The sequence below is a fragment of the Budorcas taxicolor genome, chromosome 6 (assembly GCF_023091745.1).
Source record: "Budorcas taxicolor isolate Tak-1 chromosome 6, Takin1.1, whole genome shotgun sequence".
Lineage (NCBI taxonomy): Eukaryota > Metazoa > Chordata > Mammalia > Artiodactyla > Bovidae > Budorcas > Budorcas taxicolor.
The window spans coordinates 83,748,245-83,853,260 of NC_068915.1; the positions used below are offsets into that span (position 1 = coordinate 83,748,245).

The window sequence follows — 105,016 nt, forward strand, 5'->3', positions numbered from 1 at the left end:
GCAACCGCATGGACTGCAGGCCACCAGGCTCCTTTGTCCATGGGATTCTCCAGACAAGAGTACTGGAGTGGGGTGCCATTGCCTTCTCCAATCATGTTCCTTTACCAGCTTAATATTTCTCTGCCTTTTAATCTTATTTAGATTACTGTGTTTGGGGTGGCCTTCTGTATGCTGGAAGTTTGTGGTTCCTCTTTATTGTGGAGCCTGCTCTCTGTGGGTGGGGTTGGATGAGTGGCTTGTCATGGTTTCCTGGTTAGGGAAGCTTGTGTCGGTGTTCTGGTGGGTGATGCTGGAATTCCTCTCTCTGGACTGCAATAAAGTATTCAGTAGTGAGTTTTGAGGTGTCTATGGGTTTGGGTGCCCAGTGCACCCAAAAAGATTCACAGAGTTGGGCAGAGAAGAAAAGAGGGACAGAGGAGATAGAGTTGACACGAGGGAGAAAAAGAAAGATCAAAAAGGAGACAGAGCAATCAAGCCAGTAATCACACTCCTAGGTGAAAATGGGTACTGAAGATTGGATTCTTAAAGATACAAAACTGATAACAAAAAACAAAAAGCAAAGATTAAAAATCTAGAATAGAGGTTAAAATCTTGGAAATACAATATTAAAAAAACTAAACAAAATCACAAAATATATATATATATATATGAAATTTGCTTTTAAAAAGGGGTCTTTTTTTGGCAAGGTATTAGGTTATAAAAATGAAAATTAAAGGAGTAATAACTTAAAAATTAAAAAATGATAATAGTAAAATATATCTAGGAATTTCTCTGGAGCTGTTGAGGGCAGTGTGGGGTCAGTTCAGTTCAGTTCAGTTCAGTCGCTCAGTCGTGCCCGAGTGCATGAACCGCAGCATGCCAGGTTTCCCTGTCCATCACCAACTCCCGGAATCCACCCAAACCCATGTCCATCGAGTCGGTGATGCCATCCAACCATCTCATCCTCTGTCATTCCCTTCTCCTCCTGCCCTCAATCTTTCCCAGCATCAGGGTCTTTTCAAATAGGTCAGTTCAGTTTCAAATAATTCCTTCTTCCAGCTTATACTTCTTCTCAAGGTTTATAGGCCCCTTCCAATGTAGTCAATGCTAACTACAGGGTTTTTTCTGTTGCACCTGTCACCTCCAGAGCAGTCCCCGCTTGTTTGTTTATTTTGGCTTCCTCTCTTTGCAAGTCTCTTCAGCGTCTAATTTCTGCCCTGACACAAGGGGGCGAAGTTATTTAGGTTATTTAGGCTAACTTGTTCAGTTGTGCTGTGGAGAGGGAGGAACACTGCAAACAAATATCACTGGTGTGTGTGGGGAGTGCTCACAGTGTCTGGGCCACACTAGGTTTGCCCCTGCTCATGGAGTATATGCTTTCCTGGTCTACAATGCTCAGGCTCCAGGTTGCTCTGCAGGGGAACTGTCTAAAGTGAGCCTTGGGTTGCATGCACTTCCCAGGTCTAAGCCTCTCAGGTTCAGGTTCTCGGGTACTCCACAAAGGGACAGACTCAGTTGGGCCTGCGTTTTGTGCCCTTCTCAGGTCTGAACAGCTCAGGCAACCAGGTGCTCGGTGAGTGGACTCTCCAGCTGGGCAGTGCATCTTATCAACTCCCCGGTCCCAGTCTCTCGGTTTCCTGGGTGCGCCACGAGAGCGCAGTCTCAAATGTGCCATGTGGCTCCTCTGGGGAGCTGATCTCTGACTGCAACCCTCATGGCGGATGTCAGCCATCCAGGATCCCAGCAAGACTTTGTTAGTAACTGGGGACTTGCTCACAGTTTGGTAGAGGATGCTGTCTCTGGGGCCATGATTGCCCCTTGCCTTCTGGCTCTGGCTGTCGCCTGCCTGTGTCTCTGCCTCCAGTGGGGGGAGGGGCTGGTCCGCAGCCGGCTAGCTCTCCTCTAGTATTCGCTCAATCCTTTGTTTTGTGAGCAGGCCAGGCTGTGCCTCAGAGCTTTTCATGGGAAAGTTCTCTCTCTCTTTTTCTTTGGGTATCCTGCAGTTTGGATTGCTATCTCATGTTAGCTCCCTCAGATTGTCTTCAGGGCATTCAGGCCGGGTCCCTACCCTATGTATGCAGCCGGCACCTCCCTGTTCAGCCCCCGCTAGCTGCTGGCAGATGCAAGCCTCTGGGCTACCTCTCTGCTGGGAGTTGCAGCTAGGCATGTAATCTGTGGGTTCTCTCTCTTTTTTTTCCCCTCCCAGTTATATTGCCCTCCAAGATTCCAAACCTTTCCACAGACCCACTGGTAAGAGGGTTTCCTGGTATTTGGAAACTTCTCCTTCATGACTCCCTCCCCAGGACAGGTCTCTGTCCCTAACTCTTTTGTCTCTCTTTTTATCTTTTATATTTTGCCCTACCTCCTTTTGAAGAGAATAGGCTGGCTTTCTGGGTGCCTGGTGTCCTTCCCCAGCATTCAGAAGTTGTTTTGTGGAATTTGCTCAGCGTTCAAATGATCGTTTGGTGAATTTATGGGGGAGAAAGTGGTCTCCCTGTCCTATTCCTCCACAATCTTAGGACCACGCTTGGATTTTGATTTTGAAAAATAATGAAATCTGTCCCTTAAGGCTACATTTATTGTTTAATTGCTTTCGTGTAATTACTGTATTTAGCCTTTATTCTTTGTGTTTAAATTTTGTGCTATTTAAACTTTGTGGTATACCTAGTTATGATTTTGAGAAGGTAATTGGTGATTATAGCTGGCACTTCTGACTTCTCATCCCCAGAACATTCCCCTCTTGTTCTCACAAAACAAGATAAAAGAAAAAGAGAGAGAGACGGGGCCGGGGGTGGGGGGCGGGAAGAGAACTGATTTTAAAAAAATTATCAGGTGACTAAATGTTCAAGGAAACCGAGTGCTGCTCTCTGTAAGATAAAACATATCCTTAAAGTGTTTAGGGTAATCCTTTTCTCCTTTGGTAGTGATTAGTTTAGGGGTGGTCATGTGCTCCAATTCTAGCCAGTTTAAGAGGAAGTGCTGAGGGTTCTGGCAAGGAGAGAAGCACAGTGAGAAGCCACCCTTTCTTTATGCCTTTAAGACTCCTAGTCAGTGACAACTAACTTCTAATCAATAAAGCAAAACCTAGAGGAAGTAGGGAAAATGACTCAAAGCTCTGAGCTAACCAACTCTGCATGCTTTCTTCTGGACTTCCTGTAACATGAAGTGAAAACACACCATTTCTAGTCTGACATTTCTATTACAACAGAGAACACTCCAACAGAAACAGCATAAAACAAAAGTCATACAAACACACACATATAGTATTTATTTTACCCTTTTCTCATTACAAAAGCAATATATGTCTATTTTGGAAATTTGGGATATAGGTATTCACAAGAAAGAAATTTTTTTTAATGAAAGATAACTATGTCAACACTTTTTGCATATATTCTGTTGTTCCTATGCATGCACTTTGTATATTGTATAATTTAAAAATTAAACTAATTGTTTTATACCTAATTTTTAAACTTAATAACCAAGAGAACTAAAGATTTAAATCAGTTAATCCTAATTAGAGATTAAATTGAATCTTAACTTTATTTGGTTTCCTATGAACACAAATTATAGCAGTCAGACAAGCTTTAGGAATTGGTTTGACATTGAAACTAGGCCAAAGATAAAACATGAAATTCAGATGTATTTTAACAGATGAAATTTAAATGTATTTTAACACAAATACTATCTCTTTGAGACTACCAAGTAAGTTCTGAGACCAGAGCACTTAAAATTTTTTTCTAGTTCATTTACACTGATTTATTCTCCTGGGAAGATAATGTTTGTGGTACCTCAACACTTTTTGGTTTGCTTATTTTTAGCTATGATACCTGTTTTTCAAACTGAATTTGAATTTGTGCAATCTTTGTTTAATTCATTGTTGTTTGTTCATGTTATGTATAACTAAATTGAATTGCAAGCAGAAATCCATTTTTTAAACCTGTTTTATGAGCGACTTCACTTTCACTTTTCACTTTCATGCATTGGAGAAGGAACTGGCAACCCACTCCAGTGTTCTTGCCTGGAGAATCCCAGGGACGGGGGGGCCTGGTGGGCTGCCATCTGTGGGGTCGCACAGAGTCGGACACGACTGAAGCGACTTAGCAGCAGCAGCAGCAGCAGCATATGCTAAATAGAAAAAAGACAGCCAAGATAGACTCTTAATTATCTGATAGATTTGATTACAGAAGATACAAGGAATCCTCATCTTTTATTATGCCTGAAAATAGAGTAAATGACTATAATATCAAATATTAAATGCTCTGTTGAGTGATGTACTTTTAAAAGTTACATTTACCTTTTGCACTATTAATTTTGGTTTGCATCTGTATTCATAATTTACATACCACAATATTTTATATAATATAGTTACTTCTGCAAAGTTTTTCATACATTTGGAGCCTTAAGAGAGTTTCCAAGGTTAAAATGGTGAGTGATCAAATTGAAATCCAGTTTCAATATTATTATGTATATATAAACACAGTCCATGGGGTCGCAACTATGCACAAACAGATGAATATATTCTGATACATTTTTATTATAATAAACTTCTTTATAAATATACAAGATCAGTTGGCAATTCTTAGTTTTTTTTGTGACATTGCTCCTTTGGCAGCCTGATTTGGCCTATAAACTCCTCTCAGGATAATGTTTTTAAGTACATAAAATAATAGAAATAGGAATCAAAGAAAAGTTGTTCCATTGAAACAGTTTTGTGCATAGAGCACAGGTTAAAAACACCTGCATAAAGATTTTGAATAGTCCTTTAGTTAATATATTTACAAAAATGCCCAAGAACATATCTAAATAAAACAGTTCCATGAACAAAGCCAAACTGACATATGTTTTATAAACACATATCTACTAAAGCCCTTAGATTGTATCTCATATATTTTTGCTTTTAAATCCACACATCAGAATTGTTATAAGTTTAGGAGAAGAATATGCATGATAAAGAGACAAGGGAGAAGTATGGTTTTGTTGTGACTTATCTTTATATCCCTGTGTCATCTAGCAGAACTATACATTCTTGGTATCAATATACACACCTTTAAAGTTAACTTTGAGTATTTTAGCACTTGACAAATTTTGAGTCCAGCCCAATTCAGTTGTGGAGTTGGGTCATTGATTGGCTAATTAAAGGTATGAGTTTAGTAAAAAGGAGATGTGAATGAAAAAAAAGTAGAAAGAAGGAATTCAATTAATAAAGACAGAATTGGAAAATAATATAGAATGTGGAAAAAAACCCACCACACCCTACAAAACTAAAAGACAAAGTATGAGGAGAGAAAAATAAGGAAAACAAAGACCTGCCATTAGTTTAATTAGCAATTTACTTTTCACAGTTCCACAAGGCCTGGAATATGTGGAAATTACATTTCATCTTCAATGTGGCACTGCATATCACATATGAATATAGTAATATTTTACCTATTTAAAAAAATAAATAGTGGTTGAGTTTAAGTTCTTATATAGTTTTCTTATTTAGTGGATACTAAAGAACCCTTTCATCCTATTCCCCTTTTCATGGAATGTATGGAAACAGGCCTGAATTAAAAGAGGTGTTGTGCCAACATATTTTGGAAACCACAGCATTTAATGCAAATATCAGTGGATGTTAGTTTCACATTTACAGAGAGTTTTTCTTTTCCTTTTTCTAATACTCTTCTGTCTCTTTTGACTTGTAATAGTGAGACTGAGGTTTTCAGAGTTCATTTTACATATCAAATAATATTTTGCTTATGCATTTGCTTGATCTTTTTTTTTTTTTTTTTTAGTGATTTGTGGATTATGGATTTAGAAAGATCAGAAGACAGAAAAAATCCATCATCTTAAAAGAGAGGGTATATTTTTTATAAAACATAATCACTATAGATCTTTTCTTGATTGTATATTAAAACAATGTTGTTATTACTGCACTTAATTACCACAAACTCCATAGACCACATAGCTGACAGGAATGTTCTATCCCCCAGTCCAAATCTGAACCCCTCTGAAACTCTCTTTTATATGGAGGTACTTCACAACCTGTACCAGGTGAAGAATGGGATGAAGGAGAACTATAAGTCATGTCAAATTGAAGGAGTGGATAGTGGGTTGGTTGCTGAATACTCCAAACATCAGAATGCTTTTGAAGCCAAGGGAAAAATTAGATTCATTGCATTTTTTCTTAACCCACAGGAGGAAAAACTGATCATATGGGCAGGGGAAATACTATCTGTGCTTTATGTATTTATTATCTTAGCATAAGATTGTAATTGTTGCTAAGCCCCTTTGCAGAAAAAGGTCTGTGTTTCTCAGTGTTAATTTTTGGCATTTGTTTTCCTTAGGCCATGGCTATTTTAAATATTTATATATTATTATACAAGAATAAAGTGACTAAAAAACCCATATAATGTGTTATAGGAATTTAGAAAGCAAAGAGATTAATTCAGAAACGTGATTAAGTGAAAATATTTCATTATTTTTCCTGAAAAAAATCTTTTCCTTGTAATTGAGTTTCTGTGATTTCTAAAGGAAGAAGCGTAATGTTACCTTAAACTCTGCTTTATTTATATGTAAATACGTCACAATATGCTTTGCGTTTCTCATTCCCAAAAGGGGAAATTCATTACTTTGCCTTTCTTTGACTTTCTATGCAATCTAACAATTATAGAGAGAAATATCCATATATAAGTGGATCAAAGCATGGATTTAAAAAAGCAAAGAGAAAGAAGAAGTGATTTACTGGATCTGACACCCTGTTTACCATGTCAGGATCAAACCAATACCAAATTCCAAGGACATAGTAGGGCGTCCAGCAGACAGTAAATGAAGTGGCAAATGCAACCGTCATCTTTAGGGTCCTCAGCCGAGCTCGTGGTATATTGTTCTTGGACTGATTCAGTTGTAGTTCTTTTAAACAGAGAAAATAGAAGGTGTTTTTAATGACCAGTGTTATTACAAAGCCAAAATAGAAAAAAAGAAACAGAATCGTAATTCAACCTGGTGAATATAATAGAGGCAAATTGCTAATATTTTTAATAATGACAATATGCTTGCAAAGCACGTTTATATCTCAAATTTTCCACTCTGCTACATAATAAATAGAAATATTAAAGATAGTAATGCTCTTAAAATTAATTTTCCATCAAACTAATAAGGATTTGAAATACGAGGTTACTCAAATTCTTCAAATAAAATTTTAAGAGACTGGACTGAGGTTGAACTGAATTTAATTCACTGCCTTTTGGTTGTCATGCCAACATTGCCACATTTATTTTATAAATTTATAACTTTTCACCTTTCCTGACTAACCAAGCAGGAAGCCCTGTTGCCATCATAGGAGGTGATGCAAGCTTGGTGCAGGCAAAAAAACACATGCACTGGATTGGTGTCAGAATCCTAGTTGGCACTAAGGAGATTTAAGGAATAATACATGATGGATGAGTTGAAGGACATTAGCTCACCTCTTCTTATAGAAACACCAAAATCAGAACTAACTGCTGAACAACTGTCAACAACAACAACAAAAAACCCCACTATAACCTAACAAAAAAGGTACTCTACATCTTGTATGGATGTGAGAGTTGGACTGTGAGGAAGGCTGAGTGCTGAAGAATTGATGCTTTTGAACTGGATATTGGAGAAGACTCTTGAAAGTCCCTTGGACTGCAAGGAGATCCAACCAGTCCATTCTAAAGGAAATCAGTCCTGGGTGTTCATTGGAAGGACTGATGCTGAAACTCCAATACTTTGGCCACCTCATGCGAAGAGTTGACTCATTGGAAAAGACTCTGATGCTGGGAGGGATTGGGGGCAGGAGGAGAAGGGGACAACAGAGGATGAGAGGGCTGGATGGTATCACCGATTTGATGGACATGAGTTTGAGTGAACTCTGGGAGTTGGTGATGGACAGGGAGGCCTGGCGTGCTGCGATTCATGGGGTTGCAAAGAGTTGGGCACGACTGAGCGACTGAACTGAACTGAATTGAACATCCAAAGATAAAGAAGGAGACACAATGAGATGGTAGGAAGGGTGCGATAGTGATAAAATCGAATTCCATACACACCAGGTGGGTAACCCACAAACTGTAAAATAATTAGACCACAGAAATTCTCCCACAGGAGTGAAAGTTCTGAGTCCTACATCAAGCTCCCCAGCCTGGGGATCTGGCAATAGGAGGAGCCCCAAGAGAATCTGTCCTTGAAGACCATCAGGGTTTGATCTTAGGAGTTAAACAAGACTGGAGGAAACAGAAACTCCATTATTAGAGGGCACACAGAAGGTCTTGTGAATACTAGGACCCAAGTTAAAACTAGGGACCTCATAAGAGACTGAGTTAGATTTACCTGCTAGTATTGGAGGGTCTCCTATGGAGGCAGGGGGTGGTTGTGGCTCACTGTGAGGACAGGGACACTGACAGTGGTAGTTCTGGGGAGTACTCATTGGTGTAGCTCTCTTGAAGGTTGCCATTTTCACACACTAGACACATGAACTAACATGTGATTGGACATGTGAAGGCACATTTATATCTTTGAAAGTTCACAACTTGAAGGTTTGTATATAGAGGATTTACTGTATTTAAAGTGATGAAAGAACCCATAACCAAAAATGCTCTGCTCAGCAAGGCTCTCATTCAGATTTGATGGAAAAATCAAAAGCTTCACAGACAAGCAAAGCTAGGAGAATTTAGCACGACAAGACCAGCTTTGAAGCAAATGCTAAAAGAAGTTCTCCAGGGGGAGAAGAAAAGGTCACAACTAGAAACAAGAAAATTATGAATGGAAATGCTTACTGGTGAAGGCAAACATACAATAAAAGTAGGAAATCCTCTGTAGACAAATACGAAATCAAAACCATTAACTGTGAGGAGAGCATAAATGCAAGATATTGGAAAGGCATTTGAAATTAAAAGACCTGCAACTTAAAACAGTCTTGTTTATATGTAGGCTGCTATATCAAAACCTCATGGTAACCACAAACCAAAAGTATACAATAGATACACACACACACGAAAAAGGAATCCAAACACAATACCAAAGTGAGTCTTAAAGGAAATCAGTCCTAAATATTCATTGGAAGGACTGATGGTGAAACTGAAGCTCCAATATTTTGGCCACCTGATGTGAAGAACTGACTCATTGGAAAAAACCCCAATGCTAGGAAAGATTGAAGGCAGGAGGAGAAGGGTTGGATGAGATGGGATGAAGATGAGATAAGATTGTTGGATGGCATCACCAACACGATGGACATGAATTTGAGCAAGCTCCAGGAGTTGGTGATGAACAGGGAAGCCTGGTGTGCTGCAGTCCATGGGGTCCCAAAGAGCCAGACATGACTGAGTGACTGAAATGAACTGAACTGAAAGTGAGTCATCAATCACAAGAGAAGAGAACAAAATAGGAAGGGAAGGAAGAAACTTACAAAAACAAATCCAAAAAAATGAACAAAATGGCAATAACATTCATGTCTATAATTATCTTAAGTGTAAACAGATTAAACAGTCCAACCAAAAGACGGAGACTGGCTGAGTGGATACCAAAACAAGACCTATATATACGCTGTCTACAAGAGACACACTTCAAATCTAGGGATACATACAGACCACAAAAGAGTCAGATAAGACTTAGCAATCACCACCACAGACTGAACGTGAGGGGATAGAAAAAGGTATTCATTCAAAAAGTAGATAACCAACAAGGGACTATTATATAGCACAGGGAACACTATTCTGTTATTAGGCTATTCTAAAATAACCTAAATGGGAAAATAATTTAAAAATAAATACATGTATATGTATGACTGAATCATTTTGCTGTACATCAGGACTTAATACCATATTGCTAATCAACTATACTACAATATAAAATTTTAAAAATTCATACATTTGTTTTTGAGAATGCAACAGATTCTTGAAGCAAAAAAGGTACAACCATGTGCGTGAAGTGAAAGATCCAATAGTCAGTTGCATGTTCCATAATATTTAGCACACAACACACACACCGAAATGTGCGTAGTGTGTGGATACAGGAGATTTGAATGTGATACAGAACAGCGTAACTTTAACAAGTCTATTGGCAACTATATTATGAGTTGTACTTTGCTATATTCTAGGCATCAGGTGTTTGATAAAGTGTTATGATGAACCAGCAGGAACAATTTGCCCATGCTTCTACTGGGTAAATGAAGTTATTGTCCTTTTAGCTTTAATTCCATGCTGTAAATGTATAATATGGGGAGATATTAAATTACCTCATCTCTAAATTGGGGATAATAAAAGTATTTCCTCATGGAGTGATTTTGAATATTGAAAGAGTTAATTTATGTTAGTTGCTCATAATAATATTGCAATACTGTTATAATACAATCCTATTATACATAAAATAGTATATGGCACAGCAAGTGCCATTCTAATTCTCTGGTAGGAGTATTGCCATTAACAACTGTCCATCCACAATTAATCTAAGGAATACATACTGTGGGGATCCTGATGAAGGACCCTTGTTAGGGTGAAGATGATTTTTGCATTGCAGATCACCATGATGAGAAGAGGGATGATGAAGAGGCAGCTGAAGGTGAAGAAGTTATAAAAGGCTTGATGCCACCACTGTGGAAAACTGCAGTGTGTTACACATTGAGAGAAACCTTCAGTCTGTCCAGAGTCATCTGCTAAATGGATCATCCCAAAGATGTATAACTGTAGGAGAAAATTTAAACAATTAAAAAGGGATATTGCTTATTTTCAAACAATATTTGCAAGTTTTCTTGAATGTTTTCTCTTCTGTCTTGTACTAATCTTCTAACATGTTGTTGCCCAAAGCAACTGCTAAGCTTCTTGACATTTGGCTTTTGGCTTTTCTACAAAAAGTTGTAAGTGGATCTTTACTTAAAATATGTTTGGGTAATGTGAATGGATCTGTAGGATTCTGAATTTCTTCCAAAATTATTTCAGCCTTGCAGAACAATCACCAACCAAAGATTTAAACCTCCTCTGTATTTCAATTTCAGATGCTATTATGATGAGTAAATTTTTGCAAGTGATTTTATTGTTAAATCTGCAGCACACACACAAAAAAACTGTCTGGCATTTAGAATATGCCCTCAAAATAAGTATTTAAATTTTATTTTTGAGACATAAGATCTCATTAAAATGGCCAGAAACATGTACAGACAGTTCATTAAAAAAGGGTGTAACAGTGACCCTTAAGTATATAAAAACATAGTTTCAACCTCACTTATGATAAGAGCAGTGTCAATCAATTAAGGCTACACTGATAACGCCATTTCCCACTATCAAGTCTGGCAAAATTAAAAAAAAGAAAAAACAGTAATAAACTTTCATGGCAAGGCTATAGGGAAACAGAGACTCTCATATATTGCTAATGGGCACGCAAATTGATACAATCATTAAGGAGAGGAATTTGGCAATAATTAGTATATATTTGTACTCAACTTTGACTCAGGAACCTGACATTCAGGAGTTTTCCATGAAGATACACCCCTACTTCCATTATATGAAAATACATATGCACAAGATTATTCACTGATGCATTGTTTATAAGTGAAAAACATTGAAAATAATCTAAATACTAATTCATAGAACAGCAGCTGAATAAACTATGGTGGACCACACAATGGAGTCCTGTACAGTAGTAAATAAAAGAGGGAGGGAAATTTCTATCTGAAGGTCTGTGTGTGTGTGTACATGTACATACATTTATTCTAGCTCTGTGTGGAGAGAGGCTAAGAACAATGTCATCTAAGTAGCAGTGAGCATACCTCGCTCTCCAGTACCCAAATCTTATTTTTAGTATCATTCTCTAACAAAAGGAATCAGAGCTCGCTGGCGAAGTGCGTAGTCCCAAGGCTGGGGCAATCAAAGCACAATAAGTCATTGGAACACCTGCTGTGCCAAAAAGTCTGGAAATGCCCAGGGAATGATGGAGCATGTGAAAACATTTCAGGCACCAGCTTGAAAGAGGTCCCATTGGCCAAATCTGGGATAGTTTAAGCATGAAAACAAACCAACCCTGAAAGAAAAGACTGAGTTCAAATACAGAAAGAAACCATAACTCCATGCTGATGTAAATGACAAAACCAGAATAACAAATACATGGGAAAAGGAAAAAGCTCTTTACAGAAAGTCAGCTAGTAAATGTAAAAGATACAATGGAAGTAGTGATTACCATTTTGTAATTACTATAATAATAATTGATTCAGGCAAGAATCACCAATGAATGGTAAAAATATGGGTGTAGGCTTGAGGAGACTAGTTTATTTATGTCATCTCAAAGTATCTACCTGTAGGATACATTGCATTATAAACAGTAAAATAATAACTTTACAATAGAGAAATAACCAAATAATTAAGCTAACATTGCCAATAATGGGACAGATTGACAGCATCTGCTTCCTTCTAGAAAGCATGAGAAGAACTCAGAGTCACCTCTTTCATGTTTTTGTTAAAAATCAAATCAGTCAATCCTAAAGGATATCAATCCTGAGTATTCATTGGAAGGACTGATGCTGAAGCTGAAGCTCCAATACTTGGCCACCTGATGGGAAGAACTGACTCATTAGAAAAGACCCTGATGCTGGGAAAGATATAAGGTGGAAGGAGAAGGGGATGACAGAGGATGAGATGGTTGAATGGCATCACTGATTCAACGGACATGATTTTGAGCAAGCTCTGGGAGATAGTGAAGGACAGGGAAGCCTGGTGTGCTGCATTCCATGGGGTCACAAAGAGTCAGACACAACTGAGTGGAACAACAACAATGTAGACAAAGAATATTGCCTACAATATCAGTAAACAAAGGATGTTGTGGCCATCAAGTTATTAGCCACTGCACTTACCCTCAGGAGTGCTCCCTAAGGAGTGGATTCAGGATGGAGAAAAGTAGAAACATGGCCCTAGATCGTTAAGGTGATGTATCAAAGGAATGATCTCAATAAGCCCAAACTCTTGCATCTTTCTGTACTTAGAAAAGCGCTACATTCATTAACCTGAGATGTATGGTTTTTCTTTAATTAGCAATAATCTGATGTTCTGACTACCAGCTTTTTGTTGCAAAGAAGCCTCCTATTAAAAACTCCTGGCTCCTCCGTTGCCTCTTATGAATTGGGAGCAATCTGAGAGACTGTCTTCTAGGCTTAAGTTCTCAAAAGTCTACTGAATAAAACATATTTCTCAACTTTTAGGTCGTAGATTTTTTTTCAGTTGACAAGTGCACAACCTGAATCTACCCCCAAGAAAATATCAGACAAACTCAAATTGAGGGGCATTCTACAAAATAACTTGTCTGCACTCTTCAAAAATGTCAGTGTCATGAAATACAAAGAAAGACCAAGGAACTGTTCTAGTTTAAAGGAGACTAAAGAGACAACGGGGCTTCCCAGGTGGCTCAGTGGTAAAGGATCTGCCCATCAATACAGAAGACATAGGTTTGATCCCTGGGTTGGGAAGATCCCCTGGAGTAGGAAATGGCTACCCACTCCAGTATTCTTGCCTGGAAAAATCTGTGGATAAAAGAGCCTGACAGGCTACAGTCCATGGGGTCAGAAAGAGTTGGACACGACTGAACACGCAAGCAAAGAGACAAGGTGACAACCTCTCACATAATCTTGAATTTTCTTTCATTAAAGGGGTTATTATTGAGACAGCTGAGATATGAATAGGGCATATAGATTAAATGGTGGTACTGTTCAGTTCAGCCACTCAGTTGTGTCCAACTCTTTGCAACCCCATGGACTGCAGCACGCCAGGCTTCCCTGTCCATCACCAACTCCTGGAGCTTGATCAAATTCATGTCCATTGAGTTGGTAATGCCATCCAACCATCTCATCCTCTGTTGTCCCCTTCTCCTCCTGCCTTCAGTCTTTTGCAGCATCAGGGTCTTTTCCAAGGAATCAGTTCTTTGCATCAGGTGGCCAAAGTATTGGAGCTTCAGCTTCAGCTTCAGCATCATTCCTTCCAATGAATATTCAGGACTGATTTCCTTTAGGATTGACTGGTCTGATCTCCCTACAGTCCAAGGGACCCTCAAGAGTCTTCTCCAACACCACAATTCAAAAGCATCAATTCTTTGGCACTCAGTAGTACTGTATTAATGTTGATTTCCAGATTTTGATACTTTATACTGCACTTAATGTGCTAGAAAAAATACACACTGAGGTATTGAGAGAGACATCATATCTGAACTTTTAAACAATCCATAAAAACATACATACAAGAGAGAGAATAAACAAATAAGCAAATGTAGCAAAATGTTAATATTTGGGGAATCTGAGGGAAAAGTATCCTAGAAATCTTTGTATGATTCTTGCAACCTTCCCCTAAGTGTGAAATTATATTAAAAAAAGAACTGAGTCAACAATTAAGGAAACAATGCAAGTGATTTTCACAAACAAGTTCTAGTTGACATTTATTCTTTCCCAATTTGTCAAGCACATTTCTTACCTCATAATTTCCAAAATTTTCTACTGAAAAACTTCATTTTACCACAAAATATCATTAAAATGAAGAGTTAAGAGTGCCTAAGAGCTTTAAAACTGATAAGTTAATTCAAACAAAAATGTTGCAGGTTTTTTTTTTTTAAGTTTTAAGCAAGTGAGGGACAGTATTCATTTAGTTGTTCACTGAATTAGTAAACTTAAATTCCATTTAGTTAATTTAATAAGCTCAGAATTTCTTTCCTTTTGGGGGTGGCAGAGTGGAAATAGTATACCTTAAAAAATACTGTTTTTCCTCTTTGTTTGTAGAGTAGAAAAATTTTAATAAATGTATAATAAACAAAATAAATACAGATATAATAAGATCTAAGTACGTATAATATAAAATACAAGCCTATTTTATTTGTAATTAAAGTGCTGATTTTCAGTTTTTAATCTTTTCAGCTTCAAGGACAAACAATAATTTTTAAGTTAATCCACTAGAGGGCGCCCAATGATAATATTACCGATCTTAAAGTCAAGAAAAGCAAGTTCAGCTAATTGTTTTATGATCCAGATCAATTTTTTCCATGTTACAAAGTGACCCTTTCAGTTTTCCATACTTCTTTACAAACTGTCCTTATTTAAAGTTAAGTTTTAAATTTGACCCACCAGGTGTTGTGAATTGAAATCTTGGGAAGGTTTTTTCACATGACCCTGAGAGTCCTCTAATTCTTAAAAACCCTTTTTTCTTTCCATCTCCCTAGTCAGCCTTGGAACCAGATAATCTGAATTTGATTTTCTGCTCTGCATTGGGTCACATTTTCACTTTAATAGTTCATATTCTTAAGTTATAATGATGAATCTTTCAATGAAAAGGACTTTATAGTACTATGATTTGAATTTGGTTTTCATCTTTATGTAATGAATGCTTGTTTTTAAAGTAACTCCTTGGTCATAAAACTATACTAGGTACACTCTCATGAAAGATGAACTAAATATATCATACTATCAAGGAATTAAATATTTCTTAGGGGAGATACAGCATGTATGTGACAACTATAATACTCAATAGACTGTGACAAGTTCCAAAGGAGAGTTACAGTGTTATGAAAATTCAGAATTTCACTCATCCACAAACTAATCTGTTTTAGGCTTCATTCAGTTTATTTTCAACTCCAAGACCATGTTCATTTGAATGATTAATACAGGGATATACTTTACTTCCAGTGATTCTTTTATACTTGGATGATATTTTAAAAATTTCTTTGTTTCTCCTATCTCATGCCTGGCCCCAGTTCTCATCAGTGTTTACTTTATTTTGCCCTAAACAACAGCAGTTTGTTCTCCATCTTTACAGTCACTTGCAGATGCTATTCCTCTTAGCATATAATTTTTAACCCTCGCCTTACCCCATACTAGTGACACCATGACTTAATCTTTCCAAAGGTGATTATCTTTAAATGCTATGCTTTAGGTTCCTCTTGGGATTCCCTGGTGGCTAAGACAGTAAAGAATCTGTCTGCAAAGTAGGAAACCCGGGTTCGATCCCTGGGTTGGGAAGATGCCCTAGAGAAGAAAATGGCTTCCCACTCCAGCATTCTTGCCTGGAGAATTCCATGGACAGAAGAACCTGGTGGGCTAGGGAGATAAAAAGAACTCTAGAGACTGTCATGACAATTAACAAGCAAATACTTGCAAAGCACCTAGAGTAATGCCTGGCCCACAGTTAGCACTATATAAATCCTAGCCATTCTTAAAATTTTGTTTGAGGCACACAATTTATAAATACATATTGCATATGTTTACATATTTATAAATTTATACCATATTTTTCCTGATATCACTTAACTATTTATTCTCACCTTAAGATTTTCCTGCCTTTTCCTTCTCTAGCCTCTTACAGGAAAAAAGAGACAGTATTGCACACTGTGATATAATGATACTCATGCATGCTCAGTCGCTCAGTCGTGCCCAACTCTTTGTGACCACGTGGACTATAGCCCACCAGGCTCTTCTGTTCATGTAATTTTCCAAGTGGGTTGGAAATCCTGGTGGTTAGGATTCTGGGCTTTCACTGCTGAGGCCCGAGTTCAGTCCTGCTAGGGGAACTGAGATCCTGCTAGTTGGGCAGCATGACCAGAGACAAACAAAAAAAACCAAAAAGCAACATAGAAGCATTTAACACAATTCCTGGCACATATTTATGTACTGAATAACTATTATCTATCAAAATCATCATCACCATTATTGTTATTTCTGCTACTAGTATGCTATTACTATGCTTCAGCAACATTTTTGACATATTGTACACAGTAATGAGTATTTATTGAATTTAAGCTGCTTGTGGGGCTTCCCAGGTGATGCTAGTGGTAAAGAACCCTCCTGCCAATGCAGGAGACATAAGAGATGCCGCTTCGATCCCTGGATCGGGAAGATCCCCTGGAGGAGGGCATGGCAACCCAATCCAGTATTCTGGCCTGGGAATTCCATGGACAGAGGAGCCTGGCAGGCTACAGTCCATAGGATTGCAAAGAGTCAGACACGACTGAAGTGGCAGCATGGGCAGAGGATGCACAAGCTGCTTGTCAAGTTCAGAAGAGCCTGCTAGCATTGTAAATTTCTGTTTGTAACAGGCAAGCCTCGACATTTATTTAGACCACACATCTTCACACCAAAGAATAAAGGAATACTCATATACAACAGACCCTCCAAACTTTGGGTTCCACATCTGCAGATTCAACTGCAGATGGAAAAATATTCAGAAAAAATTTTTTTAGAAAGTTCCAAAGAGCAAGACTTGAACTTGGAAAGCTCCAGCAACTGTCTATATATTACATTGTATTTACAATTATTTACATAGCATTTACATTGTATTAGGTATTATAAGTAATCTATAGATGATTTAAACTATATAAGAGAGTGTACATAGGTTACAGGGAAATACTATACTGTATTTTATAGAAGAGACTTGAGCATCTGGGAAATTTCTTCTCTGAGGCCACCATGGTGGGGAAGGAGGATGTCTAGGAACCAATCCCCTGGGGATATCGAGGGTGACTGCATTTTCTCTACAGACCTGGGTTACCTACAGAATTAAAACGCTGTCAACATATAATTCTCCCTAGCAGCATAGAGAAACTAGTGATGTGAACTCTATCTGCAAATAATCTGCTGCTCTGGAATTCTTATGGTCTTAGATGACAGTCATCAGAAACCTTGCATTTTTTAATTGGATATGGACACACCAAATTCAGGAAATGTTTTCTCCTTAACATGCACCTGCTAGCCTAACCACAGTCAGTCTTAAGTCAGATATCCTTTCAAGTCCTGTTGGCTGTTTTGCCTTGCCTTCCTCTCCCTTCCTCTTTTTCTTCCTTTCTTATCCTACTTTTCGGAACAATACCTCCAAGACTTGAATCATTATGCTCTGGCATATAAAGCTTTTAGAGTGAATAAGACAGCTTAGTGACTAGGGAGGACATTGGCCCAATTTACTTATCAGTCAGAATAAATGTCATAATTTTTTGAAGCAATCGTTACATAAGCAATTTTGTTTGCTGTTTCTTAAATAATTAGTTTATTTTCATACTCATATTTCCCTAATACTTTTTTCTCCTGACTTCAAAAATCCTATTATGAAGGAAGTAATTAAGGTAGGAAAAGGGGAAGGAATGAATAGTAATGCATTTTTAAGACTTTATACTTAAAGTCTTATATATGATTGTGTATATCTTACTCTTTATAGCACTTTTTACAATGACCCTTTTAAACTTGGTTAAGTAATTTACTTAGATAGCTGGCAAAAGACAGCACTGAGATTTGAAACCAGCTTTGTTTAAATTCCACTGCCTTTCAGACTTGCAGGGATATCTGAGGTCTTCAGAGACTAGGACTGGAGCCAGTGAATGGTCAAACAGAGGACTGGGATTCCCTTATCCCTATTTGACCAGAGCAACTCCACTTATATCTGTTTCATTTATTGAAGCTCCACACAGAATTTCATTTTAAATAAAATTCAATTATAAGAAAAAGTATAAAATTTTGGTCACAGTACACTGAAAGTTCAGGAAATATATCCCCAAACCATGACAGAACTCTGAGGTGATCAGCAAGGTGGAAAAGCAAGGTGGTCAGTTTGAAAGTTGGTCATTCTGAACTCTAGCAAAATGTCATAAATTCTCAGGTTCCTGGGAACATGACAACTAGCTTGTTAGTTTTTTTTTTTTCTTTTTCCAACCTAGCATGAATTAATCAAGTGATAGAATATCCATATATATATACCAAAGGATAAATACAATCCTAAAGGAAATCAATCCTGAATATTCATTAGAAGGACTGATGCTGAAGCTGAAGCTCCAATACTTTGGCCACCTGATGTGAAGAGCTGACTCATTAGAAAAGACCTTGATGCTGGGAAAGATTGAGGGCAGGAGGAGAAGGGGACGGCAGAGGATGAGATGGTTGGATGGCATCACTCACTGACTCAATGGACATGAGTTTGAGCAAACTCTGGGAGATGGTGAAGGACAGGGAAGTCTGGTGTGCTGCAGTTCATTAGGTCACAAAGAGTGGAACATGACTGAGCAACTGAACAATAACAAACAAAGGATGAAAATTAAAAGTCATCCTTTCAAACTCCTTTTAAATTAGCCACAACAGGATGTGTTTTTGTCAATGGGCTTTGTGGAGCGTGGTGAAGCATGAGCTGTACTCACTGTCACACAGCCTGGAAATCAAAGGCCTTTCCTATCTCTTGTCTTCCCCATCACGCACGCATAACATTAGTCACAGGGTTGAAGCCTCTTTTATCCAGAGAGAAAGAGCAGAGAGCTATAATAAAAAGATAAACTAGACTTAACAAAAAGACAGGAGTTCAACAGGCACTGGGCAAACAATCCTTTTAAGTGAATACTTTTCAAACTGTGGGTTGTACCCATCAGTTGGTTGTAATCAGTAATAAAAAATGAAATGGAACAGAATAGAATATTTATTTTATGAAAACTATAGGTCTATGAGAGATAGATTAAGTCTTTATGTAGTATGTATTTCTTTCTTTCCATTACTGTCAAGAAGGTTTGAAGGACATTGATTTCAAAGGTTCTATTTGAATGGTCTTTTTTATGTGAAATGGGGATAATAGCATAGCTTTTACATACCTCACAGAGTCCGTATAAATACCACATAAGATTCTGAATGTGAGGTTTTTCAGGAAACATCAGCAAAGTGCTTTATCAATTTAAAGTGCTGCTGAAAGCAAGACTGAGTCATTTGTTTTACAGAATGAAATACCGTCAATACTACCATATTCTGTGACCCATATGTAAATTTTCTTATGTACATCATTTTAATAATGTACAACATGATGGCCACAGTTAACACTGATGTATGATGTTTAGAAAAGTTGTTAAGAGAGTAAATCCTAAGAGAGCTCATCACAAGGAAAGAAAACTTTTTTCTTTTCTTTTCATTGTGTCAATATGAGATGATGTAAGAAGTTAGCTGAAATTATTGTGTTAATCATTTCACATTATATGTAAATCAAGCTATCATGCTGTACACATTAAACCTACATGGTGATGTATACAGACTGTTTCTCAGAAAAATGAAAATGAAGAAAAACAAAAAAATCATTTAATCCTTGAGTAAGACTCATGAAAGTTATATGTCTTCCACACTGTTCTCAGAATTTCCCCCAGCTATCTTCTGTTATATACATCCATTCCACCTCCATTTATTGATTCATCTATCCAAACTTTGTTTTCATTTTAGTAAAAGGTGAAAGGTTTATTTGATCTGAAGAGGAACCAGGGTATCCAAACATTTAAAATTTATATTTTTGTTGGGTGTCTCATTAGGTATTGTGAATATGAATTAAGTTGAACACAACAGTTTTCACTGTTGTAGCAGCACATATCATAATGGCAAAGACAAACAAGTACACAATTACAATGTTTTCTGACAAACAGTGTGCATGAGGTCAAAGGAAAGGCAGCAACCATGAAATCTAATTTCCTGCTACTGGTCAATCTGTCCCTTCAGCCAAACAAATCTCCTTTGAAAATTAACCACTTTACAACTTTTGCTGAAAAATACATTTGATCCTTGGCTTATTTTTTCCATTCAAATACATTCATCTTTAAAAACTCACTTTAGGGCTTCCCTTGTGGTTCAGCTGGTGAAGAATCCGCCTACAGTGTGGGAGACCTGGGTTCGATCCCTGGGTTGGGAAGATCCCCTGGAGGAGGGCATGGCAACCCACTCCAGTATTCTTGCCTGGAGAATCCCCATGGACAGAGGAGCCTGGCAGGCTACAGTCCACGGGGTCACAATGAGTCAGACACGACTGAGCAACTAAGCACAAGACCTATTTTATAAGCATTAATAAAATTGTTAGAGACCTTTTTTAAAAAAAACTCAGTTTATCCTACTTTTACCCTTCCTTCACCATTTTAATAATTCGTCTCTCTCTCTCTTCTTACACTGGTAATAGGCTTGAAAACTTTTTTGTACATAGTTGTATTCATTTTGTATAAGTTTTATTTCTATAACTGAATGACATTTTTTTGTCTCTTTGTTTCATCAGTACCTGGTTCAGTGTTAGGAACCAAACTTGTGTTTATCTTCTCTAAGAAAATTGAACAATACACAAATACACCTCACTCATAGTTCAAAGAAATAAAATGAAAAATTTCAGAGCATAAACCTTTGCTAAGTAACCTCATTTAAGTGACATGTTTGCTAAATTAATTCTTATATATGCAGTCACTGTGAGAATAATTTTAATATACTTTTCTCCAGGGAAATCAAAGCATTTTGGTTTTTTTCTGCCATAAAACACACACTGATATACAAAAAATGTTAAGTGAGGAATTGGCGGGAGAATATAGTTATCTAACTTTCTAGTGTCCTGAACTATTTAGTGCATCCTGTGTGGCAGCTTTTGTTTGTTTGCTTGGTTTTTGTTTGTTTTTATGCCAGCTGGCTAGTTTAGAATCTCTAGATAAATGTCTATTTGTAGTGACAAGTTTTTGGAGGATCATGGTAAACTCCGGAGAAGGCAATGGCTCCCCACTCCAGTACTCTTGCCTGGAAAATCCTATGGACGGAGGAGCCTGACTTCCTGACACATCCCTGTACCCTGGATTTTTCACAGGGTACATTCACACACATAGAGACAATTTGGTCATCTTTTCCATTTTCAAGAATTCATTGTCTTCTTCAGAGATTTGACAGTTGAAGAGGCAGATTCTGAAGATCCATCAACCGGAGTGCCTTTGATAAAGTCTGGAGGGCTATCTGCTTTCTGAAGGAGAGGGCCTTGCCTGCACCAATAGTCACAGAGTTTTGCTAACAGTCTGTTACAGTCTCATCTAACTCCAGATAAAGCTCAAGTCAATCTCAGGGAAATGTTCAAATATCCAAATGTCTATGATGCCCCACATTTCCTTTTATTCAATCCCACCCAGCTGCAAACTGCAGAACATACTAATTAAGGATAGTTCTTTCTATGCTGCAATGACAGAAACTCATGAAGTTCCAAATAAAACAAGGTATGCATACTTTCTACCTATGCAAATTTTATTGTTCCTAAAGATTCTCCCAATTTACCATGTCAACCAGAGTAAAAGAAAATGTAGATGGAAGAATCAAATGAGTATGAGTTCAAATTTGAGAATAGCTTCATTTTGAGGGAGCATTTACTGTGTACCAGAGAGTATGATAGAAAACTTAACAAATTATTTGTTTAATCATTACAAAGGTGCATCAAGTAGACATTACCTCCATTTTATCAATGCAAGACCTGAAACCCAGAGCGGTTAAGGCATTTGCCAAAGGTAACAGCAGAGTCAGGATTAAATTCCACCCTCTGACTTCCAGAGCCCAAGCTCTCAGAGATAATACAATACTACCTTTGACAAGACCTTCATTCAGATTTAGATAGGAAATCTGTGATCTCCATAAAAAGTTTGCAATATTGGTTTACCTGTGGTCCAGCAAAGATGCTACTGAGGAGCCAGGCCAAGCCAATCATGAACTGTCCGAGCTTGCTGTTGCTTTTCACTGCTAGAGGCCTGGTGATGGCCAGGGAGCGGTCGAGGCTGATCACCACCATCATGAAGGCGGGGGCGTACATGGAGAAAAGCTTCAGATAGCTGAGGACTTTACAAAGGAGCTCTCCAGCATACCATTGAACAGTTATGTTCCACATTCCATCCAGTGGCATAACAATCAGAGTCTCCAGCAGGTTGGCTAAAGTCAAGTGTTTTAAAAGCACCTTCATTTTTGAGAGTTTTTTCCTCTTCTCTTTCCTTTGAGTCCAATTTTGAAGTTTCAACAAGAAAGAAGTGTTGAAAATTGTGGAGAGTAGAAAAAGGAAGAAAGTAACTGTCACTCGGATCTTTCCAGATAGGGTCAGGGTGGGGAGGCTGCCCGGTGTTAGTAGGATGCTGCTGTTGATTGCTGAACAGTGGTTTTCATTCTGTTCAGGAGAGTCACCGTTTGCCATCCTTTATGGCTGATACAGCTTCAAGACTCGTGTTTCTGGCACTTCTGATGTTTTATTGTAATTGCACTTGGAGTCCTGTTTTATTTCAGCCTTCTTTGGCTGGTAACGTCACAGGTTTATATTTATGTCAAATTTTGTCCCTGAGATACTTTGTATTTAAAGTGAAAGATCAAGGTGAACTTGTTTTGTGGGCTTGTAATCCAACAGGGTGCTAAAGCGAAGCAGACAAACACTTTCTGAGGGCCAAATGTAACTGTAGTATCTCAGCAGATGGCCTGGTTTTCACAACATTTTTCCTAAGTGAATAAGGACGTTTGAAACTTAATTTTGTATTTAAAATTCTCTTAGGATATTATTCAAGTAACTTTAGTGAAGACGTTTTCTAAAAAAAAGAAAAGTGTTCTGTTCAATACATGCAAAATGAAAAAGAAGAAAATACTAAAAAAGAACTTGATCCAGTTAAGATTTGTAATTTAAAGAATCACAAATTTGTAATTTCTCAAAAAATTTGTTTTCTTTTCAATCACACAATGCTGAGCATCCAAACACTAGATAAATATATTTATTCAGAACTGTTCTCTATGAAACATCAAACTAATACCTTAACAGTTAGAATTAATTTGATCTAATACTGAGATGCATTCAAATTTATGCAATCAGTCTTAATGTTTAGATAAAATCATTAACTTCATGAACAATTTTTCTGTTATTGCTTTGATTTTATAATTGTCTAATTATTGTACTTGCTGTTTTTGCACGTTATTTCATAGGGTAGCTTGGTATTAGAGAGAATACTGTATAAATGCTTTAACCACATCTATGCATGTTTATATATAATATACATCCATTTATATTGTAGTTGGATCATTTCACATTAGGGCCACTTAGAAACTTTCTCTGTGTTGTTGCTGTATCTTACATATTGAGTGTTTGATGATGTTTCCTACTACTGGTATGACTTAGATTGGAATTTATTAAATCACCAGATTGATTTGTCTTATCAGCTAGTTTGCTTCTGTAGCAGCCAAAGAAAGAATAATGTTAAAAGTAAGGGTGGTTATTTTAATTTAGATGGCCCATTCTTGTAGTTTCATTTATTTGTTTGTTGTCTTACATTCACTTATTAAAGAAATAATTACTAAGTACCTGCTATATATACTCTCTTGGCAGGTGAATGAAACACGAATATAGCATCATCTGGGGTTCCTTGGTGTCTTAGTGGTAAAGAATCCACCTGCCATTGCAGGAGACATTGGTTCCATCCCTGGATTGGGAAGATCCCCTGGAGAAGGAACTGGTAACCCACTCCAGTATTCTAGCCTGGGAAATCCTGTGGACAGAGGATCCTTGTGGGCTATAGTCCATGGGGTCACAAGACAGTCAGGCATGACTTGGAGACTAACCAACAACAACAACATAGCATCATCGAGGCCCTGAAGGAGTCTATTTGGTACTATATAAGGATAGATAAGAGTACTGGACTTACCTTACGTACCTCTTCAGTGTCTTCTGTGCTAGCTCCTGGGTTTTGAGCAGCTTAGACCAGTTGCTTACCTGGGTTCCCTTTTGGTTGTCACCACATGCTCAGAAATACTGGCTTCCTCCCTGCTTCTAGACCTAGATGAAATATTATACCATAGGACATGGAATATACTTCCTAAGTGCCTTTCTGAAGGGTCTGGAAATATTTTCTAATGGATTGTTTCGGTTCTGAAATAGACTGCTTTAGAAAAATTAGTGATGGAAATAGATGAGTTATAAATCAAGAGGAGTGTGTTTTTTTTAGAAAAAAGAAACATGCATTTTTAAACAAAAATATATCATAAATATACAGTTCACTTTACTTATTTGATCTAATAAGTCAATACAACAATAGTTTGTGGTAGTTATATTCTATAAAGTTGCCATGAACTCTGAATTAGTGAATACTGAACCATTGATTCCAGTGAAAACACACTGTTAGGTTTCTGCAAGCCAAAAATATCACTTGCATCACACAGGTTCATTTGTCAATATCCTTATAAAAACAAGCCAAAAGTCATCAGTGTTGAACACCTGCTCTTCACACAAGCCTTTTCCTGTATAATACATAGCAGATATTTAAAAAAATTATTTAACATAATATTATAAATCAACTGTACTTCTTTACAAATTCTTCCCCAAATTCCTGATATGTAGAAACTGCCTCACCTGCAAGTTCGACATTTTCCACACTATATCACTATATCACAATATCACATTATAACTAGTTTGAAACGTGCAAGCTAGTTACCATGAGTTCCTTTGACTTTCAGCCTCACAACAATGCTGTCCACTATACTTTAAAAAATCAGCCCTTACGATCGAACTACATCTCTAAAAATGACCCAATTTCATTCCTTTTAGGGTTGTCATACAGAGTGAAGTAAGTCAGAAAAAGAAAAACACATATTGTATATTAATACATGTACATATAATTTAGAAAAATGGTACAGATGAACCTAGTTCCAGGGCAGGAATAGAGACATAGATGTGGAGAGCAGACGTGTGGACACAGCGTGAGAAGGGGAGGGTGGGATGAATTGGGTGATTGCATTTGACGTAAATGCGTGTGTGAAATAGATAGCTAGTGAGACCTGGGACATAGCACAGGGAGATCAGCTTGGTGTCTGAAATGACCTAGTGGGTGGGATGGAGAGGGTGGGAGTGAAGCCCAAAAGGGATACACGTATATGTAAAGGTAATTTTGCTTTGTTGTACGGCAGAAGCTAGCACAATATTGTAAAGCAATTATACTCCAATGAAAACTACGAATAATTGACCCTTGGCCTAGAACTTCTGATATTTAGGATGCTAGTTAGAATGAAAGACTCAATCTATCATTTAGCTTCGACTTGAGTTGGTAAAATGGACGAGACATGGGTTTGTCCAGCACTATAGCCATTAACCCGGAGAAGGCAATGGCACCCCACTCCAGTACTTTTGCCATCAACCAGAGGTGGCAACTGACCATCTGAAGTTTGGCTTAGCTGAACTGAGATGTGCTTTGAGTGTAAAATGCACAATGGATTCAGAAGATGGAATAAGAAAAAGAGAATTTAAACCATTTTGTTAAGATCTTTTAGACAATGTTTGTGTTGTCAGTGTAAATACCTTTTGAAGTTATAACATTTTGCCGATTAAATTAATTTTGACTTGTTTAAGAAAAAAATCAGCCCTCATCTCATGAATCCACAACTTTCACCATCGTGCAGCTTTTCTATGGTTTCTATGGTTTCGTCATATACTATGGGTTTCAGCTTAGCACTCTCTGAAGCAGCCTCATGTACAGATCAGCAAATTTCCTCTTACCTTTTCTGGAGGTACAAGGTTTTTGATTCATTAACATTGAACTCATGGACACAGCATTATAGCTTATGCCTGACAAAGCCCATCTAACATGTACATTTTCTCCATAAGGCATGTTACAGCCTTCTTGTGCTCAGGAACACTGGACAGGACTTCAGCACTACTTTGGCAGGGCGTAGAAATGTTAATTTTTACACATTTATGTCTCAAGATACAACAGAATATTTTAAGACCAATCAAATAATAAACCTACTGTGTTAACTCATGCAAAAATTTTATGGCAAATATTTCATTTTAGAGTGCTATGCTAGGTAGATACTTAGTAACAACTATATCATATAACAGTATAGTAGGGACATCAGAATTTGTCAAGGGATCTATTGACTTGGGATAGTTTATGGGATTATCATGCTATTGTGTGTCACTCAAGGTAAGGAAGCTATCAATAGGGGATTAGCATTAGTACAAAAACTAGAAAGAAAACAAGTAGACAAATTTTACTGAAAAAATTTTTATAGGCAGCATTATTGCAGCTCAGTAGCTTACAACCTACCGATATCTGGATCTGGAGAAGTCCATGTGATTCAGGAGAAGATTGTTTATATGCAATAGAAGGGAGTTTATTGATAACACCTAATCTGTGACTTCCCAAGGGACCTGGATCTACAAATCAACAGAGAATCTCTCCTTAGTAAACTGCAATCCATATTTACTCAAATAATTCCTTTCAGTCTAGAGAGGGGTGAAAGGAGATTTCTATGTCCTAGTCCATTGCTATCAGTAAATATTTGTCAAAATCTAATACACAAAAAGTTTTCATAATTCTAAAATTATACAACTATGTTTAAATTTGAAACATTAAATGTGCATAAACAGAGGTGATACTAAGTTAAATATGCTTTGAAATTACAAACATATTTAACAAGGGTATAATTTTTGAACTTTAATGTACTTCTGCACTAGAGACCAGTTTTGGACATGATCCAATCTCTATAGTGTGTCACTCGAGTGTAGACTCCAGGCTTGTTTGGAAGGGCACACTCATCTCCCCAGCTTACAATACCAGCAAGGAACCAAGTGCCTTTATAATCTGCACCAACCAGAGGTCCACCAGAGTCACCCTAGAGAGAAAAGGATATATATGATGACTATTTATAATTTAAGTATGAATATTGCTTATTTTTTTCTCCTGTAGTAAAGACAGGAGAAACAGAAGGAAAAAAGCTAAATATTTCAATATTAAAATGATTCTAGTCAAGAACACTTTTTATTTTTATAATCATTTATTTAAATCAAAGACATCAATATATGTCTTTGGATACAACAATATGATAATAAGAAATACGTTTGAAAAATTTCAACTCAATTATTACCTAAAAGAGATAGTTAAGATATTGTTGCTTATACCATCATCAGTATGCTGAGGAATTCTCTGATTATCTCCCCAAACACTCTCATTTTCACACAGATGTTGAAAAAGAAGTAATTTATATTTACTCACTACCAGCACTGGGCTATTGCTCTTACAATCTTGGGAAAACACCTGGATCAGCTCCACCTTTGAGATGCTATTACCAGCATTATACTTGCAGTTTTTTCACTCCATTCCTTTTCAGCCTACATCTGCTCTTCAACTTCTTGGGAAAGCTAATTTTTGACTCCTCCCTTTTCTCCTAGTGTATTAACTTACCTCCCGCTGCTGCTGCTGCTGCTAAGTCACTTCAGTCGTGTCCGACTCTGTGTGACCCCATAGATGACAGCCCACCAGGCTCCCCTGTCCCTGGGATTCTCCAGGCAAGAACACTGGAGTGGGTTGCCATTTCCTTCTCCAATGCATGAAAGTGAGAAGTGAAAGTGAAGTCGCTCAGTCGTGTCTGACTCTTCGCGACCCCACGGACTGCAGCCTTCCAGGCTCCTCTGTCCATGGGATTTTCCAGGCAAGAGTACTGGAGTGGGGTGCCATTGCCTTCTCCAACTCACCTCCTACTTTCTATCTTTCTTTATGTGACTATATTGCATGATATCCGTATGATTACTCTGCCAGCAAGATTCTTAGCTTCTTACTCTCCACCCACTACAATCTGGGCCAACCATACACTGTGGAAGACAATCTTGTCACAAATTTACATCCTTAAACCAACATCTCCTCCCCTGTAGTAAGGGGTCCCTAAGACATATTTCATTCTCATTGTTAAGAAGAGCCAGTAAAGACTCTTCTCATTTCATAATTTTAAAAAATTATTATTTATTTTTCAGTTGTATAAAATACACATAAAATTACCATTTTAACCATTTTAAGTATGGAACTCAATGGCATTAAGTACATTCATATTGTGTGATCATCATCACCTCCCATCTCCAGAACTTATCCATCTTGGACAACTGAAACTCTACACCCAGCATTGAATGATTACTCCTCATTGTCCCCTTTCTCCAGGTCCTGGAAGTCACCATTCCACTTTCTGTCTCTATGAATCTAACTATTTCAAGTGCCTTACATGAATGGAGTTGTATAGCATTTGTACTTCTGCAACTGGCTTATTGCAGTTAGCATAATGTCTTAAGTTTCATCCATGTTGTAGAGTGTCTCAGAATTTTCGTCTTTTTAAGGCTGAATAATATGTAATGGTATGCATATACTACATTTGTTTATCAATTTTTCCATCAATGGAAAGTTGTGTTGCTTGAGTCTTTTGGCTCTTGTGAATAATGCTGCTATGAATATGGATGTACAAATATCTGTGTTTCTGCTTTTAATTCTTTTGTGTGAATACTGGGAAATGGAAATGCTGGAATGTATGGTTAATATATTTTTATTTGTTTTTGAAAAATTATTAGCATGCTGCTTTCCATATAGGGTCACCATTTTACGTTCCCACCAGCAACATACAAGGTTCATTTCAGAATTTTTAAAAATTTGATTTTCTCGCTTGGAACCTAGTATCTTACTTAGTTTCAAATTGATGGAATAAGTAGAGAGCAACAGGTAGCAATCTCTCTGTTTCCTGTCCTTGTCCCTTTTGATTTCCCAGCTCACCTACATCAGCCCACATCTATGTTTACTCTCCTTTGCAGGCAAATGGATTTATTTGTTTCTTTTCAGGGTTAATCCCCTCATCTGTTCTTTGAATCAAAACTTTGTTCTATCAGTAATTGTTTTGTGTATTTTTTTCCAATATGTCTTCATTCCCTTCACTGCCTTTTCTCTGTAGGCATATATACTTTTTTGTCTGCCTGTTTTGGTTTGTCTACCTGAAAAAAATCACAATATTTCTGGATATTAAAAGCTCTTTTATTGCCCTAATTATCTTCTTTTCATAAAAGGGACTTGACGTAGTAATAGTGTTAATGGGTCAGTCATGTCTGACTCTTTGCAACCTCATAGACTGTAGTCTACTAGGCTCCGCTCTCCATGGGATTTCCCAGGCAAAAATACTGGAGTGGGTTGCCATTTCCTTCTCCAGGGGATCTTCCTGATCCAGGATTGAACCCAGGTCTCCTGCATTGCAAGCAGATTCTTTACCGTCTGAGCCACTGGGAAGCCCAAACTTAATGTAGTAGTCTATACTGAAGTTTCTAGTTTCTCATTCTTTTCTTCACTTCTTTTTTTTTTAAATTGAATTATAATTAACATATAATATCATGTTATTTTCAGGTGTATAACATAGTGATTTGATCTTTTATATTGAATACATTATGAATTGATCACCATGATAAGTCCAGGTACCACTGTCACCATGCAAAGTTGTTACAATGTTATTGACATATTTCTATGTTCTACTTCATTATTTATTTTATAGTTGGAATTTTGTACCCCTTAATTCTCTTCATGTATTTCATCTGTTCACCTACTCCTTCCCCTCTGGTAGCCACTAGATTCTTTTCTGTTCCTATAAGTCTGTTTCATTTTGTTTTTCAGATTTCACATATAAGTGAAATCATATAGTTACTGTTGTTACTCTGTCTTGCTTGTTTCACTTAGCACAATACCCTTCAGGTCCATCCACGTTGCTGCAAATGGCAAGATTTCATTCTTTTGTATGGTTGAATCATATTCCATTGTGTCTCTGTGTGTGTGTGTGTGTGTGTGTGTGTGTGTGTGTGTGTATACCACATCTTCTTTATACATTCACCTATCAATGGACAGTTAGGAAGCTTCCATATAATAAACTAGTTATATTTTTATTTTTTTGAGGAACTTCCAACTGTTATCCATAACAGCTGCACCAATTCACATTCCCATCAACAGTGTACAAGGATTCCCTTTACTTTGCAATCACCAACACTTGTATCTTCTTTTTCATAATTTCCATTTTAACAGGTATGAGGTGATATCTCATTGTAGTTTTGATTTGCATATCTCTGATAATTAATGACGTTGAGCATCTTTTCATGTGGCAAGAATAGTATGCAATGCGGGAAAGGCACCCTCTTTAATAAATGGTGCTTGGGCTTTCCTTGTGGCTCAACTGGTAAAGAATCTGCCTGCAATGTGGATTCTGAATTTGATCCCTGAGTTGGGAAGATCCTTGAGTTGGGAAGATCCCCTAGAGAAGGGAAAGGCTACCCACTCTACTATTCTGGCCTGGAATTTCACAATGAGTTGGACATGACTGAGTGACTTTCACTTTCACTTTCAGAAAAACTGGACAGTTATGTGCAAAAGAATGAAACTGAACCATTGTCGTATATCACATACAAAAATACACTCAAAGTGAATTAAAGATTTAAATATAAGACCCGAAATCATAAAACTCTTAGAGGAAAATGTAAGCAGTAATCACTTTTACAGTGGTTTTAGCAATAGCTTTTTGGATGTCTTCTCAGGCAAGAGCAACAAAAGAATAAATAAATGAGACTATATTAAACTAACACTCTTTTGCTCAACTCACTTAATCTTTTACTCAATTGGTAGAAAAATTCAAAACAGGTTTTCTACCAATGCAGTTTTCCAACTTTACCAATATACAATTGTTGAATTTGATAGACACTTTCCAGCAGTTAACTTGACTTGATGTTATGCATTATTATTAACCATCCCCCTCTTTTCCGATCCCTGGATTCTGGTGAGATCAATTTCTTAGGCTTTTCTTAGGCTTTTCAGTTTTTCTGATCATTCTTACCTCTTACTGTTAGTCCTTTAAAAGCATGATACCTGAGTTCAGTTACTTAGCTGCTTCTTATTTTATACACTGAGTTATTGATCCATGCTCATGAATATAACTACTGTCCAGATGACAATGACTTTTAGGTATATATCTGTAGCCAGAACTCTTTTCTGACCTCAAGATTCTTATTTACAATGATATATTAAACATATATATCTGGATATTCCATAGGCACCTCATATTTTACAAATCCCAAATGGAACTTTTACCCTCCTGAACCTGCCTCTTGATCATGCGCACCATCTCTCCAATAGCGCTCAGCTTTCTTTATAGTGCAACCATACATGACTACTGGAAAAGCCATAGCTTTGACTAGACGGACATATGTTGGCAAAATAATGTCTCTGCTTCTTAATATGCTGCATAGGTTGGTCAGAATTTTTCTTCCAAGGAGCAAGCGTCTTTTAATTTCATGGCTGCAATTGCCATCTGCAGTGATTTTGGAGCCCCGCAAAATAAAGACTGTCACTGTTTCCATTGTTTCCCCATCTATTTGCCATGAAGTGATGGGACCAGATGCCATGATCTTCGTTTTCTGAATGTTGAGCTTTAAACCAACTTTTTTACTCGCCTCTTTCACTTTCATCGAGAGGCTTTTTAGTTCCTCTTCACTTTCTGCCATAAGGGTGGTGTCATCTGCATATCTGAGCTTATTGATATTTCTCCCAGCAATCCTGATTCCGCTTGTGCTTCCTCCATCCCAGCATTTCTCATGATGTCCTCTGCATATAAGTTAAATAAGCAGGGTGACAATATAAAGCCTTGACGTACTCCTTTTCCTATTTGGAACCAGTGTGTTGTTCCATGTCCAGTTCTAACTGTTGCTTCCTGACCTGCATAGAGGTTTCTCAAGAGTCAGGTCAGGTGGTCTGGTACTCCTATCCCTTGAAGAATTTTCCACAGTTTGTTGTGATCCACACAGTCAAAGGCTTTGGCATAGTCAATAAAGCAGAAGCAGATGTTTTTATGGAACTCTCTTGCTTTTTTGTTGATCCAGTGGATGTTGGCAATTTGATCTCTGGTTCCTCTGCCTTTTCTAAAACCAGCTTGAACATCTGGAAGTTCACAGTTCACGTATTGCTGGAGCCTGGCTTGGAAAATTTATAGCATTACTTTGCTAGCATGTGGGATGACTGCACTTTTGTGGTAGTTTGAGCATTCTTTGGCATTGCCTTTCTTTGAGATTGGAATGAAAACTGACATTTTCCAGTCCTGTGGCCACTGCTGAGTGTTCCAAATTTGCTGGCATATTGAGTGCAGCACTTTCACAGCATCATCTTTTAGGATTTGAAATAGCTCAATGGGAATTCCATCCCCTCCACCAGCTTTGTTCATAGTGATGCCTCCTAAGAACCGCTTGACTTCACATTCCAGGATGTCTGGCTCTAGGTGAGTGATCACACCATCATGATTATCTGGGCCATGAAGATCTTTTTTGTATAGTTCTTCTGTGTTTTCTTGCCATCTCTTCTTAATATCTTCTGCTTCTGTTAGGTCCATACCATTTCTGTCTTTTATTGAGCCCATCTTTGCATGAAATGTTCCCTTGGTATCTCTAATTTTCTTGAAGAGATCTCTAGTCTTTCCCACTCTATTGTTTTCCTCTATTTCTTTGCATTGATCATTAAGAAAGGCTTTCTTATCTCTCCTTCTATTCTTTGGAACTCTGCATTCAAATGGGTATATATTTCCTTTTCTTCGTTGCCTTTCAGTCCTCTTCTTTTCACAGCTATTTGTAAGGCCTCCTCAGACAACCATTTTGCCTTTTTGCATTTCTTTTTTGGTGGATGGTCTTGATCCCTGTTTTCTGTACAATGTTATGAACCTTCATCCATAGTTCTTCAGGCACTCTGGCTATCCGATGTAATCCCTTGAATCTATTTGTCACTTCCACTGTGTGGAAGTGTAATTATCAAGGATTTGATTTAGGTCATACCTGAATAGTCTAGTGGTTTTCCCTACTTTCTTCAATTTAAGCCTGAATTTGGCAATAAGGAGTTCATGGTCTGAGCCACAGTCAGCTCCCAGTCTTGTTTTTGCTGACTGTATAGAGCTTCTCCATCTTTGGCTGCAAAGAATATAATCAATCTGATATTGGTATTGACCATCTGGTGATGTCCATGTGTAGAGTCTTCTCTTGTGTTGCTGGAAGAGGGTGTTTGCTACGACCAATGTATTCTCTTAGCAAAACTCTATTAGCCTTTGCCCTACTTCATTCTGTACTCCAAGGCCAAATTGCCTGTTACTCCACGTGTTTCTTGACTTCCTACTTTTGCATTCCAGTCCCCTATAATGAAAAGGACATCTTTTTTGGATGTTAGTTCTAAAAGGTCTTGTAGGCAAACCATTACAAGAATGTAAACTACTTCAGTATTCTTGCTTTGAGAACCCCATGAACAGCGGATCATATATAAAAGCAAGTAAGGCAAATAGATTGCCTTGTGTTTGGAGATTAAGATGGGTGTGGGGGAATCAAAAGATGATGAAATCATTGATGGTGCTGTCAATATAGTGGCTGAAATAATAAAACATGGATTCTAGGGTGCACAAACTTAGAAGAGAGTCATGGGGTAGAGGGTGATAGACTGGGATAAAGTGAGTGAAACAGAATTTAATTTTGTAATGACTTTGAAGAGTAAGTTTAATGGGACAGTTGGGAAAATGGGAATAAGTAATAAGAAATGATAATTATGTATTACAAGTTCTTGTTTGCATGTCATCTAGCTCCTAGAGTGAAAGAATAATAAGTGAATTGAATGAATAGGATAAGAATCCTTCTGGATTTATCACTGATTCTGCCTGCCTAGATAACTACAACAGTATTTTTGTCGGTTCTAGGACTATTGCTTATAAACAGCATCAGAAGTATTTGAAGTATATTAAGCTTATGGAAAGGAAACTTGGTGGAGCATTCAAATTAGAGGCTGTGGAGTCTAATTCCCTAACTTAATCTCAGTTTTATCATTTAATACCTGTCTTAGTTTAGACATTACTTGATCTATTTGTCCCAGTCTCTTCATTTGAGAAGTAGGGTTTATAATAGTATAAGCATACATCACAAGATTGGCATAACCCAACTAAATTATTTTTAAAGAGCTTAAAACAGTAGCTAGCTCATGAAGATGCTGCATAAATGTTAAATAAATCAAATATTTAAGGTGTTGGAGCCACCCTAAATCAAAAAAGCTCCACAATCCTTAGTCCTGTTGTCAGACCCAGTTGTGTTTCCCAGTGAAAGAGGACCAGTTGAACTAAAGTTACCAATATTCAGTTGCATCTCGTCATTGCTTATTTGAAATTGATTCTCATCCCCTTTCAGTAAGGGTGATTTAGCCCTTTAATACTTTAATGAGACCTAGCATTATATATATGAAATATAATTTTTATCAGCTACTTTGGCTATAATATGTACTTCAGTCTTTAAAGATTATCAGTCTTTTGAGACCATTGAACAGATTAATTGGAAATTAAAAATCATACAAAAAAATCCATTTGAAAATAGAATAAGCAGATTTACCTGGCAGGCATCGACACTTCCTTCTAGAAACCCAGCGCACAACATCCCAGGTGTGATTGCACCGTCATATACCACTTTCCTGTTGCAGGTCTTGTTATCTATAATCTTCACTAATCCCTTTTGGAGTATATTAGGACTTGTTCCTAGGGAAAAAATTATATAACTTTTTCTAAAGTCAATATTAATCTCCCTTGCTAGGTTATTAGTATCTAACATTGTGTACAATTCCAAAATCAATGTAAAACATATGTTTTATTTAAACTTGTATTTGTGTGCTTTCTTATTGACAAGGAAATAATGTTATGAACACACCCAGCTACTGTTAAAAATAACCATATTTAGAAATACTAAGTGCGTCCATCCATGTTGATGGAATTTTTTTACTTTTGAATTGTTTTGGAGGTTTATGTTTATTACACATATACTTTAGAAAACAAAATGAAAAACTCATACTCCAGAAATATACATTTTATGATTATTTTTAGATTTTCTGTTGTTACTATAATCCTATCTTGGAATTTAGGGTTTATATTTTCTGCTTTTAAATGCATTTATGAATACAAACACAACATGCTTACATTATGAGGGTCATGTAAATGCACATGTTTAAATGGTCTTTGCTTAAGTATTGCTTTGTCACAGGTCATTCATTTTACCCCATCAAAAATGTCCAATCTTCTGTGGTGCTTACTTTTTCTATGGTACTTACCTACAGAAAATGTGCTGTGTAATCTTATTTATTATATCTCATGATTATTGTCTGTCTTCCTTTGCCAAGAATGTGAGCTTTGTAAGGGCAGGAAATATTTGCCTATTTTAGTTGCTAATATATCTAAATGACCTAGGACAGTACTTGGAATAAAGGTTGTGATCAAAGTAAATGTTTATTGAATGAGTAAATCAATAAATGAAATGAAGGTGAATGAATTTCTTATTCAAGTAATAAGCAATTCATTCAAATATTACATTTCTGTAAAAACTGCCATTGTTAAGGGAAGTGAAGTTACATTAAAAAATGCTACAAAATTGTAGTTTCTATATGAATGTCATTGAAGTTGGTTTTCATCTCCTTTAAAATGACCTAGAGAGAGTACTTCTCAGGTTTAGCTGTGATTCTGAGTATCTTTCTAAACTCCTAAAACCCAAACCATATAATGATAGAAGTTTAGGAACTCACCATCAGACTTTAATGTTCCCCATCCAGTGACCACCACATCAGAATTGGATGGGAATGCATAAGAAGTTTCTGGAAGACATGCTCTTCGGATATTGCTTGTATACAGTACTGGTGAAGACAGACGCACTACAGCGATGTCATTGTCGTGTGAGGGGTAGTGGTAGTTTTCATGAATTATAATATCCTTGACACTTCGCTGTATTTGTGGATCACTTAAAAGGAGCCCAAAACTAACATTCCATTGTTTGGGATCCCTGGCCCTAAAGAAAATAGATTTATTTATTAAAAGTCCTATATATTAGAATTGTAGGAATTAATATCTTATACTTGCAAAAAGAAATAGATAAATTTTGAATTCCATAGTGCATGTAAGTACACAAAAGCAAAGCTGTATGTAAGAAAAAAGCTAAAATAATGATAGCATGAATAAATTTTGAATAAGTCAATAAGCTCTATTTTAAAAGGTAACTCATAGAAACTACATTTTATTATTATTATTTTTTGTACAGAAAAGACTCAGGAGGATTTAGAAAGATAAATATAACAACACAAGATAAATAAGATTTTATAAATAGTGTGCAAGGATATGAGACAGAGTAAACCTATGGAAATTAAGGATATAGTCAAAGTTCTCTTTTATAATCATTAAAAACTATAAATAGAAAGATATTTCTGATTTTTACTATTACTTGTTAATCAGGGTTGTATTCAACACATTAAGCACTGAAAAGTACTGTTGCTGGAACACTTTAAAACTCTCAAGTTTGAGAGGAATTTTTGTTTGTATATAAAACCAGTAAGTGTTATATAAAGTCAACAGAAATTGGTGAAACGAACCATCAAACAAAAGGGTAAAAAACTTTTAGGTATAAAAAAGCAAACTTTTGGTATAATAATATATCCTTTAAAGAAAAAATTATTTCAAAGAGAGAGATATATATATGGAAGGTTGCAGGAGGGACTAAAATACTTATAATTAAGTAAATTAGACCTAATGTAACAGATGAGAAAGAAACAGATCTGCATTCAATTTGGGCTTTACAGTTTCCTTATGAAATTGAGTTAAGTAGATTCATCTTAGTGACTTTCAATTGAGAGCTATTTTGTCTCCCAAGAGACATTTGCTAATGTCTGGAGAGATTTTTGGTTGTCAGTCTTGAGGGGATGCTATTGACATTTGATGCTATTGACAGGGATGCTCCTAAACATTCTATACGGCACGGGATAGCTCCCCACAACAAAGAATTATTTGGTCCAAAATGTGCCACTGTTGATAACATCGCTCAGTCTGAATATATCTTTTTTTTTAAAAACTGATAATTAATTGAGTAATTTTGAGCTATACCTCACAATACTGGACAGTTGGAAGCATAGTTATACGGCTGTATTCTTGAAAGATACCTATCAGACTTTTAGGTACTTGAGTGAATTTGAGAAATTTATGTGGTCCAGAGCTTACTTTATGAAACAGTGAGCAGCAGTGACAAGCCAGCTGTTACTAATCAGAGTGGCTCCACATCGGTGGATACTTTTCAGTTGAAGACTAGCTTGCCAGGGCCATTCTCCTTCCTCAGCATCCATGCCCCCGGCTATCTTGTTGCCAGAGTGAGTAATTTTGCGATGTCCACAACCTGCTCCAAAATGGAGTCATTAGCACATAACGATATTGATACCATGTATGCATGCATTCTTAAACAATCTACCTTTCTATAAATAAGTCACTATTAACTTTTAATTGAGAAAAAACACAGTTTTGAAGACGTTAATACTAATTTACTGATGTCTTGAGATTTCCTGAAAATTTATTCAAAATAGATGGACATCTTTCTCCCCCATCCTCATCCCCTTTGTGTGTGTGTGTCCTTGCTATGACCTCCTGAAAGAGGTAGGTGGAATTAAATGTTTAAATTTGGAATAACTGTAAAACAAATTACGAAGTTGCATGGAAAAATGTGTGATTTTAGAATTTGTGAACAGTTGTTTAAAGCAATGATTGCTAGGAAGCATTTATAAGAAAATGTGAATGAATGTGAATGTGAATGAATTACTGATGAGAGACAGAGTAGACAGAAATGTATTTTACTTGGATAAAAGGAATAATACATGAAGAGAACTAACCCTTTCCCCAAAGTTACATACTTTTCAGTATCAAGACTGTGCTTTAATGTCAATTCAGGTCCAGAGAAACTGCTAGACTCTTTAAAGCAAATCTGCAGTAATAGTATAACTTCACTATTATCCTGCCCATCTGACCCACTCTCTGATTCTCTTATCTTGCCTTACTCCATCTAAAGCACTGAGCTTGTCCCTTAACAATTTATGGTACCTTTTGCTAGAGATTCTCAGTCTCCTTAATAAATATTTCTAGAGTGTAAGAACCATATCTTTAAAAATTATATATATATATATATATGTATATATATATATATATATACATATATATATATATCTCCAGAACCTAATGGAGAAAACTCATCACATAAAAGAAGCTCAAACAAGTTCTCAAATGTTTGTAGAAATGAAGTCTATATAATGTAATTCATGAGACATCTTAAGATAAAAATATTTGACTACAAAACTTTTATGTATAAGGTTTGTTCATAAGAATTTGGAGAGTAAATAAAACTTGCCAAAATCAATGCAGTGGTCATAGATTAAAGTAGTGGTTTCAATTGATGTCAGTTTAACATGCCACCTCCCATCCCCAGAAGTATTTGGCAATATCTGGAAACATTTTTGGTTGTTATAACTGGAAGGAGGGCAGTGTTTGGCTACTGTTATCTAGTGGGTAGAGGCCAGGAATGCTGCTAAAAATCCTGTAATGCATGGAACTGTCTTTGAAACAAAAGATTTTCTAGCCCAAAATGTTAGTAGTTAAGATTGAAAATCTCTGAATTAGATAAAGGTATTTGTATCAAGAGTGGGAATATTTAAATTTATTGGAAAGGTTAGATGGTCAACTGCTTCATAGAGATGTTATGCATTATATGTGACAAGATGTATCTTGAGATATTCTTTCCTGAGTGTGGAAAGGATTAGAAACACAGAAGAGGGACATAGACTTTTAAAAGGCTAGCCTGTTGAAATCTTCACTAGCCTGTTGAAATCTTTAAGCTTATATATTGCTTCTGATTCTAGATTGTTCTCTTTGATGAGACACAAACTTCAGGTTGTTAAGGCATGTTCTTTGCAAGCATCACTGAGTTGAAGCAGGGCCTTGGTGGTTGTTATTTTTGAATGAGAGAACCCTCATATTGATTCACTGAGTATGACTCCTTTTTCTTTCCCTCTTTCTTTCCACTCCCTTACCATGGACGCTACTGAGGATAAAGCAAATAATGCAGAACCTAAAACTATAAGGGTTCCTCTGGATCCTCCCTTCTGTTTGAACAACTCCTAAAGGAAGTTGGCTTATACTCAACTTCTTTCAGAGGAATGTAAAAACAAAGATGCTCTCTGGGCTAGTAGAACCTCCCCTCGGTGACTCTACTTCCCTGTTTCTGCTCTTACTCAGAATTTTAATCTAATTTACATCCATGCACCAATTTTCATTCCAAGATTTTACTTATTCATGATAATTACTTCTGTTAAGCTTTTGGATGCCACCTCTGCAGTATTACCTTGTTATTATATTTGCAAAATCTTACCTGGCACCTTAGAGCTTTTGTTCTGTCAAAAGAAGTCTTATGGCAAATTTCAAGGATTTAAGGAATACAATAAAGGCTCTCTGGGTGATAGTTTCAGAAACATCAAATAATCTACCAAGCTCTAACAGCCTCTCTATCATCACTTTTTACTACACTTTCTTTTTATTGAAGTATAGTTGATTTGCAATGCTGTGTTAATTTTTGCTATACAGCACAGTGACTCAGTTATATATATATATATATTCTTTATCCATTATGGTTGATCACATGATATTGAATATAGTTCCCTGTGCTATACAGTAGGACACTGTTGTTTATCTTATTACTGCACTTTAATATGTCACTTTATGTCACATGCCACTCTATTCTCTTTTCAACCCTGTTTGATTTTTCTTGCTTCTCCCTTCTCCCCTTTTATTTAAAGTAGAGTTAAAATCTCAGATAAACCAAGTCAAATTCGGATATTGATATAGATGGTTGTTTAATGTTCTAGTCGGGGGGTATGCACAAACTGGCTAATCTCTTTCTTGTCACTGCTTTTATTCCTATGTGGATTACTTCTCTCTACCAACCTGACAGATTCCTAATTTTTGATTTTGGTCATATCAGTACTGAAGTTTTTTTATAGGAATAATTTAGCTTAAAATGTCTTATTAGTTGCTAAATGATAGTTTCATCAAAATATATCACAGAGGAAAGCAATCTAATACAGATTTGTGTTAAATATTACCCAGGTTGCTCAGGAATAACCACGCTGTGACTGAAGGATAGCCACTGGGGTTGGTGTCACCTCGCTCTGGAGGGCAAGTCCTCTAATCCAGCTGCTCCAGTCAACCTCAGGTAAGAAGAGTGCTTCTCCCTGACAGTGTGCTCCAGGTTCTAGTAACCTTGGGGATCACATTTCTTAAAGCGTCTAGCAGAAGAGTAGAAGCAGAAGGCTTTGGCCAGCAAGGAGCTGGTTGTATGTAAGGCAGCTGACTTCTCAGCACACTAATGGACTTGGCTTCTAGGATCAGAATTCCACAGAGAGCTCTTAGGCCTGAAGTTTTCATTGGCAGAATAGAAAATGCAAATAGCTGACATCTTTTGAGTGCTCACTAGGAGCGTGTACTCTTTTTAAGTACTTATTTGTACCTCCATTTATCATCACAGTACCTTGGAACTGAAGGTATGAGAAGTTAAGTAACCCGTGTAAATTCATCCAGTTCGTAAGTGGCAGACCTGGGGCTCAAAACTAATGTGTAGCTACATTTAGATTCTGAGTTTTTAATTATCACTGCTTAGATCCCTTCTGCCATTATGGCATGAGATAATGTGTTCCTCATTTTAAATCCATGGTATCAGTCCATGTAAGACCATCTACAATCACCTTCACACAATTTTTAAAAGAAGGTTTCCCATTGCCTCTTTGTGCATACCACAAAGTGAAACCTCTTTTTTTTTTTTCCCATCTAGGAAATTTTTTACTAGAAAATAACTATTAATGAACTTACATGTATGGAGAAAATTTTCTGCTATTGGCATTGCAATATCTAAATGTCAAGGGAGAAGAAAATGGACATAGTTAGATTTATGAACACATTTTAAAATTTTAATATTAACTATTTTGTTTTGGAGAACACATTCTATAGGCATAATAATTTTAGTCAGTCTTGACTATGTAATTTCTTTCCTTTTTTTAATTTTAATTTTTACTTTATTTTACTTTGCAATACTGTATTGGTTTTGCCATACATTGATATGAATCCACCATGGGTGTACATGAGTTCCCAATCCTGAACCCCCCTCCCACCTCCCACCCCATATCATCTCTCTGGATCATCCCCGTGCACCAGCCCCAAGCATCCTGTATCCTGTATCAAACATAGACTGGCGATTTGTTTCTTACATGATAGTATACATGTTTCAATGCCATTCTCCCAAATCATCCCACCCTCTCCCTCTCCCTCACAGTCCAAAAGTCCGTTCTATACATCTGTGTCTCTTTTGCTGTCTCGCATACAGGGTTATCATTACCATCTTTCTAAATTCCATATATATGTGTCAGTATACTGAATTGGTGTTTTTCTTTCTGGCTTACTTCACTCTGTATAATCGGCTCCAGTTTCATCCACCTCGTTAGAACTGATTCAAATGTATTCTTTTAATGGCTGAGTAATACTCCATTGTGTATATGTACCACAGCTTTCTTATCCATTCATCTGCTGATAGACATCTAGGTTGCTTCCATGTCCTGGCTATTATAAACAGTGCTGCAATGAACACTGGGGTACATGCGTCTCTTTCAATTCTGGTTTCCTCAGTGTGTATGCCCAGTAGTGGGATTGCTGGGCCATAAGGCAGTTCTATTTGTAGTTTTTTAAGGGATCTCCACACTGTTCTCCATAGTGGCTGTACTAGTTTACATTCCCAGCAACAGTGTAAGAGTGTTCCCTTTTCTCCACACCCTCTCCAGCATTTATTGCTTGTAGACTTTTGGATCACAGCCATTCTGACTGGTGTGAAATCATACCTCATTGTGGTCTTGATTTGCATTTCTCTGATAATAAGTGATGTTGAGCATCTTTTCATGTGTTTGTTAGCCATCCTGTATGTCTTCTTTGGAGAAATGTCTATTTAGTTCTTTGGCCCATTTTTTGATTGGGTCATTTATTTTTCTGGACTTGAGCTGCATGAGTTGCTTGTATATTTTTGAGATTAGTTGTTTGTCAGTTGCTTCATCTGCTGACTATGTAATTTCTATGTTCATATGTTAGCATAGAGAGTAATAAAATTTTAGTATTTATTATTGTGTTTCTAAAAAGACTCTCAAGTTCCCCATTACAAGTTATTTGAGAAAGAAGTCTGGGTCCTCAAAAATACTAAAATATATGAAAAACGGTGATCTTTTACCACATCTTGAATACAAATCACTAAATACTAAATGCATTTAACCCCTTTTTTTGGGTGCCACTTTGAATGCTCTTGGCCCAATTATCTTGGCCACAGTATGGTTACCAGTTCCATGCAGATTTGGATCTGCTCATCTCAGGAGTAACAAATGACTTTCTCAAGTCAGTACCTAGGACTTTTCAGTTTCTGCTAGAAGGAAACCACTGGACATTCCCAGATGGACAATGGGAGATAGGAGCAGTAACTCTGTTAGAGCCAGAATAGGATGAGAGCTGATGCAAAAATGTTTCCCCATTAGTCATAGGGGAAATAAAATTCAAAACGTCCAGTGAGATGAAGCCAGGGTTGCTGCTAGTAATGGTCAACTTCCTCTCCCCATTTACTCTTTCTATCCTTTATTCTTTCTCAAATCGATTACTGCATGCAAGTCTCTGTCTCAGGCTCTGCTTTTTGAGAAAGCAGGCTATGCATTAAAATAACTATATAACAGAAAAAATAATGCTTGTAACCAGGAAAGAGTGATATGTTGTTACATTTAATGAATTATTTGGTGTTACATGCATTTTGCCATATTTTGCTCATTTAGAAATCAATACATTTTGTATAGTAAGTTTCCATTATTCAGAACATTCAGTTAAGTGTGCCATTCCACTTCTCATTCATTTTGGATAAAAATATATTTTGATAATAATTTCCTACTCATTCCTTGATATCTAGGGAATATTCTAGAGTAAGATTTAATCCAGATAATTTTGCTATGCCTCTCCAATTCCTGCAGAATTGCAAACCTGTTTAATTCATGTGCAAACTGTGAGAGGAGAGGGTGAGTAAATGAATTACAATTATGTTCCAAGTTTCAGATGCAGAGAACTGTAAACCTATGAGGCATTTCTTCTTAGGAGTTGCTCTTCAAAAAAAAATCACCAGGTGTTCTATGAGTTAAATAGTATACATGCCAATGTAGGTTCATTTTTTATTGTGCTCTTGATTTCTGTAAACCCAGAGGGAGTATCCAGTTATATATGCCAATGACAATTGCACTCATATTAGGTTGCACAACGAATCAGGGAGACAAAAGAATTCTTTACCAGAAAGTCAACCTGCCTGAACAAAAAGGCAGGAGCAGTTCAGCAGTTAGATGGACTATGAGTAAGTATGAGCCACACCTACTTAAACAGATGGCATATTTCCATCTAATCCTTTATGACTGCTTTCCAGAAACTAATTTTTACTCAACATTATACTTGTGCAGTTTGATTTTGAGCTTTATGTGACTGGTAAAATATATCAAACTGTATTAATATTTTGGGAAATAATTAAACTCCCATAATTCAATTAGAAAAATGTTAATTCCTATATCTTAAGAATTAATTGTTTAGAAATCCTAATTTATTGGCAGACTTTCTTCTTTCTTTGAGGTTTTCTTTATTGATGCATGATTTTCTAAAAAGAAGAAATGTCTTTAAATTAGAACTTACTTGTAAGAGCTGTATTATTTTAGAGCTTAAAATAACAAGTATATCTTAGGTAGGTGGAAGACAGGACGATGAATGGGGAAATGACTGAAGTCATCATTGTTTTTGACTGAGTCACTGCTATGGCTGTTTGTGTTTCTATCCTAACCCTGTGAGCCCCTGGCTCACACTTGAGGGCTGGGACTCCTCTGGATTTACCTCTGAATCAGGGAGTCAGTGCTGTAACCTAAGATAATCTGTTTACAATGTACCGCATAAAGGAAGTGACAAAAAACAATGGTATTGCCCTTGCTAAGGAGGAGATTCCACCAAAGAATAATATGAAAAAGCAGTTTTAAAAAGCAGCTCAGCTAATTTTAGCATTGGTCTTCTCCAATGGGCCAGGAATCAAAGGAGAGACATGGACCCTGTCTTTAATGAACTTGGAGCGCTGTGGAAGAGATGTACAATTAAATAGATAACATTATGTGATAAGTACTATGTTAGATGTAGGCATAGAAAATTGGATATACCTAGCATAGAGGGATGATGAGGACAGTGGGAACAGTTGACAACAACTATTCTTTTGGGGAAGAGTCAAATAATTAATTTTACTGGAGAAAAATAGGCATAATTCACTTACTACTGAAGATTAGATTAGGATCTCCTGGAGAAGGGAATGGCAATCCACTCCAGTATTCTTGCCTGGAGAATTCCATGGACAGAGGAGCCCGGTGAGCTACAGTCCACAGATCACAAAGAGTCAGACATGACTGAGCAACTAACACTTACTTTTTCACTTTCATAAATGCTCTCTAAATGGACTTTTGGATCTGTAGTGTTGCAAATCCATGACTACTATTTCATATTTGGTGTCTTTTTGAGGTTAGGAAGTAAGAAATGCAACTTTGGATGCACTGGTAAGAATGAGGACTCTAAAAGTCTGCTATCCAGTGAATATTTTATTTCTTAAGAAAGAAGTCTGAAGCATAATAATAATGAAAACTGAGCTATATATATATGGTTCCAATAAGGAAGAATTTTACAGTAGCAGTGGATACATTTATAATATAAATTTTACATAGACTATGGGATTTAACTCCACTGAGGTGAATTTATTGGGCTTTCCTGGTGGCTCAGATGGTAAAGAATCCGCCTACAATGCAGGAGACCTGGGTTGGGGAGATCCCCTGGAGGAGGACATGGCAACCCGTCCTTCTTGCCTGGGGGAGAATCCCCATGGACAGAGGAGCCTGTGGGCTGCAGTCCATGGGATTGCAAAGAGTCGTACATGACTGAGCGACTAAGCAGGAATGCAGGTAGTTATTACTTTACATGAATCCAATGTTAAATTAATTGATCAACCCTACTTTTCAGATAGTTTTCCTAGGGTTACAGCAGTAAAAATATAGAGGAGAACAGCAGAATTATCTTACAAAGTTTGTTTTATGAACTATTTTAAAATATTCATGTAATAAATTTCTGAAAACCTTTAAACATACAGGGACTTACTGAGCAAGATGCTGCTACAAATAAAATTGTTTTCTGACACAGAAATGATCATCTCCTATCAGGTAAGTTTATTCACAATATATTCACCAAAAAAGCTACTTTGGAGCATTAATATGACTGATCTACATTGAAAGGCAAGGGAACAGAGCATGGACCTGGATTGTGGTTGAACAAAATCTGAATCCCCCATTCACTCACTGCAGGTTTTGAATAGTCACTTGGCTGCATATTTAGCCTCAATAAATCCTTTTCTTTATGTTTCTAATAGACTGAAAATTATCTCTGTGGTTTGATATTGTATATCATTTGTAATACTATCAAAGTGATGTAGATTAATTATTCACAGTACAGATCTTTGATATGTTTGCCATTCTGACTCTGAAGATAAAATTTTAAAATATTTTATTTATATTTAAATAATTATTTATAAATCAATTAAATATCCAGATGTATACACAGGTGATAGCTTGAAAGGTAGAACTATTCACTGAAGGAAATGTGAAAGATAGGAAGCATCTATTTTTATTTGGATAACCCAAATGCTTCTCCAATGACTTTGTTGGTTTTGTTTTGGAAGCAGTGTAAAAGATTGCTGTAATGAAGAGAGGACAGTACATGTACTGAGAAGTATCTTTAGACAATTATGTTGATGTAGGACTCAGTGGATAATGTTGGAGAGGAAGTTAATATTTAAGATTAGCATTTTCAGTTTGGAGAGTTTCTAGACTGGCTCTCCCACATACCTAGACACTTTGTGGAGTTTGCATTTTGATGCTACAGCTCTCATGTTGCATCCCACAGAGAATGACTTTGTGGATTTCTTTCATTTCATGCCCATTTATTTCTTTAAGACTCATCTTGAGATGTAGCTTCTCCATGAAGCTTTCCTTCTTATCTCCCTCTTCTCAAATAATTCCTTAGCTTCCTATTGCCTTGCCAATTTGGATATAGTAGTTTTTGATTCAAAATAACCATCACCTGGTAATATTCACTTGTTCATTCTGAACAAACAAAATTTTTTCTCTGAAACTTATTTCAAGTTTCTTGAAATAAGAATAGATCTTTCCCAAAGTAAGGGATTGGGGGCAGGAGGAAAAGGGAACGACAGAGGATGAGATGGCTGGATGGCATCACTGACTCGATGGACGTGAGTCTGAGTGAACTCCAGAAGTTGGTGATGGACAGGGAGGCCTGGCGTGCTGCGATTCATGGGGTTGCAAAGCGTCGAACACGACTGAGCGACTGGACTGAACTGAACTGAACTGAACTGAATCACAGTACACTGATAACTCTATGTCTTTCTTTTCAATTTCATATCAAACCACAAACATTTGAATGTTTCGACATAATTTCCATGTCATGGAGTTTGAAAAGCTGCACAATATCCCATTTGATATACCATCATCTACTTAACCATTATCCTAATGTTGACAAATATATATAAATAAATATTGGTCATTAAAAAAAAGAATATATCTTTCCCAAAGTAAAAATTCTTCTGGGAACTGTATATATTTAAAAAAACACAGAGAAATAATATTCAGGCAGTGATTAATAGAGTCAATTACAACTATGACAGAATTTATAGACTTATTTTATGCATTACTTATGAGTAAATCCATGACAATTACATGGTTGTTGAAGCTGAACAAGTGAGCTGTCATTATAGACAAACCACAACTATTTTTTTCTTACTCAGAACATGTAGGACTCGTGTGTTTCTTTGGAAAAAATGCAGAGAGTATAGAGATACTTTATTTTAAAAGAATAAAAAATTGGTTTGGGAGAAATTTCTGAAATTTTTAAGCTTCTTTGTGGCCTGAATTGACAGACTTGAGAAAGATTTTTTTTTTTTTTAAAAAAGAGCTTTTAATATTTTTAATGCCTTATTTTATCCCTTATTGATTTTATCTCACATTATGAGCTTTAATAAAGGCTCTTCAATGCATATTTTATCAGAAACAGAAATCAATTGAAGGGGAAGAAAACATTAAAACTGGCATTTAGTATATGGTACTTTTAGCTATTTAATGCAGGAATTAAAGAATCATATGCAACTTATCAGTAATAAAAAAGAAAAAATCAAACTGGCTTTGCACATAATTTTAGTACCTTCACAATCTTATATAAAGTGTTTATGAATGTCAAAAGGTTTCAGGCTTCTGGAAAGGAAGATAAAATATTATTATGTTGTAGTAGGAGTAATCCATTATGCTTGTATGAAAAGATGTCCAAATTTTTCAAAGAAATTAAAAAAATGTCTTTTTTATCAAGACTTTTTATGAATGTCTTTTTATAAAAGACTTCTTATTCATAAGACTTTTTATGTCTTTTTATGAATCAAAACTCATACTATGACTCATTTAAATAATATTTGTTATGCAGCAACTTAGAGATCTAGGAACATGAGAGATAGGAGCCAAATTCAGCAGTGCAATTAAAAAACGATCATTTTGTTATAATAGTGCATTCAGGTGCAGATGCAATAAACACCACTTATGTACTCTGGTACCCAATTTCTACCAAAGGTAATATCTTGCAAAGATGTTGTAAAGGTTAACATCTTCAAAACTATACTACAATATCATAGCCAGGATATTGACATTGATGATGCTAAATTACAGAACATTTCTATCACCACAAAAATTTATCACATTGCTCTTTTATAGCCACACCTGTTTTCTCCCACTCTATTCCCTTCTTGCTGCTGCTGCTGCTAAGGCGCTTTAGTAGTATTCGACTCTGTGAGACCCCATAGATGGCAGCCAAGTTCCTGGCAAACACTAATTTGTTTCCCTTTCTGTAATTTTGTCACTTCAAGAGTGTCTTGCTGCTGCTGCTGCTAAGTCGCTTCAGTCGTGTCCGACTCTGTGCGACCCCATAGATGGCAGCCCACCAGGCTCCTCCGTCCCTGGGTTCTCCAGGCAAGAACACTGGAACGGGTTGCCATTTCCTTCTCCACAAGAATGTCATATATTCATATAAATAGACACATACACGATGTAACTTTTTGGACTGGCTTCTTTAAGTATTCAATTTCTTTATTTTTGTTGACAAGTATTCCATGTCATGATGTACCTGAGTTTATTTAACCATCACTTGTTGAAGGATACCTAGGTTGTTTCAGCTTTTGGCTATTAGGAGTAAAGCTCCTATAAACATTCATGCATAAATTTTTGTTTGAACACAACTCACTATTTGTCTGAGATAATGACAAGGAATGCCGCTGCTGGGTTATATGGTAGTTGCATGCTTGCTTTTTTTGAGAAATTACCAAAGAGTTTTCCAGAGTGAATGTTCCGTTGTACATTCCCACAGGCATTATATGAGTGATTCAGTTTCTCCTCATTTTTGCTAGAATTTGTTAGCCATCTCATAAGTGTGTAGCAATATCTCATTGCAGTTTTAAGTTGTATTTCCTTAATTGCTAATGATATTGAGCATCTGTTCATGTGCTTATTTGCTATCTATATATTCCTTTTGGTCAAATGTATCTTCACGTTTTTTTCTCCATTTTCTGAATGGATTTTTTGTTTTCTCACTGAGTCTTAATAGTTCTTTTTATATTTTAGACTCTAGTCATTTGATGTGTATTTGCAAATATTTTTTCCAAGTGTGTAGTTTGTCTTTTCCTCCTCTTAACACGTTATATTCGGAGAAGGCAATGGCACCCCACTCCAGTACTCTTGCCTGGAAAATCCCATGGACAGAGGAGCCTGGTAGGCTGCAGTCCACGGGGTCGCTGAGTCGGACACGACTGAGCGACTTCACTTTCACTTTTCACTTTCATGCATTGGAGAAGGAAATGCCAACCCACTCCAGTGTTCTTGCCTGGAGAATCCCAGGGACAGGGAAGCCTGGTGGGCTGCCGTCTATGGGGTCGCACAGAGTCGGACACAACTGAAGTGACTTAGCAGCAGTAGCAGCAACAGATTATATTACACAGAGAAAAATTTGAACATTGATGATGTCCAATTCATTATTTTTTCTTTTTATGAAACATGCTTTTGGTGTCAAGTCTAAAGAACTCTACCTAGCCCTAGATGCCAAAGGTTTCCTCCCATATTTTTTCCTAAAAAATATGATCCTGTATATCAATTTGGAGACAATTGCTATCTAATTGAGTCTTTCAATATGTAAAGATGATTTCTCCTGTACCCTTGGAAGTTTTGGGACTGCCGGCCTCTTCAGTTCCAATTTCAGGATATATAAAACAAACCTGTGAGTCTCACCATGTTGTTGGGCCCTGAGGTCACTAGCCAGTCTGGGCTCTTCTTATATCTGTTTTATTTGTAACACTTAGGGGTCTAAACTGTATTTAGTGAGAGAAACATGGAAAAGTGTATCCAGTCCATCTTCTTAGAAGGTAACATTATGTATCCCTTATTGAACATTTATAAACCTTTTTTTCTCCTACCTTTTCATCTGTTCTCAATGAAGTTATCATCTCACTGATAACTCAGAGTTAAAACTTGGATGTTGTATTCCATTCCTTTCACTGTTGTGTCTCATATCCAGTCTTGCTGCTGCTGCTGCTAAGTCGCTTCAGTCGTGTCCGACTCTGTGAGACCCCATAGACGGGAGCCCAACAGGCTTCCCTGTCCCTGGGATTCTCCAGGCAAGAACACTGGAGTGGGTTGCCATTTCCTTCTCCAATGCATGAAAGTAAAAAATGAAAGTGAAGTCGCTCAATCATGTCCAACTCTTAGCGACCCCAAGGACTGCAGCCTAGCAGGCTCCTCCATCCATGGATTTTCCAGGCAAGAGTACTGGAGTGGGGTGCCATTGCCTTCTGCATATCCTGTCTTAAGTTCTGCCAATTCTATAAATATAATCTCTTTGACATGTTTATTATTTCTAATATTATTTTCACTATTATATTTCAGGTTTTTAATTCTTCACACTTGGACAGTTGTAGTTCTTTCCTAACTGATCTCTTTGCTTAAACTCTCCCCACTAGTTCATCTTACACAATATTATCAGATAAAAATTTTAGAAAACAGAGCTTTGATTACATGTCTTTCATGATTTAATGGATTTTAATGGACCCTTTACAACTACCAAAGCACAAACTCTTTAACCTAAAACTAATCACTTTTAATATATATTATATTATAAAATATTCAAGCTGAGCATGTGGAATTCTGTGGCTTCAAAGGCTTAAGTTCCTGGGAAATGAAAGGCAGCCAGGACAGACTTGAAAAGAGATAGGAGAGTTGCTCTAGCTATATGCACAGTTGGACTCTTAGGAGTATGTAAGACAAGTGGGATTTCCAAAAGCCCATAACAAGTCTGAGCTTATTTGGGCTTGATGGTAGCTTACAGTGCTCTCTGGCAGTCTGTATTAGTCAGAGTTCTCTAGAGAAACATATATATTATGAGGAATTGGCTCATAGGCAATTATGGAGGCTGAGAAATCCCACAATATGCCATTTGCTAGCTGGAGACCAAGAGAGTGCTGTCATTCTAGTCAAAGGCCTGAGAAATGCACTTCCAGTGAGTGTGAGGGCAGGAGAAAACCAATGCTTCAGTTCATCAGCCATGCAGAGAGAGAGAATTCACTCTTCCTTTATCCTTTTGGTCTGTTTAGGCCCTCACTGGATTGGATTATGCTCACCCATATTGGAAAGGACAATGAGTTAGTCCACCAATTCAAATGCTCAGTCCACCAATTCAAATACTGATGTCTTCTGAAAACATCCTCACAGAATCCAGGAATAATGTTTAAACAGATATCTGGGCATGTGGAATGACACAGTCAGGTTGGCACAAAATTTACCATCATATAAACTCAGATGAATAATGCCAGGCTTTAGTCAGGACAGTAGTGTCTGGTTTGCAGGTGTTGAAAGCCGTGGGTACAAGGATTGTGTGCTCAGTTGTGCCTGACTCTTTGTGACCCCATGGACTATAGCTTGCCAGGTTGCTCCGTCCATGAAACTTTCCAGGCAAGAATATTGGAGTGGGTTGCCATTTCCTTGTCCAGGGGTTCTGTACAATAGAGATCTGTACAGAATAGAGAAGCGGATTGGGAATTCAGTCACAAGAATTATCAAGGGAAAGATATGATGCAGAAAGCATAGGGCAGAAATTCAGGATTCATCTCAGGTATACTGGATCTAAATTGGCAAGATGAATTTAGAACTTCACTAAAAAAATCTGTGGAGTCTGGTTAGCTATTAGGATGCCTCTTTTGATGTACAGTGTCAGTCATTCTAGTTAGTCTAACAGGTAGTTCAGGCAAGTAATTGAATTGGCTCACTAGAGGCAGTGTTTTAGCATTAATCATTTAAACTTGGTGTTAACTATCAAAAATAATTATTGTAAATTATGTTTTTTCCTTTTTAGAGATTAGAAAATAAGGATGATTCATTTGGAAGATCATTCTTAGTTCATGGATAATTTTGTGGCAGTGTCTCTTGTGGGCCCTGTTGATAGTGTCTTTTAATGAAATGACTATTAACAAGTTTTAAATTCTTTTAAATATCTGGACAATGTCTAATAGCTGTATCATTCAATAACATATATTTCAAACTTGCATTTGAAAAGTAACTTAAATGTTACTTGAAACAAATTCCTGGCTTTATTGAAAGACATTTTGAATTGCCAACAGCAATAGTGCTCCATATCTCTTGGTAAACATGAAACCATATTCTCTGCAATAAAGTCAACAATCAGGAAATAAGGGTATCTGAGAAGTCAAAAGCTATATCAAAAGATATATCAAAAATATCAGCTCACTAAAGCTTATATAACTAAATAAGGAAGCTCAACACACCTTAATTGAAAGGCTATTTCATTTTTCCAATTTTAATATAGAAATTACTATAAAACATTTTAAGATATTCTTAAATTTTAAAATTTAACATTTTAAGATGAATTTGAAGAAGGTAGGAGGAAGAACAGAGAAAATAAAAGTGACAGCAAGAATTGAAATATGAAAATGAACAAATATGAGAGCTCAAAACTCCTATATTGGGGTTTATTTGGTGAAGGCATTAATATCTCTTCATTCCCTAAATGCTTTGAGGGCACTACAATATCTACTCTAAATTAATGGATGTCCATAGTTTTGTCAAAGAGGAGGTGGCAGGGTTGAGAAAGATTTTTGTAAAAATATAATTTTAAAGAGAATTTTTCTGTTGTGTTAAAAAGATGAAATATAAACTCTTCAGAATCCCAGGGATGGGGGAGCCTGGTGGGCTGCCGTCTATGGGGTCTCACAGAGTCGGACACGACTGAAGCAACTTAGCAGCAGCAGCAGCAGGAAATTTGCCTATTTAGAAAGACTTATTTCAAAGAATTGTCTATGGTCAAGGTCTTATACTACTGAGACTATTTTAAGAGATACTTTGCAGATAAAACATGTTTGTGGAGCTGAAGATTGCTTCTTGGTTGAGAAAGGACACCGTGGGAGGCAACATACTTTGAAAAAATGTCTTCTAGAGTTTATCTAAGAATTATTGGATAAAGTTGCTTAAAATGTGTTACAAATGAACCTATGCAGCATCTCAGGATCAAGCCACATGAAAAAGGTGTGTTCTATTAACATGATTTATATCTCAGCATTAGCCAGTTACACACAAATGAGTGTAAGACCAGAGTTTATTCTTCTTGTAAAACCCTTAATAGTGGGTCAGGATGACCATCCTTGTGTATGAATTTCTATTAGTTCTACGTAATTTGAGTTTTTACTTTAACCAACTATGATTTAGCATAAGTATTTAAAATATTTTTCATGCTTAATCAGTAGATGGTTAAGTGTAGCAGTATGTACAAGGCATTTTTCTGCAGGAAATAAGAATTACTTTTTAAAACAAGTTACAGTCATATCCTTAAGTATGCCCATTAACGTCATGAACATTCAACTTTATAAGGCATTTTATTAAAAACCTCACTTCAGCTTATGAGGCTATTTTTTTGTTTTTACAAAAAATGATTTTGATTTTTCCTTCCAGAGCTTCCAGGAGAGAAACACAATATGGTCATCCTTGCAGTTGTGTAGTTGGTACATCTAGCATTACATTTTCTTCTTAGCTCTTGGCGTAACAGTTTACAGCAGTGATAGTCAAGTGCATCATATTGTGAGCTCGACTTGTTGGGTGATATATCACTTGCAATGCTTTACGTGTTTTTTATTTCTTTGCATTAAAATTTTAATTACATGAACATAAGTATCATATGTATGTTCTGTTTTGATTCTTAAGCTGTGAAACAACAAGATCATGTAAACATGACCTTATAATTTACAAAGAACATTATAAAAGAAAAATTGTGTTAACTACTTATAACTATTGAGGTTATCATCTTTATTTTTAAAATAATGTAATATTGTTTAAGCATAAAGCATAAGTGAATATAAATTTAGGGGTTTGGGAATGCATAAAATCTGTTACCACTGAAGCCACCTGAGAGTTTTTTCAGAAAACTCTTCTATCATGGGCGGGGGAAAACTATATGTTATTTTCTAGGTTTTACACTCATTGGTCAATTTGAAAACCCTCTGATCTAATAAGTTTATAATTGATGGAGAAAATGTTGATCTCTCACTGAAGAATAAACCATAAATACTGACTGTTAATACCTAGGACAGTAGTTTCAAGTGTCATTTTCTTGGAATTCATGAGTAAGTGGGAAATTAAATTACATATTATGTTCATACTTCTTAGTAATTAAGGCATTCTTTACATCTTAAATCTGGGGATAAAATGTTTGCTAGAACATATATGTGCCAAACTTGCCATCAGTCTTTCTCAATTGGGATTTTGGAAGGGGATTAAGCTCAAAAATCCCAGGTGGCTTTTGTTTTGATGAAACTTTTATGCACCTAAAATATCATCCAGATGATTCAGAGTTTCTGCATATCATTATTCTACATGCACTCTTCTAAGCATAATAATATAGAAACACTGGATATTGTATTCAGCAATTCATTGTAGCTTAGAGCACTGGTCAATGATGTCTTTTTCCTCTGTGTTAGCAGCTTGTATGAAAATGAAATCCACAACCTTGACATACTTAGCAAGTGCTAGGCAACCCAACTAACCAGGCAGGAATAAGGTCAGGTTATTCAGTAAGATGCTATGACAGCAACCTTGGCTACCTAAATAAGCTTTCGTAAATCCCTAAGCCAGAGATCCATTTATGTGGTGACCAGTGAATATTCATAATCTCTTTAAGTAAGAACTGTCTTGAATGTGAGCTTTGTGTTAAGTCACTTCACTGTGATTTTGGAGGCCTAGCCCGGTTGGCTTCTGAGTTTGATCTTGCACCTGTGAACGCCCAGTCAGTTTCATGAGACATCTAGCTTCTGATAAGAGGTGATGGGAGGAGAGAGAGGGGGTTTCTAGACAACAGGTGGAGGCTAAGACCGTACCAAAGCACTGTATGTACTTAAGTGTATTGCACTTACCAGTCACTACTCTTCAGAAACTTGTAGGATGCACTGTAATAAATAAAACTACAGAGAAAAGACATAAACCTAGAAAATACCTTCAGAAAGTTCATTTTCCTGGGATCCTATGTAATGTTCTTAAAGTCTGGAGGAATACCAGGAATATAATGCTATTTCTTAACTACATGAGCTCATGTTTTTAGCAGATGAGTTTCCAAAAATATGTCCTTGGTGGTGAATTCTCTATAAATTGGAGAACTGCTTTTTTTCTCTGTGATTTTGTTTTGAGGTCATCAGAGGTTGGGTAAGCTATGTGAGAAGGAAGGCTCTACAACAGAGCATCTAATATAACCTGAGGAGAGTCACATTTCAACAACATGACGGCTTTTTATCCAGGAGAAGCATATTCAGGTTTTGCTTTTTGATTCTTTTGCTATTCCAGACAAATGAACACTTGGAGTAGATTTTTTTCCACAAACATTTAGTCCTTTCTGTAGGCTGGGGATACTTTTTTTCCCTTGATCATATTTGTTGTAGCAGAGAACTGATAGCCTAGCTTAGATGTGCCAGGCATTGGCTGTACTTTCATCAAGACCAGAGAAACACTGATTATCCTGGGAATGGAGAATGTGTGTCCCTGTCTTTTAGAAGCTGTCTTCCACAATATTGTCACATGACCAGGAACAAGAATTAGACTATATATAAGAGTGAAAGAAATGAAGTCCACTAAAGGCTTATCAAGAAATAAATTTGCTGTTAAGGAGATTTACACTCGATTTCTGGAATTTGGGAGTCTAGATTCTTGAGACATCCAAAAGAACTTAGGGAGAAATCATGACCCACAGAAACAAGCTATAAGAGTTCTAGTTTAAGATTGCCTTGTTTTGCAAAGAAAACTTGGAAACCAGTGTTATTCTCCTTGGGTACTATTAGATACTCTGTCATAGAGCCTTTCTCCTCACATAGCTTATCCAACCTTTGATGATTTCAAAAACAAAACCACAGAGAAATAAAGTAGCTCTCCAGTTTATAGAAAATTCACCACCAAGAATATATTTTTGGAAATTCATCTGCTAAAAACATGAGCTCACATAGTAAAGAAATAGCACTATTTGGCGCCCTGATTTTTGGGTTCACACAAAGAAAACTTGGGACTCATATTTGGGACCATGATAATTTGGGACCATGATAATTTGGGACCATGATAGCTTTTTTAAAAAAAATCTATGATTAAGTAAAGTTTGATTTTAAGAACAAACGAATGATATTATATTAAAAATTGATTAACACAGACCTTAATTACTTTAACAGTGGTTAAAAGTAATTACCATTATCTATTAAAAGATAATTAAAGAGAGCAGTATTGTTTTCAATTGCACAACAAAGCACCACACTCAAATTAAAAGATGAAAATTACTCTGCCCCATACATAAAAAGACTTACCTGAAAATCTAAATGAAGAAGAATCTATACATAATGACCCAGTTTTTCCCTTTAGCTTCTGACGTAAAATGGTTTCAATCTTATCTCGAAATTTTGCAGAAGTATTTGTATAATAAGATTTAAACTTAAGCACGATGTGTATTATCACCTTTCCTTTGGCTCGACTGCAAAACAGAAAAAAAAAAACCAAAGAAATTGTACTTTATTACGGAGTCTCTATCATTTTTAGTGGAGTCATTCTATCCTTTGGTTAGCAGAGTTCCTGGCAGTTTTCCAATTCCTTTAAAGGGAGTGAAAATGGCCCTTTGTTGGCATAGTGAACAGTAAAGAGAAAGTGATTCAGACTCATGGAAACTGACTTTGTATTCTAGATCTACCATTTGCCAGTTCATTGACTATAGCAAGGAGTACTGTACTCCATACTGTTCATCTCTATAATGTGTGCATGCTCCGTCGTTCAGTTGTGTCCGACTCTTTATGACCCTATGGACTGTAGCCTGCCTGGCTCCTCTGTCCATGGAGATAGAGGACTATTCTTGCCTTTTCCAGGCAAGAATACTGGAGTGGGTTGCTGTTTCCTTCTCCATCTCTATAATGGGGATGATAATGCCATTTACTGGGTTATTGTAAACACGACGTAAGATAATGTATATGGAGGTGTTTTGAAAAATCTCAGAATGTTATGAGACCGTTATTTACTAACATAAATGTATCTATGTTTCATAAATGCACTATGGACCTTGTAAGAAGAGCCGGTAGCAAATAATGAAATGAAATGTAACAGGTAAAGATGAGAGAATCATTTATAGTTTTTTTTCCTTTATTGGTGGAGGCACAATTGCAAGACTGGGTCAAGTTCTCTTACTGTGAATATGTGAAAAGTTTACTTTTCTTTGGGCAAAGCCAATCACAAACATAGATGAACTAAGGTCTCTTTCTCACCCCAGCCTTTAAAAACCCTATGGTGCTTTGTTTCAGGGAAGGTAAAACAGTTCTGGCTTCTCTTCTCTGTTGCAAAAGACTTGAACATTGTCTTCCTTGTCTGTTCAGTTTTGTCTGGTGTAATTTGTGCTTTGACAGCCCTGTGATGGGAACAATGTTGGCATGTTTATTGGAGGAATAACAGCAGATCTGCGTGGATATCAAGTGTTATATGAGGATGAGGGTATGAGATGAAGTCAGAGAGAAGCCAGGTCATATCAAGTAAGATGATATATATTTTTGAGATATTAGCTACTCCTGTGTCAGATATTCTGTACCTGGTTCTCTTATCTTATCCGTTCTTTCTTATATTGAAATAATCATCCCATTTTAAATTTGCTTTTTGGCTTTGTGCCTTTAAATGAAAAACAAATCCATTTAACCCTTACCTGATACTCTCCATGAGCTGGAACTCTTGGTTCTGGTTTAATAATTTTCCAGCAGACCTTGAATATATTTTTTACATTTGAAACTGCTAGTGGTTTTGAAGCCCTAGATTTAAACTTTTGATTATATACTATACAAAGACATTCTGTTAAATATAAGATATGATGGCAAAGGAAAATTTTATTTTTTGTGCATTTCAGGCTGCTTTACATACCTTACTTGGACCACATGGGATGTGACATACTGTCTTCTCAGTCTGGATCCATGAAATGTTTCATTTATCTGTTAAAAGTAATATGAATAATGACTTATTTTTTAATTTTCATTGTAGAGAACTTCAAATATATGTGAAAGTATAGAAAGAAAAATGAACCTGACATACCCATCAGTCAGCTTCAGTCAAATATCAATAAATGACCAAATCAGTTTAATGTTACTACTACCCATATCCTAGGAATTAAATAATTACTTAATATCATCAAATACATAGTGTTCAAATTTCTCTGGATCTCATTTTAAAAAGAGATGCAATGTGTGTTAAACATGTATTTTTAAAATTACCTTTATACTGGCTCAACTAATTCACAAATATTCTTAAATCAATAAATTGTGTGACAAAGTGAGGCAAAAATATTTGCTTCCTTCCTAACAATATGAAAGGAAAGAATATTTTTCTCTTATTTTGGAGAATTAAATTCAAAGGTTCACCTGATAGAGCTTATTTTCCATGTTCAGACTTTTGGTGAACATCAATGCCACTAAACAGAAGTGTCCCCAGAAGGAGGAAATGTTTCTAATTTATTTTTGTACTATGGAAGCTCTTTCTTCACATCTGGACTGCAAACCATTTTTCCTGATCTTTCAGTTATGTGCTACTGGTAGGTTCAAAGCAGTATACATGGAAATCTCTCAGAGAAATTTTGTGTAAGAGTCATTTCCTCAGCTGTTCTGGATTTAACCTAATGGATAATTTATTACAACAGGATCTTCACAGAGTACAAGACAAAATTTGCACTGTCCATAGCTTTTATGTTGGCAAAGATAGTGCTTCAAAAACAGTCACTTATTATTGGAATTGCAGAGATTTAATATATCTTTTTTCTCTGGCACCAAAGCAATTGAAAGTATTCATTTATTCAATAATATCTACTGAAATAAAAGTACTAATTAATTAGATAGATCCATACTTTCTAGGAGATTCAATGAAGGAGAGAGATAATAAGCATACAAAGAAATAAATATATAAATATGATAACTTGAGATAGTGTTAGGTGATATTGAAAATGAAAAATAACATAATGGAGTGATTCAGGGGATACTGTTTGAATGATAAAATAAGATCCTTTTTAAGACATTTGATTGAGACCTGAAAGATGCAAAGTTGATAATCAAGGGGAGAAGAATATTCTAAATGGAGTGAACAGCAGGTGATATAATCCCAGATAAAAATGAGATTAGTATTTGAGGGAGAGAAGTAAAGTTGTTGTGACTCAAGTAAAGTGAGTAAGGGAGAGTGTCTAAGTTGAGGTTGCCCTGGTAAATAGCAATGCCATTACAGAGAGCCTATTTGGATAAATTTGGATTTGGTAATAAATTTGGATGTTATTCCTAAATATAATGAATGGAAGAATCCTGACAACATGGTAACTAAACTATCCTGTATTTTTCTTCAGTTCTCTATTCCAATCTGCCACTCCTGGGGGGCAGGTGGGATTGAGTTTTATAGAAGTCCTACAAACAGGAAGGTGATGAGAAACTGTTTCCCATGGGTCAGGGAAGAACCTAGAGAATAATCTGAGTCCTGTGCAAGGACAGAATCATAACAGGCCCTGGGAAGATCCTGGCTGACAGAGGTTTGTGAATATCCAGGGATAAGTTTGACACTGGACCATGAGACTGTGTTTCCATGGACCAACAGAGGTCATGAAGGAACTGCAAAGGGGGCTGGAGCTTTTTTGCTCCTGATACTGGGAGAGTACTGGGTAGAAAGTGGGAAGCTGGAAGACTTCCTCCTGGGTCCTTGGTGAGGCAGGAGGCCTGCTGCCTCAACTTCAGCCTACAGGATTTAAGAACATTTACCTTCTATCTTGTAAGATTGTCTCCAATAACAAGGCAGTGGCCTGAATACACCAACAAGGGAAAATGATAACACAAATAAGGAAACCCAGAAGCCAGAGAAAGGAAATAACAGATTAGGTCTCATGAAAACAGAACTTCTGGAGGAAACAGCAATGACAAAAACAACAATGACAAAAAAGGCACTCATGCCAACATTCAGGTAGGCTAAAAAAGACGATATAGTGTTAAGAAGCACACTTTTCAATTATTTAGTGAGTCAATTTAAAAAGATGAGTGTCATTCTTGAGATACAAATTCGTGGCCTAAAAGGCCAAAAATAATATATACTCTAAATAGTAAAATTTAAAAAGAAGAAAACAAAGAGAAACAAAACAAAACACTTAGATCATGATTCCAAAAGTGGTTATGAATAATAGAATCTTGAAGAGAGAAAAAATTATAGTAATATAAGTAGTAGGACAAAGAGGTTCTGAATTAAAGAAAGATCAAAATCTGCATATTCAAAGAGATAGACTGAGTTTCAGACAGATTTGATATATCAGAGGAATATTTTCAAATTTTAGACACAAAGAAACACTTCTACCAACTTCAATATTGAAGTTATATTGTTGGCCAAAATCTTGGCTTCTCTGCCCACTGAAGCTGAATAAAAAAATATGGAGACAGGGTTTGTAGGAAATAGAAAAGTGGCTTTAATTCTCAGCTGGCTGAGAGGGGAATACAGTAAGCTCATGCCTCAACAACTGTGCTCCCCTCCATAAGGAGTCTAGGGGCTTATATCAGTTGAAGGCTCACAGTCAGGAGTCAGTGATGAGCAACAAAGGTGTTAGGATCTTGTCAAAAAGAGTCATAGGCTGGTGTCAGTAACCAGTAATTGAGTCTGGTAGTTCAGTGGCTCTGTGGCCTACTTTCTGATATGTAACTGTAAGAGGATGGGTGCTGCTGCTAAGTCGCTTCAGTGGTGTTCGACTCTGTGCAACCCCATAGATGGCAGCCCACCAGGCTCCCTCGTTGCTGGGATTCTCCAGGCAAGAACACTGGAGTGGTTTGCCATTTCCTTCTCCAATGCATGAAAATGAAAAGTGAAAGTAAAGTCACCCAGTCGCATCCGACTCTTAGTGATCCCATGGACAGCAGCCCACCAGGCTCCTCCATCCATGGGATTTTCCAGGCAAGAGTACTGGAGTGGACTGCCATTGCCTTCTCCAAGAGGATGGGTGTTGTAAAGGTAAACAGCAGATACAGGCTGTATTTAGCAGAGGCAAAGGAAAATAGGTGTGAATATAGCTCCTGCAAAGTTAGGAGGCAGAAAAGCAAACTTAGTTACAGACATGCAAAATTAGGAGAAGTTAAAGTAAAATAAATAAATAAGTAAACAAACCAGGAATGTTCAGACCTGCTCACTGTTCTCTTTATTTTCTTTGATCTCAGGAAAAGGAAGGAAAACAGCTCATTCCTCTTTTCTTCCTTGTCATTGCGACAGTTAAAATATATTAATAGAAGAAATAGAATCAATTTCATTTGTAACATTTGAAGATGGAAGCTGGTGGAATAATAGCCTCATACCTGAGAGAAGAAACTGACAATTCAACAATCCTATTCCCAATCAGGACATAATCTCTCTTTAGAGTAAAAGAAAGATACCTATGGATACTTGAAAATTCAGTGGCATAGCACTCACATATCTCAATAGAGAAAAATATATGACTAAGGTTTCTAGGAAAGCAAAATCTAAGCTAGAATTGGAGTCTTTATAGAGGGGGAGATGAAGAGGAGAGGGAACAAATCAAGCAATAAAACCTGAGGGGTGTGTGTGAAATACAATGAATGTAAGATTGAAATGCTTGTAGCAGAGACAGTGTACTGTAAGAAACAGGCTAACAATACTTCAGCAGTTGCAGTGCTATCTCGGCAAACCTGCTTATTAGGAATAGGAAAGGAGGGCAGAAGAGGAGAGGAAACAATGCTTCAAAGCCCTATCAGTGGGGAATAGGAATGTGAAGAGAGAAGAAACGTGAAAGTATGCCGAAGGCCTCCTATTCTTGGATTAGGGTTTAGGTAAGGAAAATAACGTCTTGACAGGGCTAATAATTTTTTTAATAACAGACAAATATTCATCTAACTGAGTTTTAGGAAAGATAACTATTAATTAAGTACATTGAAATTTTCAAGAAGAAAAACATAGAATGAAAAACAATGAAAATCAGCAAGAATAAGGAAAAGAAACTAAAAAAGTACATTATTTACTTAAAGCCAACTGAAGAAATGAAATCAGGTATACTACCTGCTACAATTAATGAGAATAGATAAAGCTTTGTTATTAAAGAATCTATCAAATTGCATTCAAAATTAAAGCCTAATTATCTATTATTTTAAAAGAATCATACTTGTAAATAAAGGGATAAAAGACTGTTGAAAAGAAGCTATGAGAAAGAGATGGTATACAATTAATGTGGCACTCAATATAGAATCCAAAAATAGATCCCAGGTTATATAGGGACTTAGGATACAACAAGGATGGCATTTTATTTTATTTATTTTTCAAATTAACATTAAAATTTTATTTAGAAAAATGTAGTTTAAATTAGGGAAGATCTAGGTTTATTTCATGTTTGTACCTGTGTACTCACTGTTTAAGGACCACAGGTTTGAGTTCTAAAACACAGAGATTCTTATATAGTTTATTTTGTATGATTTCCATTATAAGAGAAAAAATGTGATGTATATTTATGATTTTATATACTACCTTATCAAATATGTTCCCAGTACAAGGGAACTTCCATTTGACCATTTACTGAAATATGTGTAAATATTGATGGATCTTAAACAGACCTATTGTGGTGATCATTTCACAATATGTATATACATGGAATCATGTTATGTACCTGGAACCAACAAAATGTTGAAAGTGTTAAATGTCAGTTACATCTAAAAAAAAAGAAAGAACTGAAACCTTTAAAATATTTCGCATGTCCAATTTGGAAAAATTTTCCAACACGCTGGATTCTGATTCCATAATACCAAGACTAATTTATCCTCTTCTGCCCCATACTTCCAGTGTTGATGTTCATGATGCATTCATCATCATTTTAGGGCCCTGACCCTCATCCTCATATAATAGTGTTAATTTTCCTATGAGATGCATAAGTTCTAGAAGCTATCTGTTCAGTAAAGAGTTAACTCACTAGGCGTAGGAACTTTATACATTCATTCCAAAGGGAAAGAGAGACCCGTGAGCGACTTCTGAGAGATAACATTTGAACCTTGGATTATCTTGCCTGAGAAGTGTCTTGTAAACCTGAGGCTTTGGGAGAAGGCAATGGCAACCCACTCTAGTACTCTTGCCTGGAAACTCTCATGGATGGAGGAGCCTGGTAGGCTGCAGTCCATGGGGTCGCTAAGGGTTGGACACGACTAAGCAACTTCATTTTCACTTTTCACTTTCATGCATTGGAGAAGGAAATGGCAACCCACTCCAGTGTTCTTGTCTGGAGAATCCCAGGGATGGCGGAGCCTGTTGGGCTGCCATCTATGGGGTTGCACAGAGTCGGACATGACTGGAGCAACTTAGCTGTAGCAGCAGCAGCAGTCTTCAAGTTAACAAACAAAAGGGATGCTTGCTTTTGTATGCCTGGGGCTCTGGTCATGGTATATCAGTTTCACCTCTGGAGGGGCTACAGATTAAACAGTTAAGGTCAGTCATGTGGCCACTCCATGCTTATGTGGTTGGTGACTGTCTCCCAGTAATTACACTGGATGCCCTAAGACTTGGATGAGATTCACTGCAGGTGTTGGCAATATTTCATACTTCAAGCATTTTGTGAACGGGGCTCGTAATTATATGTGGCTTATGAGTTGTTATGATGACTATGCTTAGAGCAGTGACAGACACTTTTCTAAAAAAAAAAGCTGTATAAGGGCTTGTTAAAATCACTGCAGATGGTGATTGCAGCCATGAAATTAAAAGACGCTTACTCCTTGGAAGGAAAGTTATGACCAACCTAGATAGTATATTCAAAAGCAGAGACATTACTTTGCCAACTAAGGGCCATCTAGTCAAGGCTATGGTTTTTCCAGTGGTCATGTATGGATGTGAGAGTTGGACTGTGAAGAAAGCTGAGCGCCGAAGAATTGATGTTTCTGAACTGTGGTGTTGGAGAAGACTCTTGAGAGTCCCTTGGACTGCAAGGAGATCCAACCAGTCCATTCTGAAGGAGATCAGCCCTGGGATTTCTTTGGAAGGAATGATGCTGAAGCCGAAACTCCAGTACTTTGGCCACCTCATGCGAAAAGTTGACTCATTGGAAAAGACTCTGATGCTGGGAGAGCTTGGAGGCAGGAGGATAAGGGGATGACAGAGGATGAGATGGCTGGACGGCATCACTGACTCGATGGACGTGAGTCTGAGTGAACTCCGGGAGTTGGTGATGGACAGGGAGGCCTGGCATGCTGCAATTCATGGGGTCGCCAAGAGTCAGACACGACTGAGTGACTGAAGGGAACTAAACCGACTGAAATAAAACTAAAGGTTGAGAACTGGAAAGCCAAAGTTTAGAACTTGAAAACATGTATCAAACATCAGATATGGGATGACAAAGTTAAGAGCAAATACCAAAGGGTCAAAAGGCAAAGATGTGGAGCAATAAAGAAATAAACACACAGAGATACATACAAAATGTGAAGCAGAAGGAAATTTGATTTGGTTCAGCACACAGATCCCAGTTGAAACAAAAGTGCTAGAAGACCATCTTGTTGGGTTCTGGAGAATCCTATAGAGAAGCAGGATTAGGTATGTGTGCCTGCTCAGTCCCTTCAGTCATGCCCAACTCTTTATGACCCTGTGAACTATAGCCTGCCAGTTTCCTCTGTCCATTGGATTCTCCAGGCAAGAATACTGCAGTGTGTTGCCATGCCCTCCTCCAGGGAATCTTTTGACCCAGGGATAGAACCTGTCTCCTTTATCTTCTGCATTGCAGGTGGGTTCTTTACCACTGAACCATTGGGGAAACCCAGGATTAGGTATAGAGCCTGGCAAATAAATCTCTCCTGCCTTTTTCTTACACTTAGTTCTGTAGAATTTTTTTTTTTTTTTAAATGAAGCAGTGGAAACACTAGTTGTTGTTTTGGTGAAGGAAGAATGTTGTGCTTCTCCTTATGAAAGGGTAGCATTTTATTTATTTATTTTTTTACTTTATTTTACTTTACAATACTGTATTGGTTTTGCCATACATCAACATGAATCCACCACGGGTGTACATGAGTTCCCAATCCTGAACCCCTCTCCCACCTCCCTCCACATATCATCTCTCTGGGTCATCCCAGTGCACCAGCCCCAAGCATCCTGTATCCTGCATCGAACCTAGACTGGTGATTCGTTTCTTGCATGATGCTATACATGTTTCAACGCCATTCTCCCAAATCATCCCACCCTCCCCCTCTCCCACAGAGTCCAAAAGTCTGTTCTATACATCTGTGTCTCTTCTGCTATCTTGCATACAGAGTTAGCATTTTAAATCACAGGGATAGGTTGAATTATTTAATAAATACTGCCAACTCAACTGGCTCTCTATACTTGGGAAAAAATACATTTGGGCTCCTACCTTGTACTAATTCTGGAAGAGGAAATGGCAACCCACTCCAGTATTCTTGTCTGGAGAATACCATGGACAGAGGAGCTTGGTGGGCTACAGTCCATGGGGTCGCAAAGTGTCAGACACGACTGAAGTGACTGAGAATCACCTTGTACTAAATTATTTCTGTGTGGATAAAGACTTAAAAATAGGGGGGGAAAACTCCCAGGGAAATTCTTCTTTTCATGGGCTGTGAAGTCCATTTGAATCAAGACCAAAAATTCAAAAAATTAAAATAAAGTCAACATAAGACCACATAAATAGTCAGATGGCAAAAAGTACATTTGGGAAGATATTTGCATGTGAATAGTAAAGAAAGTTTTAACATCTATAATTTACAGAGATTTTTACAGATTAACAAGGATAAGCAAACGACACAATAGAAAAACTGGGCAAAGAAAGTAACAGGAAATTCACACATGAGCAAGCCCAAATGGTCAGTATGTAGAGAAAAAAATTCTCAACCTCATTACTAGTTAGAGAAAATGCAAATTAAATTAACAATAGCATATACTTATCAAATTAGCACAAAGTTAAAACTGTGTACCTGTTGCTGGGGGGCAGGGGGTGGTCGAGGAAGAGTACTCAAATACACAACTAGTGGAAGTGTGAATTATTTCAACTGTTTGGAAAACAATCTGGCAATGTTTCTTAAAATTAAAAATTCTCATCTGATTAAGAAATCTCAATCTAGAAACCTATTGAATGTATATAAATATAAGGATGTATATACAAGGACATTTTTGCAATGTTGGTCATATTAGTCAAAACCTGGAAACAAAGTAAATAACTAGAAATACAGGAAAGATTGAACATATTGTGCTACATCCATACTGAGGAATATTATGCAGTCATAGAAAAGAATAGGTTAAACCTTTACATTGCCTTGGAGAGTATCTGTGAGATATTGCTGAGAAAAGCATACAAATTTCAGAAGATTGTGTATAATATAAACCCTCTTCAGTAAAATACTGGTAAATACTCCTATGGATTTTCTTTTCTATGTAGGCTAATTAATCAAGGAGGAGAATAAGAAAGGATATATACCATTTTGTCAATATGAATTACTTAGAGGTAGAGTTTGGGGATGTATGTAGAGGGAGAGGAAGGAGTGGGAAAAAATAGGGAAAAAAGCAAAAGGAAGATTGAATTAAAACAAAAATCCATTTATGTGTTTTACCCTATCCTTCCACTTGCGTAAGTTTTCATTTTAAGTTTATTTTTTATGTTTACATCTTTATATAAATATGAATGAACTTGAACATCTTTGGAGGTTTTAAAGCTGGTAAGTGATGTGATTTGATTTTCATTTTTGAAGGATCCCTTTAGCTCCTGTGTGAACGATAGATTGTAGGGAGATTAGGTGAAAGCAAAGAAGCCAGTTAGGAGGCAAGTGTAGGGGTTTAGGCAAGAAAAATAATAGGAGCTGCAATTAAGGAGAAAAATAGATCAAGTTATATTTTGGTGATGGAGTCAATAGAATGTACTAATTTCTTGATTGAGAAAAGTATTTCTTTGTTAAGTGTTTAGGTTGAGCAGGTGGGTTGATTTTGGTGTTATTTACTGAGAAGTGTAAGGCAGGAGGAGAAACAGGTCTTGGGGTAAAGATCTAGAGTTCCCTTTTTGGAGTCATCAATGTTGTTGGTTTTAAAGTTTGGATGAGGAAGTTAGAGGGAGTACAGATAGAGAAGAAAGGAGAAGATGAAAGGAAGAGGTAAGAAAGAGAAGGGAGGAGGTGGGGATTCTCTGGAAAATGCAGAGGGGATCACCTATATTTAGAGATCTACAGATGATAGTGTGCATGCATGGTGAGTTACTTCAGTTATGTCCAGTTCTTTGCCACCCTATGGACTGTAGCCCACCAGGCTCCTCTGTCCATGAGATTCTCCAGGCAAGAATACTGGAATGAGTTGCCATGCCCTCCTCCAGGGGATCTTCCCAACCCAGGGATTGACCTCACATCTCTTAGATCTCCTACACTGGCAGGTGGGTTCTTTACCACTAGTGCCACCAGGGAAACCCTACAGATGATAAGGAACCATCCAAGGCAGCTGGGAAAGGCAGATAGTGAAGAAGAAGGAAAAATGAAGGAAGTGTCTTAGACACCAAAAAGAGAAAAGGAAGAAGGAAGAAGATAATAATGGGGCTAAGCTCAAGTAAGAAGTGACCATCAGATTTGGCAACAGTGAGGTCTTTGGTGACCTCTATAAGAATAATTGAATGGGGTAGAGAGAAAGAAATTCTAACTGGACAGGGTTAAAGTGAGATCAGGTGACAAGGAGGTGGAAACAGCACAGAAATCTAATTTTTTCAACAAAATTTTACTGAGAAGGAGAGCAGGAAACTGTTGCTGGAGGAGAACAGAGTCAAGAGCAACCTTTTTAGATGAGAGTGTGTGAGCTAGCTACTGATATCACTGAAGAACAGACCTGAAATACTGTACTGCACTTTGGAAGAGCAGTATCTTGTTTCCTGTAGAAAAGAAAGTGAAAGTTGCTCAGTTGTGTCTGACTCTTTGCTACCCCATGGGCTTAGTCCATGGAATTCTCCAGGCCAGAATATTGGAGTGGGTAGCCTTTCCCTTCTCCAGGGCATCTTCCCAACCTAAGGATGGAACCTAGGTCTCCTGCATTGCTGGTGGATTCTTTACCAAATGAGCCACAAAAGAAAATCCTATGAAAAGAGGAAATGATGCAACTGCTTATATGCTCAGAATAATGTACCTGTTGTTAGCTCTCCTAGGCTGCAGAAATATTTCTGCTGATATACCTGAGCTATTTCATCACTTTTCTTCTCTCACTCCTTCCTAACCCCCTTCCCCCTGACTTTTTATTCTCCTATTTCCCCAAATATTATTTGAATATGAGGGAAAATTTGGGGCAATTGTACAGGGAGCATACCTGTAGCTGCTAAGTAAAGACACAGTGACAAAATTCATACCACAGATTGTGATTTCTGTAGATATTCAGAGATGGGAGACAACATTTTGAGTTGGAGTGGTTAGATAATAGCATCCTAGAATTGATAGTAATAAATCCACAGATTCTTGGAATTTAAATCTATAAACCACCTTAATCTTAATTGGTCCTGTTCTTCAAATAACTAAACAGAATCTTGCCCAAGCTAACTACTTATGTAATAGAGTGATTATGCCAGAAATGCAAGCAATATTACTTCCTATATTTTCCAGATGGCTAGCTGATTGTCTTAACAATACTGAATTTGAAATAACATCTTTATCATAAAGGATTGTACTGAATTTGTGGTTAATTTGCATAGGATTGACATAATTAAAATAAAGTTACATGTTTTTTCCCCTTATTTATTCTTTTATATCGTTTAACAAGATTTCATATTTTTATTCATATAGACTGTTTATAATTTGTGTTAGTTTCATTCATGTATATCTATAGATTTTGTTGCGATTAAGTGGAGTTTAAAAATAATGTTTATATTTTGTTTCTTTTGGTAATTAAGAAAAATATTACTGTTTATATTTTGGTTTGGTAATTGGCCACCTTACAAAACTCTACTGTTGATTCTAATAATTTTTCAACTAAGTCTTTTGAGTATTTTAAGTATACAGAATACTGTCAGTCGGCTTCCCTGGTAGCTTAATGGTAAAGGATCTGCTTGCTAAGGCAGGAGACACGGGTTCAATCCCTAGGTCAGGAAGATCCCCTGGAGAAAGAAATGGTAACCCCTCCAGTATTCTTGCCTACGAAAACTCATGGATAGAGGAGGCTGGTGGGCTATATTCCATGGTGTCTCAGAAGAGTTGGACACGACTTAGTGTCTTAACAACAACATTATCAGTAAATAATGACCTTTTCCTGCCGGGAGCCAGCAGGGGGAATCCTGCCTGTGGCAAAGGTCATGAGGAAGGGGGACTGACAAACGCAAAGGCGGGATCAGGCCTCAGGGGTCCCCCTGGATTTTCTCGAGCATCTACCCCCAAAACCAGAGTCTGCATGCTTTACTGCGTTATGCTTTCCACCTACTCTTCCGACATTACAGGGGGGCTGTCCCCCACCACCTTCCTCTGAAAGGAGTTAACTTGGAGCTCCAGTTAATAAGTCTCCTGGGTGTAACAAGAGTGTTTCAGTCCAAAAACTCCTCTGATGGCTCTCTAGCCTGCCTGACAAGTTTGTCCGGCCTCTTACAACCACACATAATTGTTCACAGCCTCCCAACCATAAGAGGCATGAGATGTTTTGAACTTTCCAAATACAGAATCTTTTGAGAAATTAGAAATTATTAGTGGGTTGTTAGAAATATACCAGTAGAGGGTTTCATTGTTGAGCCAATATTTGCTGCTAAGTCTCCATATCCCTTGTCCCTTATATACATTAATTGATACAACTGGCATATGGGAAAAATAAGTAGCAATCTTTGATATTAATCATGTTAGACCTTAGGCTAGTAAATTCTTTTCTTGATTACAGCCCACTGCACCTTTGCCCTGTAGGAATGCAACTTTATCTGGCGCCTTTGGAGGTTGGCGCCTGGTTTAAGAAAAATCACCCCTGGAAAAAATAAGTTTTCTGGTTGACTGACCATTATCAGAAAGAAAGGGTCATAAAATGTTAGCATGCCCCCTGGCCAGAACATGATGTAAAATCACCTAAGACCTTTGTATGCATGCATAAAGAGTGCCTGGTCTCGATAAAGGTCAGGCCTGTTGACCCCGCATGACTTTGTATTATCCATTGATCTCTATGTATAACCTAAAGTATAAGAGCTTTCCTGAAAAATAAAGAGTTGGACCAGTTCCTGGAAAGACTGGTTTCCCCATGTCATCTTTTCTCTCGCTCTGCTTTTCAGGCTGAATTCCCGTTTGGAACACAGAGGCTCGCTGTGTCTACTAATTTTGCCTGGGCTTCTAAGACCTGATCGGGGAGGCGCTTTGCATCTCCACTCCTTCTGCGGCCTCACGTAGACAGTGCAAGTCTCTTGTCTTGAGACTTTATTGGCTTCTTGTGTAAACCAAGGAATACAGCCTCTTTTCCCTATTATTTTCTCCATTACATTATTCTTCCCTAATCTCTCTTTATATCTCTGAATAAATAATCTTATCAGATTGCTGACACCGTCCCCACTTCAAATTACCCTGGATCCACCGGGGCTGGACCCCGGCATTTTCCTTCATTCTTTCCAATGTACATATATTACTTCTTTTCCTTTTTCTAATTGCATTGGAATAGACTTCTAGTAGAATATTTGATTCAGTCCTTTAATTAATTTACAATATATTATTTCCTGTAGAAATAATACCTTAAATTGATTAATTAATTAGTTATTCACTGTGACTTTCTTTCATAATCTTTGATTTCTCTGATCTCAAGTTTATTCCAAGTTTTTGTTGGAAAACTCACTTTCTTGGAGACCAGTATTTTTATCTCCAGGGAGTTGTCAGCAACTGTGATGCTGAGATTTTGCAAATCTCTAGTTTTTATCTTCCAAAAACTCCTCACTCTTTTGGTGGCAACATTTCTGTCATTATAAGACACATTGTTTTTATTTGTTTTCTGTCATTTTAGTGAAATTTGAGGAGAGAGAGGGATAAATTTTCACTATTATTCAGCAATTTTGCTTTGGAAGTTAGGCTAGAAACACTTTGAAGGAATAAGTAATAAAATTTGGTGAATGGTTAGATAATGGAGAAGGAGGGGTCAAAATTGACCTTAAGATATGGTGGCTAGGTGAGTCTGAGAATGGGAATACCATGAATTAAAACCACGGAAAGAGACTAGAATCAAGATCAGAAATGATGCCTACTAATTTTTCCAGTAGTCATGTATGGATGTGAGAGTTGGACTGTGAAGAAAACTGAGCACCAAAGAATTGATGCGTTTGAACTGTAGTGTTGGAGAAGACTCTTGAGAGTCCCTTGGACTGCAAGGAGATCCAACGAGTGCATTCTAAAGGAGATCAGTCCATTGTAAAGATCAGTTCTGGGTGTTCTTTGGAAGGAATGATGCTAAAGCTGAAACTCCAGTACTTTGGCCACCTCATGCAAAGAGTTGACTCATTGGAAAAGACTCTGATGCTGGGAGGGATTAGGGGCAGGAGGAAAAGGGGACGACAGAGGATGATATGGCTGGATGGCATCACCGACTTGATGGACATGAGTTTGAGTGAACTCCGGGAGTTGGTGATGGACAGGGAGGTCTGGAGTGCTGCGATTCATGGGGTTGCAAAGAGTCGGACATGACTGAGCGACTGAACTGAGCTGAAATGATCCTTTAAAAAATTGCTTCAGAATGAACTCAGACACCCAGGCTTAGAGTATAATATTTGTTTAATAAGGTGTGTATAGCTGGATGATGTAGAACCATCCTTTGAGCGAATAGTAACTTTAGGCTTGGGGTGTTCCAAGAAGCTGTAAGGTGGATTTATGAGAGTTTCCCCAGTAACAGTCATATAATTCCTATTTTTAAGAGGGTCAGACTCTTGGCACACCCTGTAGGAAAAGGGTTGTTAGATATTTGACCTGAAACCAAATGCCAAGTTTCAGAAACTCACTTAGTTTCTCACTGACTTATGTTAGTGGGCATTATCAACCCCTGCCCTGGCAACCATGTCTGCAGACATCCTGCCCTGAGCATCTAGTATTTATTTCTTCTTTCCTTATGTTCCAGTTGTATGAAAAAAAGCTAGTCCATCAGTAAGTTTTGTAAGTTTTCTTCATACCATTTGAAATATGAATAATGTCTCTGTAATATTGGTTGCATTTTTTATAAACCTTGGATATTCTTAGTTTCTTCATGTTAGAAACTTAATGCACAATGATTTTCACTTAATGTATCAGATTAGCACTTTTCTCAGTAGCTTATACTGGAGAGTACACAAAACTTTTCTCATAAGTTTTGAGGGGCATGAAACTGAATGAACACTAACCTAATTTTTACTCAACCTGAGACATTTCTAATCTGTATTAGATGGAACAGGAATCCTGAATATTATCCTTCACTTTGTTACCTTTTAAAAATCACATACTTCTAAGTCTGATGAATTCCATAGATGATCTATCATTTGGTAGACTGCAAGAAGAGTCATAAGCATAAAGGTGTATATGCTCACACCAGGTTTAGGTTAGCTCAGCTGAATATTTGTTATTTGACAAATGCTATAGTTATATAATGACCAAAGATGCTCTCTGCTCTTGGATACTCTGGTAAGTGGTTTGATGTATAAGTTTGGCTGATCTGTTTCTTATGGATCATCTTAGATACCTTACACATACCAGGTATCATTTTGGTCATCTATAATCCACTCCATTTATATGTGAAAACTACATGGGAGTTGCTTAAACATTTTGGAATATATGACTGGTCATATGAAAGATGATGTAATCTGATGTGCACTTAAAATTTTATAATGTTCACATGCTCATTAATTATAGGGCAATACATCATGAAGAAGATGCAGGTATTGCAGTATAACTTTAGGTAAAATAACTTCTTTGTGCCTCAGTTTCTTCATACAGAAAATGAGAATGCCAGGAGAATTAAATAAGTTAATATGTAAAGTGCTTAGACCAGTACTGACAATTAGTAAAGCTAATTTTTGTTGTTAAGGTACTGCCTCACTCCTAAATATTGGAATTTATATTGACTATAGTGGGGCATTATATCTGCTGGGGAGCTACAAAAAGTAAGAAATTACAGATATTTCTCAAGTTTCCCACTGGAAAACCATATATTTAAAACATGAAAATGTTCTGTATGAAGGAACATGTATTCTCAGTAGTAAAAAATTAAATACTGTCATTCATAATAAAGCAACATCTCTCTTTATTCCTTTTCTTCTCTTAGAATGAATCATCACAAGAATTATTTAATGGAAATCAGGCTGTGTACATTGTAATTGTGACTAATAGCTAAGTTTAATGAATGTTCAGAATGCCATTTGGTACATTCTATCTCCATTTGGTTATCACTAGTGTTGTACTTATGGATGTTGTGTATATGGTAATACTTATAATACAAAGAACATTGGATTAAATGAAAATAGAGAGAAAGGCATGTAAAAGCAGGCATCCTGACCCATCTAAATGAAAAAAGTATGAGAAATATTTGGTGATTGTCTTAATGCAGGTAGTTAGAAACTGGGAATGAGGGCTGTGAAAGAAGTCTGAAACAAGATGTCAGGACATCTTAATGTTTGATTAACCAAGATTATATAACAATAGATCAGACTGATAGTTTTGGAATATTCATTTGTGAAGTAAACATAGGTTAATTTATTTGAATATCTTGATTTGAATTTATAGCATAAAAGGTGAATTTCTTAGTATAGGCATATTTGAAGTTATTTTAAAGTTATACATTAGCTTTGTTATATACTTATCTATTAATGGTACTCACTTTAGCCCTTATTCTAATTCTAAGGGCTTACAGATTAATAGAACTTCTGCTAAGATTATGACATATTTAACCTTCAGTTCAGTTCAGTCGCTCAGTCGTGTCTGACTCTTTGTGACCCCATGGACTGCAGCATGCCAGGCCTCCCTGTCCATCACCAACTCCCGGAGTTCACTCAGACTCACGTCCATCGAGTCAGTGATGCCATCCAGCCATCTCATCCTCTGTTGTCCCCTTCTCCTCCTGCCCCCAATGCCTTCCAGCATCAGAGTCTTTTCCAATGAGTCAACTCTTCGCATGAGGTGGCCAAAGTACTGGAGTTTCAGCTTTAGCATCATATCCTTCCAAAGAACACTCAGGGCTGATCTCCTTCAGAATGGACTGGTTGGATCTCCTTGCAGTCCAAGGGACTCTCAGGAGTCTTTTCCAACACCACAGTTCAAAAACATCTATTCTTCTGTGCTCAGCTTTCTTCACAGTCCAACTCTCACATCCATATATTATCACAGGAAAAACCATAGCCTTGACTAAACGGACTTCTGTTGGCAAAGTAATGTCTCTGCTTTTCAATATGCTATCTAGGTTGGTCATAACTTTTCTTCCAAGGAGTAAGCATCTTTTATGTCATGCCAAAAACATTCCCATGGTATTGTATCTGTGTTTGCCATCTCATTGTTAGTTGAAGTTGTGGGGAGATGAAATAACTTGTCTTAAGTCATACAGCTAGTAAATGGTTAAACTTAGAATTGAACAAGGACTCTGAGTCCAAAGCCTATTTATTAATCAGTGAGTTATATTGATTACTTCCATGTCATTTCCTTCTTTATCATAAAGCTAAATTAAAAGCAGGAATTTTCTTTCATTTTTTAATATACTAACTCTTTGTATAATGGTAAAAGTATACCAAAACTCTTTTTTTTTTTTTTTTGGTTCTCTTTATTTTTATTTTTTATTTTTAAATTTTTATTTTTACTTTATTTTACTTTACAATACTGTGTTGGTTTTGCCATACATTGACATGAATCCACCACAGGTGTAGCATGCGATCCCAAACATGAACCCCCCTCCCACCTCCCTCCCCACAACATCCCTCTGGGTCATCCCCGTGCACCAGCACCAAGCATGCTGTATCCTGCATCGGACATAGACTGGTGATTCGATTCTTACATGATAGCATACATGTTTCAATGCCATTCTCCCAAATCATCCCACCCTCTCCCTCTCCCTCTGAGTCCAAAAGTCCGCTATACACATCTGTGTCTTTTTTGCTGGCTTGCATACAGGGTCATCATTGCCATCTTTCTAAATTCCATATATATGTGTTAGTATACTGTATTGGTGTTTTTCTTTCTGGCTTACTTCACTCTGTATAATTGGCTCCAGTTTCATCCATCTCAACAGAACTGATTAAAATGTATTCTTTTTAACAGCTGAGTAATACTCCATTGTGTATATGTACCACAGCTTTCTTATCCATTCATCTGCTGATGGGCATCAATTTATTAGAAACTGGGAGGTACTGAAATTCCTTAGAAAAACTACAAGCTTTCGTCAGAGAGAGTTAGGTCTGAAAATGTGTTGTCAAGAATCTGCTCAGGAAAATGGGAGATGAATGATGCCACCACTTCTCTTGCAGAATTTGGTTTGGTTGATAAAATTATTTGAGTTAAAGTGGCATCTATGATAAAGGAAGCTAATGTTAAAGGGGCAGTCAAGACTCTTCATTGGGTTTAACTTATAACAAAATATTGGAGAAGGAAATGGCAACCCACTCCAGTATTCTTGCCTGGAGAATCCCATGGACAGAGGAGCCTGACAGGCTACAGTCTATGGGGTCGCAAGAGCTGGACATGACTGAGCGACTAAGCACAGCACAGCACACATAACAAAACGTACTCTTAAACAGACATTAATGTTTACATACACTGATGTATGTAATGTCTTGTAATGTTTAACAAGAAGATCTTTATTTGGGGTTGTATGTTCTTTTCTGCACTGACCATTTCTCTTCCTTGAATAACTTGTTTAAATTAGAAGCAGAAACAACATGTCCTTCATCAGGTATCTTGGATATGGAATAAGTTTCATTCATTTAATTTTTAATACATTAAAAACCTTCTTTGAGTGTCTATCACAAAGTAGGTGTTAGGTGTTCTCAAAATATGTCTCTTACATTTTTCCTCCCCTGCATGTTTTCTAACTGATTTTCTGAAAGGGCTGATTATCTTCATCTAGAAATGAGGTAGTGGCAAGAAATAATATAAAATTATAAATCATCTTCAACTTGGAAGGTGACTGCTAGGATTCAGGCATTTAAAGGAGGATAGCATTAAAAAAAAAAAAAAAACAATGCTAAGAAAAGAATTTCAACTTACCAAAGATACTATCTTATTATTTAAGTCCATATATTCTTGTGAATATGGTTTTGCAAACTTGCTGTCATAGTCAATATTATTGACTTTAAAGCTGATATGATGGTAGAAATATGTCTTTCCTGAGAAGAAGAAAAAAGAAAAAACAGTTTTCATTTTGCTCATTGTATAACTGCTTTCATTCCTAAGAAAAATCTTGTGAAATAGAATACTCCTATGAAATTTCAGGTAACTTGACATTTAAATAGTATTAGTTCCTAGTGATTGTTGAAATAACTTTGCATATTAAATTATAACCTTGTCAAAGAACGTAAGTCATATTTTAGCATTCTAATAAAATTATTCATATGAGTGACTGCAGTTAATTATTTTAAAAGATCTTTCTTATACACTCACTAATAGTAAAAAAGAAAACAGCAAAGTAAAATGAGATATCATTTTTCTTGAATTGTATTGGCAAATGTGACAAAAATAATAATACTCAAACTGGAGTGCCTATGCTTAGATAAGATTTTAAGCTAAAAATAGTATTGAATAATAAGAGACAAAGAAGATCATAACATAATAATATATGTAATGATAAAAGGGGTCAATTCATTAAGAAGACAAAAAAATTTTAAATACATACGTACCCAACATCAGAGCATCTAAATACATTAAGTAAATACTGATAGATCTGAAGGAAGAAATAGACAATGATATAATAATAGTGTGTGTGTGTGTGTGTGTGTGTGTGTGTGTGTGTATTTAGTCACTTCAGTTGCATCCAACTGTTTGTGACCCTGTGGACTAGAGCCCCCCAGGTTCCTCTGTCCATAGGATTCTCCAGGCAAGAATATTAGAGTGGGTTGCCATGCCCTTCTCCAGGGGATCTTCATGACCCAGGGATCAAACCCTCTTCTACTTCATCCTGCATTGCAGTCGGATTCTTTGCCCACTGAGCCACTGAGGAAGCCCCAAATTTACCAGAAGCAAGAAAACAACAAAATCAGAGCAGAAATAATGTGAAGCAAAGATCAAGGTTTCTTGAAACTTTAAACAAAATTTCAACAAAATTTAGCTAGACTGAGAAAAAGAGAGAAGAGTCAAAGCCAGAAATTAAGGAGAAAACTTTGCAACTGATACTACAGAAATACAAAGGATCATGAGATTACTGTGAAGAATTATGCACCAAAAAGTTGATTAACCTAGAAGAGATAGATAAATTTTTAGAAACATACAACCTGCCAAGACTGAATCATGAAGAAACAGAAAATCTAAATGGACCAACAATGAGTTAGGAGTTTGAACCAATAATCAGAAACCTACCCAAAGAGAAAAACCCAGGGCTAGATTGTTTCTCCAATGAATTCTACCAAACATTTAAGGAATTAATGTCAATCCTTCTCAAAATCATCTAAAAAATAGAAGAGAAAAGAACATTTCTAAATTCATTTTGTTGTTGTTTAGTTGCTAAGTCATGTCTGATTCTGCAACCTCATGGATTGTAGCCTGCCAGGCTCCTCTATTTTGCTATCTCCCAAGTAGGAATACTGGAGTGGGCTGTCATTTCCTTCTCCAGGAGATATTTCGACCCAGGAGTTGAGCTGAAGTCTTCTGCATTGGCAGGTGAATTCTTTACCACTGAGCCACCAGGGAAGCTCAAACTCACTTTACAAGGCCAGTATTACCCTAATAGCAAAACCAGATTAGGACACTGCAATAAAATCCCTAAGGAATATGGTACAAAAATCCTCAACAAAATGATAGCAGACTGAATTTAACTATTAATACACGTTAAAAGGATCTACATCATAGAGATGTATCCCTGGAATTGAAGGATAGTTCAATATACACAAATCAATAAATTTGATATACCATATTAATAGAATAAGAGATAAAAATCACTGATCATTCTCAATTGAGGCAGAAAAAGCATTTGACAAAATATAACCTTTCACATTATAAAAACCTAAGGGAGCAAGCCTCAACATAATGAAGGTGATACATGACAAATCCACGGTCAGCATGATAATCAAGGATGTAAGGCTGAAAGATCAGGAACAAGATAAGGGTACCCACTCTCACTACTCCTGTTTGACATAGTTCTAGAAATCCTAGCCAGAGCAATCAGGTAAGAGAAAGAAATAAAAGGCATCCAAATTAGAAAGGAAGAAGGAAAATTGTGATTTGCACATGGATGATCTTATATACAGAAAGTCCTATAGACTCCACCAAAAAACTGTTAGAACTAATTGAGTCAGTAAAGTTGTTGGATACAAAATCAGTTGTGTTTCTATACACTAACAATGAAACATCTGAAATAATGTATAAGCATATTGTGATAATCATTTTATATAATATATGTGTATAGTAGTAACCATTTTGCAATATATAAGTATATCAAATCAACTTGTTATATACCTTCAACTGACATTAATGTCATATGTCAATTATATTTAAGTAAAGCTGGCAAAAGAAAGTTTCAAAGGAACATAGTATTTTTGTCATTATATATTTTTATTCATAAATACTGTATGACTACTTAATTTTCCATTAGGATATCAGGGTTGAAAATCTAGGCCATTAAGATAGCATTAGGCTTTATTAATGTGTTGAACTACTAAAAGAATTTTAAACACTAGAAAGGAAAGCCATTCCCTAGGTCTGTTATCCTGTTAGAGCTCTGAGTCCTGAATTAGCAGATAAAGTGGTAAATTGAGTGCCACTGTTGGCATTCAAAGGAACTATCAGACTATTATATTAAAAGATTAGCTTCTGTCCTTCAAATGTAACCTAGACCTTAAGCAAGAAAAATTATGGATTATGATCTAAGTATTATTTTTATTGGTTTTTCCTTCCTAGAAGAGTCACATTTTTCAAAGGTTCCAGGTCACATTCTGGGCTAGGGTTAAGAGCTTCAGGGAGGACTATTATCCTGACCAGTTTTTCTCTCTGTGTCTTTACTTATTTTTGTTTGATTTCCAAGTGGTTTTTAAAGCTGAGATATAATTGACATACAACACTATATTAGTTTCATGTGTGGTGGTGGTAGTTTAGTCGCTAAGTCATGTCTGACTCGTGACCCCATAGACTATAGCCCACCAGGCTCCTCTGTCCATGGGACTGTCCAGGCAAGAATACTGGAGTGGGTTGCCATTTCCTTCTCCAGGGAATCTTCCCAACTCAGGGCTTGAACCCAGCTCTCCTACACTGCAGGCAAATTCTTTACCAACTGAGCTACCAGAGTTTCATGTGTACAACATAATGATTCAATATATGTACATATTGAAAAATGATCACCATAATGTCTAGTTAACATCCTTCCAAGTGATTTTTATGCATATTAAAGCTTGAAAAGCAGGGTTTAGATAAGTGGCTCTAAGCCCGCACTTTCAATTAAGATCACATGTGGACTTTGAAGAACTATCATTCTTTGTGTCTTCTCCCACAGATCTGTTTATTGGACTCGGTGGGAGCATGAATGTTGTTTTAATTAAGAGCTCTAGATGATTCTGAGGCCGGGGTTAAGTATCTGGGCTCCCGAGCATATTTATGAGGGTTGGATTCAGCCTTTGGTCCTAGGGTAGATAACAGGGTCTGTTCTGCATGGGTTTGATAGAGGCAGAGTGGTGCAGCCCACATTAGTCATTGTGTAGCAAAATTTGGGACATTTGTGGGAAGGGAGGGTCCTCAAAGACAGAGAAGAAGCTCAAAGTTTGTTCTTCATGTAGGAGTCATCTTTCCTGAATCTCTCCTGAGACAGGGAAGTGTAGACATTCCTGAATTTCCAGGCCCTTCTGCCTGTGGCCATGGTGGTAGCAGGTAAGGGTCTGTGCTGAAGCTTTTAAAGGCATATTCTGAAGATGCTGCTGTGATTTCTCCACATTATTTCACCTGAGGAAGAAACCTCCAGGAGGAAGCGGAAGAGCAAGACATAGCAGGTTCTCAGGTAAATGTCCTGTTAGGGGCTATGTCCTCCTTCTTGAAATGCCATGGTTTTGCAACTGAAAAATTTTACTTTTGTACCTCTGGTGTTCCTGCCTAACAAGTTTTTTTCAACTTATTTTCTTCTTTCCTGTGATAGTCAAGGTTAAGTCTTTATACTACGTCTTTCCTATATCCCAAATTCTTCTTTTCTTTCTCTGTTCAGATTTCTGATGGGCCTTTAGCAATTCCCATCACAAATTAATGACTTGCAACTACAGAAAATTTTCCCTTTGTGCTAGATCACTTGGGAAGTTAGTGATAGCTAAAATTCCTATGTGGGATGAAGTGGGGGCCTGGGATTATCAGTGAAGGGAAATGTAGTGTTTAGTTCCTATATGGATGCTCCATCAGTTCTCTGTAGACCAAGATTAAGAAAATGCACTTCTAGAGAGGATGGCATTAATGGTCCAGAATAACATAGACTTCTCTAAAAAAGAAGAGTAATTATGAGACACAGCCTCTCTAGAATATGGGAGTTCTTTGTGGCTTGACATTTGAATAAGACTGATGTTTTTTATGACTAGATTTAGATTATGATTTGCTTATTTTTCTGCCAATAAATATCACAACAGTTATATGTCCTTCAGCAAATATTAGGCACCTGATATCAGTTTGTCCCATTAGAGCTGATGTTATTCATTTGGTCCATGTGCCAGATTTCTCCCCTACTGTTGTATCTTTCCAAAACTACTGAGAAGTAATAAAAAAAAAATGCTGTTAAGGAAATAGATTTATGTTGAATTTTCTACTTGTTCTGTGATAAATAGAACTCTTTCTGTGGTAAGGACCATACATGTATTGTGGGCTTATAATTTAACTGATAACAGCATTTGTGTACTTGTCCTTGAATTTTCCACCCCTAGCTCTTTCTCACACATGATGACTTATTTGCTCAAAACTGGATTCCAGTGGCCACCAATTGCTCCCATTTTTGGCTGCTATTATCTTAAAAAATGAATCACCTGAAATACTACCAGCTTGGTCCTTGGTTTCTGTTCTCAATGTTTAGGACTTGTTAAAAGTAGTTCCCTAGACTAGGATCTAGAGAGTCAAAGAAATACTTTTTTCCAAAGCCTACTAGTTAACATTAAACTTAGCCCTGAAAAGAAAGTCTAGGAAAAGTATCTCATATATTTACTAATATCATTTTGTTCTTTGCTAAGGAGCAAAAACAAAAACAAAGAAAATAAATTTCAATTCAAGAAGGAATGATTTTTGCCTTGACTCTGTTTTCCCTTTCTTTTCCTGTTCCTTGAAAGTGAGATTGCTATTTTTGGATTAAGTTTCCATTTACAGTTGGCACGGGAATACTTGAAATTTCCTGAATTACCAATAGTGAGAAAACCATCCAGACAGATTAACATTCTCCATGCATATTCTGAAACTTCCCTGGAAGTCTCATCTGCTCATTTCGTCATTAATTACTCAGAGCCTAGCCTAGATAGAATTTTAAATTCCCAAGGAAGACATTATGTGCTACTTCTTGATATTCTACCTTCTCTTTTCCTATAGCAATATAGTTTGTGATTTTTAACTGAGGAGATTCTATCCAGGAATAAAAATCTATGTTTTTCTGCCCCTGTTTATTCCATCTGGGAGTGATGGAGTGCACTTAGGTTCTGACAAATGGAATGAAAGGGAAAATGGTATGTGCAGCTCCTGAGATGTTTTCTTATTGATAGAAAGCATGCTCATCTCCTTCCTCCTCTGCCTTCTGTCTGGCTGGAATGAGAACTTAATGGTCAGAACTGACACCATCACTTTGAACATTAAGATCTGGACAATGGTAGCATAGCAAGATTGAAGGAGACTGGGTCCCTGAAATCTTGAAGTGACAAACTGAACCTGAGTCACTGACCTCTAAACTTATTTGTACCTTATTTGTACCTCTGAATCTTATAGTATATCTGTCTCCTTCCAGATCAATAGTTCTGACTTTGGCCGAACATTAGAACCATCTGGGGAGCTTTTAAAAGTTAAAATTTCCATTCCACACAGCATTTTTGAGTGGGGCTTTTGTATTAGTACTCTTTTAAAAAGTTTTCCAGGTGATTCTAAAGTGAAGTCAGGGCTAAAATTTATTACTCTAGATCAGGGATGAGCAAACTATGAAATTTAGCCTGCTGCTGAGTTTTGTATGGCCTATGAGCTACGACTCATAGACTATTTTCTTGGGCTCCAAAATCACTGTGGATGGTGACTGCAGCCATGAAATTAAAAGGCACTTGCTCCTTGGAAGAGAAGCAAAATGGCAAATCTAGACAGTGTATTAAAAAGCAGAGATATTACTTTGCCTACAAAAGTCCCTATAGTCAAAGATATGGTTTTTACAGTAGTTATGTACAGATGTGAGAGCTGGACAGTAAAAAGGCTGAGTGCTGAAGAACTGATGCTTTTGAACTATGGTGCTGGAGAAAAGCAGTCAATCAGAAAGGAAATCAACCCTGAATATTCATTGGAAGGACTGATGCTGAAGCTGAAGCTCTAATACTTTGGCCACCTGATTCTATGAGCTGACTCATTAGAAAAGATATTGATGCTGGGAAGGATTGAAGGCAGGTGGAGAAGGGGACAACAGAGGATGAGATGGTTGGATGGCATGGCATTCATACTAATTTCTCCCATGAGTAGTTTCTTCTGGGCCCACTGAAATTATCTGAATTTAATTGTTTTCGAATAAACTGCAAGTGGTGATTATGTATATAATATGCATATCATATGCATATAATGTATAAAATATATGTATTATATATATATTGGGCTACCCCTGATGGCTCAGATGGTAAAGAATCTGCCTGCAGTGCAGAAGACCTGGGTTCAACCCCTGGATCAGGAAAATCCCCTGGAGCAGGAAATGGCTAACCATGGCAATATTCTTGCCTGGAGAATTCCATGGACAGAGTAGCCTGGTGGGCTACAGTCCATGGGGTCACAAAAAGTCAGACATGACTGAGCAACTAACACTTTCACTTTCATATATACATTATATACAACATGATGCATATATTTGTACTATATACACATGTATATAGACTGATATTTCAAAGGAAAAATTTGATTTAATTCTTTAGTGGTAAAAAGTCTTACAGTCACTATAAATACAAAACAGGATCTTTATTCAGAAAGTAAGATATCCAGGTCCATTTAATAATCAAAATTTGAACTTAATTTAAAGTTGAGATAGTTTAATTCACAACCTCTTTACCCACTAAGTCTGGCTATTCCTCCCTTTCCACTTAATTTACAGGATTTGGACCCCTGTAGGTGCCTACTTGAATGGTTGAGAATTTGGCATCTAGCTCTTGTGCTCTAGGAACTTAGTTTGTATTTAAAATTAACTTCTTTCTAGTTTTTTTTTTCCCCCTGAATTTTGACATTCATTTTTCTACTCATTACTGGTGATGTTTCAACTACAGTTCCTTTACACGAACAAATGTAATAATTCCAGCTTGACTTTACTTATTCCTTAGCGTTTAAGTAGCTGGAGATACTTCCCATTCTGAAGATCTAATAATAATAACTGAAGATCTAATTACCCCTCCAGGTGGCCTCTTGAAAAGGACCGAAGGTGATGGGGCTTTTTTCTAGGGTGGTCTATATCTGCTTCACAGGAAACATTTTATGCATTATTTGTCTCAAAGACTAGCTGTTCAAACGGCCCAAGGGTACTGTCTTCTCTTCACTCTGCTAAACAGGCACCACGTCTCTTGCCTTTTAGAATGTCCTCATGTGAGTCAGAGTCCAGTCCACTCTCTTCTTGGATCTGCAAGTGTTCTCAGGGTTGCATTGGTCTCTTTCAAAGTCCTTCTCTCAGCTTGATGTAAAGGGAAATATATCACGTATTCTTCACATATCAGGGTGGTTGTAGTTGTATGGGAAATTACAGTGCTCCTATCTCTAAAGATAACCTATTCAAATATCCTTTCCTATCTCCAGTTTCTGGCACTTTTACACACTTGATGAAAGGCAACGTCTGTCTCGAGTGAGCACCTGTTACTCAAAAGTTTATGGGCATATACTATGACTATGACTCTTGTTTTGGCTGTGGTAGCAGCTGGCATTATAACCTACCTAATGATAGTGTTCACACAATTGTGTCTGTCTCTGGAAGATGAAACAGATGGTAGTAAAACACATAGTTACCCAGGAGATGGCCTCTTTATTCCATTACACACAACTCAGTTTCTCTTTATCCAAGTTCTTGTCCTCTTATAAACTGAAATGAGTGTTTATTTAGCCAGAAAGCCTCTTTCTAAATGTATTTAAAAAAAATACTACTATGATTTACAGCAGTTGTCCCCATCCTGTAAGCCATGAATTATACAGGGTAGGGGTAAGTTGGCAGTAGAGATGATTCTGGGGAAAAAAATATATATATGTATATATACCAGGCATTTTTTTCTATACTTAATAAAAAACAATTCTTATACATATATATGTCATTTTCAAACATATATAGATGTAATTAAGAAGGTTAACTAAAAGCATTACTAAATTTATATTGTTTATGCCTTTTTTAATTCAAGAAGTATTTATTCTCTTGAGGGAATGTAGGAAAAAAATTTTCCCTATAAAAAGTCCTCATTCTTAAAAAGGTTAGGAAAGAGGGGGTTAAAGACAGTAACAAGAATAGAACAGAAAACTTGGCACAAAAAGCTATTTTTATGAAAAACAACCTGGAAGTAAAGCACTAGTAACTGAGCTGTGTCCTACTGTTTGTGACCCCATGGATTGTAGCCCTCCAGGCTCCTCTGTCCATGGGATTCTCCAGGCAAGAATACTGGAGTGGCTTGCCATGCCCTTCTCCAGGGGATCTTCCTAACCCAGGGATCAAACTTGTGTCTCCTGCTTTGCACGCAGATTCTTTACCATCTGAGCCACCAGGAAAGCCCCCAGGATGACTCCACATTTTTTTCTATAGTATACAAAATATAGGAAAACATTGTTCTGACCTTTGAAATTTTATTCCTCAATAATAGGGAAAATTCTACTTTTTAGTAAGAATTTTATGAGAAGAAAACTTAGTATAGAGAAAAAATTACAGGCCTTGGGATAAGAAAGCTTAGAATCCCATGTTATAGACTTATGTTTATTTGTTAACTTACTGAATTTCTCTTAAGAAAGTTCTATGTTCAGCAAAGGTAGGGACTATGACTACTTGATTCAATAATACATTGAATTGAGAACATCAATCTTTACCCAGAAACCACCACATCAAATGTTTGGATGCAAAATGCCCTAAGCCAAAGTTTGCTAAAGAACAATCTCATTAAATGTTATTAACCACAAGAAATTCTCTTTGTCTAGTAATCTTATCGGACTGCTTTCCTTCCCTCATTCTCAAAATTCCTAATTTTCCCAACAATGGAACCAATAATTCTGTATGATCAGAAAGTCAGACATATTGAGTACTCACCATAAGTGACAAAACAAACAATGAGTCCGATGACTAGTATGGCGATGACCATCGTTAAGATACCCAGGGTAATTTTTCCACACCTTGTGATTTTCATTTTTGTGTTTGAATCCATTCTTTTGAGCAGTAAGGATAGGGAAGCAAGTGTTAATATGAGCGAAATATAAGATACTTTCAGAAATAAACATGGACTTTGATGTAAAATATAAAAGTGCACTGTTTTACATTAATTATGGGCTCATTGGACTGCTGAGCTTGTGTGTGTGTGTGTGTGTGTGTGTATGTGTGTGTCAAGTCCCTCAGTTGTGTCTGACTGCGATCCCATGGACTGTAGTCTGCCAGGCTCCACTGTCCATGGGATTCTCCAGGCAAGAATACTGGAGTGGGTTGCCATTTCCTTCTCCAGGGGATCTTCCCAACCTAAGGATCGAACCCGGGTCTCCTGCATTGCAGGCAGACGCTTTATTCTGAGCCACCAGGGAAGCTGAGCTTGGGGAACAATATGTAAAACTAGTGAATAATAATTTTTCAGCACATATGAATAATGTATTACTAAAATCAAACTTACTTCATTCAGCAAATATTTATAGATAGCCTACTAAGCATAGTTGTAGGAATAAAAATCTCTTTCCTTATGAAGATTACATTTTACTAAAGGGATACAGACAACAAATAGAGTATGTTTAATAAATAGAATACATACTGGTAAAAAGGTAATAAGCACTGTAGGAAAAGTAGAGCTACGTCAGGAATGTGAATGAGGGGAAAGTGGTAAGAGTAATTCTTATTGGTACCAGCGTCCAGGTCATATAAGGACTGTGGGTCATTGTAATAATTTTTTTTTTTTTCCCTTTGAGTTAAGTGTGAACTTTGGAAGTCTTTGAATGGAAGACTATGAAGATTTTGCCTGATTTCTTAATGAGATCTCTCTGACTGCTTTGTGGAAAGTAAATTATACATGGCAAGGGTGAAAGCAGAGTGACAAGATAAGAAATGATAATAATTGGGGCACAATATGATGTTGACTTGGACCAGAGTGCTGGAGGTGGAGAAAATGAAAGGGATTTGAGTTGGATATATTCTGAATACAGAGTTGATAGAAGTTCCCGATGAACTGGTGGAGTGGATGGAAAAGACATGTGAAAGATTGTTTCCAGTTCTTTAGCTTGAGGGCTTGAGGGAGGGAGTTGTCTACATCTGAGATGGGAAGGCTATTTGAGAAGGTTTTTGAGATGATTATCATTTCAGTTTTATGTTTTAGATGTTCACTAGTCATCCAAGTGAAGATGCAGGTGGGATATACAAGTCTGGAGATTTGAATAGAGGTCTGGGCTGGTGATATATATTTGGCACTCCTCAACATAGAGATTAGGCTCTGGGACCAGATGGCATTTTCAAAGGAGCTGGTGTAACTACAGAAAAAGATCAAGAGATGATCACTGGGACACTCCCATTTTAAGAGATCAGGGAGAAGAGGAAGACCAAGCAAAGGAGACTGAGAGGAAGCCACCAATGCCAGTAGAAGGAAAACCAAGAAAACTGATGTCCTAGGAGCCAAAAGAAGTGTATCAAGGATTGTGTAGGGGATCAACTGTGTCATATGATTGCCAATGGCTCATAAAATTGATGAGTGCTGAAAATTCATCATTGGTTTACCATTATGAGGTTACTGGTGACCTTGATGCAAGAAATTTTAGGAATAGAAGGGGTATGATAGTAGCTAGAGATGGTTTGAGAGAGAATGGAAGTAGAAGAACTAGAGACAATAAGCACTGACCACACTTTCAAAGATTTTGCTGAAAAAGGGGGTAAAGATATGGGAATATACACATGGTGAAGCAAACAGGATCAAGAAAAGCCTTATTTTATTATGGAAAATTTAAATATATATATACAAGTATAGAAAATAGTTTAATAAAACTCAATTTATCAATTGCATATATTTAAAAACATTTTGTAACTTTTCATCTATTTTTCTGAAGTATTAGTAGTTACAGAAAGCAATAATTATAGAAAATAATTGCATCATGATATTAACAATGGAAAAGTAATTTAACATTTTTTCTATCTAAAAAATAAGGGCATATAAAAATGATCATCATTTCTAATAAAATTAGTAATAATTTTAAAATATACTGTAATATCAAGTTCATATTCCTCAAGATATATTTTACATTTTTTTTGTTGTTGAGCAAAAATCAGATCAAAACCCTCACATTGCATTTGTTTATTATTTTGCTTATGTCTTGTTTAATCTAGAATACCTTTCATATCCTGCTTTCCTTTTTAAATTTTTTGTGACTGACTTATTGAAGGTACTGGGTCAGTTGTGCTGTAGAATGTTCTACCTAAGAAATTAAGGCACTTCATATTTATATTGATAATATAATATACATTTTAATTTATATTATATTTTATATATACCCACATGTATAATATTCCAGGTATGCTTGTATGTGTGAAAGACATTGCTGATATATGTCATTGAAATATATACATTAAAATGACCATACTAAATTTTCATTACTTTAAAAGCATTCATATTAATTTGATTTTTAATTTGTAAATAGAGTCAAGTATCTATCAGAAATTTATTTTTTAGTTAGTTAACAGTCATTCTCTGAAAGGTAATATTCCTTGGAGAAATATTTACTAGATCCCTGGAATAGATAAATGTCCAAATTTTAAGTTTTTTAGACATTTCCTTTTACTTAAAAAGAAAGCTCATTTTGACTATTTAAATGTTTCTCAAAATTATGTTTGCATCCTGCACATAAAATTAATATCTTAATATTTCTAAAGAAATATGATAGTCATGAACTCTTTTGGTCCATAATAAAATAAAAAACCATAAGGATACCTGACTATGTAAAAGTTTAGAAGAAAACACTTTTCAGTTGGACCAATTCACTTACTGAGTTTAGAAGAGTATATGACACAGTTTTTGGAAAAGGAAAAGACTAAAGGACATAGTTAAACCTTGGTAACTTAAATTCCTGTAGATGAGTATGTTATCCTAAAGCATTCTCTTCCATACCGAAAGGTATATGTCTATATGTATTCCTTAATACAGGTTACCATGGAATAAGCCTCAATGAAAATGTGATAAATGGAGTGTGAAATTTGATGTGGCTAATACTTAGAATATATTTTCTATTTATCTCAGCTGTGTTCTTAAAACTATATTGAACTATATAAAGACACTGCTTTGTGAATAAAAATTTTGAATATTGCCAATTTTATAATAATTCAACATATAGATACATGTACATTTCATTAATTTTTTTCTCCTTCTTTGTCTATAAGTTGACAAAAAAGTGATTCTTGTAAACAAGAACTTGTTTACTAGGAAGATTGTTTGGCTTCAAACTTCTCTTCAATGTAAAGTTCCTAGAATGAGAGATGCATGGTCTTTTGGAGTTGGCAGGGAATTTGCAAATCATCCATTGCTGTTTCATTATTAAAAATGTGGAAATTGAAGGAAAATATTTTCTTTTAGGACCTTCTGTATCTAGGGAAGACAAGCATTCTAGGTAGGTAGAGATTTCTTCTTTGATTATTAGCAGTATATTTAGTGATAAGGTTAGAGTTTGGATTAAGATTCTTTCCTGATCTCCAGAGAGAAAATTAAATTATATAGGACTCTCCAACTTGGAACTCTCACTAATCTTCCAGCCAAAATCTGAGATCACTGTAGTGATCAAGACTTAACTATCTTGATTCACAAATGTAAAATTATGGTTAGTTAATAAAAATTTAAAGGCAAATAAACTTTATTTCTGTTATTATCTGAGTTTTCAAAGATGAAGATGGGTTTTATTGACTTGGAAAGTAGTCTTCTGTTTGAATGTTTTGTTTGTATGTGTGTGTGTGTGTGGGTATTCCTAAATTCAAAAGACAAATTAAACCTTGTCACCATTCAGATTCTTTAAAGTGTTCTCTAGAAACAATGTGAGATATATTAAATTCCACTTTCTTAAAGTGTTATTATATGAAGTGCCTGTTGCAAAATAGACTACCAACAGAAATTGGGTCTTAGGTGGGAGGTGGCATGAGGAATAGGAAAACATTTTGATTTCAACAACATGCTTATTTCTCCTGAGTTTTATTTATTCACTAAGTGTATCTTGAATCCTCATTGGAAAAGACCCTGATGATGGGAAAGATTGAGGGCAGAAGGAGAAGGGGTGACAGAAGATGAGATGGTTGGATGGCATCACTGACTCAATGGACATGAGATTGAGCAAACTCCAAGAGATAGTGAAAGACAGGGATGGCCTGGTATGCTGCATTCCATGGGATTGCAAAGAGTTGGACATGACTTAGCAACTCAACAACAACAACAATTTTTAAGCCACTCAGGTGTAATAATGGTATTGAAGGTGATTTACCAATTTCAGAAAATGTGACTTAACTGGTGAGTTTTACTTAAAAATTGTTTTCTTGAAGGGATGAAATCAGGGTGTGTCTGTACATTATTTCTCATATATTGTTAATGGAGCATAAGGAACTGAGCAAGTTAACATGAATATAAAATATATTACTTAGAGCTAAGACCAAACATTTTTACTAGACTTTTTGTCAGTTAAATCATAGGGATTAACAGTCACGATTTAATGGAAAAGATTTTGGGAGTTCTCTTATAGTTACATTAAATATTAATGTGAATGCATAAAGTGACCAATTATTAATTAAGTTACATTCTGACCTCTATTAAACTGTTCACCTAGAATCTAGATGTTGTCAAGATGTGAAAACCAGAAAACTTGTTTAAAAATCTGGATCAGGCCTAATGGACTTGTTAAGGCATGCATTTTGAAGTAACAGAAAAGACTATAATATGTGTGAGAACATTTATCTTTGTGTGCTAATCAAAACTTATCTGTCCATCTGTGTGTGCCATGGAACCAATCAGCACATTTTTTTGACTTTTGGGCCAATTGCTATCTAAGCATATGGTGTTGCTAATCAAAAAAAAAAAATCTCCTCCTGTTCTTGTTTCTATCTAAAATATTAAATCATACCAGTAAAAATGTATAGCAATGAAGCACTTTATATTTCAGTGATCAAAAATTAACTTAAACTTTTATCTATCACTTCCTATAGGTAAAATAGCATATTATAAATATGAACATTAATGTCTCTGTATCAACACACACCATTAAATAAATATATATATATAAACTATCTTGTGATCTTTCAGTTTTCAAAGTGAAGTTATCTTAAAAAGCAAAATGTCCCAATTTTGCTTCAGCAATTTATACATACACTTCTCATGACTGTTTTAACTGTGATGAAAAAATTTCTCACAAAAAGAAGCAAAACAGACTCTGATAATTAGAGTTCATCAATCTTAATCATTCTTGTTTTTCTTTGTTTTGGAATATACTTTGTTCTTATTTTCATAAAAAGTTCATTTTTGAGACTTTAAATTACGAATGAAGCTACTTTAATGAATTTGGTCCCTTTAGAAAGTTTCTCTGAGAAGCAAGGGCAAGCCCCCCTGCTGCCCAGCCCCCAAGCCCACCTGTTCTGCCGTGGTGTCCATGCCTGCTCTCTCTGTGGAGGTTGTCCTTTCGCCATCTTCTCCTTGAGTGCTGTGCAGCTCAGTCATTCTCCATCTATTTAGCTTATGAGATTCTGTGGCTACTATGTGTTTTATGATAATGGTGTAATGATAATACTTAGTGCTTATACAACTTTGCATCATCAAAGCACTTTCTGAGTATTTCCTAATTGTACATTAGTAAAACATGAGCTATTCCATAAATCATAAATACTCAACACAAGTAGAGGCAAAATTTAAAACTCTCAGTCATTGTGATTGAGGAAGCAATAAGGTCACCTGGTTTGAGAAGGATAGTCTTTACCCAGTTCGGTATTTGTGAGTCTGAAGAGAGCAGCTGCCCTTATTCCCTTCAGTGGTCCCCAACCTTTCTGGCACCAGGGACTGGTTTTGTGGAAGACAATTTTTCAACAGATGCGAGGGGGTGATGATTTTGGGATGATTCAAGGGCATTATATTTATTGTGCACTTTATTTCTATTATTATTACATTAGCCCCACCTCATATCATCAGGTGTAGATACTGGAGGTTGGGGAACCCTGCACCTAGATTGCATCAATTTCTTCATTGCTTTTGGGTGGAAGACCAATGGCTCTCCAAGTTCTAACATTCCGCTAGAATCTTAATGTTCTACAACTCATAACTCTTGTATCCTCAGACTCATATCACCCTCTCATGACTTCCTCCCTGACATTTTTACTGCTAACCTAACATTCAGTTCAGTTCAGTTCAGTCGCTCAGTTGTGTCCGACTCTTTGCAACCCCATGAATTGCAGCACGCCAGCCCTCCCTGTCCATCACCAACTCCCGGAGTTCACTCAGACTCATGTCCATCAAGTCCGTGATGCCATCCAGCCATCTCATCCTCTGTCGTCCCCTTCTCCTCCTGCCCCCAATCCCTCCCAGCATCAAAGTCTTCTCCAATGAGTCAACTCTTCGCATGAGGTGGCCAAAGTACTGGAGTTTCAGCTTTAGCATCATTCCTTCCAAAGAAATCCCAGGGCTGATCTCCTTCAGAATGGACTGGTTGGATCTCCTTGCAGTCCAAGGGACTCTCAAGAGTCTTCTCCAACACCACAGTTCAAAAACATCAATTCTTCTGCGCTCAGCTTTCTTCACAGTCCAACTTTCATATCCATACATGACCACTGGAAAAACCATAGCCTTGGCTAGATGGACCTTTGTTGGCAAAGTAGTATCTCTGCTTTTCAATATGCTATCTAGGTTGGTCAGAACTTTCCTTCCAAGGAGTAAGCATCTTTTAAATTCATGGCTGCAGTCACCATCTGCAGTGATTCTGGAGCCCAAAAAATAAAGTCTGACACTGTTTCCACTGTTTCCCCATCTATTTCCCATGAAGTGATGGGACCAGATGCCATGATCTTAGTTTTCTGAATGGTGAGCTTTAAGCCAACTTTTTCACTCTCTTTCACTTTCATCAAGAGGCTTTTTAGTTCGTCTTCACTTTTGCCATAAGGGTGGTGTCATCTGCATATCTAAAAGTCCATTAATTCTACACTTAAGAGGATCATTTCTTTATGTAAGCACAATCTCATTTATGAATTACACTTAATATGTAGTTTAGGATCCATCTACATTATGCTTGTTACTGCATGCTGCTGCTGCTGCTAAGTCACTTCAGTCATGTCCGACACTGTGCGACCCTGTGGACTGCAGCCTACCGTGCTCCTCCGTCCATGGGATTTTCCAGGCAAGAGTACTGGAGTGGGTTGCCATTGCCTTTCTCTGTAACATAGTCATGATGCCCAGCTGGTCTCCCTCCCGTCAGCTCGGCCACTCAGCTGTCGCCCAGCGGGCAGGCAGATGCTGAGACTGACTGTGATGCTGCAGGAGCAGCTGGACGCCATCAACGAAGAGATCCGGTTGATCGAAGAAGAGAAGGAGAACACGGAGCAGCGGGCCGAGGAGACAGAGCAGGGAGGGCAGGGGGAGCTTAGGCAGCCTCCGTCGTTTTAAATCAGTGAGCTGCATCCCGCCTCCTCAGGTGCCGGCTCCTACCCGCCCCTGCCCAAGCCCAGAAGAAACCTAACATTAGCATTCATTAAAGAGTTTTTCATTAAAGAATTTTTTGGACTTCTCTGAAGTCCAAAAGGTGGTAATTCTTTTTTTAATTAAAAGTATATATGGAATAGCCAGTAAGTTTTCAGATTTTTAGATATCATTCTGGTTCTTAGCAGCCAATTTAGATAATGTTGTGGAGACTAGATAGGAAACATTCTAATGTTTAGCCACTTGGAAGAAAAAGAATTTGCCAGAGGCCAGGGACCAGCAGGAAGGGAGAATCCAGTTACGGTGGGAGCAAAGGCTTCCTTGGATAACAGTCTTTCTTAAAGAAACTCAGACTTATAGGATCAAGTGGAAATATTGTTCCACGTAGACCCTGACATTGTCCATGCGGTTGCAAAATAGTCAGACATCACTTGGCGACTAAACAACAAGAATGGAGAGTTGTGAGCTCCTGTTCTAGTCTATATGTTCTCCCTGACAGGCTGGCAGCAGGATAGATTTACAGAATTCTCCTCATCTGGAGGAGATATTGCTGGGTGCGCACAGTTCTCGCAAGGTGACAGGGCTCACACTCTAGGTTAGGAGTGCTAGGCACAGCCTTTTTGCACCCGGCCCCCTCCCGCCATCTTGGATCCCAGCATTGTGCGCAGATTCTGCACACGTGCCAAGGGGTTGGCTTGGTGGTTCTGTGCTGGAAATGCTAATCCAGCGTGTTAATGCAAGGCCTCTGTGTGGGGCCTCTATGAGCAAATGAAACTAGACTAAGCACAAAGGAAGGGCGACCTTACCACTGAGATTCCATCTGATTTTTCCTGTGGGCATTGACGGCATACGATAGGTTAAGTGTTACCCTAAATTTAAAGGCGTTTCATTTTGCAATTGATGTTTTCTGAGTCAGGTTTGGGGAAAAAAATGAAGTCACTGTTAATTTATAATAACAATGCCATGGCAGTCCACTTGAGTATTCTTGCCTGGAGAATCCCATGGACAGAGGAGCCTAGCGGGCTACAGTCCATGGGGTCACAAAGAGTCAGACATAATTGTGCGACTAATGACGACGACTACTGCAAGTGCTTGCTGAGTCTTCTATAGAGAAAAGCTTTAGAGAAAGGATTATAAAAAGCTTCAGCGTTTTAGAGGAAAAAATATTTTCTTTTCTGGTAAGTGCTATAAACCAAATGGAGATTTCCTTTTTAAACCAGAATAATACAATTATACAGACTTTAACATCTGTGGGATAATTTTAAAGGTTTGTTTTTTTTTTAAAATTAGTCTAAGTGGGTGATAAACACATATCTTATGAGCCAATGTTGATGAGTTCATGAAATTACTCTTACTATCAAAACTAGAGAGAAAGTGATACATTTTTTATTAGTTTTTTATTTTTTTAATTTTAAAATCTTTAATTCTTACATGCGTTCAAAAGTGATACATTTATGGTTGGAAAGAAACAGGGCTGCATCCTAAGCCTGTTCAGGACAAAAAAATGTTCGTGAAATTTCCTTATAAGGATGGATAAATCATCATGAAAGGATCAAAATGCAGGTCCCCCCCCCCCCCCCCCCCCCCCCCCCCCCCCCCCGTGGCCCATAATGAGTATGAGAGGTACTGAATGAGGACAGCATTAGAACTGAAAGGAAGCAAACATTGCAGAAAAAAGTATGGTAGTTTAAAAGTTACAGTCTGGCCGACTCTTTCGAAACCCAGTTTACCAATACTTTTTGTCCCTGGTGGCTCAGAGGGTAAAGCGTCTGCCTGCAATGCAGGCGATCGGAGTTCAATCCCTGAGTAGGAAAGATCCCCTGGAGAAGGAAATGGCAACCCACTCCATTACTCTTGCCTGGAAAATCCCATGGACAGAGAAGACTGGTAGGCTACAGTCCACGGGGTCGCAAAAAGTCAGACATGACTGAGCGACCTCACTCTGTACTTTCAGATTCCCTGTTTCATTGTACTAACACTTATGGAAGCTTTAGTTTTCTTTTCTTGCATGGAAGGAGTTTTGTTGGAGGCAGTGGCTAGATGGAGTTCAGGGGATGTGTCAAGTCCCTGGGACTGTCTATACTTAAAGGAGTCAAAGCCAAAAACAGAACATTTTTATTATAATGAGAAGTTTGTTTAGATGTTAAGGCAGAGGCAATTAGTAAAAGTAGAATGAAGTGTTCAAGAAGCCTTCTATTTACAAACGAAACAATCTTTTATTAAACCATTTTTACTTTTTTTACAAGTACAATTATTTAACCTGAAGCATTGAATATGATTTAACTCGAATCATTTGATCTGGCCTCTTGTTACAAAATGGGGTTTTATGTATCTTTTTATTTTACCCTCAATAACTTACAGTTTAGGAAAACTGCTAATTGTGGAAGAAATAGAGTCAGATATTTGAATAGTACTATGCACATTAGAGTGCTTCCCTGATAGCTCAGCTGTTAAAGAATCCACCTTCAATGCAGGAGATCCCAGTTCCATTCCTGGGTTGGAAAGATCTCCTGGAGAAGGGATAGGCTACGCATTCCAGTATTCTTGGGTATCTCTGGTGGCTCAGCTTGTAAAGAATCCGCCTGCAATGCTGGAGACCTGGGTTCAATCCCTGGGTTGGGAAGATCCCCTGGAGTGGGAAATGACAACCTGCTCCAGTATTATTGCCTGGAAAATTCCATGGGCAGAGGAGCCTGGCAAGCTACAGTCCCTGGGGTAGTGAAGAGTCAGACACGACTGAATGACTAGGCACAGCAGTACATGCACATTAGAAATGTTTATGTATAATAACAGTGTTAACATTGACAGGCAATCCTGCTAAATCTTTAAAATTCAAATAAAAACAAGTTTTAAAAGATTCATGTAAATCATGAGCAGAAATAATATGCTCTTTTCTGTTGTCTATCATGATATATACTTTAAAAAAGTTTCATATATTTTCTTCAAACATTCTTTCTTGGATGATCTGTGAATTATAGATTACTTTCCCTCACTGTGGGTGGAATGCCCACAGATATTCTGTATCAGTGATGTGAAAAGCAATACATATATAGGAAAGCAAATAAAACATAGGAAAGCAAATAAAAAAAATATGCAACTTAATGGCTTACTATAAAGCATATACCCACAAATCTTTGCTAACAAACCAGGTTTTCCCTTCATGATTACAATCTACCCAGCAACTCTAAAGGTAAATATTGTCTTGTATCTTTTGGTAATTAATTACTTTATTTAAAAAAAACCTTTAAATTGGTAAGACTGAATTCCTAAAAATATACCACTTTAAACAAATAATACAGTATATATTCTTTAGTGCCTGGCTTCTTTCATTCAGTTGAGTTTAGTCGCTCAGTCGTGTCTGACTCTTTGTGACCCCATGAACCACAGCACACCAGGCCTCCCTGTCCATCACCAACTCCCAGAGTCCACCCAAACCCATGTCCATCAAGTTGATGATGCCATCCAACCATCTCATCCTTTGTCATCCCCTTCTCCTCCTGACTTCAATCAACGCAGCATCAGGGTCTTTTCAAATGAGCCAAAGTATTGGAGTTTCAGCTTCAACATTAGTCCTTCCAATAAACACCCAGGGATGATCTCCTTTAGGATGGACTGGTTGGATCCCCTTAAAGTCCAGGGGACTCTCAAGAGTCTTCTCCAACACCACAGTTCAAAAGCATCAATTCTTCGGTGCTCAGCTTTCTTTATAGTCCAACTCTCACATCCATAAATGACCACTGGAAAAACCATACCTTTGACTAGATGGACCTTTGTTGGCAAAGTAATGTCTCTGCTTTTTAATATGCTGTCTAGGTTGGTCTGGAGAAGGCAATGGCACCCCACTCCAGTACTCTTGCCTGGCAAATTCCATGGATGGAGGAGCCTGGTAGGCTGCAGTCCATGGGGTCACTGAGTTGGACACGACTGAGCGACTTCACTTTCACTTTTCACTTTCATGCATTGGAGAAGGAAATGGCAACCTGCCGGGAGCCAGTGTGAGGAATCCTGCCCGTGACAAGGTCATGAGGAAGGAAGCTGACATACGCAAGGCGTGCTCAGACTTCAGGGGCCCCTCTGGAAATTCCTAAGCATGTACCCCAACAAAAATCTGCCGGTTTTTGTGCTGTGCTTTTCCACTCTTCTGACATTTTCTGGAAAAAGTCAATTCAGGGCTTTAGTCTTCTGCATTTGAAAGAGTGTTTCAATCCAAAAACCCCTCTGATGGCTTTCTAGCCTGCCTGCAGGACTTGTACAGCTGCCCGTGTGATTGTTGGAGGCCTCCTGACCGCAGGAGGCACGGGAAGCTTAAAACATCCTGGGAATGTAGGGGCTTCCGCGGAGTCAAAATCTTTAGAATAGGACTGATTAAAAGTTTCTTTTGTTGAGTCAATGCTTGCTGCCAAATTGTCATATCCTTTATTTTTAGATTTAGTTGGTATATAGAAAAACAAGTAGTAGACCTGGTATTAGCAACATTAGATCTTTGAGTTAAGTACCTTTGTTATAACCCACTGCACCTTTGTTCTATAGAGATGTAACTTTATTGCTTTAAGGAGATGTAGATTAAAGAAAAACACTTCAGAGGAAACAAAATTAACATTCATTAAGGAAGAGAGCCAAAAAGTGTTAACAAGCCTCTTGGCCAGAAGATAATGTAAATCACCTGAGACCTTTTGTATACAAAATGATATACGGAAAGAATCTGGGTTGCCAACGCTACATAATTTTGTGTTACCCATTGATCTCCATGTTTTATCAAAAGTATAAAAGGCCTTCTGAACAATATAGGATGGGACCAGCTTCTCGGACCAGTTTCTCGGACTAGTCTCTCGGCCTGGTTTCTTGGGAATCTGGCTCCCCCCGTGTCTCTCTCTCTCTCTTTTTCTCTCCCTTTCCCTCCCTCTGCTCTTTACTTTAATTTCAGGCTGAATTTCCATTTGGGGCGCGGAGGCTCGCCAGGTCTACTTACTTGCCCTGGCTGTTAAGACCCGCGCGAAAGGGAGCTTAAGGCGAGGCACCCTTAGATATTCAAGCGGGCGTCGGTGGCCCAACGTAGATGGTGCAAATTCCTTGTCTGGAATTTTATTGGTCTTCCGCGTAAACCAAGCTATTCAGCCCTCTTCCTCCACTTAATCTTCTTACTACACGATAGTTTCTTAATCTAATCTTATATCAATCAATAAACAAGTCTTTCCACGCCAACGCCGTCCGCCCTTCGATTTCCCTGGATCCACCGGGGCTGGACCCCGGCAGCAACCCACTCCAGTGTTCTTGCCTGGAGAATCCCAAGGACGGGGCAGCCTGGTGGGAGGCCGTCTATGGGGTCGCACAGAGTCGGACACGACTGAAGTGACTTAGCAGCAGCAGCAGCTAGGTTGGTCATAACTTTCCTTTCAAGGAGTAAGCGTCTTTTAATTTTATGGCTGCAGTCACCATCTGCAGTGATTTTGGAGTCCAGAAAAATAAAGTCAGCCACTGTTTCCAATGTTTCCCCATCTATCTGCCATGAAGTGATGGGACCGGATGCCATGATCTTCATTTTCTGAATGTTGAGCTTTAAGCCAACTTTTTCCCTCTCCTCTTTCACTTTCATCAGAAGCTCTTTAGTTCCTCTTCACTTTCTGCCATAAAGGTGGTGTCATCTGCATATCTGAGGTTGTTGATATTTCTCGCAGCAATCTTGATTCCAGCTTGTGCTTCCTCCAGCCCAGCGTTTCTCATGATGTACTCAGCATATCAGTTAAATAAGCAGGGTAACAATATACAGCCTTGACATACTCCTTTTCCTATTGGGAACCAGTCTGTTGTTCCATGTCCTGTTCTAACTGTTGCTTCCTGACCGCATACAGGTTTCTCAAGAGGCAGGTCAGGTGGTCTGGTATGCCCATCTCTTTCAGAATTGTCAACAGTTTATTGTGATCCACACAATCAAAGGCTTTGGCATAGTCAATAAAGCAGAAATTGATGTTTTTCTGGAACTCTCTCTGTTTTTTGTTGATCCAGCAGATGTTGGCAATTTAATCTCTGGTTCCTCTGCCTTTTCTAAAACCAGCTTGAACATTTGGAATTTCACGGTTTATGTATTGCTGAAGCCTAGCTTGGAGAATTTTAAGCATTACTTTACTAGCGTGTCAGATGAGTGCAATTGTGTGGTAGTTTGAGCATTCTTTGACATTGCCTTTCTTTGGGTTTGGGATGAAAACTGACTTTTTCCAGTCCTGTGGCCGCTGCTGAGTTTTCCATATTTGCTGGCATATTAAGGTTCAGCCATATTATTAGGTGTGACTCTAGTCTGTTCATTTTGATTGTTGCATTTTATTCCATTGTATGAAAAATAAGATTTATTTGTCCATTTTACTGTTGATGGACATTTGGTTGTTTCCACTGTTTGGCTGTGAAGAATAATACTGCTTTGAATATTCCTGCACATGTGCAACCATTTCTTGAGTGTTCACTTTGGAATAAACTTGCTGTATTGTAGGATATGCATATGATATTCTTTGTTTGAGAATGTCATTTTTTTTTCATGTTAAAGAAATTTACACTCTCCCATCCTAACCAATGAGCCCCTGGCAGCTCACTTATAAGGAATCCACCCACGATGCAGGAGAGATGGGTTTGATCCCTTTATTGGAAAGATCCTCTGGAGAAGGAAATGGCAACCTACTCTGGTATTCTTGCCTCCTCATGGACAGAGGAGCCTGGTAGACACAGTCCATGGGGCCACAAATGAGTCAGAATATGACTTAGTGGATAAACAACAACATCCTTACCAATGCTTGATATCGTCAGACTTTCCAATTTTATCCATTGGTACATGTGTGGCTGTGATACATTACAGTGGCTTTATTTTACATTTCTTTATTTGTAATAAGGTTAAACCCCTCATCTTGCATTATCATCCACTTAAACTTCTTTTTTTCTCATATGCCTTTTCAATCTTATCCCATTTTTCTTTTGAATTATCTTTTTCCTTTTGATCTGTACTCATTCCCTATGCATTCTAGATATATGGTATATGTTATGTATATTACAAATATCTTCTCACTCTGTCATTTTGACTTTTTTTATTCCTTAATAGTGTATTTTGGATAGAAAGTTCTTTATTTTAAGAAAATCAAATTTAACTTCTTTCATTTAAATCCCTTTCTGTTGTGATGCTAAAATCATTCCATCTTCTTTAGCCATCAAAATATTTCTTGATCGTCAAGATATTTCCTTCCATTTTCCCCATTTTCCAAAAGCTATATTTCCCACTCCCTCTTCTAGTCATCCAACATGATTTTTGTCCCCCACTTCCCTGAAACTGTAAATGCCATCACATAGATATTTCAGGTCTCAATCTCTCCCCAGAAGTACAGATAGGTATTTACATTTACAGTTGTTTACCTGACCTTATTACTTGTATATTTAAAATGTAACAGATTCAGAAAGAAATTGTCAATTCTCCACCCCTGAGCTAAACTTACTCCTCTCAAATTTCATCTCAGTGGTTCAGACTCCTAATTTGAGTCAACCTCGATTTTTTCCTTTTCCTCAGCCTCTAAATCTAGTCGATCAAAAACTCTTGTTGTTTCTCCCCACAGATATTTTCTGAATGGCATTATTTGTCACCATCTTCACTGTTAGCTCTTTAATCCAAGTCAGTCCCATCTTTTCCTTCGATTACTGCATTAGTCTTCTGACTATCTCCCTTCTTGTCTTGTCTTTACCTTTCTCTACAGAGTAGCCAGTGTAACCAAATGAGGTTCATTTGCCTGATGCATAGCAAGTCAAATGCTGAGACCACAGAGTGTTGCAACAGAGAAAGTGTTTATTTGTTGTTGAACCCAAGTTCCTATGCCTGATGCACAATGGAACCAAACAAACTGAAGCATTGGAATTTGGGGCAGAGAAAGGCTAATTGCAGGGGCCATGCAAGGAGTATGGGAGGCTCATGGTCAAAACACTTCAACTCCCCAGTAGTCTTCAGGGACGAATCTTTAAAGGCAAACTTAAGGGGAGGGCTGCAGGATGCATAACTTTCTTCTGATTGGTTGGTAGTGAGGTTATAGGGTGGTGGTCCAGGAATCCTAATCAGCAGCCTTCTGGTTCCAACCAATCTGAGGTCTACATGCTTGTGCTCAGCCTGAAGTTACCATCTTTCACCTGGGTCAGGGCCTTACTTCCTGTCAAAGAACTCAAACAAAAGTATCAGATTGTTATGTATATAATTTAAAGAGGAACTAATATTCTTATTTATCATTACACCATGGTTTCTTGGTTGCTTTTCCTTTGTTTTTGCTTTCCTTCACATTCCTAATTATTAGCAGTTTAAATGTGCTCTTTGGAACTCAGGGAAAGTCTTTGAACAAGAAACAGAGGGGACAAGGAAGTGCTTTTGTTCCCAGAAGGACCCCACAGGGTCTTGCTCAATATCAATCTCCTCTTTTCTTTGAATCTCCACTTTCTTTAATAGGTATGGGGCAAGAAAGGAAAAATAGTTTTGGATAGAGAGGTTAATCATAAATTTGGCAGAGGAACTCAGCTTCAGGGGCACTTTGTTTCATATTCATGAGATGGCCAAGTGAGGAGATGGGAGAACAAAATATCAAATTGGACTTCCCAAAGGGAGGGACTTGGGATAAGCAAACAGTGTGGTCTGAAGTGTAGGGAGAGTGGGGAAATATGATTGGAAATAAGAAAAATATAAGGTAATTGTGTTTCTGCACAGATATAACTAAGTTACAGCCTTCATCATAGAACTCATGGTCATAAAATGATGGTGTTGGCATGTTCTGAGGGTGGAGCATCTGGCCCTCTGACATCAAAATGTCACTAAGTGGTCACTGAGGCATTCCACGTTGGAGGGTCTGCCGTCTCCACCAGTCTTAAGCAACTGGAGCTTGAACTGGACACAACTTGGGAAAACATTATATTGTTTAGATTACATGCCGCTTGGAGGACATACAAGTTTTATAGTAGCAACTAAAGGGAATTGGATCAGTGAAGGTAAGTTCCAGGTTTAATGGATCCAACTGATGATTAACCTCAGTTTCACCAGTGTAGACTTCAGAAAATAGAAAAATTTTAAAGACCCACTCCAGTATTCTTGCCTAGAGAATCCCAGGGACGGGGGAGCCTCGTGGGCTGCTGTCTATGGGGTCGCACAGAGTTGGACACGACTGAAGCGACTCAGCAGAGCAAAGACTTTTTTGATGTGGACCATTTAAAAGTCTTTATTGAATTTGTTTTAATGTTGCTTTTGTTTTATATTTTCTGGCCTCAAGGCATTTAGTCCCTTGACCAGGGATCAAACCCATGCCCCCCGCATTGAAAGGTGAAGTCTTAACCACTGGACTGCCAGGTAAGTCTAGAAAGTAAAAAATAATCATTATCATCATCATCATCTAATTTCCCTTCAGAATTTTGCCTTTACATTTATTTCTTCAACCTCCCTTAACACCAGTCTTTTATTAGTTTCACTCCAGTCATGCTGACTTCTTGTGTGTTAGTCGCTTAGTCATGTCTGACTCTTTACCATCCCATGGACTGTAACTGGCAAGGCTTCTCTGTCCATGGGATTTTCCAGGCAAGACTACTGGAGTGGGTTGTCAAACTTCCTCCAGGGGATCTTCCCAACCTAGGGATCAAACCCATGTCTCTTAGGTCTCCTGCATTGGCAGGTGGGTTCTTTACCACTAGTGCCACCTGGGAAACCCCTTAGTGTTCCTCAAACCCAGAAACTTGTAATCGGCTCAGGACTTTTGCATCTTCTTCTGCTTACCTTATTCTTTCCTTCAAGTTGACTCAGCTGGCCAACAATTTTCCTGGCAAATTGGAAGTGCTTAAAATCTATTGGTAAACGAATAGATGAGTAAAAAAAAATGAATGACTCATTAGATGGATGAATTTTGCAAGGCAAAAATCATTTATTAATACTGTATCAACAGATTTTTATTGCATGAGTAATTCCAGTCTAACTTGTGTGATTGGAGGTGGGAAAGTGCCTGAGCTTTGTTTGCTTTTTAAATTAATTTCTCATTTAGTTCAGTTCTCTTTTTCACCAGAATGGCTTTCTACTTAATTTGAATTCTGATCAGTTTGATTTCTTTACCCTGGATAATTTGTTTTGTTCCTGATGAATTTAAAGTTTTTGCTTCATCATGAGAGAATTTGGAGATGAAGTGATATGTGAGAGGTGGGTTTATTCAAATGTCTCTTCATAAAGATATGAATATTTGCTAAATATTTTAAAGAAATAATCAGATCTGCTAAAGAAGTACTTTCCTTTATAGGTTTCAATAAATAGAAACTAATATGTTTATGATTATGTGAAGGCACACACACAAGCATGAAAACACACCCACACTCTTGCACAAACACATTCCCTTGAGACTTACTCTAAATGACCAGTTTAATATTGTCCTCATTGGGAGCAGACAGGAAGTGTCAAGCTAGATGCTTGCTTAGTTACAGAGCTTGATTATAAGGCAGTTGAAAGTGCCAAGACTGTAGAGTCTAATTGTCAGTTCTCTTGTTGGAGAACCAATTAAATAAATTGTTTTAGATTGTCCTTCATAAACCATAACTTTCAATAAATACTTAGGCAGAGAAGTGATTTTAAAATAGTTTATTTGGAATAATGTGTACCAGTACTTATTTGTACATTTCACTGGGAGTCAGTTAAATTTTCAGCTTTTATAAAGTAAATGATTTCAGTGGAGGTCTTTTCACAATTTTACATGAGTAAATACAAGACATTTCATCATAATTCATGTAATTGTTCTGACATCCAGGTGTCATGAATTAGCTTTTAAAAGGTGGAAGCTCTGACACATAGATGATCATGCTAGAATCCCATAAAAATTCAGTGACACTCATAATTTATATTACATAAATTGCTGTGCCATTAAATGTTAATACATTTTATGCATGTTCTTTGGATGTGCATCTATTAAAAGAGGGAGGGAAGGCGATGGGGAGAGAGAGGGAAGGATGGAGGGAGAGGGGAGAAAGAAGGAGGAAAAAGGAGAGAGAGAAAAGTTTCTTCACTAAAATAATTGTGTTGAAATAAAGCTATTTACCCTTTTTAATTTTACTTTTTTGCAAAGTAAGAATTTTTTCCCTTATTATTTTCCCTCATGACTTTTAATTCATTACTTGAGTTTAGCTACAAAGGATCCCTAAACTTTCAAAAATAAATGCCACTGGTGATCTTTAGATCTTAAAGTTACTCATATTTAGTTGTTAAAAAGCAATGTGTATGTACACATTTGTAAGTTACCTGAGAATGTTGTGTAGGTATATTTACTCAGTTCCTCTATGGAGGAGACAAATTCTCTCATTCACATAGATGAAGGTATTTTAAATAATAGTTATGAAAATTATAATTCTTTGGTTCTCTGATGAGGAGTGAATATTCTAGTTTGGATTGTTAAGTGCCTGAAATTCATTGGTTAGTTCTCTTGGGAGCATGTTCCTACAAGATAATTAAGATTGCTATATGATTCTACAGTGACTTCATACATAACTTTTAGGACTCACACCTCATATAAAATATTAAGTAACCAGAAATTTTAAAAACTAGTATTTTTATTGCCTCATGGTGTTCTGTCCTGAATGTTATCTACAAGTTTTTCCTTTGCAAGTTTCTATACTTTTTGCCCCTTTCTCAGCTTCAATGAGACTTCCTTAGAGGAAACTCCTCTGACCCTGGAGACTTGTGCAGTTGCCTCTAGTTTCCACTCTCCGGGTACCTGCTTTTCTCACTAGTACTTAGGTTATCACAAGTATAGCATAATTGTTACCTCTGGAACTAGTTTACTATGT

The 105,016-nt window shown here is 37.1% G+C and overlaps 2 protein-coding genes across 2 annotated transcripts; both read right to left on the reverse strand.

Moving 5' to 3' along the window:
• Nucleotides 1-6,625: 6,625 nt before the first annotated feature.
• Nucleotides 6,626-22,898, reverse strand: GNRHR (gonadotropin releasing hormone receptor). The gene is made up of 3 exons (XM_052642274.1): nucleotides 22,377-22,898; nucleotides 10,436-10,655; nucleotides 6,626-6,870 (listed from the first exon to the last, which is right to left on the reverse strand). Exons 1-3 carry the CDS (start codon nucleotides 22,896-22,898, stop codon nucleotides 6,626-6,628), a joined length of 987 nt encoding a protein of 328 aa, XP_052498234.1.
• A 4,286-nt stretch (nucleotides 22,899-27,184) lies between these two features.
• On the reverse strand, nucleotides 27,185-91,212 carry LOC128050039 (transmembrane protease serine 11C-like). Its single transcript, XM_052642331.1, has 10 exons — nucleotides 91,157-91,212; nucleotides 85,630-85,745; nucleotides 76,248-76,366; nucleotides 58,012-58,079; nucleotides 56,430-56,593; nucleotides 41,228-41,266; nucleotides 37,547-37,718; nucleotides 36,088-36,347; nucleotides 34,911-35,053; nucleotides 27,185-27,346 (listed from the first exon to the last, which is right to left on the reverse strand). The coding sequence occupies exons 1-10, from the start codon at nucleotides 91,210-91,212 to the stop codon at nucleotides 27,185-27,187; spliced, it is 1,299 nt and encodes a 432-aa protein (XP_052498291.1).
• Between the last annotated feature and the right edge of the window lie 13,804 nt (nucleotides 91,213-105,016).

What these genes read in the sequence shown, in the direction of transcription:
- GNRHR (XM_052642274.1), bottom strand. Translation starts at nt 22,898, where the DNA reads ATGGCAAACGGTGACTCTCCTGAACAGAATGAAAACCACTGTTCAGCA. An exon ending in GCATCTTTGCTGGACCACAG is followed by an intron (nt 10,656 to 22,376) that starts GTAAACCAATAT and finishes TTTCTCCTACAG; the next exon opens with TTATACATCTTTGGGATGAT. An exon ending in CCTTCATCAGGATCCCCACA is followed by an intron (nt 6,871 to 10,435) that starts GTATGTATTCCT and finishes TCTGTTTAAAAG; the next exon opens with AACTACAACTGAATCAGTCC.
- LOC128050039 (XM_052642331.1), bottom strand. Translation starts at nt 91,212, where the DNA reads ATGGCGAAAGGACAACCTCCACAGAGAGAGCAGGCATGGACACCACGG. An exon ending in ATAATAAGATAGTATCTTTG is followed by an intron (nt 58,080 to 76,247) that starts GTAAGTTGAAAT and finishes TACTTTTAACAG; the next exon opens with ATAAATGAAACATTTCATGG. An exon ending in GAAGTGTCGATGCCTGCCAG is followed by an intron (nt 27,347 to 34,910) that starts GTAAATCTGCTT and finishes TTTTCTCTCTAG; the next exon opens with GGTGACTCTGGTGGACCTCT.